Source organism: Xenopus laevis, chromosome 6S (assembly GCF_017654675.1).
Source record: "Xenopus laevis strain J_2021 chromosome 6S, Xenopus_laevis_v10.1, whole genome shotgun sequence".
Classification (NCBI taxonomy): domain Eukaryota; kingdom Metazoa; phylum Chordata; class Amphibia; order Anura; family Pipidae; genus Xenopus; species Xenopus laevis.
This window is the reverse complement of record NC_054382.1, coordinates 132,009,478-132,153,656: the sequence shown is the minus strand read 5'-3', so window position 1 is coordinate 132,153,656 and position 144,179 is coordinate 132,009,478. Positions and strand designations below refer to the sequence as shown.

Genomic DNA, 144,179 nt, shown 5'->3' with positions numbered 1-144,179 from the left:
CAATTCAATGGAGCAGCACTTTTACCCTTCTCTACAGAGCTGTGCTGATAAAAAACGTGCGGCTGTCTCTCCTGCAAGAAGAATTTCCTTTACTCTGGAGCAGATTTGGCCCCAGGTATAACAGCTCCAGTTGTTGTCACAAAGATTTTCTTCGTTGGCAGCTTCACCTCCCGGGAGGAAACGCTACACGGAGTGTGACAGCCGGCTCGGATCGCCTTTCCCCAGGAGAGCTCAGTAAATTCATGTTAATATGTTTGTCTTTCCCCAGATGAAAGGAGTAGCAGAGATGCAGTCTATGCAAGTGCCTGTTTGGTAGCGGAGGCTCCTTTCTGCTCCATGTGATAATTGATCACTGTGTGTGGGTAAATACAAAGCCACCCAGTTAATTGCCGCACTCTAAGAAGCTGAGCTTTTCTGCACCTTTTGTTAAACCATATTCCCAAAAATTAGAAGTGCAGTAAAAATCCCAGCATGAAATCTTTCCTTTAATATCCCTTCCTCTCTCTCTATGATTGGGAAGTGCAAAATTCAATGGCAAATAAAATTTACTCTGGTCAAAACACTAACATAAGAGATGATGGATCATCTGCCTAGTTACTAGTGTAGGTATCCAACTAGCCCTTGCACCCCAACTTCCCTGGACAATCCTTGTTACTGATACACCCATAATCCCCACTGCAAACAAAGCTCTTTATTCCCTGTTAAAGTTCTTCCCTTAACTCCCCGGAAAACCCCTCGCAAATGGATCAGGTGTTGGCTTTGCCTTGAGACGCAGCACATGCCCGAAATTCTCTGACACGTTATCTGTAATATAATCCTTGCACGCATAAATGTATTTTTCTACTTTTAGTTAACTAACCGAAGCCGGGTGGCGTAGCTCCAAGACTGATAAAATATTTAAAGTTGAAATATAAAATTGCAGTAATAAATCCGAAGGGATCATCCTTTTTCATCCGGCGCAATTGCAAATCACAGTGTGACTGAGCAAACTACAAGTTATTAAAGAGCCATAAAAGTGAAATAGCATTGAGAATGGAGAAGCAGTATTCCAAGGAGCTTGCAGGGAGCTTCCTCTGCAATGTTAGTTGTGTATTTCTCTGCCTGTTGCCAAACAAAAGAATGATCATTAAACTGCTGTACACAACGATAATGTCATGTCAGTGGCATTACTAGGAAAGGATGGGAAGTAAGGCAAGATGGAAACAGAAGAGCAAGATCAGTAGGACAAGATGGAGACAGTAGGGTAAATTCAGTAGGACAAATGGTGACTGTAGGGCAAGATCAGTAGGACAAATGGTGACAGTAGGGCAGGATCAGTAGGACATGCTGGAGACAGTAAGGAAAGATGGGAAGTAAGGCAAGATGGAAACAGAAGAGCAAGATCAGTAGGACAAATGGTGACAGTAGGACAAGATCAGTAGGACAAATGGTGACAGTAGGTCAATATTAGTAGGACATAATGGAGACAGGAGGCCAAGATTTTGCTAGTGAGGCAAGATGGAGACAATAGGGCAAGATCAGTAGGACAAGATGGAGACAATAGTGTAAGATCAGTAAGACAAGATGGAGACAGTAGGGCAAGATCAGTAGGACAAATGGTGTCAGTAGGAAAAATGGTGACAGTAGGGCAAGATCAGTAGGACAAATTGTGACAGTAGGTCAAGAGCAGAAGGACAAATGGTGACAGTAGGGCAAGATCAGTAGGACAAATGGTGACAGTAGGGGAAGATCAGTAGGACAAATGGTGACAGTAGGGCAAGATCAGTAGGAAAATGGTGACAGTAGGGCAGGATCAGTAGGACAAGATGGTGACAGTAGGTGAAGGTGGTAACAGTAGGTTAAAATGGTGATAGACAGATAAGATGGTGACAGCAGAGCATGATATTGACAAAAGTTCAAGATAGGACAAAATGGCAACAAACAGAGTAAGGGCAGTGGCCGACAGGGAGAAAATTAATCTTCATTGGAAATAACTGAAATCACCGGTAGTAAAACATGCGTATCGCCAAGTTGTCATTAGTATACCTCTGGGAGATAACACTTGATCTGGGAACTGGCAGTTATATGACAGTGTCACACACTGCAACTACAGTACAGCACTTTAATACCCCTCCGAATTCTGTCTGTATATCACCCTCTCATTTAGACTGTAAGCCCTATGGGTTAGGGTCCTCCCTCCATTTTGTCTCCTTGACACTAAGCACTTAATCTGTATTGTAATTATATTTTATATTTATGTGAATTGTATTTCTAAAAATACAGTTATTGTTACTTATTATTGCAGTGACCCCTTTTTATTACTAATTTATTCTGCTGTATAGTGCTTTGCCCTCAAGTCACCCGAAGTTTTCTCCTGAGGCAACTTTGGAAAATGCATTGTTTTTTTTCCGACCAAAGATTTCAGTTATTTCCTATGGAGATGCATTTTTGGGAGATTTGTTGCCCACAGTTGTGCATTTTTATTGCGATGGTGCCAGTAGAGGAAGATGTTAGTAGTTCAAGATGGAGACAATGGGGCAAGATAGTGTCATTAGAGCAGGATCAGTAGAAGGAGAAGATGAAATCAAGGTAAAATGGTGATAGAACCGTGAGATGGAGATAGTGGGACAAGGACTCTAACAGTGAAGTCATTTGGTGATAGTGGTGAGAGCAGTTCCAGATGAAGTAGGAAAAGGTGGACAATCTACAGCCACATTATGGTAGTAGGGCAAGATCAATATGTAAAGATGACAATGTCAGGAGAAGGGGTGACATTAAGGTTAGATAGTGATTGCAGAGCAAGTTGGCTAGAATAGAGCAAAATGGTGACAGTAGGACAAAGTGGCAATTGCAATGCTTTATATCAGTGTTTCCCAACATTTGCCCCTTTGTTGACGTACTGTACACTGAACATCATACCTTGTTCAAAGTCTAAATATAAATCTGACATTTAATCTGTGTTATATTTATGTGAAATAAACGACAATAGGTCTAGCAACAATGTATGTAACAATGAGTGTATATGTAGAATCCCGGCCATAAAGCAAGCCAGCACTGCTGTATTCCTCCCCATAGACTGACCGAGAGAGAGAGTGTTCTTCTAAAAGTTCCCTTTCAAAGTTGCTATAACTTTGTATATAACTAGTTGCTATACCTAGTATATCTAGTTGTTCCCAGGATAAATTGAAGGCAGGGCTGCATCACATGCGCAACAGGAAATACACTCCCCTGTGCCAAGTATAGAGAGGCTTTATTATTCCCAGCTAAAGTTTTAGACGTTCCCCCCAAATGGCACCAGATTACAATCTATTAGGCATTGCATTCAAGGACAAGTAATCACTTATTATTCTGATGTCTGTGCCCCTATAAAGTTGTTCCCTGAATAGTTCCTTGGGGCCAGGTGTTTTATCTGACATTTTGTGTTATTGTGACATTTTGTGTTATTGTGACATTTTGTGTTATTGTGACATTTTGTGCTATTGTGACATTTTGTGTTATTGTGATGTGTGTATAGCCAGAGAGCAATGGCAGCCCAGTGACATAAAGGATCAGCGTGAGTCGAGCAGGCGGGTATGAGTCAGCGCCACTTATATGAGCCCCATAAATCACTGCCGGGTGCAGGTCTGGTGCCTTTTATTTCTCTGCCGCTGGGTTTTTAGATGTTAAAAATACACAGAAGCGACGGCATGAGTTATACTCTGTACCCACTGCGACTCCAGCACAAATAACAGACTCTGCCCACATGAAGTTAAAGGGATCCTGTCATCGGAAAACATGTTTTTTCCAAAACGCATCAGTTAATAGTGCTGCTCCAGCAGAATTCTGCACTGAAATCCATTTCTCAAAAGAGCAAACAGATTTTTTTATATTCAATTTTGAAATCTGACATGGGGCTAGACATATTGTCAATTTCCCAGCTGTCCCAAGTCATGTGACTTGTGCCTGCACTTTAGGAGAGAAATGCTTTCTGGCAGGCTGCTGTTTTTCCTTCTCAATGTAACTGAATGTGTCTCAGTGGGACCTGGATTTTACTATTGAGTGTTGTTCTTAGATCTACCAGGCAGCTGTTATCTTGTGTTAGGGAGCTGGTATCTGGTTACCTTCACTACATACCACCCAACATTTTGGAAGTAAAAAGAGGGACAAAGTTTTTTTGACCACACCCCTTTCTGTGGCCACACCCCCTAATTACCATGTTTGTTTTACAAAATTTGGCAGGTTATGAAAGTTTGAAAATATTTCTCCTTATCTAAACTGTGTTTTTGTGTCTCAAAATTGTTACAAAGTATCTTATTTGCACCTGTTAGCTGTTCTGGGCTCTCTGCTAAAAGCCAATTAAGTGAGAAGCTTTGTTTCTTTTTCTGGCTGTTCAGTGCAGAGAAAAGAGGGACTTTCCAGTGCAAATGAGGGACTGCGGGTTGAGCTGTCAAAAGAGGGACTGTCCCTCTGAAAAAGGGACATTTGGGAGGTATGCCTTCCCATTGTTCTTTTGTTTGGCTGCTGGGGGGGGGGAAAAGGGGGGGTGAAATCACTCCAACTTGCAGTACAGCAGTAAAGAGTGATTGAAGTTTATCAGAGCACAATCACATGACTTGGGGCAGCTGGGAAAATGACAATGTGTCTAGCCCCATGTCAGATTTCAAAATTGAATATAAAAAAATCAGTTTGCTCTTTTGAGAAATGGATTTCAGCGCAGAATTCTGCTGGAGCAGCACTATTAACTGATTCATTTTGAAAAAAAATGTTTTTTTCCCATGACGGTATCCCTTTAATGACAGACAGCAAGGTGATTGTGGCATTTGGGATAAAGGGAATAATAAACTCGAATTTGACTAAATGTCAGGAACGTTACTAACATGTTCAAATTGGTCCCTAGACCTCTCCCAGGCTTTGATAAATCTTAGGGATGCACTCAATCCAGAATTCGGTTTGGGATTCTGCCTTTTTCAGCAGGATTAGGATTCGGCCCAATCCTTTTGCACAGCCGAACCAAATCCGAATCCTAATTTGCATATGCAAATTATGGGCCAGGGAGGGAAACCACATGACTTTTTGTCACAAAACCAGGAAGTAAAAAACATTTCCCCTTCCCATATGCAAATTAGGATTCGTTTCAGTATTTTGTGAAGGATTCGGGGGTTCGGCCGAATCCAAAATAGTGGATTCGGTCCATCCCTAATAAATCTCGAAATTCGAATTGAGTTTTGATTATTCACAATTCAAATTTGAGAGTTTTGACCATAAAAAATATTGAGAATTCCAATTTTCATTTAATAAATCTGCCATTTTAAGTGCCAGAAAGCCTGCAGGGGTAATAGATAAGGGAATTACTGTTAGAACGCAGCACCTACAGGGTTAAGGAAGTTATTTTGCTGCAGGGAGATCACTATCTATTAGAGCTGCCTCTTACGGCCTCCCCCAGGCTGTGCAAAGATTCAGGCACCCCCAGCGTATCACCATGCAGGATACTGATTATATCTATTATCATACCTCCCAACTGTCCCTTTTTCGGAGGGACAGTCCCTCTTTTGACAGCTCAACCCGCAGTCCCTCATTTGTACTGGAAAGTCCCTCTATTCTCTGCACTGAACAGCCAGAAAATGAATCAAAGTTTCTCACTTAATTGGCATTTAGCAGAGAGCCCAGAACAGCTAACAGGTGCAAATAAGATACTCTGTAACAATTTTGAGACACAAAAACACAGTTTAGATAAGGAGAAATATTTTCAAACTTTCATAACCTGCCAAATTTTGTAAAACAAACATGGTAATTAGGGGTGTGGCCACAGAAAGGGGTGTGGTCAAAAAAATTGCTGCGCTACATGCGGAAAAAAATTTTTTGTTCCTCTTTTTACTTCCAAAATGTTGGGAGGTATGGTATTATATCTGTCTATATGTGCACCTGTGTGTATATATGTGTGTTTATTTATATGTGTGTTTATATGTGTGTATATTTGTTTATATGTGTGTTTATATGTGTGTTTATATGTGTGTTTATATGTGTGTGTATATTTGTATGTATATTTATTTATATGTGTGTTTATATGTGTGTTTATATTTATTTATATGTGTGTGTATGTGTGTTTATATGTGTGTATATTTATTTATATGTGTGTTTATATGTGTGTGTATATATGTGTGTATATTTATTTATATGTGTGTATATATGTGTGTATATTTATTTATATGTGTGTTTATATGTGTGTGTATATATGTGTGTATATTTATTTATATGTGTGTTTATATGTGTGTGTATATATGTGTGTATATTTATTTATATGTGTGTTTATATGTGTGTATATTTATTTATATGTGTGTTTATATGTGTGTGTATATATGTGTGTATATTTATTTATATGTGTGTATATATGTGTGTATATTTATTTATATGTGTGTTTATATGTGTGTATATTTATTTATATGTGTGTATATATATTTATATGTGTGTTTATATGTGTGTATATATGTGTGTATATTTGTTTATATGTGTGTATATTTGTTTATAAGTGTGTGTGTGTGTGTCAGTGCCAGAATCTGTACAGCTCGGGTTCCCAGACGCCCAGGATGAGAATACACAGATTTGGGCAGACACATCACAACGAATGTGCTTTTTCTCTGGAAAATGAATTAGCACCTCGGCTGCAGGGTACAGATTGTACAGATATGTGACCGCTGCTCTTTTTTGTAATCCATTAATCTCTATTTACGTCACTTTGCTAATTTCAAGGAAAAAAAATGACAGCACATAGTGTCCAGGGCTACTGATACTGTATCTGCCTGATCCAGAAAATCGGGGGCCCCTTCAAGGGCACAGAAACACCCTACTTAGTACCATTGTGCCAAACTAGAGCTTCTCGTTGTATTCTTTATACAACCCTCCGAGCTCAGACAAGGTATCTGTAAAAAAAGGGTCCCTCATCTTCCTCAATAACATAAATCAGGGGTACCCAGGCCGTGGGGTGTGTATGACCTTGAGGTCACTTTGTGGCAATAAGGAGGAGTATGGGATCTGCACACACAGAGTTGTTGCTACTGTATGTATCCCTGAATAGGAACATTGTGAGTTTCCTTGTCACATCAGAGTAAAAATAGCAAATGCAAATGGATCTTTATTCCAGGGGAATCTCTTTGTGAAGCTGCGATGTGCCACATTAGTGATGGGGTGTCAGCTTGGGAATGTAGTAAGTCTGAAAAGAAACCTCCCAAGCTCAGATGGAAATAGAATTTGTTCTGTAATCCCAGCGAGTGAATTAATCTACACAAGGTGTTTGATAGAAGAGAGAAAAAAAACTATTTCTATACTGGGAAGTACTACAACAGCTCAGCCCAGTTACTTGCAATGTCAATTAAATGTAGCATTAGAGTTAGTTTTCCTTTATTGTGTAAATGGGTCTCTTAAAAGGAGTTGTACAACTGCAAAGGAAAAAGTTACTGCCTCCATCTTGCCCTATCTTGTTTTACTGACCACATGTTGCCATCTTGCCTTACTCCCACCATCTTGTCTTAGTGACTATGTTACCCTACTGTTGCCCTCTTGCCCTACTGTTGCCCTCTTGCCCTACTCTCACCATCTTGTCTTTCTCTCACTATCTAGTCTTACTGACCATGTTGCCCTACTGTTGCCATCTTAATCTACTCTCACCATCTTGTCTGATTGACCACATGTTGCTCTAGTGTTGCCATCTTGCCCTGCTCTCACAATCTTGTTTATTGCCATTGTCTTGTCTTACTGACCATGTTGTCCCACTGTTACCATATTGCCCTACTCTCACCATCTTGTTTATTCTCACCATTTTGTCTTACTGACCACGTTGCCCTACTGCTGACATTTTACCCTACTCTCACCATCTTGTTTTTTATCTTGTCCCACTGTCACTCTCTTGGCCTTCTGTTACTATCTTGTCCTGCTGTTACTATATTGCACAACCATTGCGATCTTGTCCTATTTTCACCATCTGGTCCTTCATTCCCCCTATTTTCTAACTCTTTCCATATTGTTTTACCATCCTTATCTTTTCCTACTGTCTCTAAATTTCTCTAATGTCTTGCTTTTCTCTATTGTCTTGCTGTTACGATCTGGTACTTCCCTTACCTTCTTCTTGTCTTACTGTCCACACTGTCTCATCATATCTTTAGTTCATGTTACATCATCACTGATTTTTAAAGAAAATCTCAATAATTCCAACACCAATGTAGGGAGAAGAATAACGGCCATGAGACAAAGACCTAGTCACCATCTTGGATTTTTCCAAAGTCTTTAAACCACACAATAGAATGGACATGGCATAGTGGGGGCACCATTTGTATTGCCCTAAGGTTCCACAGCAATATGTATGGGGTGTTCTGGGCAAATGGCCGTATCATGGACCAGGTACACCCCCCATGACTTTACTACATATAGAGGATACGCGGAGCTCCAGTTGAGGAACAGTTCAGTATGACTAAGAGTTTCCGAGTCTGTTGTTTGCCGGAAACAGAGCTAACCAGTGAAGGATGAGATATTGCCAGATAACAAAGTGTCTGCCGACCTGACATTTCCCAGGTGTCAGTTGTTGTGTTACTGGATGGATCTCACTGTCTACTTGTACCTTGTAAAGAGCAGCACACCTGGAGGCACACACACTCTCATACAAACACATCATGGAAACATCACACATTATTCTGCATTCAGAATACCTTCACACTAGTCATACTGAGAAGTTCCACTTGGTTTAATCGACCAAAGAATATCTCCCTGCTGGGGAATTCCAAGGTTACTCAGCTCCAGGTATCTTTACTTTAGGCTCCTGCAGATATATTATAGGGACTCAGAAACCTTTTGTTTTCCCTGGCATGTGACATGTGATGTCATTTCTGTACAGTATACAGACTTTATATCAGTCAGGGGCCCCTTGATATTCATGGAGAGATCAAGCAGGACTTGATAATCCACTCATGTTGCCTTGGGGCCAGACACTAGATTGTGTGTTCTTCAGGCCAAAAAAACAAAGTACAAATACTATGTTCCAGGCCAACATTCCTTAATTTAACCAGTAACCTTCTGTGTGACACAGTATCAAATGCTTTAGCAAAGTCTAAGTAAATCACATCCACTGCCATCCCAGAATGGAGGTCCCTGCTCACCTTCTCATAAAAAGAAATTAAGTTAGTCTGGCAAGATCTATTACGCATAAAACCATGCTGGCACACACTCATAGTATTATGATTTGCTATGAAGTCAAGTATCTTATCCTTTATTAACCCTTTGAAAAGCTTTCCTACCACTGACGTCAGACTAACTGGCCTATAGTTTTGAGGCTGAGAACGGGATCCTTTTTTGAATAGAGGCACCACATTAGCAATTCGCCAGTCTCTCGGCACTATGCCAGAACTCAATGAATCCTGAAAAATTAAGTAAAGAGATTTGGCAATCTCAGAGCTAAGCTCGCTAATTACCCTGGGATGAATACCATCTGGCCCTGGACCTTTGTTAATCTTAACATGTTCTAGTCTCTTTTGAATTTCTTCATGTGTGAACCATGCATCATTAGTTGTATTACTAGAATTTGGACTATTACTAAGGAAACCTTCATTAACTGATTCCTCATTAGTGAAGACAGACAAAAAATATAAGTTCAGAATCTGAGCTTTTTTTTTGTTCTCATCAACCAGCTGATCCCCATCTGATCATTAAAGGTCCCACCCCTTCCTGCTTAATTTTTTTTTACTATTGACATATTTAAAAAATAATTTTGGATTCTTTTTACTGCTTGCTGCAATATCCTTTTCCATATTGATTTTAACTTGCCTGATAGCTTCTTTGCATGATTTATTGGCCTCCTTGTCCCTTATAAATGTTTCGGCTGTACCAGCTAACTTGAAAGCCTTAAAAGCACGTCTTTTCTTACCCACCTCAACACCAACACTTCTATTGAACCAAAAGGCTTTGCAGCGATGTTCCTTGCTTACAAGGAGAATATACTGACATGTTTATTTATTAAGCAGCATTGTAAGGATGTCCCATTTTTGTTATATGTTTAACCCTGTGAAAAGCATTTCCCACTTAATATGTTGCAGAGACGCCCTTATACTGTCAAAGTTTGCATGTCTGAAATATGAAATATGATATGATTTTGGATGCAGAATGAGGTTCGTAGTGGGTTGCCGCTTGTAAAGGCATCAATTTATCCTCTGGCTCCTGCCATCTTCCTGTAATTCATGGCATTCAAGGGTTTCTCAGCTTGCTGGTTCTGTATCTCCCATAGTGCACTGGGTCTACAAGCTGCATGCTGGGTATATTCCTTGCACATGAGCAGTGTGTCAAAAACAAAGAATGCTGGAGGCTTAAGAAGGAGACCCCCCCCCAAAAGACACTGAAAAGGACTCTACCCATTCCCATATATTGCTGCTGAAATGTAGAGATGCTCCTGACTGGTTGGCATCCACCATGTTTGACTCTGTCGCTTAATATAAGAGGCTCCATGGGCATAATTACTTACCATGCACTCTGAAACACAAGGAAAAGACATTTTCAGGGTGCACACTCTTGTTGGGGATCACCCATGAAGCTCCTGATTGGCTGATTGGATAAGATGCTGGCAAACTATTTAATCTTGCTGTACATTATGGGGAAACAGGGGACCTTCTTGGGAGTCTGGGTCATGTGATTGGTAAGGGGCCCCTGTGTAGGGGCCCTGTTGTCTGAAAATGGGTTTAGTGGTGCCGGGTCTACTATGAGCTTTCTATTGCTTTGCTGCAGTTTTGTTTTGCAATCAAACAGTTCATCTCTTCTTTTTAATTAATTTCATTCTATTTTTTTTTAATAGAATGGTTAATTCAGAGCAACTTTTCAGTTGGCCTTCATTTTTACTTTTTTCATAGTTTTAAATTACTTGCCTTCTTCTTCTGAGTCTTTCCAGCTTTCAAAAGGGGGCCGGGGGGGGGGGGGATTTCACTTCTCCAGGTATGGGACCTGTTATGAAGAATGCTTGGGACTTGGGGTTTTCCAGATAACTAAACTTTCTGTAATTTGGATCTTCATCCCTTAAGTCTACTTAAACATGAAATAAAGCCAATAGGCTGGTTTTGCTTCCAATAAGGTTGAATTATATCTTAGTTGGGATCAAGTACAAGCTACTTTTTTATCATAAGAGAGAAAAAAGAAATATTTTTTTTAAAATTTGAATTATTTGGATAAAATGGAGTCTATGGGAGACAACTTTTCCATTGTTTGGAGCTTTCAAGGTAACATATCCCATACCTGTATATGTTTTGGGGTATTATATGTGAAACTAGCTCTACAATTATGCTGAAAGGTGTTCTGGGGCTTTATATATGGAATTGGCCCTGGATACTATGTAAAAAATACAGGTATGGGATCCGTTATCCGGAAACCCGTTATCCAGAAAGGCCGTCTACCATAGACTCCATTTTATTCAAATAATCCAAATTCTTGAAAATGATTTCCTTTTTCTGTGTAATAATAAAACAGTCGCTTGTACTTGATCCCAACTAAGATATAATTAATCCTTATTGGAAGCAAAACCAGCCTATTGGGTTTATTTACTGTTTATATGATTTTCTAGTAGACTTAAGGCATGAAGATCCAAATTATGGAAAGATCCCTTATCTGGAAAACCCCAGGTTCCAAGCATTCTGGATAACAGGTTCCATACCTGTACCTTTAAATAGTCTCCCCAAGCACAGAAAACACCCTATGCACAGAGCACCCACCTTTATGGCCTCCCCACCCTCCCCTTGTCACCGTGTTTATTTCTGTGCCTCTCGGAGGAGTAGGAGCTGCCACATGGCCAGGATCTCAGTGGATTTTACTTGGTGACAATAAGCAATTGTAGTCTCTGCTTTATGTCTGTCCCGTATGATTTCTCTTCCATTTTCTATTGTGAGTTTGTGCTCGGTCAGTGCCTGCTAATGGCTTTTACATTCACTTATTGTGCCCAATGGAAAGATCTGCTCTATTGTTTATCACATTGGCGGCTCCACAGGCAGGGAAAGGGTGAACTCATTAACGAGCCTTTTTAATAAAAGCTTCACGTTTATAGCTGCCCACAGGCCAAATGTGGGGGTTGGAAGAAAGGGCTGTGGGGGGCGCTCAATAGGGATGTGCGGGCCGGCCCCATACGCACAGCACCTGCAGGTCGGGTGGGTTTGGAATACCTCCCAACTGTGCCATTTTCCACAGGACATTTCTAATTTTGACAGCTCAACACTCAGTCCCGGATTGTTGCTGAAATGTCCCAACTTTCTCTTTGATCTCTTTCACTGTACAGCCAGAAAAAGATAAAAAGTTTCTAAAACTTAATTGGCCCAGAGTATGTGGCAGGTGCACTTATATACTTTTGTAACAATTTAAGATAACCAAATAAAACAACTGTAACAATTTAAGATAATTAAAAAAAATTGTAAAAATTTAAGATAAACAAAGAAACTATTGCAACAATTTAAGATAAGCAACTCACCATCATTAGCAAAACTGTAATAACACAGAAATGTGTTAAAACTTTAATAATCTGGCAAATTTTGTAAAATGTACACGGTCATTAGGGGGTGTGGCCACAAAAATGGGCGTGGTCAATATATATATATATATATATATATATATTCTGTGAGTATTTATAAATATTATATTTATATCTGTAGATATTTTGTGTGATTGACACAACCAAAAGGATTATGGGTAATGGTTCCCAGTTCCATATCTGCACTTTTATTCCGGGGCCCAGGGCAGCGCTAATTGCCTGCCATTTACATTCGTCCTCGAACGCAGGGTCTAAAAATAGTGGATATTGTTATTCTGCAGAATAATGTGTACAGCAACTTCTAGTAAGAATGTCAAATCTTGGGCAAACAACTGCTATTTTTAGAATAAGGAGTCAGGAGTCGTGTAATACAGTGTGTTTATGGCAGACTCACTAACGCTTAATAGACTTCATAGACACTGGAGAATATATTGCATTTTATTAAAATTTGAGGGTGTAACTTATTTGCCCAGAACATTCCTTCTCTGTATATTTGTATTAATACATATGGGAGGAGGAGGTGCCATATTGATTCCCTTAGACAGTACAGTATGAGGGTATAGCTTATTGTGTGCCCAGAACATTCCTTCTCTGTATATTTGTATTTATACATATGGGAGGAGGAGGTGCCATATTGATTCCCTTAGACAGTACAGTATGAGGGTATAGCTTATTGTGTGCCCAGAACATTCCTTCTCTGTATATTTGTATTAATACATATGGGAGGAGGAGGTGCCATATTGATTCCCTTAGACAGTACAGTATGAGGGTGTAGCTTATTGTGTGCCCAGAATATTCCTTCTCTGTATATTTGTATTTATACATATGGGAGGAGGAGGTGCCATATTGATTCCCTTAGACAGTACAGTATGAGGGTGTAGCTTATTGTGTGCCCAGAACATTCCTTCTCTGTATATTTGTATTTATACATATGGGAGGAGGAGGTGCCATATTGATTCCCTTAGACAGTACAGTATGAGGGTGTAGCTTATTGTGTGCCCAGAACATTCCTTCTCTGTATATTTGTATTTATACATATGGGAGGAGGAGGTGCCATATTGATTCCCTTAGACAGTACAGTATGAGGGTATAGCTTATTGTGTGCCCAGAACATTCCTTCTCTGTATATTTGTATTTATACATATGGGAGGAGGGAGGTGCCATATTGATTCCCTTAGACAGTACAGTATGAGGGTATAGCTTATTGTGTGCCCAGAACATTCCTTCTCTGTATATTTGTATTTATACATATGGGAGGAGGAGGTGCCATATTGATTCCCTTAGACAGTACAGTATGAGGGTATAGCTTATTGTGTGCCCAGAACATTCCTTCTCTGTATATTTGTATTTATACATATGGGAGGAGGGAGGTGCCATATTGATTCCCTTAGACAGTACAGTATGAGGGTATAGCTTATTGTGTGCCCAGAACATTCCTTCTCTGTATATTTGTATTTATACATATGGGAGAAGGAGGTGCCATATTGATTCCTATGATTTCTCTACAAGAAGCCGATGTACTTCCCTCCACTCCGCCGTGTCTCTGTGCTGACAGTCTTGGTGTCGGCCTGTGCGCAGATTCATATTGGTGAGAAAATGCAGTTTTTCATTTTCGCTTAGAATTTCATTTCATTTTATTATGCAGAACAGTGAGTGCAGTTGCCCTTTAACTCTGTATTTATAATCAAGACGGTTACTGCGGTGCAGCCTGGTGATTGTTAGTGACATGACACACGTATGGCTGTTACTGGGGGCTCTGTTGCACGGCACTAATGTTCATCCATCGTTGTGTTGGTTTTAATAAGATCCCTGTCATAGCCCAGAAGCTACAGACAGATGGGAGTCCCTGCCGGCCCTTTCATGTGCAATAAAAATACACTCATTTTCATCTGATGTATTGATCCTTAAACATCCCCTTTACTGACACAGACAAGGGGGTTTGTTCTGATTTTCATCCGCCCATTACACAACAAAACAATGTCGCAGAAGCTGATTAGCAGGACCCTGATTAAGCATGGGAGACTTCTGTTGCCTGAGTCAGAACCAGCAGTGCAGAAATAGACAGAGAGACACTGCTTTCAGTTGCAATTACATTCATAAATAACTTTGAACGCATTGAGAATTGGAAATATTAATTTCCCTTTTTTGGGGTTAAATCCACTAATTCAGCAACACAAATAATTGCTGAAAAAACTAAAGAAAACGATGTTTCATCTAAAAACTCGCAAACAAAACACAACTCCTGATGCCTCTTGATCATATATTTACCGTATATACTCGAGTATAAGCCGTCCCGAGTATAAGCCGAGGTACCTAATTTTACCTCCAAAAACTGGGAAACATTATTGACTCGAGTATAAGCCGAGGGTGAGAAATGCAGCAGCTTCTGGTAAGTTTCAATCAAAAAATTGAGCTTTTCTGCTCCCATTGGAGGTGCCGGCGTCTCGTTTTTGGATGCCAACGACCATTCTTGGATGCCGGCGACTATTCTTGGAGACTATTCTTGGCTGCCGGCGACTATTCTTGGACGCCGGCGACCGTTTTTGCGCTTGACCCGAGTATAAGCCGAGGTAGAGTTTTTCAGCATATTTTGGGGGCTGCAAAACTCGGCTTATACTCGAGTTTATACGGTATCCTCATCTTATCAGTGATGGAACAGTGGGGATGCTCTGTTTTACAGATAGCTAGAATCTCAGCTGCCATAAAGCAGGACAGGACTGCTGCTTACAATGGGGATCAGATAGGATCTGTGCAGCCACTGGGACAGAATGTTCTGTTATACAGATAGCTAGAATCTCAGCTGCCATAAAGCAGGACAGGACTGCTGCTTACAATGGGGATCAGGTAAGATCTGTGCAGCCACTGGGACAGAATGCTCTGTTATACAGATAGCTAGAATCTCAGCTGCCATAAAGCAGGACAGGACTGCTGCTTACAATGGGGATCAGATAGGATCTGTGCAGCCACTGGGACAGAATGTTCTGTTATACAGAGAGCTAGAATCTCAGCTGCCATAAAGCAGGACAGGACTGCTGCTTACAATGGGGATCAGATAGGATCTGTGCAGCCACTGGGATAGAATGTTCTGTTATACAGATAGCTAGAATCTCAGCTGCCATAAAGCAGGACAGGACTGCTGCTTACAATGGGGATCAGATAGGATCTGTGCAGCCACTGGGACAGAATGCTCTGTTATACAGATAGCTAGAATCTCAGCTGCCATAAAGCAGGACAGGACTGCTGCTTACAATGGGGATCAGATAGGATCTGTGCAGCCACTGGGACAGAATGCTCTGTTATACAGATAGCTAGAATCTCAGCTGCCATAAAGCAGGACAGGACTGCTGCTTACAATGGGGATCAGGTAAGATCTGTGCAGCCACTGGGACAGAATGTTCTGTTATACAGATAGCTAGAATCTCAGCTGCCATAAAGCAGGACAGGACTGCTGCTTACAATGGGGATCAGATAGGATCTGTGCAGCCACTGGGACAGAATGTTCTGTTATACAGATAGCTAGAATCTCAGCTGCCATAAAGCAGGACAGGACTGCTGCTTACAATGGGGATCAGATAGGATCTGTGCAGCCACTGGGACAGAATGCTCTGTTATACAGATAGCTAGAATCTCATCTGCCATAAAGCAGGGCAGGACTGCTGATTTGGAGAAAGGTAAACCATTATTCTTACTCGTCCCATACAAGAGAGATACAGTGCTCATCTGGGTTTTTCTTTCCCCGTTATTGGTTAAAATCTTGGCTCATCTGAGGGTTTGGGTTTTTCCTCCCAGTCGATAGAGATTGAGTGACGGGGACGAGATGCTGCAGGATTCCCCCCCCCCCGTGTTTTATTGCTGCGCTTAGAGCTCGGGGTCAGCAGAGATCAGAGATGATAGAAGAGAATCCGTCTGTTTATCCATTCTCCTCCATTAGATATCGATTGTTGTCATGAATGCTTGTGATTCCGATCTATATTTATTTTTGTTATAAGCACAGTTCATATTGGATTGCAGACCTGGAGGATTTATACTCTACTGGGCCCAGAGGGTCTCCATGCACCTTGGGGGGTCTCCTTAACCCCAATGTCTCCTTGGAATAAGAACTTTATGAATTTGGGAAATCGTTGATTTTGTTCCACAGCAGGAGAGCTACAGGGTGCACATCCCTAATTAACAGTTTTTATATCTAAACTTGGGGTCTCTCATTGCTTCTCTCAGAATGCAGGTGCACTGAATCCTGGATTCTGTATCCAAGCAATTTTTATCAGGATTCGGAATCAGCAGATCTTGGCCAAACTGAATCCAATCCCTAAATAGCTGAGAAATATAATTCTTCCCGTGCGCTAGCTTTGCTGGTGCAGAAGAAGGGTTCAAATTCGGCTTGCTATTTGGCCGAATCCGAACCCCTGGATTCAGCCGAGTTCTGGGCATCACCTACTATTGAATTACACCCAGTCCATTCCCAGCACAAAAACCATTAGAATGCACCCTAGATTCTCAGCAACAGTCAGAGCAGACATGATTGAGGGCTTGGCCTGGCCAGAAAGGGTGTATCTTGGGTAGAATATGGTTCATTTTTTATTATGCGTTTCACTGATAACTCAGCTTCGTGACTTATGCCCCTGACGAAGAGTTATCAGCAAAATGCGTAGGGGGTGGGTGGCAAATGTTTTACGGTGGCGTGAGTAGCTCCCATTAATTCCCAACGTAGATAGCCAGGTTTCTGCGCAAAGGAAAAAAATGGAAGGAGGGATGGGTGACTTCTATTTCTGTGACACAGTATGGCTATTTGGGTGTTTAAAACAAACTAATAATACCTGTTTGGTGTTTAACATACGCACCACCGATCCACGTTCAACTATATGTATTTTTAAGGACTGAGATTTGCAGGAAACTATAGGATTAGGACGTGGTTCTAATATGTCTTACTCTGCTCTGTTTCAATTTTGGTACAACACCGGCATCAACATTTTTTAGACAATTCCGACGCCGGCGACAATTCGGCAAGCATTACAGTCAATGGGCACCTTTAATTGTCGCAGGAGTCAGAATTGTCGAAGCCGTCAAAAAAAAAAAATTTTGTGGCAATTTCGCAAATGTATTCACTGGCACCAAAACGCGGAAATTCGCTGGGAATTTACCCATCACTAATAAGGGGTTCAATTACTAATGAAAGCACCACTTTGCACTCTAGTTTTAGTGATATTGAGGTGTTCACTCTAGGGAGAACCAACATGTGCAAGGGGTCTTGTATATACTGTTTGCCTATGGCCCATGAGCCCTAGAGTAGAACAAACAAACAGGAGTAGTTAAATTATAAGTGGACTAAGTGGACTGTGCTATGGAACCAACCTGTGAGGTCTAATCAGAGTCTTGTAATGTCTCTGTGATCTGTTCTTCTCTTGTCCATTTGTACAAAACCTGCAATGAATTCCCATTGTAAACCACAACTGACTCTTCTCCCCAGCAAACTAAGAGTTGGGAGAATAACCAGATGGCAACTTGAGACAGGGTCACCTGTATAAGCAAGTCACCTTGTTATGTCTCTTCCCTGATTTTAGAATAAAACTCCCTCCCTAGCAGAACTCTGCACTGACCAATAAGCACCTCACTGCATCTATTAGAATGATTTTTAATGTGAGGGCCACTTACTGTAGTCTGAGCAAGGCAGCAGATATCTAGGTCAAGCTGCATGTTCCTTTTCTTTCTCCAACATTTAAATTGTGCTTTTAGCCTTGTGGAATATTCAGGTACAGATCAGAGGAAGCACAGCTCGCCGTTCTACTTCTGCTTTGTACTTTCCTTTGTACATTGGTCGGTTCTGTACTGTCGGCAGCAACAGAGATTTTAAGTGAGGAAGAGGGTGACTGGAATGGGACATCTCTTGTGGATGGCCATGTTCTCACAATGTCTTCCGATGCCTGGACTAGCAACTTTTTTAGGTAGCAACTTTTAAAGGTTTAAGCCCGGGCATGAGAAGACATAGATGGGCAGACATTTGATTTAGTCAACTCTTGAACAACTTGGCAGCCTACTGACCCTTCAAATGGGCTTTGCCAATCAATACTGATGAGCTTGGGCAGAAAACCCCATAGCATCCTAAATGTGATTGAGGATTGTGTTTGACAGGTCTGAAAAGGACCCTCAACTGCAAGGGTTGAACAGAATAGATCATCCTGACTTGGTTCACCACTTGGGTCCCGCTGTGTATGACCAGTTCATATATTTTTTGTATCTTTCATATACAGTATCAAGCTCCATACCATATGGCACAGCCAATTATTATGTGCCTATTGGCATGAAACGCTTAAGGCTATGTGTTAATCTATTTGGTGGCCTAAATAAAGTTCTCAGTTATTTTGCAAGCCTGTTTGTGGGATCTGTGAGTGCCTGCCATTTTCTTCTTTGGTTGAATACCTCCACCTTGAGCTGTAGGTCTGGGGCGTGAGCACCCAGGACCCACGTATTACTGGTAGGAATTGTTCTTTATGTGCAGAACAGCTTATGGTGCCCATGAGTTCATGCCATTTTACAATTAAAGTGGACCTGACACCCAGACACAAAAATCTGTATAATAAAAGTCCTTTTGCTCTCCACATATTACCCCCTTTCTCTTTACCATTTAATTGTGTAGCCAGGGCATGGGGATGGACATCAGGTCCCTCATTCTGGTGCACAAACAAGATTCTGAGATGATGCAAGACTTGCCTTAATAACAGTGTCCACAAAATGGCTGCTGCCTGTTTGCTATAATTTTGAAATCCCAGACCAAAGTAAGCAAGATTCAAATAATTTATATAGTGTAATTAAAGTTCATTTTGCTTGACTAATGTGATAAAATAGGATTTTGAATCATTTTTTTGGGTGACGGGTCCCCTTTAAATGTTTTGTCGATACAGCCTACAATATTCTCTGCTTCACTGGAATCTCCCATAAATGTCTCATTGTGTTGAGAACAAGTTAATATTGTTTCAAAAAATGGTGGTTCTATCCTCATTTGTGTAGATCTGGGGAGGAGTTGATGGACACCATGCTCCATATAAATGGCTGCTTCTTCTATGTTCTGGATATCAAAGTTGCTCAAGCTCTTGGTTCCAAGTTTTCTGTTAATGACTTTTTCTGAGGGGATAATATAGGGATTGATAAAAAAAATATACCCCATGTTCCAGAATGGAATTTTGGAAATGATTTTTTAAATGGTCAAGGCTCTGGTTTTCATCATAACGAGCTTGAGGAGACTTCCCTTCTTGGGGAGGACCAATAAGACGAGAGAGAGAGAGAGAGAGAGAGAGAGAGAGAGAGTGAGAGAGAGAGAGAGGGAGAGGGAGAGAGAGAGAGAGAGAGAGAGAGAGAGAGAGAGAGAGAGAGAGAGACCTGTGGGCCAAGGAGGAGAAGTCTGAGGAGCTCCCTTTGGACATTTTCCCTTTAAACACCCCCTGGACAATAATTTTTGTTGTCCTTTTCTTAGATAAATAAATTTGGGTTAAAATACGATTCTGTTCCCTTTTCCTAATAAATAATCAGCCTGTTGTGTTCTCATATTAGAATGATCTCTTTTTATTAAAAAGCATGTCATTGTGCTTTCTGCTCCTTTGCCGTGGCGCCCAGTAATGAATTCTGTACGGTGGAACATAATCTACGACATTGGGCAAGTCTGAAGCTTCCGCAACCCTCCATGACACTGAGAAATTGATATCATTAATTGATTTTTGCTTAAAGACCGTCTAGACTTTTCTCTACGCATTTTTCATGTAGAAAATAAAGGATTTTCGTTGAGGCGAAAATGAGCATTTTGATATATTTTTTTGTGTCGTTTAAAATAAGAGTTTGTTGCACTGAAATGAAAATGGGGATAATTCTGCAATTCTTGTGCCTAAAAAGCTATAATTAGTTATATGTATCAAAATGTGTTCTGCGGGGACGTCCTACCTATATATGTGGGTAATGAGTATGGCCATAATATTATAAAGCTCGTGGCAGCTCATTGCCCTACTGATGGGCTTCATCTACAACTGCCAGACCTCTTGGTATTGTACTTAATCATATCATTATATGTTGATACAGATGTGCTGGTCGATGGGAACCCCTGTGATGTGATTGCAGACTGCAAAGTGGGGGATCCCATTCACCTAGAGGTGCGACTGACTAACTGCAGCAAGAACGCAGTGGGCCCCTTTGCTCTGAATGGTGTCCATAACCACAAGGATATAGTCACGTTTGTGGGATCCAATTCGTTCTACATTGGAGCAGTAAGTATCTCTCCATATTGCCCTACTGCTGCCATCTGTCCCTACTGTCTCCATCTTGCCCTACTGTCTCCTACTTGCCCTACTGCTGCCATCTTTCCCTACTGTCTCCATCTTGCTCTACTTTCACCAACTTGCCTTGCTGTCCCATTGTGCTCTACTGTCTCCATCTTGTTCTACTGTCTCCATCTTGCCATACTGTCTCCATCTTGTCCTAATGTCTCCATCTTTCCCTACTGTCTCTATCGTTCCCTACTGTCTCCATCTTGTTCTACTGTCTCAATCTTCCACTACTATCTCCTACTTGCCCTACTGTCTCCATCTTTCCCTACTGTCCCTACCTACATCATAAAGCAGTCACTGTTTGCACGTCCCTGTCAATCAAAGATTTAAAATATGTCCTTTACCTCTCAGTGTTGGGCTGGACCTACTAGGGCCCATCATGAAACTAATATTAAGGGTCGATTCGTACAAGGGTGGGTATAAAAAAACAGCTAATGGAAATTGTCCTGGAAGACCCTCTGCTATTCTGGTGGGGCAATCTGGTCCATCTGACCCTGCCCCTCATTACATCTTTCAGCTGTTGTAGTTGTTGGGAATTGTGCTGCAATAACACAATAAGGGCCACAGTTTGTAAAACACTGATAAAAGTCATACCGTAAGCTGTCTTGTCATTTTTTATTTAACCTCTAGTGTAGTGCTTCCAAACCTTTTCTACCCATGAACCACATTCAAATGTAAAAAGAGTTGGGAAGCAACACAAGCATGAAAAATATCCCTGGGTGGTGCCAAAGAAGGGCTGTTATGTAGACTGACAGCCTACAGGAGGCTCTGTTTTTCAGAACATGTGGTTTTATGCAACCAAACTCGCCCCCAAGCCAGAAATTCAAAAATAATCACCTGCTTTGAGGCCATTGAGAGCAACATCCAAGGGGTTGGCGAGTAACATGTTGCTCATGAGCCACTGATTGGGGACCACTGCTCTAGGGCATCACCCAACACTTTGACGCCACATCATCCCTTTTCCTTTACCATATAATAACTCATTCATTGGAAAATATTCTCCTCCAATCAGAATATGAATGACATAAGGACATAGACATTTTGTATGACAGATAAGCAAACCTGGTCTTTAAATATTTTACACTTGTTGGGCATCAACCGGTTAGTTTCATAGAATGAATCATGTTTGTGATTATTTGGGAAATAAATGATGCCACCGTGAAATGGCCTGTATAGCTGCAATACTGTATATGTGAACTGAATTGACTCTGATTTAATATATGTACAGAGGCAAATCATGACACTTTATGGATCTAAGAATGTTTGAACTGCAAGAGCGTTGGGTACAGATAAAATCTAGCACCAAGCACTAGAATCCCACTGAGGTCCTCCTAGCAGACAGTTTTTAAGTATAAATGTGATGTATTTCATATGTGCCATTCTGTATATTCTGAAATTCTGAATCCTATAAGGGTTCATGGGATTTTTTTCATTAGTTTCTTGTACCCCTGCCAGTCTGACTCCTCCGCCATAGGCTCAATTGGCTCATAAAAAGCTGTAATTGAAAATATATTCTCATTTCTTGTGTGAAAGGCAGAAGAGTCTCAATGTGCTGTATTTATTGTGTTTAGTGGGGATTTCCCATATGAGGGAGAATTCATTTGTCAGGGAAATGCTGGTGCCTATTATTGTAGAGTCATTCCTTAGAGTAACCAAAGGATGAGATGACTTCCCATTGACTTGCATTCTGAGAGTGTCTTGGCTTGGTTTAACTCATATTCTCGTTCCTGAGAAGGGATAAAGCATCATGGGTTCCCCAGCAACTTTGTTTGCGAGTATCAATGATTATTGTGAGGGTAAGTGGTCTTGCTGGATTTCTGTACATAAGGAACATGTGAGTCAGGACAAAAGACGTTCTTACCATTTGAGAAGAAGGTGGTTTCTTTTAAAATAATTCAGGTGTGACACCTCTGTTCCTATTTATTAGACCATTTATTAGACCATTATGGTCTTTTATGTGCTGTTTAAGTTCCTTTTGTTTCAGGTCAGCCCTGGAAAAAAAACAAGTGAAAAATCCAGTCTAGAGGATCTCTGTTCAAAGCCATAAACAACCAGTTGAGCTGGTTTATATAAAGAATTAAATTATTATTACATTTATATAAAAAAACTAAATTAATGCCATGAAAAATATTAGATTTTGGCTGAAGAATATGGAGTAGGCAGTAGGGTTTGGGTCTTCTTCTTGAAGGATGGGGGGAATGCAATTCAGATAATTAGAGGGTCTAACAGATATGGAGAATGCAGTAGGGTGTTGGTCTTCTGCTCAAAAAGTGGGATGCGATAAAAAATGAATAAGGGAATCTAAAGAACATGGAGTAGGTGTAGGGTTTTGGTCTTCTGCTTTAAGGGCAGGAGGGATGCAATTCAATTAATAAGGAAGTCTAAAGAATATGGAGGATGTAGTAGGATTTTGGTCTCCTGGTCAAAGGGTGGCTGGATGCAATTAAATGAAAAAGAGAATGGATATGGAGTAGGCAGTAGAGTTTTGGCCTTCAGAGAATGTAAGATCTGTTCTGCATAAATAGCTGTAAGTTATCCAAGGTCTAATTGTTTATATACTGGAGAATTAGTTATGCAGAAAGTAGATGATGAAAATATTACATTGCCATCAGATTCAGGTCATCCCTTGAGATCAGAAGATTTCCTTTTCAGTTTCAAGAAAGGGCTGGAGGCTTTTTTTCTACAGACAACAATAACTTTCATATACAACTGTCCGTGTTAATGCTGCGCCCAACCACTTACTTTTATTAGAATGACCCAAACAAGGATCACTCTTATCACCGCCATTTTTGTTCCGCTAACCTCAACGATCACCCTACTGATGAAGACTAGAAACAGATTTCTTGTGTTTATTTGGAGCATCTAAAAGCTAGAAAGAATATATCAGCTTGTTATTTCTCCTGCCTTATAGTACGTGTAAGACATCAGAAGACGCATTGGGCACAAGCCATGTTTAAAGCTGCTGGACATGGCTGATTATTGGATGTGGGAAATGACTTCACAGGGGTCCACGCATAGTGATGGGCGAATTTATTCACGGAATTTGCGCGATTCACCGCCAGCGAATAAATTTGCGAAATGCCCGCGAAAGTTCGCGGCAAAAATTCACCGGCATCAAAAAAAAAATTCCGAAAAAACGAGCGCCCGCGCCGTTTCGTGAATTTTTCACCGTTTCGTGAATTTTTCACCGTTTCGCGAATTTTTCGGCGAAGCGAAACGGCGCAAATTCGCCCATCACTATCCACGCATTGTGTTTTCAGACTGTGGATGGAAATAAAAGAAATGGAGCAAGGGGCCATCTCAGAATTAATATAGACATGTAGCAGTGAATAAAGATATTTTGTACTGGAACGGGGTGTAAAGAGCCTCATATGCCATACTAGATAATATTAGATTTGTCATATTTAACTCTATTAAGCTGCACAAAAGGGAGAGCAATATCCTTATCGGTGCAGTCATGTGCGGAAGCACTTAATTCTATCAGCCGCCATGTCCTGTAATGACCTCATTAGCGCAACGCTTAGTAATGAACACAATGGTTCCAATTCTGACAGTTCACCGCAGGGAATCCATCCTGTGATAGATCATTATACTAATAACCCGTGCACCCGAATAACATTGCCCAAAGGTTACAAGGAATAGAGGGGGGGTGGGGGTTTAGAAAAAAAAAAGATGTTTCACCACTGCCTCAGTCTCAGTTTGAAGCAATTAAAAGGTGTCAAATGGTTCTTCCATTAATAACTGATTGGTTGAATGATTGGTTTATTAAAGGAGAAGGAAAGCTATGTAGGCAGTTTATTGGCAATAGATAAGCTACAATAGTGCAAGCTAGAATGCTATATTTATTCTGTAGAATGTTTTACCATACCTGAGTAAAAAGCTCTAGAAGTTCTCTTTTTGTTTAGGATAGCAGCTGCCATATTAGCTTGGTGTGACATCACTTCCTGCTTGAGTCTCTCCCTGCTCACTCATAGCTCGGGGCTCAGATTAGAGCAGGGAGGAGGGGAGAGAGGAGCAAACTGAGCATGCTCAAGCCCTAGCCCTGGAGGTTTAAGCTGAAAACAGGAAGTCTGATACAGAAGCCCATGAGTACACAATAGAAGGAAAGAAATGTGCTGTTTCTTTTGAACGAGGACTCAGAGCAGCATTACTTTGAGGGTTTACTGGTATATTTAGGTGGACCTTTCTGATAAGGCTTACTTAGTTTTAACCTTTCCTTCTCCTTTAAGATTGGTGAAACACTGACTGATACATTTCTTCATTCCATATTTCCATTTCTGTTCTTCTATTTGCGAATATTCTAGCGGTTGTGCCCTATCGCCCCTGTCCCCCCAGCTCCTTCATTTAAGCTTTCCACCATTACTGTACCCTGGCGGTTCACATCATGTCTGGATTGGGGGTCAAAATAGGCCCTGGCATTCCAAGTACACTAAGGCCCGAACAGCCCCCACCAGCCCACTTATTAGTTATTTCTAAGGCATCTCACAGTAGCCCTCTGGCATTTGCCAGAACCCACATATTGCCAGTCTGGGCCAGGTCACAATAAAGGCTGCTGTTGGGGGACCTTGTCCAATGATTGTGCCCCTAAGTGCTCTAATAATATGGTTTATATTGGTGCCAAAAAATCTACTACAAAACTAATTAGTAATTCATAATCAAATATTATTGAAGTTAATCATGGGGAATATACTCCCAATTCACCCCAGTCCTAGGGGAAAATTCACTAAGCGCCGAAGCGACGAACGCTAGCGTCAATTCGCTAGCATTGGGCATTTTCGTTACTTCGCAAATTCACTAACGAATGCTGGCGTAAATTCGCTAGTGTTACTTCGCACCCTTACGCCAGGCGAATTTTTGCTACGGATGTAACTACGCAAATTCACTAACGCACGTAGTGTACTGAACGCTACCTTTTACGCTAGACTTCCTTCGCCACCTCAGACCAGGCGAAGTGCAATAGAGTAGATAGGGATTGCTTCAAAAAAAGTTCAAATTTTTTCTAAGTCCCAAAAAACGCTGGCGTTTTTTCAGTATCATGGGTGATAGGCTGAAAAAGATTGAAAAATGTATTGGGGCTCCCCTCCTTCCCCCCTACATTTCCTAACTCATGGCAACTTAACTATACAGTGGGCACATGTGTAGGACAAAATAATTTTATTTGATGTTTTGAAGGTTTCCCAGGCATTTGTAGTGATTCTACGTATTCCTCCACTGAAATTTTAATTTGGCGCCGTATGCAAATTAACCATCGCTAGCGTAACTTCGATTCGCTTAGCGAATCAACGCTAGCGCAACTTCGCAACCTTACGCTACCCCTGTGCGCAACTTCGGATTTTAATGAATTTGCGGAGCGCAGGCGAAACTACGCCTGGCGAAGTGTGGCGAAGTGCGGCGAAGTTGCGCCTGGCGCAACTACGGATCTTAGTGAATTTGCCCCCTAGGGTGTAAGTCCAAGTCAACATTTCAAAAGAGAAAAATGTGAGTGTCCCCCCAAATAATAAATCAATCAATTAACAAAATGGAAAATGTATTAGGACATCAGAGCAAGACCTAACGCGTTTCGTGCCTGCTGGGGCACTTACTCATAAGTGCTCTAGCCTTGGGCACCCAATGCCTTTGCAATCGCACACGTGCCAGAGCACTGCGGATTACGCATGCAGCCATACTTGTTCCTTACTCACACCCTTAAAATTGGACCATATAGAATAGCTAATGAAAGTATGAGATGCAATTATCCACATTAACTTGATAGAGACTGCCTCGGCACAATCTGTAGCCCTTCATATGTTTTTTTTGTGCATTTAGGGTAAGGCCAGATGAGGAGATTCGGGGAGATTTTGTCGCCTGGCGACTTATCAGTGAGGCAACTTTGGGCAACTATTGAGAATGCATCGCCGCGTGTGCATTAGCACAGGCGATTTTGCGCTGTAGCCTATGGGGAAAAAACGATGAGGCAGTTCGCGGAGATAGTCGCGCAAAACACGTGGCGATAAGTCGCCAGGCGACAAAATCTCCCCGAATCTCCTCGTCTGGCCTTACCCTTATTGTTTTGTTTGTCAATATTTTCTATGGTTCCAGTTCCACTGTATTTAGCCCTAAACTGCTCATCTTCATTGTTCTAAAAGTCAACGTTACCCAAGACCAAATTATATTCAAGGAATACAGAACCTTATTTCAAACTCATTCACCCTCTACGTTACAAATCTAATATATGACCACAAGTGCAGTTGTGGCCGCACAATAATTGCCACTTTCATTATCTGTGACTCCATTTACTAAAGGTACTTGAAGCCAAAGCCACAACTTGCACTTTCAAGTCTGATCAGATGACTCATGGGTCAATTGGAGGACACTGGGCAACCATTGACCTACTGCCTCCACAAAGGTTCCAGGATTCCCACTGTGGCTGGCATCATAACACACGGTGAAATAATTGGGCACAGTATGGTTGTCACCTTTTCCTCCCCCCCTTTCCGGGGTTGGTAGTTGACATCACAGGGGGCTTGACTGTGACATTGCTGGGGGGGTAATCATGTTGGGGTGGGGAAATGTCATAGCGGGGCGGGTGATGATGTGACGATCTTCGAGTGGCTGGTCGCGCGTCAATCTAGGGGAATCTTGACAGGTTTCCCAAATTAGCAAATTACAGGTGGCAACCCTAGAGTACAGGCATCATTTTGGGAATAATCCTATTTTTAAAAATTTTTTAGAAAACTGAATTGCCCAGTTGGCTGCAGAATTATTGTAAACAGTTCTGCAATCTGGGTAGAACTTTGGGGTAGAACTGGGTAAAAACTTTGATACCGTATGTGCCTGAAACTGCACATTATTCTTGCCATGTAGCCATTGCTTGACGCAGATCATTGGGTACCTGGCCAGCTAGCCAGCACTATACTATGAATTTGTGTATCGAAGCGAGGAAGCTGCAGGCCACAAGCAATGAACAATTTAGACGTCCTAAAACAAAAGATAATCCATTTGTCTAAATCCGACTGAAAGTTAATTGTAAAGTGAATGACAATGGCAAACTAGTTCCATGGAGAAAAAAAACGCCCATTATAGAAATAGTGTCTGACAACAAATCCAATCAATTTCAGTTCCAGAGATTAGATCCGCAAGCTCTCAACATAAAGTTATTGCTGAAAATCTTCCCTCTGTGATAAATCATTTACACCAAGGGCAAGTGAATTATTTATTTGCATGGAAACATATTCAGTTTTTCTAAAGGAGCTAAGAGTTGAAAGTAAATGTTTTTGTGTTTCATCTTGCGCCTTCTCCCGATGCCACAAGAGACAAGGCTGTACAAGTTGAGAAAATAGTCCTACGGAAAGTCTAGGGAAGGTCAAGTGGTTGCGAACCCGGTGATATTGGATAAATTGATAGAAGTTTGTTCAAAGCGAGAATGGTGAAACATCTTAAATAAAACAGATTCTATGCAATATATCACCAGGGAGTTAATTTCAGGCCAGCGATGTTAATCCTGTTGAATGTTGGGTGATTACCTTGGAATGAGAACAAGAATCTGTCTTTACGGGAGGTACATATGAATAGGAATGACTGGCCTAACCCTAGAGTAAGATGAAAGATAAAGACACAGACAGTAGGAAAATATGCTGCCAGTAACATGGCTACAGTAGAGTATGAATGTGACAGTAGGACAAGATGGAGACAGTAGGGCAAGATGGAGACAGTAGGGCAAGATGGTGACAGTAGGGCAAGATGGTGACAGAAGGGCAAGATGGCAACAGTAGAAATATATGGAGTGTAAGGGGCCCGAAGGCTCAGCCAGGAGTAACGGACCAAGGAGGAAGCACCAGTCCAGTTTGAGGTACAGGCAAGGGTATAGAATGAGAGTGGTTGAAGTCCAGGCAATAAGGTTGGTTCAGGCAGCAAAGGTTCAGAATACGAAGTCAGGCAAAGGTCAATACACAGGATCAAGAATGATAAACACAGGAAGCGCACCCAGGAACTCACGAGGAAGAACCTATAGTAGGGCACAGTCTGCAGTGCTTCAGCATCTTTTATAGGCCTCCTTTGGCGCCAAAACAGACGCAGTGGCGTCATGAGGCTGGCGTCTTCACGCAGGCATTTTGACACTGGCGTCTATTCTGACACTGGCGCTTAGGCGACGGCGACCAATCCGATGCTGGCGGATCTTCTGATGCTGGCGTGCGTCACAGAACTGCGACCAGAAGAAAGCACATGGAGAACGCCGCCATCTTGGACTCCGCCATCTTGGGACGCCAGGTAAGAACTCCTTGGAGACAGTAGAGCAAGATGGAGACAGTAGGGCAAGATGGAGACAGTAGGGCAAGATGGTGACAGTAGGGCAAGATGGTGACAGAAGGGCAAGATGGCAACAGTAGAAATATATGGAGTGTAAGGGGCCCGAAGGCTCAGCCAGGAGTAGCGGACCAAGGAGGAAGCACCAGTCCAATAGTTTGAGGTACAGGCAAGGGTATAGAATGAGAGTGGTTGAAGTCCAGGCAATAAGGTCAGTTCAGGCAGCAAAGGTTCACAATACGAAGTCAGGCAAAGGTCAATACACAGGATCAAGAATGATAAACACAGGAAGCGCACCCAGGAACTCACGAGGAAGAACCTATAGTAGGGCACAGTCTGCAGTGCTTCAGCATCTTTTATAGGCCTCCTTTGGCGCCAAAACAGACGCAGTGGCGTCATGAGGCTGGCGTCTTCACGCAGGCATTTTGACACTGGCGTCTATTCTGACACTGGCGCTTAGGCGACGGCGACCAATCCGATGCTGGCGGATCTTCTGATGCTGGCGTGCGTCACAGAACTGCGACCAGAAGAAAGCACATGGAGAACGCCGCCATCTTGGACTCCGCCATCTTGGGACGCCAGGTAAGAACTCCTTGGAGACAGTAGAGCAAGATGGAGACAGTAGGGCAATATGGTGACAGTAGGGCCAGATGGCAACAGTAGAGATAGATGGAGAAAGTAGGGCAAGGTGGGGACAGTAGGGCTAGATGGAGACAGTAGGACAAGATGAAGACAGTAAGGCAAGATGTAGACAGTAGGGCAAGATGGAGACAGTAAGACAAGATGGCAACAATAGAACAAGATGGCAACAGTAGAGAAATATAGCAACAGTATGGCAGGATGGAGACAGTAGGGCAGGATGGTGACAATAGAGAAAGATGGCAGTAGTAGTGATAAATGGAGACAGTAGGACAAGATTGTGACAGTAGGAGAAGATGGTAAAAGTAGGACAAGATGAAGACAGCAGAACAAGATTGAGACAGTAGGGCAAGATGAAGACAGTAGGACAAGATTGAGACAGTAGGGCAAGATGAATACAGTAGAACAAGATGGCAACTTTAGGACAATATGGAGACAGCATAAAAAAATTATAACAGTAGATTATGTCGGTGACAGTGGGGTACTATAGTAACATTATAGTAACACAGTAATGGTGGAGAAAGGTTAAATATAAGAACAGCATAACAATATGGTGCCAGTAGTGTAAAATTACCATGGTGGGTCTGGATGGTGACCATGAAGAAAGATGGCAGTAGTATGGAAAGATGAAAAAGAAAGTCACTGGCAGTAGGAAAATGTGGTGTCAGTAGGGTAAGATGGCCATAGTAGCGTAAGATAGTGACAGTAGGGCAAGATGGTGACAGTAGAGAAAGTTAATGGCAATCATGGCAACAGTAGGGCATGATTGTGATGATGCAGCAAGATGGCAACATTAGAGTTAGAAGACAACATAGTGCCAGGAGAATAAAAATGGGCTCAGTTGAGTAAGACAGGTGTTAGTAGAGGAAGATGGTGATAGTAGGAAAAGAGGGTAGAGAAAGATGGTATCAGTAGGATGTTACGATGCCAGTAAGGTAAGAAGGCAAAAGTAGCAGCACTTTGTATCAGTGTTTGCCAATTCTGCAGAACAGTTGTTGCTGAAGTACAAATCCCAGTGACAGCTGAAGGCAAATCCTTTAATGCTTTCTAGCACGGTTCATTAAATCAGCAATATAATACTATTAGTTCTTCGGCCTAAAGGTTGTTTTTGTAATATAAATACAGTAAAGTCACATGCACATAATTCTATAGCAACAAGTGAGAAGTCAAGGCACACACAGATTTTTAATTTCAAAAACTAATTCTGGATGTAAAGTATTGTATTGTATTGTATGGGATTGATGTTGCTGTAGAGGTACCATTATCTAATCTGTACCTGCAATGACCAGCCTCCCTCACTGTCACCTCTTACCTCCTAGAACTTCCCTTGAATTTTCCATGTGATCTAGTAGCAAGATGCATTTACTGGTTACCTGTTTGAGAGCAAACATCTGATGCAGCTTGCCAGACCTCATAGTATTATAAACTGGTGTAGCAACCACCTTTAGCATATTGCAGTAAATACCATCAGGTTCTTGACCTCTGTTAACATTGACATGTTCTAGTTTCTTTAAGACTTCCTCCTCAATTAACCATAGCTTAATTCATAGCATTATGTCCACAAAGAGGAAACCTTCATTAAGTGGTTTAAAACATCTGCTTTGTCACTGTTTCCTTTAAAAGTGTCCACTTCTACTGTATGTGCTTCAGCGCAGCAGCACTGCACTTCATTTTGAGTTTTGAACTTTTCCACTATGCTGTGGTGGGTTATCCATAACAATGGTTTTACTCAACACAAACGTACTGCAAAGTGCATATTTTCCCTGCAGCCATGTGCCTTTATATGGTCACAAAATCCCTCGGTGACTTCTAAGATCCTTATCATTTACAGTAGGGGGTATATTATCCCTTATAATACACAAGTGATACTCAGAGTTCCCTGTATAACTCAGCCTGCAGCCTTGTGCCTTTATATGGTCACAGAACAACCCCTCAGTGACTTCTAATATCCTTATCATTTACAGTAGGGGGTACATTATCCCTTATAATACATGAGTGATACTCAGAGTTCCCTGTATAACTCAGCCTGCAGCCTTGTGCCTTTATATGGTCACAGAACAACCCCTCAGTGACTTCTAATATCCTTATCATTTACAGTAAGGGGTACATTATCCCTTATAATACATGAGTGATACTCAGAGTTCCCTGTATAACTCAGCCTGCAGCCTTGTGCCTTTATATGGTCACAGAATAACCCCTCAGTGACTTCTAATATCCTTATCATTTACAGTAGGGGGTACATTATCCCTTATAATACATGAGTGATACTCAAGAGTTCCCTGTATAACTCAGCCTGCAGCCTTGTGCCTTTATATGGTCACAGAACAACCCCTCAGTGACTTCTAATATCCTTATCATTTACAGTAGGGGGTACATTATCCCTTATAATACATGAGTGATACTCAGAGTTCCCTGTATAACTCAGCCTGCAGCCTTGTGCCTTTATATGGTCACAGAACAACCCCTCAGTGACTTCTAATATCCTTATCATTTACAGTAGGGGGTAAATTATCCCTTATAATACATGAGCGATACTCAGAGTTCCCTGTATAACTCAGCCTGCAGCCTTGTGCCTTTATATGGTCACAGAACAACCCCTCAGTGACTTCTAATATCCTTATCATTTACAGTAGGGGGTACATTATCCCTTATAATACATGAGTGATACTCAGAGTTCCCTGTATAACTCAGCCTGCGGCCTTGTGCCTTTATATGGTCACAGAACAGAGCACAGAAGCTTGTAGGAAATATCAGGGAGTATCTCATTAATTCAGTGTTTTTCTTGTGTTACTATGGCAAGGTCCCAGGTATGGGTGGTGCTTACTACAAGCAGAGGAACATGACTCCTTTTGTTTGTGTTTTACTCTGAGCGCTCAAGCAGTAGAAGTAATTGGGCATCTGAGATTATTTAGTGTCATGTTGTGTTTTGTTTTATTCGCCTGCATTCCAATGTTCTTTCTTTACATTAAGTTAAAACAGCACGTTCCTTAACTAAAGAAGCGCACAAGTAATTAGAACTAATTAAAAGGAGGTTGGACACAAGGTCATCTCATTGGGAATGTAACAAAGGAGGTGATTCTTCTGAAAGGAACGGAGCAAGGATGGAACGTTCTTAGTCATTGTCTCTGATGGTAGAAAGATATATAGGATATCGCGGGAGATGCAGTGAAAGTGTAGGTTTTATGGGGAACAATCGTGAGGTTTTTTTGCTTATAGAACAGATTATTCCACCTCTGTCACATTAAACTATAACAGATAGACTGTTATTCCTAGTGGACAAACGTTTGAAACGTTAACACGTGATTTGTTGGGGCATCCGTATTTTCGTTGGTTTATTCAAATGGTTGGCAAAGCTGCCCATCTGTAACGTCCTAGTTAGTTGGAACCTAAGGTGATTGCGGTACACACAGATGCACAGGGCACCCCTGCTGTGTGGTGTTCAACAACACCCCGGGCTTTCTGCTGCGGAACTGAACAAGAGGTTGTGCAAAATAGAAACAAGTCCAGATCAGAGTCAATAACCAGGAATACAAACACGAAATATAATGCTTCGGCAGGATCAGAAAACTGAAGCCAGCTTGGGCATTCTGAAAATGGTGGACTGGGCTTTAAAGGAAGATTTGGCACAAAGAATTCAAATCCAGTGCCCATTGGTGATGTCACGATGCAGCGTCATGACGTGGGTGTCTAGATGCTCAGCGTCAAATGTCACCAAGCCCCGAACCTGGAAGTTTGCGCCTGCGCTCCCGACCAGGCAGAGAGACGGGTCTTACACCAGCACTGCCTGTAGACAGTTCTGTTCTCAATAGATGGGCCGTGGGCTGATAAGAGAATGGATAACGCCAGTAAAGTTTTGTGTGATTTAGTCAAAAAGAGAAGCATGGACAAGTCATGCAAAGAAGTTGTGTATCCCCAACCCTTTGAGGACTTTCCTGCTGGTATTGGGCCAACCTGAGGCTGATCCAATAAATTTAGAGGTCTAGCCTACATCTATCTGTTTCCTCTTCCCAGACTTTGACTGAGGTCTGCTCCAACTTCTGTTCTCTGAAGTCTTCCCTACCCCAACCTCCGAACACCATCCCCACTCGGAAGAGTTGCTTCCAGCTGAGCTAACATGACTGCTCCCTACCTTATATACCACAAAGGGAAACCATGTGACATTCCTGCACTAATGGGAACCACCCCACCACCAAAAGGACTATGGTGACAATTTTATAGGAAGATCTGCTATCTACTCCCCTGTCCCCTGTTTAATTATTAGGCTTCGTGGAAAAACAAAAAGAGCATTAATGGTACATCATACTAAGTGTTTCTGAGCCAGTGGTCTTTAGTTTGCAGGATATGAATTCAGAAAGGGCTTTATTGATTATCAGAAGTCCCTTGTTTATTGGGCCTCTTTGATCCTGCTGCTCAGTACAGATCAAAGGGGAACCAAAAAATACTGCATATGGGGCCAACAGTCAGGTCCCTGGTCCCATATGATTAATGACAAAGCTGCTACTCCCCCTTTCAAGGATTTTCCAACCGAGACTAAAATGTACCAGAGAAGTTTGGTGACAAAGAAGATTGCTGAAAATAGTGACATAAACATGCTCAATAGCAACACGTATAATGCATTTGAGTTCAGTTTAAAATAACAGCAGAATTCAGGACAAAGAATTATTATTTATTTATACTGAGATGATAGGATTTCTACATCCTATGTGGAATGTGAATATAAGATACAGATGAAGGAAGACAGAGGGGGAATAAAGAAATAAATGGAACTTAAGGACAATCTTATTGGTCAGAGATTTGAATGTGTGGCAGGAGATGGGTAGGTGCCCAGGGAAGATCAAATGTTCTTGTCCTTCAGACCAGACAACATCAGCTCTTATTATCCCAGTAAATAAAACATGAATATGTTAACTTTCTCTTTCCTTTCTCCTGCTGACCATGAAACAAACTGTGGCACTAACTAGATAAGATGCAGACTTGTCTCCTGCCATGTTCAGTTAGATGCACCAAACATCATTGTCCTCAGTAAGTGGTCTATGGGCTTCTCTTGTTCTGGGGTTAAACACAAATTATGTTTTCCCTTTCCAAGGTGTGATGCCCTTGATTAGGTTTGAAATAAGGCGGCTAATCTTTATTCTCTCATGTAATTACATAGGCAGAAGTCAGCAGTGATGTCACAGATTTGTAGCTTAGCTAAATTGAGCGTGTTGACCTAAATGACACTCCTACGCTGGTATGGTTGGGCCCAGGGTATGCTTTGACCAACAATAGAGGCTTCCTTGTAGCCTGACACCTCTGTAACTCTTCACATTTCAGTTGTTTGACACCTTTTTGTAGCCCATGTCTTTCTACTGATATCATTCATCCACCTCACTTCTGGTGACTGTAAAGGTAATAAAGAAGAGGACCGGGAAGCCAGATGCATCTGTATCCAGGGCAAGAATCCACTGACAGACATGGGTCAAAAACCCAGGCAGATAGAAAGCTAAGCAATGGAAATGAATTCCATTGACACTAGACTGGTCCACCAATCAGACTGGTCTCCTTGCAGATGAAAAGCAAACACAGGTGAAGTTCTAGGGATCCCTTGTGTTCTCAACTTCCTTTTGAAACAAGGAATGTGGCTCTTCTATTTCATGATGTCTCTACTGCTAACCTCACCTAGACTGTAGACTCCCTGGACCTCCCAAAATGTCAAGGGTAGAATGTCATCAGTTTGACCAAGATCACTTTTTACCATTATGACACCAAGAACTTAAATTGTCGTTGGCTTGCTTGGGCCACATTGGAGAAACCATAAGAAAAAAAGCCTCCCAAAATTATAACCTTCTATCTTGGGAATTAATTCATCTTACGGTGAGAAAGCAAAACAAATAATTTACAAACCACACAAACGAGAACAATTTACAAGGTTACAGAGTTTTTTTTTTTTTTTAATAACCATTAGTTCAGCTTCCTGAATGCTGAATTGAATGTCATCCTTGGGCAATGTAATGAACAACCCATACCATTTAGAGACCTACCAGGTAGCCCTCTAAAAATCAATGCAGGGGTAACAGAATCCCAACTCAGCAATGTGACTCAGCTGGGTGCAACTCATGACAGTGACCATGATTTTCATTAAATGTTTTAAAACTTAAGAAGTCTTGACAGTTTCTGCCAACATTGTCGATTTGCTATGTGCCATTTTTGGCATCACCCATCAATATGAGGATGACATCAGAAGTTCTAAAATTGTGGGATAGATAAGAGATTGGAGCTCTGTTCCATTTGCTGCTTGACTGACAATTTTATTAGATTCTGATGAACTTTACGGGCCTCTAGTTTCTGTAACTGTGACGTTCAGTGGCAGGTGCTGTCATGTGGAAGCATTGTCCACTTTTCCATAGAGATTTCATTTGGATTTCATTCAGTTAGGTGACATTGCCTCATACCAAAAGAATGGATCCTGCACCTTCTCACTCAAGAGCTTTTAAGTTAAGGTTCAACATTTTGTTGCCCCCCCCAATGTCTTAAAAATGTCTATGATAAGAACATGATTATTACTCACACCTTAGCTATAGTTCCATGGATAATTTATAAAGTTATTGACCCAATTGACCCAGTCTGGCCTTCAGAATGGGCCCCCCTTCACTGCTTTGGACCTCCCTAGGGTGTCAACCCAACAGTTTGGGAACTAGGAGTAACTAGTAATATAGCATAGCAAAGGGATGTAGCCATCACTTTCTGGGATAACCCCGCTGGGGTAACTCTGGACACCACACTGAGATGTCATACTGGGATAACTTTAGTTGAATCTCATCCTGTACCTTGTCTTCACTTTTATGGAAAAAAGATTAAAGGACATCACATAACTGCAAGACCTTCAGTTGGAACAAACTCTGATCTTAAGTCATGGGACAGTTTACATTCAGGGATCCCCAACCTTCAAAAGTAAAAGAGGTTGGAGAGCAACATAATCATGCAAAATGTCCCTGGGGGTGCCAAATAATGGCTGTGATTGGCTTTTGGTAGCCCCTATGTGGTCTGGCAGCCTACAGGAGGCTATGTTTGGCAGTACACCTGGCTTTTATGCATCCAAAACTTGCAAAATTAAGCAGCTGCTTTGAAGCCACTGCACCCAAGATTGCCTCCTGCACCTTCTCATGGAAACACCATCAAAGTCCTCTCATTTCAATGATCCTGCACCCCCTGACTCTCTTTCAAGAATACAATATGAAAACACTACTACATATACAGTCTATTTGTTGCGTCGTTGGCAAAGTGACAGACCTTCCTATGTATTAGTAATCAAGTGGTATAAACAAATTGTGTGTCACTCGGAGTTGTGACTGTTTATCATCTGAGGACTGCGTCACGAGCATGATAATAGATGTTTCCTGTCATTTTGCTAATAGCATAATTATTCAATTTAAAAAAAGTATCAGTTGTTGTCAGAGCTGTACCATGGAACCCATACAGAGAGGTGGTTGTGTGCATCATGTTCTAAACCTGTGTTCTAAACCTGGGAATTCTCTTTATTAGAGCAATGCTGCCATGTGTATAGGGAGGGATACTTGCCTTTATGGTGCAATAAAACCCACAGGGGTAGATTCACTAAATTGCACCAGAGCAGTAACCCAACCACACAACCAATCAGTTGTTTGCATTCCCTCCTCTTACACAGTGCAAATTTGATGGTGGAACATCTATTCTTAATTATAATGGAAGGTTCCCCATGTACTATCCAGAGAACCAGCTAATGGCCGATTTGTTTTCTAAACGTACTTTCCTGAGAATTAATTAACATTATTTCTGTTTCTATATATAAATCACAGCATATCCCATGGTCCTTTTGTGGCTAAGAAGGAATGTACCCTAATACAAGGGGCACAGATGGGACTCAATTTGAATATAGAGGTCAGCGCATTAAGTGGCCCTCAACTGAACATTTGGAGAGATGCATTCCCGTGGCACCACACAAACTAATTAGGAATCAAGAGCGCCAAAAATCATTAGAGCCGGAGAAGAATATTTTCCATGAAGCAACAACAAAACTCTCAGTGGATTTGTTCCCTGCAAAACCAATTATAATGAAATCAATTATCGCAGCACTGGAAATCAATCGTTTTAATAAAATCTTGCAAATTGACCTTTGATTTTATTTTGGGCAGTACAGTTGCCAGTGTTGGACCCCAAGTGTATTTACACAAGGTGGAACCAAATTTAGACAAACAAAGCAAATAAACCCAAATGGGATGCACACAATTGTGTTGTATAGAGGTGCATAACATCAATATATTGTTGTTTCTCTGCTTTGAAGTTGAGTCTGATGACAATGTTTTGATTGGCTACATGTTGGTCTAGTCCTCTGAATACAATGTTGGCTACAGGTTGTTGCAGTCCTAGAATATTTCAGTGTGATGATTGGCTACATGTTGGTCTAGTCCTGTGAATGTTCTAAGGCTTTGGTTGGCAGTTGGTTGCTCTAGTCCTGTGAATGTTCCAACACTATGATTGGGTACAGGTTGCTCTAATCCTGTGAATGTTCTAAGGTCTTGATTGGTTTCTGGTTGCTTTAGTCCTGTGAAAGTTCCAAGAATATGATTGGGTACAGGTTGCTCTAATCCTGTGAATGTTCTAAGGTCTTGATTGGTTTCTGGTTGCTCTAGTCCTGTGAATGTTCCAAAAATATGATTGTGTATAGGTTGCTCTAATCCTGTGAACGTTCTAAGGTCTTGATTGGTTTCTGGTTGCTTTAGTCCTGTGAATGTTCCAAGAATATGATTGAGTACAGGTTGCTCTAGTTCTGTGAATGTTCCAAGACTATGATTGGGTACAGGTTGCTCTAATCCTGTGAATGTTCTAAGACTATGATTGTCTACATGTTGCTCTAATCTTGTGACTCATCTAAGGCTTTGGTTGGGTTCTGTTTGCTCTAGTCCTGTGAATATTTCAAGGCTTTGATTGGCCACAGGTTGATCTAGACCTCTGAATGGTCAAGGCTTTGATTGGTTTCAGGTTGCTCTAGTCCTGTGAATATTTCAAGGCTTCGATTGGCTACAGATTGCTCTAGTCCTCTGAAAGTTCAATGCTTTGATTGGTTTCAGGTGTATCTAGTCCAGTAAATGTTTCATGGCTTTGATTGGCTACAGGTTGCTCTAGTCCTCTAAATGTTCAAGGCTTTGATTGGCTATGGTTGCTCTAGTCCTGTGAATGTTTCAATGTTTTGATTGGCTACATATTGATCTAGTCCTCTGAATGTTCCAAGGCTTTGATTGCTACAGGTTATCTAGTCCTGGAATATTCAAGTGCTTTGATTGGCTACATGCTGTCCTATTCCTGTGAATGTTCCAAAGCTTTGTTTGGCTACAGGATGCTCTGCTCCTGCAAATGTTTCAAGACTTTGATTTGCTACAGTTTGCTTTAGATGGACTTTCACACGTGTTTTCTATCCATATAGGAACTGCACTCCGCCATAGTAACCACCTACAAATATGCTTTATTATAGTGTTTATTACTGCAAGGCTTTGAACCAACTTATAAGTGCTGATTTATCTGAAAAGGAAGCATTAGATATTTTATACCTTAATATGAGATGCCTATTTATAAGAGTAGGGGCAGGGCTCCATCGGTAGCTTGTCATTCTTCTGTTCTATAATATTAAAAAGAGATTAGACAAACCTCCATAACAGAAATCCCAATGCTATGAGTAGTGGCATTAATCAAGAATAATTCATGCACACAATGGGCTGCTGGCACCATAATAGAACATATTTTCTAGATGAACTTGTTACAAGTATTCTGTAAATAGAAATGAAAAGTTATACCATTTCTAGAAACAAGAAATACACGGGACAAATCTCAATTAATAACAAAAGAAAAAAGTAAGACACACAGAACAGTAGATGTGAATTTACAAGACTCAAGGACATTGTGCTGATCCAGTTCTGACTAATATAAGGATGGGCTTTTGTTTTTTTCTAAGTCTTTGTTTCCCCTTTCTAATTTGTTCCCTATGGGAATGCCAGCTCTGATCTCACTCTTATGGTATCTGTTGATGGCTATGTATCAGCAAGGCTTAAGTCAACTTGTGGTGCCTAAACAGGTAGTCTCAAATTGTTTAACATAGGTGACGTGTTACAATGAATGGATTACACAGGCATTTCAATCAGTTTCCTTTTATTGTTAAACAAATGGAAAAATGTTGCAGTCTCAAAGAGGAGACATGCTAATTAAGTGCAGTATCTTCACAGTGTGATATAATGAGGATATAATTGGCTTCCAACGGTCATGGTTCCATGCCTTTCCCTTCTTTGAATGTTCTCCCACTTTTAATTATCACCTTTCAATTCAGGTTGGGTACAACTCTACAGCTAGTGGACCTGCCCAGACTTAGCATGCTAGTAGGCCTGAAGGAACCTCTTGAGAAGAACAAAGACATATTCCAAACATAAGGTTGGTGATCGCAAAAGCCAGTAAAGTTGTGTTCAGCTGAAGGTCATGGCATACTGCAAACAGGCAAGCCCAGGTTAAGACAAGCAACAGGCTGACCATTGAAGCAATAGACTGACCATTGAAGCAACAGGTTGACTATTGACCATTTCTAAACCAATGTAAATATCCCAAAAGGAACTCCTAGAACAATAAACCTATCATGCATTAGAGCTCCAGAGGTGAACTGACCATTTGTAGACTTACAGGCACTTATAGGCTTAATCATTTTGTTAATCCTTTGTTGTCTCCCACCCTACTCCTGGCCTTGCTTCCCATTACAGCCAAAGAGAATGGCGAGATTAAAATTTCTCTTTTGCAAAAAACGGTCAAACCCTACAAAATCAACCATTGGAGAAATGATTGAAGCTTAACAAAGAATTAGGATTGAGTGTTGTGTCTTCTATTTTGGGCTTCTGTAGAAGTCTAAGTCAACCATTCCCTTTGGCTGTGAAGATGATCCATTTACAGTAGCTCCCCATCTTCTCCCCACGTCTTTTTAAGGCTTTAGTTCACAAGGGGATTAATAAGTGATAAAATTATAGCTTGCAACAGAGTTATTTGTTAGTGATGTGCAGGGCAGGAAAAACTCAACTGGTGCCCGACCTTAACCAGCAAAAACCTTAACCTGCGCCCTGCCCTAACCCACAAAATGTTGCCATTGTAGGACCCATACCACGTCATCTTGTTCTCTACACTAATTCTGTGTGTGCCTCTGGTTCCATTAAATAGAATCTATGGGAGTGGTGCACGAGTGTACTTCACCCAACTCTAACCCGTAGTTGACTCCCAAATATCAACCAGAACCCACCCAACCAGTGATCAAGCCATGGGTCATTGCAGGTTTTGGGTCAACCCGCATATCACTATTATTTTCCATAACTTCAGTATGATTGCCTCTTTGTATAAATCCCTGTTGTTATGCCTTTAAGATACTGTACCCATGCTGTTAAAATGTAAGCTCTTGGACAGGGACCTCCTTCCTGTTTCAGGTGTGACACATATTCATTGGGATTGTGTATATTTATCGATTTCAGGATGACCATTGTGCAGTATATAAAGTAGCCCAACATACTGTACTTGCTGTTATATCTACTCTTCCTCATGTAATGACATTCATGATGCGGAGGCCGGATCTGAAACACAAGAGACAACCTGAAAGCCACCATATTGAATCTCTGCAACCTTTTTTCCGGTGATCAGATTATCTGTGATGGTCAGTTATAATGAAAAGGTCAGGGAGTATAATAAGAATTTCATTAACCAAACTCAATAGTGTCCCAGTCATCACCCCCTGATCCTGTGGGACAAGGCCGCTGCCGCTTTGTTGATGACCAATTATAGAACCATCTTGAAATATTTATTGTCACATGATTCATTTTGGGTCTTTGCTAATATTGAGGGACTCGGCATGAGTAGCACAATGTTCTCTAATGACTGGGACTCTCAGTTTGGGGATAGAGTCTGGTTGTATCAGTTTGTGTTGGGGTGCGTTTGAGAGTGCCGGGTATCTCATTAGAATTAGCAGTTTGATCATGTGGAATTCTCTCCCTGAATCAGTGGTACAGGCTGATACATTAGATAGGTATAAAAGGGGTTGGATGGTGTTTAGCAAGTGAGGGAATACAGGGATATGGGAGAGAGCTCATAGTACAAGTTGATCCAGGGACTGGTCCCATTGCCATTTTGGAGTCATGAAGAATTTTTTTCCCCCTCTGAGGCAAATTGGAGAGACTTCAGATGGGTTTTTTTGCCTTTCTCTGGATCAGCTGGCAGATAGGCTAGTCAACCTAATTTACTATGTAACTAACTTACTATGTATTTAGTTGTGACTGTAGATACGGATGGGCAGCCGCAAAGATCTAAAGGTGGAATCACTATGGACAGATCCCTTTCATGCTGACACTTAGTCATAGAAATCATCAAAGAAACTTTTTCCTGCATGTTTTTATTTCTCAAACAAATTCGTGAGATCCATATCTCTTCCAGTTAGTTGTGTTTATATAGATTATTGACTCCTAATCCCAACAATATTCTACTGACTCTTATATTATAGCATAAGCCTCTTCTATAATGATATCATGTTGTATATCCAGTTTAGTCACCCCAAGACTTTGCCTATACAGTGCCATATGTTTCACTGAAGGCCAGTTAGGGGGAGATTTGGGGTGAGTGCTTATTTGTGCCCTGGGTACCCCTGGAACTATAGCAGGGTGACACCCCAATGTTTCTATATATCTGTAACCTTGTTATGAGCTAAGGGGGCCCAGGCTGAAGGCCAGTTAGGGGGAGATTTGGGATGAGTGCTTATTTGTGCCCTGGGTACCCCTGGAACTATAGCAGGGTGACTGTTACCCCAATGTTTCTATATATCTGTAACCTTGTAATGAGTTAAGGGGGCCCAGCCTGAAGGCCAGTTAGGGGGAGATTTCGGGTGAGTACTTATTTGTGCCCTGGGTACCCCTGGAACTATAGCAGGGTGACTTTTACCCCAATGTTTCTAAATATCTGTAACCTTGTTATGAGCTAAGGGGACCCAGTCTGAAGGTCAGTTTCGGGGAGATTTGGGGTGAGTGCTTATTTGTGCCCTGGGTACCCCTGGAACTATAGCAGGGTGACACCCCAATGTTTCTATATATCTGTAACCTTGTTATGAGCTAAGGGGGGCCCAGTCTGAAGGCCAGTTAGGAGGAGATTTGGGGTAAGTGCTTATTTGTGCCCTGGGTACCCCTGGAACTATAGCAGGGTGACTTTTACCCCAATGTTTCTAAATATCTGTAACCTTGTTATGAGCTAAGGGGACCCAGTCTGAAGGTCAGTTTCGGGGAGATTTGGGGTGAGTGCTTATTTGTGCCCTGGGTACCCCTGGAACTATAGCAGGGTGACTGTTACCCCAATGCCTTTCCATGGTTTTGACCCATTAAGGGATGTTATCGGCTTGTCCCTCCAGTAACAAGGAATAGTATTGATAGAACAAGGTCCATCTTCAAAATCAGGGAGGAATTTGACAAGCGCAGCAGATAAAACCCATGGCTAAGCAATAAGAAATTGACAGTGCATAAGGTAATTGACATAAATGTTTGTTCTTAGACTGCACAGCAATAATGTAATGTGGCTGCTGAGTCTTACACTGCATTTTCATTCTAAATGGCTGCACAATATGAGGCATCACTGTGTCCCGGTTATTCTATATATATATATATATATATATATATATATATACACACATTCTGACCCATTGTTTCAGTTGTGTGTGTATGATGTGCCCAACCATGGAGCCATCATTATGGTAAGGAAGAAAGGGCAATGACCAAATTCCCAAGTACCAAAAGGGACCAAACCCAAAAACCATCAGACCAAATCAGCGCCAAAGAGATCTGATGTCTGACTGAAGGATGGGGAAGTGCCTATACCCAAGAATATGAAGGGTCCTACACTTGGATGGGCCCCACAGGACAGCTCTTATAGGCAATATAAAATAATAGATCAAGATGGAAATTGTAGGATCATATGGTGACAATAATCACAACAGCAGCAGTAGGACATGATCAGGGACAGTAGTAAAACTGGGACACAAGGTGGAGACATTAACAAGATGGTGACCATAAGCATAATGGTGGCTTTAGGACAAGATGGAGACAGTAGGATAATATGTAAACATTAAAACAAGATACTATGGTCCTACTATGGTTTTTGTTGAAGTGTTATTCCCAGTCACAGTCATTGGACACTTGTAGTTATAAGTCATGAATGACTGAAGGTCAACTTTATGCAAAGAGTGGAGTTCCACCTCTACTTAAGACATTGTCCCTCCAGCCTTAGTGCCATATTCTTGTCACCTTCCACCTGCCAGCAATATGTAAATGGATATATGTAGTAAGTCTGTAACAAAAACATCTGGATTATTACCCTTCCACTGGCTGAATTATGTCCTTCAACTTTGGCTTCTCCTCTTGATTTTATATATACTGGGGATCTCATGACAATTACATCAATAATGGGGCTCTCCTAAGATGCCCTTATTCCCTAGGGAAACACTCTCTGACAGGTAGGTTCCCATGTCTGTGGGAAACCAACATAAATCCTTTAAAATTGTTTAAATATGTTTTGAATATTTTTTTTTACTGCCCTTTAATTTTGTCAAGGCACCTTCAGCACTCTACTGTAGTTGCCATAAAATTTGAAATTCTAGCACACGATCCTTATATCTTATAGACACAGTCACAACTTCAGCCTTAAAGGCTGAGGCGAGTCTAATTGAGTGGACCCCTCCTCAACCAGGACCTGCTGACCATCACTCTTACTCTTACTTTGAAGCAGCTTTATCTTGCACCTGGACTGTCATCTCTTGGAGCAACTAACTCACCTTACCCACAACCTGACTTCCTACTGGTCCCCATTCTGGTAGTAATGCCATCCAAATTTTGGTTGGAAGGTTAGAAGGGAGGAAGATTTAAGAGCAGTTGAACAAAATACTACACCAACCTGGGATCTGTTGGTTGGTCACACCCTACCTGCACTGGCATTTAATTACCCACCAATGGATCAATACCAGCATGCAGCCAATAGGCTGCTCAAAAGAGGTTCCAGTAATGTGACTAGACTGCAGAATGCCGGGGGGCCACATTGCAATACTCAGGCCTCCTCAGCAACGCTTGAGCCTCTTACCTAGTCTCTGATGCTAAAATTGTGTCTAACAGTGTATTGATATATGCTAATGAACAGCAGGCTCAGAGAAATATTGACCGAGAGACACGCTACAGCCTTTTAATGTTACAGCCAACGGAGTGTTGAAAGGGTAAAAATCATAAGAATTTCAAATTGACTCTTGGGATTTTAGTTAATTGTGTGGAATTCGCAGAAAAAGAACGAAGCGGCTGAAGGCTGAAGGTGGCGTATCCTTGCCAAGGGCACAGCATGCAGGGAATAATTGTTCTCATACATTCCTTAGCATTTCAACACACAGTTCCTTTTTCAGAGTACAAAAATGACTAGTTGTGAAGACAAAAATATCTGAAAATTTCCTTGGAAGTTGATTGTCGTGATGTGATCCTGCCCAAAGCCAGAGGATCCAAAAATATGGGACTGGCAGCCCAGGCAAGCCAAAAACAGTAGATGGGGACCCAGTCTGAAGGGTCATAAAAGTAGGTTTTGGGGCCAAAGATGCAATAAGATTATTTCTGAACTAGATATTCTTCAAAGCCCAGACTGAAGGTCAATTAGTGTGAAATTTGGGGTATATTTACATGTTATTAGAACTGTAGGAGGACACCATTCACAACACGTTGCATTATCTTCAGTAGACCCTGAACAACTACTTAGTTTGAACCACAGTTGAGCCCAGTGCTTCTTCAAAAGTTACAGATCAAATTGCAGCATTATTGATTACAGTATATACTTGAGTATAAGCCGTCCTGAGTATAAGCCGAGGTACCTAATTTTACCTCCAAAAACTGGGAAAGCTTATTGACTCGAGTATAAGCCTAGGGTGAGAAATGCAGCAGCTTCTGGTAAGTTTCAATCAAAAAATTGAGGGTTTCTGCTCCCATCGGAGGTGCCGGCGTCTCGTTTTTGGATGCCAGCGACCATTCTTGGACGCCGGCGACTATTCTTAGGTGCCAGCGACTATTCTTAGACGCCGGCGACCATTTTTGCGCTTGAGGTAGAGTTTTTCAGCATATTTTGGGGGCTGAAAAACTCGGCTTATACTCGAGTATATACGGTAGCCACTAATTTACCTTTCTATTGCTTTTTCAACACAGTGGAGAAAATCAGCACCAATATATTGCCATTTGCAGATTTTAATGATGTTTCCTGCTTTTGCAGCAATGTTATACTTTGAGGCATTCCTGATATTTTATATTGCATGCTCTCTTTCTAGTGGCAGAATATGGAATCCCTCCTGATTCATTATTATAATTAATAATACTGTAAGTTGTTTTAGGTTTGCCATATATAGATCTAGATTACACAAAGAAGAAATAACTAGTGATGGCATCTGTTTATCATCTATATATCTAAATCTATACTGTATATTACTTTTCTGAACATACAATTAGTTGGTTAATAAAATTATCAACTCATTATTAAATCACTCATTAAAATTCCCTCCTGTTTCTGCAATATAGCCGCCACACCATGACAATAGGATATTGATTTTTTTTAGAATGTTTCTACCTAAAGATCTCATGGAATTTTTACTTGAATGTGGTTTTGATTCTTTCTTGAAATCCATACTAATGACTCATCTGCTCGGCTGCTTACTGGATATTGAAATGGTTTTTTTTACTGCTGGAATCGTATTTCTGCTCAGAAACGAGGATTACACTGGAGGGACAAAAGGAAAGCGATATATATATGTGTAAAGAAAATGATTGGAAATATGATGAAAAGGCAACAGGAAGGAGGGAACTGCTGTTACTATTGATAGAAGAATGGCAGAAAGGAGAAAGTATAAAGACTCTGCATTAATAGGTGGTATAAGGAAACAATGGGTTCACAATATTTAAATGTTGTGGGGGGTCCAGTGGAAACACTGTCTTCCCACAGTAGTACAGCCCAACCTATGGCCCTTTATCTTTGAAAGGCACATATCACTCGACTATACTATGTGTTGTATCTCCCAGCTCCAATATCTCCCCAGATACTATTATCCCATAGTTACTATAGACACCATCTCTCCCTACTATACCTGCTATCCCACAGTCACACTCCCTTCCCAGAGACTATTATCCACTGTTACTATAGGCACCATCTCTCCCTACTATACCTGCTATCCCACAGTCACACTCCCTTCCCAGAGACTATTATCCACTGTTACTATAGGCACCATCTCTCCCTACTATACCTGCTATCCCACAGTCACACTCCCTTCCCAGAGACTATCATCCACTGTTACTATAGACACCATCTCTCACTACTATACCTGCTATCCCACAGTCACACTCCCTTCCCAGAGACTATTATCCCACTGTTACTATAGACCATCTCTCCCTACTAATACCTGCTATCCCACAGTCACACTCCTTCCCAGAGACTATTATCCACTGTTACTATAGGACACCATCTCTCCTTACTATAGCCTGCTATCCCACAGTCACACTCCCTTCCCAGAAGACTATTATCCCACTGTTACTATAGACACCATCTCTCCCTACTATACCTGCTATCCCACAGTCACACTCCCTTCCCAGAGACTATTATCCACTGTTACTATATAGACAACCATCTCTCCCTTACTATACCTGCTATCCCACAGTCACACTCCCTTCCCAGAGACTATTATCCCACTGTTACTATAGCACCATCCTCTCCCTACTATACCTGCTATCCCACAGTCACACTCCCTTCCCAGAGACTATTATCCACTGTTACTATAGACACCATCTCTCCCTACTATACCTGCTATCCCACAGTCACACTCCCTTCCCAGAGACTATTATCCCACTGTTACTATAGGCACCATCTCTCCCTACTCATACCTGCTATCCCACAGTCACACTCCCTTCCCAGAGACTATTATCCCACTGTTACTATAGACACCATCTCTCCCTACTATACCTGCTTATCCCACAGTCACACTCCACTTCCCGAGACTATTATCCACTGTTACTATAGACACCATCTCTCCCTACTATACCTGCTATCCCACAGTCACACTCCCTTCCCAGAGACTATTATCCACTGTTACTATAGACACCATCTCTCCCTACTATACCTGCTATCCCACAGTCACACTCCCTTCCCAGAGACTATTATCCACTGTTACTATAGGCACCATCTCTCCCTACTATACCTGCTATCCCACAGTCACACTCCCTTCCCAGAGACTATTATCCACTGTTACTATAGGCACCATCTCTCCCTACTATACCTGCTATCCCACAGTCACACTCCCTTCCCAGAGACTATTATCCCACTGTTACTATAGGCACCATCTCTCCCTACTATACCTGCTATCCCACAGTCACACTCCCTTCCCAGAGACTATTATCCACTGTTACTATAGACACCATCTCTCCCTACTATACCTGCTATCCCACAGTCACACTCCCTTCCCAGAGACTATTATCCCCACTGTTACTATAGACACCATCTCTCCCTACTATACCTGCTATCCCACAGTCACACTCCCTTCCCAGAGACTATTATCCACTGTTACTATAGACACCATCTCTCCTTACTATACCTGCTATCCCACAGTCACACTCCCTTCCCAGAGACTATTATCCCACTGTTACTATAGGCACCATCTCTCCCTACTATACCTGCTATCCCACAGTCACACTCCCTTCCCAGAGACTATTATCCACTGTTACTATAGACACCATCTCTCCCTACTATACCTGCTATCCCACAGTCACACTCCCTTCCCAGAGACTATTATCCACTGTTACTATAGACACCATCTCTCCCTACTATACCTGCTATCCCACAGTCACACTCCCTTCCCAGAGACTATTATCCCCACTGTTACTATAGACACCATCTCTCCCTACTATACCTGCTATCCCACAGTCACACTCCCTTCCCAGAGACTATTATCCACTGTTACTATAGACACCATCTCTCCTTACTATACCTGCTATCCCACAGTCACACTCCCTTCCCAGAGACTATTATCCACTGTTACTATAGACACCATCTCTCCCTACTATACCTGCTATCCCACAGTCACACTCCCTTCCCAGAGACTATTATCCACTGTTACTATAGGCACCATCTCTCCCTACTATACCTGCTATCCCACAGTCACACTCCCTTCCCAGAGACTATTATCCACTGTTACTATAGACACCATCTCTCCTTACTATACCTGCTATCCCACAGTCACACTCCCTTCCCAGAGACTATTATCCACTGTTACTATAGACACCATCTCTCCCTACTATACCTGCTATCCCACAGTCACACTCCCTTCCCAGAGACTATTATCCACTGTTACTATAGGCACCATCTCTCCCTACTATACCTGCTATCCCACAGTCACACTCCCTTCCCAGAGACTATTATCCCACTTCTTTTATAGGCACCATGGTGCCAACCTAAATGTGCTTGTAGCTTGCATAGATAAATAGATTCCATAACTATGGCAAATGTATTCCCCTTTATAGCAGTATGGATATACCATTTATATATATAATTAGTATTTACAAAAATTCATCATGTGACTTCTTAAATCTGTGTTCATCTCATTATGGGTAGAATGACAGGTCTGACCTCCAGTTCCCGGTGGTATCACAATGTTGGTTACAAAACACAGAGCTGCTGATGTACTCGCTTTGTTTGACATACTGAAGCAGAAAGGGAAATGACAGCAAGAAATTTTAATAAAGCAGGAATATCCCCCCCCCCCAGAGAGGAGAAGAAGGTGCTCAGGGTTGTCCGTCTATTCGTTACAGTGACAGAGGTGCTGCCGTTGGGATGAATTAGCTTTATCCTCGTTTAAATGAGAAATAGAAATGTTATGTTTCATTATTGGGCTCCAGAGAAAACCCAGGCATAATAAAGCACTTGTCTAACTGGGGGATTATCTTGGGAATTATTTTACTTCTTATAATTAGCGTCATGTCAGGGAATGTACATATTTGCATTTATCCTTATCAGTAGGACCTGCCATACTGTTGTAGCGCTATAGTAAATAGAGTGCACTGTTCTCTATAGGCTTAAATGAACTCTCTTACTGGGATCAGGTGATTTTACTGGCTGCCCTTTGTTTAATGTGCCTTTTGCTACTGACTCTCTTTACTCAATATTTGCTTCTATCTGCTTTTACTTACGGTTTCATTACTTAATATGATACCTTCACTCCAGCACTTTAACTGATCTACCGACCCTGAAACTGTGCTGCCTGCCCTGAATCGTAGTCTGTATCCGGAACTACCGGGGGAGCAGGGGGTGCGAGCGGGCCAGGGCCCGCACCCCATCAGGGCCCCCCGGCAGCTCATGCGCCACTGACAAATGCGGCCGTACGGCGGGGGGCGGGCCCGGCTGCGCGTCACGCACCAGGGCCCGCCCCCCTCTAGTGACGCTACTGTCTGTATCCTCAATATCATACTGATCTGCCTGCCCTGAAACCCGGCTGTATACACACCATAATACTGAGTTGCCTGTCCTGAACCCCAGTCTGTATACTCATTATAATACTGATCTGCCTGCCCTGAACCCCAGTTCACATACTCAACATAATACTGAAGCTGCCTGCCCTGAACCCCCGTCTGTATACTTAACATAATACTGAGCTGCCTGCCCTGAACCCCAGTCTGTATCCTCAATATAATACTAAGCTGCCTGCCCTGAACCCCCGTCTGTATACTTAACATAATATTGAGCTGCCTGTCCTGAACCCCAGTCTGTATCCTCAATATAATACTAAGCTGCCTGCCCTGAACCCCCGTCTGTATACTCATTAAAAAATGATCTGAACCCCCAGTCTGTATACTCACCATAATACTGAGCTGCCTGCCCTGAACCCCAGTCTGTATCCTCAATATAATACTAAGCTGCCTGCCCTGAACCCCCGTCTGTATACTTAACATAATACTGAGCTGCCTGCCCTGAACCCCAGTCTGTATCCTCAATATAATACTAAGCTGCCTGCCCTGAACCCCCGTCTGTATACTTAACATAATATTGAGCTGCCTGTCCAGAATCCCAGTCTGTATCCTCAACATAATACTGAGCTGCCTGCCCTGAACCCCAGTCTGTATCCTCAATATAATACTAAGCCTCCTGCCCTGAACCCCCGTCTGTATACTCATTAAAATACTGACCTGCCTGTTCTGAACCCCAGTCTGTATAATCATAATACAGATCTGCCTGCCCTGAAACCCAACAGGACTAGCACATAATAATATTAATAGGGATGCACCGAATCCAGGATTCGGTTCGGGATTCGGCCAGGATTCGGCCTTTTTCAGCAGGATTCGGATTCGGCCGAATCCTTCTGCCCAGCCGAACCGAATCCGAATCCTAATTTAGGCAAATTAGGGGCGGGAGGGAAATTGCATGACTTTTTGTCAGAAAACAAGGAAGTAAAAAATGTATTCCCCTTCCCACCCCTAATTGCATATGCAAATTAGGGTTCGGATTCGGTTCGGTATTCGGCCGAATCTTTCACGAAGGATTCGGGGGTTCGGCCGAATCCAAAAAAGTGGATTCGGTGCATCCCTAAATATTAATAATAATATTAATATTAATCATCAAAATTGGAAACACAATGTTTGCTGCTCCTAGTATAACCGCACCAGAACCATGACAGGGTGTGCCTGGTGTGACTTCATTTATTACCATTATACTGTGATACTGCGCTGCCTGCCTTAAACTGCAGCCTGTCTACTCACAGTTATACTATTGGGCTTGCAATAAACTCCTGTCTAATCACCATTATATTGTGCTTTCTGCCCAAAACTTCAGCATGTCTACTGACTATGATACTGGGCTGCCTGTAAAATAACAACTACATTAAGTGAATTATTATGCCCCACACATTTTCAACTACTTTCTCACTATATACAAGGTTCTTCCCTAGTGGAGAAAGTGAGTTTTTGTTGTCTTTAAATTGGGTTAAAATGGAGGAACGAAGCCCCCTGTGAAAGACTGTAAGGAGCAAATTCACTAAACGACGAATCGCCTAACGCCAGCGTAGCGCATTTTCGTTAATTCGCCAATTCACTAACGGACGCTGGCGTAAATTCGCTAGTGTTACTTCGCACCCTTATGTCTGGCGAATTTGCGCAACGGACGTAACAACGCAAATTCACTGACGCGCAAATTATTCTGAACGCTACCTTTTACGCCAGACTTCCTTCGCCACCTCAGACCAGGCGAGGTGCAATAGAGTAGATAGGGATTGCTTCAAAAAAAGTTACTAATTTTTCTAAGTCCCAAAAAACGCTGGCGTTTTTTCATTTTTTATGGGTGATAGGTTGAAAGAGATTGAAATTTTTTTTGGGGCTCCCCTCCTTCCCCCCTACATTCCCTAACTCATGGCAACGTAACTATACAGTGGGCACATGTGTAGGGCAAAATAAACATTTTATTTGCTGTTTTGAAGGTTTCCCAGGCTTGTGTAGTGCTGCTACATATACCTCCAATTTGGCGCCGTATGCAAATTAAGCATCGCTAGCGTAACTTCGCTCTGCTTGGCGAATTAACGCTAGCGCAACTTTGCAACCTTACGCTTCCCCTGAGCGCAACTTCAGATTTTAGTGAATTTGCGTAGCGCTGGCGAAAATATGCCTGGCGAAGTGCGGTGAAGCGGACGCTGGCGCAACAACGAATCTTAGTGAATGTCCCACTAAGTCTTGCTTAGAACATTCTGCAACTCAATGTAATGGGATCTCACTTACTTTCTATGCCAGTTAGGAACGAAACTTCAACATATTTCTGTGCAACTCACATCCCGTATGGAAATGTATTTTTTGTCTCTCTTGGTGAAGAATAAAGAACGGTTAATTGTATTCTGACAGGTTAGTGGCACCGGCTTCAATTGCTTGTAATTTGGGAATACATTTCAAACCTGCATGACGCTCTGCCCAGAGCTCATTTGTTTTTAATCACATTTTGTCCAACAGCCCGCGGTACGTGTAAGCTGGCACGCCAACACACAAAGCCTCGAGTAGCGCCGCTTACAAGATACGCAGCACAACACACATTTTGCTCCTGTTTTGCTGTGATAATTGGCACCATTGTAAAGGGGGATCCGAAGCAGGAGGCTTTGAACATATCATGGTTTCTGCACCTGGAGACACACAAAACAGGGAATAACAGCAAACAATACAAGTAATTAGACTTAAACTTGATCTACCACTAAGCACCTTGCCATTGGGGGGGGGGGTCTGGCTACTACAGAGAAACATTTTACCTTTTGAAAAGACCCCAATGAGCTGATCTGTAGTTATTGGCAACTGAATTTTCAACAGGGATAGGCTTCCTTCAAGAGTCTGGCAGAATTGCCTCTCCAAGGGGCCCCCTATTATCAAAGCTGGTCAGGGCTGGATCTTGGGTTACAGAGGAGAAATCTACAGAGAGTTAACATACCACCCAAATTTCTGATTGTGTAAGCTACACTGTCTATCTCCTTTGAGTCCAGCTGTCTATACATTGATAATGCCCATTTGCCCACAGGAAAGAGGACATATAGCAGCATTTGTTCCTTATTAATCTGATTGGTGCTCCTAGACCAGTAGGGCTGTCTTTAATATTGGTGTGGGCCTGGGCAATATTGGCCTCTTCAACTGTTAATGAGCGTTGGCAATTTTAACAACATCTGATGGGCAACTCGAATATGAGACGGTACAGTTGCCATCTTATATTACTGGCATGATTTTGCTCATGAAGTTGTATCTGGTCCTACTGTCAACATCTTGCTCTGCTATTTCCATTGTATCCTTTGTTGTCTTCTTAACCTATTGTCACAATCTTACCCTATTCTCTCCATCTTGTTCTACTATCTACATCTTGCCCTAATCTCCTTTTCTTGACCTACTGCCTCCACTTTGCCCTACTGTTTCCATCTTGCTCTACTCTCACCATTCCACCCTCTACTCTCCCCCACACCCTTCTGTCTCAACCCTCCCCCCACTGCCTCCATCTTGGCCGACTTGAATTGCTCTTACTGAGCAACAGTTGTAGGTTTGCACCCTCTAGAACTGACACTGATAGTCATTTCCAATAGCTTAGTCCACTGTGTCCTCATATGATCTCTCTTTCCAATTCTCTGAGCTTAATTTAATTGATACAGAGTGCAGCCATTCATCAAACCTGCAAGTCATGCCTATTGGAAGCATGTTGCATTTCTTGTAGCCAATATCTATGTTTTACAGTGACATTATTTTGGGCAGCAATATTGTGTGAATGCAGAGATTCATCTTAGGAAATCTAATGGAGATAATTAACTAGATACTACTTGAGTGTGCGTCTACCAGCCTCTATCCTTCATGTGATGGAAATACCTGGGTCAGAATATTCTAGGCCAATGATCCCCAACCAGTGGCTTGAGCAACATGTTTGTAACAACTCCTTGGATTTTGCTCTCAGGGGCCTCAAAGCAGGTGCTTATTTTTGAATTCCTTGTTTGAAGGCAAGTTTTGGTTGCATAAAAACCAAGTGTACTGCCAAACAGAGCCTCCTGTAGCTGCCAGTCCACACAGGGTCTACCAAATGGCCAATCACAGCCCTTATTTGGCACCCCCCCGGGACATTGTTCATGCTTGTGTTGTTCCCCAACTCTTTTTACATTTGAATGTGGCTCACTGGTTAAACGGGTTGGGGACCCCTGCTCTGGTCCATGGGATGGAAATACCTAATTCCTGGGTGTGAAACCTCTAGCCTCTCTACTCCATGGGATGGAAATACCTGGGTCTTAAACCTACAAATTCTCTGCCCCACGGGATGGAAATACCTGGGTGTGAATCTACCAGCCTTTTTGCTTCATGGGATTGACATACCTGGATGAGAATATTATAGTTTCTCTGCTCCATGGGATGCAAATACCTGGACCTTAAACCTCCAGTCTCACTGTTCCATGGGATGAACATATCTGGGCTTTTGCTTGTTGTTTTTGCTCTTATTGTCTATGCAAAATACCCATAAATATAATTGGAAAAAAAAGAAAATATCTGGGTCTTGAACCCTTCAGCCTTTTTACTCCATGGGATGAAAATAGCTTAGTGTGAATCCTCTAGCCTCTAAATTGCATCTAAAAGCAATACATTTTTGTGACTGAGGCATAACTTCAAATAGAGACCACTAACAAAATAGAAACAAATAGTTATAAACAGTCCACTTTGCGTTTCATTAAATAGGACTAATTCCCCTTGAATTTGGGGTAGAGTTACAACGATATTACAAGTTGTGATTCTACCATTATTTTTGCAGATGATTCAAACATTGTCATACTTATAATTTAACAATCCCCACTCCTAAATCATCATTGTGAAATGATTCAGCTTGGCCCCGGGCTGGAGCCTTGATTTGTTTTATTCTAATTATAAAAGTGATATAAAAATGCCCAATTCTTTGTATCGATGACCCTGCAGAATTACAACATTTACAAGCAGGTCATTAATCTGAAATGATCAAATCAATCTTTATTTCATGGCCCAGGAAGAATAGTAGAGAAAACTATAAATGGCAATTTTTATTTACCCTTTATTGATTAAAACAATAATAGACAATTTCCTGCAGGAAGTCCTGTATATGAGGGGGTGTAGATAGCTGTGTACCCATAAGCCCAGGGGTAGAGTGAATAGTTCCTTCCCAGAATAGTTTTAAGGGGAAGGAGTACAGGCATTGGCTTTTTAGACTCCACCTGGTGCAAGGGGTGGATTTTGCTGGGGGTCCTGGACCCAATAAGAAGAAGCTTAATGCCCTTAGGGTAGTAGAACAATTTGTGAGGCCAGGGAATGGGACCCCATGAACAATGTATAGACAGTAGATAATAGAATACTCCAGGAATGTTAGATAGGGTAGCTAGAAAGAGCAGCCTGTTCTCCACCAAGGCAATATACTGTAGAGGTGGTAGTTCCCCAGGTGGTAGTCACCAAGTGAAAGGACTCAAATAGGTGAAGACTATGGGAATTCCCTGAGTAATCCATTGGAACGCCCTTGAGACAGCCTGAGGCAATGGGATAAATGTCTTATTGGCTGTTGTTTTAATAGTCACCACAATGTTTTATTTTTACTACTGAACTTCATATATTTCTATACTAATGCCCTATGGGATGGAGGGCTGGGTAAGAAGATCAAGGGCTGTTGGTTCTGCTCTCCCCAGTTTTACCCTAGTAGTGAAGATATCTGAAATTACAGAGAATAAAAAAGAAACAGCAACTAAAAAGAAAGAAAGATTTACTTGTCCTTTATTGGTTTATAATTCACATACTGTTCCCATATATTATTATCATTTCTATAATAATTTCTCTGTAACCCTTCTCTTATATTATTTGCAGTCCTGTCCCTTTGGGCTGATTACCAGAACCTCATAATCAGAAATGAGTTGAACGGAATAACATTGTTTTTTTTTTCTGTTTTACTTGGATTTTTCCTAACTCACTGTCCCCGCTGTGCATTAATTCATTCTTTCGCTTTACATCTCATTAATAGCTAAATTGGAACATTCACCAATATGAATATTTAACGCTTTTCTCTCTCTGTTTTCTGTTGGATCCGTTCAGAATTATTGCAGACACCACATGGACAAGGATATTCACCGAAACGCACAAATACGGGAGCGGAGCAAAACCAATTTATAAGCCCGGAGGCTGTTTTTGAGAGGAGTGGGGTGCCAGGGTGAAACAGGGTGGCAAATACATTTGGTAAAATAATGTTTGGCTTACTTGGCAGTAGTGCTTTAAATAATATAGTGTAACATAGCAACACCATACAACATGTTGCACCCAACCAATAACCACCCCAGGTAATGCCCCTGCCCACTGCCTGTCTTATCTGCTTTATTTCATACAGCCTGGCTAATGCCAATGGAGAACAGGGTTGGTCCCTGTAACCTATGATGAGGGATATTGTTGGAATGGTGGATGCAAGGGAACATTGTAAACCCTATTGGGTGAAGAGCCTAAAGTCCAAGCTGCTCCAAACATATAACGAGAGGCTGGTTGGTTGCGTGTTTATATGCAGAGCTGTCTTTGGGAGTATACATAGGGTTGACTGTCTCATGCTCTACAGACAGCAGTTGCAGATAGGAAGAGTGGGGAATGGAAGATACACCAAAGCAAGGTGGAGTCAGAAGGACAACATGGCCCCAACAGATAAAGTTGAAGGAAGTGGTGTAACTACTAAAGGGCAGAGGGTGCAATAGCACCCGGATTTGCCTCCTCCTTATTGGGGACCACAGATAAAGAAGGTGGCAGGTATGAGTTTGGATGGGGGCGATAGGTGCAAAATTTGTGCCATGGACTTTGTAACTATAGCTTTCCATTCGGTAGAAGAGCAACATGGTTATATGATAGTAGGACAAGAAGAAAGCAGTAGGGCAAGATGATGCCTGTCTATTGAGTTAAAGTGTAAGCAGTCGCGCCATCTGATCCTGCACCCACACACCCAACTGCACAGAGTCACTTCCCAACCTCTTATTACTTACAGTACTTGCACAAGCACTATAGTGTATATAATATTTATAGTAACTCACATCTCTATTTCTGCTTCTGCCAATAAGGAGAGCAACAGTGGTGGGAGAACTTTACAGAAGCGGGGGGAAGAGTTCAGAAGAGAAACACAGAAGGGGAGAGAAGAGAAGAGGGGGAGAGAAAAGGAAAAGGGATTCAATAGTGATATACAGAAAATAAAAGAAAATGATGAGGAGAAACAGGAGTAAGGGATGGAGACGACGAGAGAAAGAACGGAGTAGAGAAACAAAGAGGGAGAGGATAAGAGAAAAGTAAAAGAAGAGACACAGGAGAGGAGTAAACTCAGAATGGAGAAATCAGAAGAAAAGGGCAGGGTCTAAATCACAAGAGAAGAGAGGAAAAGAGAATGTCTAACATAAAAGGGGAGGAGAAAAGAAGGGAAAGGAGAAAAACACAGATGGAGAAGAAAGGAGGAATGAAACACAGAAAGAGTGATTGGGATAAAATGTGGGACAGAAAGGAAAGAAGGGAGAATGTGACAGAAAAGCAGGAACGGAAAGAAACAAAGAAATGGGTAAAAAGGAAAAATATGGAATAAAAGATGGGAAAGAAGAAGGGGAGAATTACCAAAGGGAGAAAAGAAGATAGAAGATAAGTGGAGGGGGGGAATGGTGAAGGAGAGAAACAAAAAAGTCATATAATGGGAGAAAGAATAAAAGGGAATAGGAGTGGAGACCAAGTCCCTGATCTCAGCTGTCCTGGAGGGGCCCTCAGTAGCCCCAACACTGTATGTCCCAACTGTGCCCAAGAAGTCCTTCATACTGTATTAGTTATACTGTAATATTGGCTCCTTTAGTTATCCATGTGGTATAAAATGTGTCAGTGCTTGTATAATAGAAGTTGCACAAAACTCTGGTAATCAGGCTTAATGCAGCAAAGCAGCCAATGACCATCGCACCATCGCATGTAACAGAGCAAAGGCATTTATAGGGCAACTAGTTGGTTTAGCAGCAGTTAGTTAGTGCACTTAGGCAGGAGCAGCTGCCGGATACTTCACTAGGCAAATGGAAACTGAGTGCAGAGATGCATTTGTGTTGTGTAAACAGATGGAGTTTTCAGTTGTGCATCTGGCGCATATAGCCACACCCTTACCCTAATGAAGCAGATAACAAGTCGCATGCTTTGAGAGATGCACTGGCTTAATATGGGCTCCTTCTGTATTCATGCAAAGTACACTAGATAACTGGCTGCACTGTATTTAATGACAAAAAATCTCAACAAAGGGCCATGTATAGAGTCTGGTGGGAGACTATGTTTGATTGGTTGGTGTAATGAGCCATTTTTCTTATGTGACTATTAATTACATGTGACTAAATTGTCATAGTGTTACATAGACATCTGTGTCATGCAGTATGTGTCCCATTATGGTTTACTTACAGACTAAAGTCTACAATCATTAGGGTGCCAACAAGGTATGGCCATACCAACACACCCACTGGTGACTCCAGAAGCTAATTTGAAAGGGCTGTCCAGTGTCCCTTTGAAAACCTGGGTTGTTCTTGGAGAATTGTGGTGGTGCCATCTTCCTTGCAAGTCTCTGACTTGACACATGCCCAGTAAAATGAGTCAAGAGTAATAACTACACATGTGCCAGTATGGCAGAAATAATGTAAGGTGCTTACGCAATGCTCCTCCCCACTTTACTCATTGTATTCCATGGTCACCAGGAAAAAATAGTAATGCAAGTAAGATGGCCCAAGGCACATTTGGAGAAACATATCAAGACCACATGTTCTTTAAAGATGAGGGTTGTTGGTGACGACTTACAAGTTCATGTTCAGGGTCTCCAGGGGGGATTTATGAATTGACCCCACCATTTCTGTACCTTCTGTGTTCCTTATGCCTTATTATACTTTTGCTACATGAAAGCGCTCAATAACCCCATTGGTATCGTCCATACATGGCCCAGGTAAAGACAGAGAAGAGAAAGTAGGGAAAATTGAGTCCTCATCCAAGCTGGTGACACAAGGGATGCCAAACCTGCAACCCTTCTGCTGTGATCTGTGGAGAACTGGGCTGGTCCTTGGGTGGATAGTAGGTACAGGAGGCCAGTTGCATGGCCAAAACAAGGCAAAGATCTGCTATTCTGGCAACCAGACTATGACCAGCTGACATATACACATGGATGAGAATGTTGGAAAACAAAGATAGGGGGTTCTGTCCTTTTATTTGTCTGAATAACCATCTCTAACCAATCAGTTCCTTTAATTGATATGGCAGACACCTGATCCATAGCCCTCTATGGCTTTTCCTGATGTTTATTTAATATTTCAAAGGAAAATTCCCCTTCCCCCTACTCCTTTACTTCCAAATTTCATTGGTTTCCTAAGCAACAAAGGGTATTCTAGTTTGAAGGGATATTTTCCTTGGAAGACAGCCACTTCTTCTTCCTTGGAACTGGACTCACAACTCGAAGGGTCTTTGTCGCATTTGTTTTCTCTTCTTGTTAAACCATCTCACTCAAGTGGTACCTTTCCCTACTCTGTATACAAATCTAATTACCAAAGCTATTGTCTCAGACATTCATTCTGATCCCAATCATCCCAGAGCTGTCCTCAATGGGGTGAAACATGGAGAGACTGCCAAGGGTCTAATGTTAATCTGAAAGCAGCAGTTGCTGGTAGGACTATTGGGGAGAAGGAGGTCTTGTAGGGTAAACATGCATGAGCAGGGACAGATGGAGGATGAAGAAGACAATAGCTGGGTTTAGAAGACCTTGTTGTGATGGATGCTGAAAGTCCACAAACTGAAGGCCATAGGGATAGACTACACATCTCAGACAGGTCCAGACAGATGCACTTTACTGTGTTATTCTTTATTCTAAATTCAATTCTATTCCATTGGAGTTCCACTCTAAATTCAGTATAAACATTGAAGTTATAATAGAGATTGCACCATCAGGACAACTGTGACCTAAGGAGTTCCACACGTGCAGGTTATGAACATACATTTATATGTCCTACGATGAAGTCTAATTGTTATGGGTCAAAACTGAGCATGTGCACAAAAAGGAGCCGTCCTGTTGGATGTAATGGTAGCGACTCCCTTGGTCTGAGCTCTCTGCACTTGCACAATAGAAGGCACGTTGATGCACAAAGCCAGTTTATTATTGTGCTCTCTCAACCTAACATATATTCCTGCTGCAAACAACCCAGCCATGCTGTGAGCCAGTAGTGCATTGCGATTGGCTGAGTCATACCAGAATCAGCCAGTCAGAGCAGGGGAAGTTTCTGTAGTCTGGGCTGGAATTAGCCCGAAAATCTGACTATTTCGGACTTTTCTGCCAAAGAATGACAATTTTTTTTGAGTTTGTTCCAGGATCTAATTAAATTTAGTTTTTTTTTCATTAACAAATAAGGTCCAATCGCAAATTCTAGTTTGGTCTGACTTTTTGCACTAAAATAAATCGGATTTTGATAAATATTCTCTGTGATGTTCATGGCTGGTGGGCACAATAACATTATAACATTTATGGTGCAACCTTGGGCGGGAGAAGGGTGGCTGATAACAGTAACTTTACACTCAATTGGTGTCTAAGTCTCAACACATTCATGTTCGGCTGATGAGATCTGATAGTCAGTGCCATTGGGTTTGCCAATCCTGAGATATATAAGTACTAATTGACCCAAACCCATTCCCTGATTTGCACGAGGCCCAACAAGATTCACAGTTTGCAGTATTGTCGCAAGATTTGCCGCATCTCCCTGGGCTCAGAATTTCTTTGTAACATTCAGTGCGATAATCAGCATCAATGTGCTCGATCTATTAGCCCCAATCAGCGCCAACACCAAAGATCCCAAAGTCTCAGCTATTTGTTTGGGTGATTAGACATTCCTGCCTCCCAGTCTCGTTTAAACTATAAAAAGTTTATGAAACTAGAAGCCTTTCTCACATCTTTCCTAAGCATAAGAACATCAGCCTCTTTCTTTCTCCTGACAACTTCCTTGACTACTTGCTGGTCAGACTGGTGGGAAACTGACCAGCAGGTGGCGCTGTTGTAACAAAATTCATTCATATTAACAGTACATGCATCCCTTAATATCTTGGAATAAAAACAAAATAAATAATGAATGTACATTGCAAAAAAATGTAGAATAGCCCCCTCGTCCATTTTAAATTCAGTTATTTAAAAGCTTTACTTATCCTTAAAAGGGGTAAAAATAATTTTTTTGTAAATCTAATTGCTGTTGAAAGCTTATAAACTTCTGGTTCCGACTCTGAAAACAGGAGAGCTCCAAGATGTCTTTACCCACAATGACTTGCATGCTTCTTACCAGGTCTAGCTTCTGCTACCTTGTTTCAGTAGTCAGATCCAGCAGTGCAGAGAATACCAAGGGAGAGACAGACACTGCTTTCAATAGCAATTCCATTTACACATGACTTTGAAAGCACTGAGAATGTTTAATGAATCTATATGGGAAAGTTGCCTAGAATTAAATTGAAAAGGGGCCTATATCACATGTATATAGTGATAGGCGCATTTGCGCCATTTCGCAATTTCCAGTGAAAAATTCGCAAAGCGGCGCCGGCGTTTCGTTTTTTACACTGGCATCCATTTTTTTGACAATTTTTTTTCACGCCGACGAATTTTCGCGGGCATTTCGCAAATCACTACATGTATATCCAGTACACAGTATATCTACACGTCATAAGAATTGATCCCACCCTAACAGAAAGGGAGCCTGACCAGCTTATCAGATAGTCCAAAATGGCTACGGAAAACCTTTGAAGTTCTGTGATTCCTACTCGGCATTTGGTGATGACTTAATGACAGACATGGAACCCGAGCAACTTGTTGTGATGAGAGACGTCAGAAGCAGCTAATGTTGTTTTGATTACACAATTTCCCCCCAAACACCTTCCAAAGCAAATCATGTCATTTTATTGACTGCGGCACGAAGAGTTTCAAAGGGATTCCTGAATATGCTGAGTATATTTATTTATGTGAAAACCAGGTTTTTATTTAAAATGAGCCTTGGGATGGACAGATATAACAGACACGGCGCTGCAAGGGGAGTTTGTAGGGAAAAATTAAAAATCAAATTTAAAATGATGGAAATTTTGGGAAACATTAGCGCAGACAGAGGTTTCTCTTCTTCGGGTGACTAATCTCCCCGAACTGCCTTCCCGCTGGATAGAATGTAAACGCTTCGTTTTTCAAAGTCGCCTGAAGTTGCCTCACGAGGAAGCGATCAGAGTGCCATCCGCAGGCGGTTTCCATTATAGCCGGCGGGAAGGCAGTTCGGGGGGATCAATTCTTATGACGGGTAGGTATATATTGGCTATTCATGTGATATAGGCCCCATTTAAATATGGTTTCCCCTTCTCCCTAGAAAAGCAATTAGTATTCATTTGCAAGGCAAATTGACTAATCTCCCCTAAATGCCTTCCCGCTGGCTAGAATGTAAATTTTTCAAAGTCACCCGAAGTTGCCTCACTAGGAAACTTCGGGCGACTTCGGAAAGCCGAAACGATCCAAGTGCCATGGCACTTAGGGGAGATTAGTCGCCCGAAGTTGCTGGGCGACTACCGTATATACTCGAGTATAAGCCGAGTTTTTCAGCAGCCAAAATAAGCTGAAAAAGTCTACCTCGGCTTATACTCGGGTCATTACGGTACCTAGTTGATCAACGTGACGTTCCCCCGGCAGCTCGCACACTTCCTGATTATGCGCATCTCCTAGCACAGCAGCCTCCTATAGCACCGCCCTCTACTCGAAGAGCCGCTCCTTAGCGACCCGTGATTGACTGCCTACGACGACGTCTGTCATCACTCCGCCGTCAGCCGCACGTCAGGGAAGGGCGGATCATTTACGGTAGCTTGTTTGATTGCGTGTTTTGGCTCGTACCCCTGCAGGGCAAATAATAACAGCAAGCCCCATCATGTTGCTGTGCAGTGTCAATGCAGCTGCAAGGAACACTTTATGCTGTGCAATGAGGGAGCTGCCTTATTAAAAAGGGAATGACAGGCAACAAAAGTGTATCTACTAAGGAGCGTATAAGCCAATGATTTTCTGCTGGATTCATTGCAGTCATCTCCTGGAAAGCCTACACCGTGCCCTCACCTCCCTCCCTTTCCTCTACTGCATGGATGTAAGTTATTCCCCTTATTGTATTCTCCCTTGCTGTGAACTGCTGGAGCAGGCATCCTCACCCTATGGCCTATATGTACTACAACTCCCAGCACTGTGTAATCTGTCTGTGCCACTGCTTTGGCCTCAGTCTTTTGGGCTGTGTGTAGAATAAAGTGCATGGAATTGCTATTTAAATATATATGGAGAGGACTGCTTGTTTTTCCATATGGAGCATGGGAGGAAAATTACCAGTAGCTGCTGCATTTCTCACCCTAGGCTTATACCAGAGTCAATAAGTTTTCCCAGTTTTTGTAGGTAAAATTAGGTACCTCGGCTTATACTCGGGTCGGCTTATACACGAGTATATACGGTAATCTCCCTAAATAGCAGCATGTGTCTCTGCTGTAAGATTTGATCAGGAAATGACAGAGCCTCACAGTGTTACTTTATATCACGAGTCGGACTCTGCAACGTCCCACTACCCCTAAAGTCCGTCCTCTTTCCACGATAGAGATGGTTTCCCCTTCTCCCTAGAAAAGCAATTAGTATTCATTTGCAAGGCCGGCTATATTGGCTGAATTAATTCTCACCTGTCTCGTTTGCCTGAAAGGTAATCTGTTTATTTAGAATGAACTCATTAATCTGCAGCCATTTATAGCACAGGGAGTAGCGAGGGGGCGAGCGAGACGATCTCTGGAGGGTCTGTCAGTGGAGAAGAGAAAGCCGTGAGCTGGAATATCTGATGCCGGAGGAGGAGGAGGAGGTTTGTTTATTCACAAGTTTCTCTTTTCTGGTATGTGCAATGGATAAATGAGGGACGCCAAACGAGCGAATCTCTTCCTGATATGCCCACACTGAGGTGGGTGATAGGCCTTTAATAAACACAACCACAGCGTTTTTGCTATTGAGCAGTGCTCTCCTCATTCTTTAATTTCTGTGGGTGATAGGCTGTTCCGATAGTGGGCCCTAGGGGCCCAACAATTGGATCATAACGCATCCGATACGGGTGGTCAGATCGCGGGACCACATAAACGCTCAGATGCGGCCCGATCCAACAGGATTTTTTAACTTGCCCGATGAGATCTGGTCGACTTTCAGCCAGAGATCGATCGGGGAAGCCCGTCTTATGGCCACACACTAGGGTTGCCACCTGGCCGGTATTTTACCAGCCTGGTCGGTAAAAACAATAGTTGATCCCAATGTTATTAATAGGGAAAAAATATAAATATATAGGAAGGCCGGTATTTTTTTCCAGAAAAGGTGGCAACCCTACCACACACACGGGATAATAAGCTGCCGACTCGGTCTGTCGGCAGCTTTTATCGGCCCGTGTATGGGGCCTTTATTGTCTAACTGGCAGGCTGGCCACAAGCACCTTTTCTCCTCCTGCAGGTCCAGAATAGGGATGTAGCGAACGGCGGAAAAAATGTTCGCGAACATATTCGCGAACTTGCGTCCAAAAATGCGAACGGTTCGCGAACGTCGCGAACCCCATAGACTTCAATGGGAAGGCGAATTTTAAAAGCTAGAAAAGACATTTCTGGCCAGAAAAATGATTTTAAAGTTGTTTAAAGGGTGCAACGACCTGGACAGTGGCATGCCAGAGGGGGATCAAGGGCAAAAATGTATCTGAAAAATACATTGTTGACACAGCGCTGCGTTTTGTGCTGTAAAGGGCAGAAATCACACTACGTCACTCAGGTGATGTTTCTGGACACGGAATGTGAAAAAGCTCACACAGCTAGGTGGCACTTGGTTAAAGACTGGGCAAACAATGCCTGCAAGGGCAACGTATACAGTAGTGGATACGGAATATATTATTGCTGCTGTAAAAACATCACTCAGGTGATGTTTACGGACACGGAATTATTATTGTTATTTAGACAGAATGTGAAAAAGCTCACACTTGCATACCTCCCAACTGTCCCTCTTTTGACCACTCAACCCCCTGTCCCTCTTTTGTACTGGAAAGTCCCTCTTTTCTCTGCACTGAACAGCCAGAAAAAAAACAGTTTCTAACTTAATTGGCTTTTGGCAGAGAGCTCAGAACAGCTAACAGGTGCAAATAAGATACTTTGTAACAATTTTGACTCTGGTTGGTGCTGGTGGTGGTGAACTACTAGGAGGAGCAGCACACCAGTCCCTCTTTTCTCTGCACTGAACAGCCAGAAAAAAAACAGTTTCTAACTTAATTAGCTTTTGGCAGAGAGCTCAGAACAGCTAACAGGTGCAAATAAGATACTTTGTAACAATTTTGACTCTGGTTGGTGCTGGTAGTGGTGAACTACTAGGAGGAGCAGCACACCAGTCCCACTCCCCAACACAGCTAGACTAATAGCACTGGGCTCTTATAGTAGCAACTAGCAAAGTAAAAAAACAAAAAAGAAAATAAAAGCAGTCCTTACAAGGACTATTGGGTTACAGGCAGCAGTCAGCAGATGAGATCAGAAGCAGTGCCCACAGCAGCTACATACAGAGCACTGCAGTAGAAGGTAGATTACTAGCCAGCAAAGCTAACTAACCTAAACTCACTGTCCCTCAAATCCCTGCAGAGTTCTGTCCCTACAATACAGAGCAGTATCAAGTAGATTACTAGCCAGCAAAGTTACTATCAACTGTCCCTCAAATCACTAACAGCTCTCTCCCTACACTAGCTCTTCCAAGCACACACAGGCAGAATCAAAAAACGCTGCAGGGCTTCAGTTTATATATGGAAGGGGAGTGGTCCAGGCGGTGTGGGGGTGGTCCAGGAGGGAGAGCTTCCTGATTGGCTGCCATGTATCTGCTGGTCTGGGGTGAGAGGGCAAAAATAAGCGCCAGCTAAGGCGAACCCAAATTGGCGAACGTCGCGCGACGTTCGCGAACATTCGGCGGACGCGAACGGCCGATGTTCGCGCGAATTAGTTCGCGGGCGAACAGTCCGCGACATCCCTAGTCCAGAAGTGGTGTGGCCAGTGCTGTAACTAGATATTACTGGGTCATACAGCAAATTTTTTTTCAGGCTTCAAAATGTCTAGAGGTTGATTCGTTTTACCAATATTTATTGAAATTGTATACGAATTAGGACCTCATGGGGCCCCTATACCCAGCGTTGGACTGGGCCGATGGGACACCGGGAGCAAATCCGGTGGGCCCTGGCCCCTAGGGGCCCCCGCTGACCCAGGTCCGCTGCTGGAAACTTCTACAGCAACTGGAAACTTCTACTTCAAAATGTGGCGCTCTTGGGAAGCCCCTCCCCCGCGTGCACGTGAGCCGGCGCATACAAACTTGACACACGAAAGGTATGTGCTGGGGGGTGGTTTGCGATTGGTGGTGGTGGCACTTGCGATTGGGGTGGGGGGCCCCCAGGCAGCAGCCCCGGTTGGCCCCAGACACCCCAGTCCAACACTGCCTATACCTCCTTGGCCCCCCTGGCCTAGAATTTCAGGAGGCGTGGTGTTGTAAAACCTTATTGGTTGTATAGAAATTCATCATTCTCATAACCTATATTAACATTTATTAAGCAATGTTGGACCGGGGGGTCCGTGGTCCACCGGGCTGTCGTCTCAGGGGCCCAGACACCCCCCCCCAGGCCTCTCGCATTTGTGGATACCCAATTATTTTTGCTCCCACGATTGGCGTCATGTGTGTTCAGGGGGAAGCGCCCATGGTTTTCAGCCAGGGAGCAGGTCGATGGGTCTCACCGGGTTTTATCCCAATGTCTTGACTTGACCAGGGCTCATTTACAAACACAGGTGCAGTGTATAAGGTGTAGTTTTGGACTAACTGTTTTTACCCAGAATGCAGCATTTTCACCCACAATTCCCATTTTATGGCAGCAGAACATTGCCGTAAATGCGTAAAAACTAAAGCATTTGCAGATGTGCTTGTTGGCGAATCGGAAGGGTGCAGCGAATCCAAGGGAATTTGGCAGGAACCCTGCAGAATTGAATCTGAACCCTTAAAGTCAAATGATCTCTAAATGCAATTCTGGGACCTGGAACCCCCAGAAATTCAGCTCTAAAAAGTTACAAGAGGTGGCTTTTTACCTCCTCACCTTGCTTCATGGCAGGAGCGGCCCTGAATGCCCCAATTATTTCTTCACCGATTATGGGAAATTAACATTTTTTTCTCAAATTTGAATGAGCTTTGGGTTCGGCATTTGGATTACTCGACTGCAGAGGATTTGTTGTTTGGCCAGATGATGGGTATGGTGCAGTCCTAGTGTAAATCTTATGGAATAACTAATAGAAAGAGAACTGAGATGGAATATTTGGGAGGTTTGAGAATATTTTCAGTTGGAAATCATTCTTTATGAAATTGGAATCAGCCGGACCTCTGAGATTTCTGTCTGGCGGTCAATAGAGTATTTGGAGAAGGTCTTCAAATTACATCTCCAGGGGCAAAGCCAGAGGCAGCGGTCAGAGTTGATAAATGACTGGCAATGCTGCATGTTGTGTATCTAATTAACAGCCGGTAACGGGATCAATACTCCTAGAGACGCACTGCTAAATTTAGAAAGGGATTGAGGTTTCCCTCCATGGGCAGATCTGATGGAAATGTCCCAGGAGTAATTAACCTTTACTCTTGTTTTTAGAAAAGGGAGATGAGAGGGCTGTAAAAAAAAGTTAACTGTTATTGACCATTGGAAGGTTAGATACCGCATATTAAACCCAAACGTCTTTTATCAATGCCATCGTCCTCTTACAAGCCCCTCGGGACGCCTGAGAGCAATTCTCCTTATTCAATTAAAGGACTATTATCCCAGCAGGAAGAGAAGAAACGTTTGAGGGAAAGTAGTGTCTTTTTAAATAATACATTTTTTAAAAAAAAAAACTTGCAAAAATGGCACAGACAATGCTCTTGCACTTGGGGCAAAAGTAAATGAGCTGTTTTATGGCACCTTTAGGCAAACACAGAAAAATCGGGTAAACAAGGGAGGCCAGGAACCTGGTGAACACAAGCCTCAGACAAACACTGGAATATTATGACATGATCTGTGCAGGTGTGAGCATATGGCTAGCAACCATATCTCCTATTCCAGTGGAACAGCACTTAGTAACCCCAAAGCTTCAGCTGCAAAACATTTTTACGGAGTCTGGAACATCAGCAGTGGTGATATTATTGCTCCACTGCCAAGTTCTCCTCATGACTCCGAACCTCCTGATCATCTTAGCAACCTCTACAGAAATTTGACCAACACAATACATTAAGAAAGGCCAAATGGAGTCAGTGTTCAAAGTCTGGCACTTTTCAGTAATCAGGAACAGCCCTTCCAGCGGAATAATATCTGTACAGGGTGCCCTGCCTTTATCTTATTATGAAAGAGGACCTGGCCCTCAAGGTGGCCACTGTAAACCTCAAACAATCCATGAAAATATAGGAGAAGCTACAACACTTTGTTGGGGGAGGGGGTAATTACCCAGAACCCTGCATTTAGCCCTGTCTGTTTGAGGGCAAATAAGGCTCCTGCATTTAGTGGAGCATCAACTGTGGGCAGGAAGACTGGCATGGGAAGAATGGCAGGACAAGATGGAGCCTCCGTTAATATCTGAGGTCTCCATCATCCCCTGACTTGTAGATAAGTGTAGCATAAACTATAAAATCCTTGGTCTCTGCATGTTCCTCTCTACATATCTGCTGTAGTCATGCACATACCAACCCAAAAACCCACGGGTTAGGCAGGGTCAGGCCACAAACTGAGCCACTACTTTGGGTGTGGGTCACCATAGCCCTCTTCAGCACACAACATTTTTGATTTGTGCTGGGCTCATATTAGCTTACTACTTTGTTGGTGGGCTATTGTTCCTGTAGCCCCCCACACCATCTCTTATGTCAGCTGAAGGTCCAAAATGTGCTCAAGTTTTCAAGCTTCTTCTAAAACTTTTGTTGGGTTGAGAAAGGGCTGGTTGGGTTGTTGCTGATAAAGATCTGCTCTCCTCTACCAGTCCACCTAGCTTGGGACAATTGCCCATACGTTCACCCTGATCACAAATAAAACATTGCCTAAAATACCCACCCATATAGAACCCTCTACCATCTTACCATTAGCCATTCTACCATAATTCTCATGCCTCCGTAGGGGTTGCTTTGTAACTGTAGCTTTTCTGCACTGTCCCCCTTGCTTCTTCTGTTAATGCCTCCCCTAGAATATCAACTTGAACTTCATTACAATTAAGTTTTTATGCCACTTTTAGGAATTCTATGTCATTATGAACATGTATCAGGGAAGAACAAGCTGTGAAGTGAACAAAGAGGTGGAGAAGATGGAGCAGTTCCATAAAACAAAGACCTGTAAGAAGAAGCCTGGATGTTGGAGACCTGTACAAGCTGAAGCCTTGGAAGATAAAAGCAATGTTCCTGCACCCGAGATGAGATGAGAAAATAAGAAAATATTCTTGGTATCCCAACAATTTCAGAGATGAAATAGAAACAGCCGGCAAATCATCAATCCCCCCTATTGAACTTTAAAGGAAGGCTATTTCCGTATGTATAGAGGACATCTGAAGGACGCGGGAGTCACTTATAGTGCAAATTAATCAGCATTACAGGTAGAGGAGCAACTACAAGAATGAAGCAGAAAAATGCCCGATACGGAGGGGCTTCATGGTAATTTTGCCTTTTTACTGGACATGGAGAGATTTTCTTAAAGAAGAAAGGCAGGTTAAAGGGGAATTGTTACGTTGTAAGGCTGAAAATAGGCAAATATCCATTAAGCTGAAACTTGTCCTCACAGTCATTTCTCCCTGAGGTTGTGGTGGATCCAGAGGGAGGCACAGGAATGTCAATCTCTATGTCATACTAAATTTTAAAAGTGAACAATCCCTATAACATTATGTTCCCAGCACATTGTGTGTCAACAGCAAAAGCTAATGGCAAGGATTCCATTCCGGTAATTAGCAAATAAAGATCTAAGTCTCAACCCTCCTCTTTCTATGCAAATCCCTATATTTTACATTTTTCTTAAATGACCCCTTGGATGTCCAAGCTGGGGGGGACTGTAATATATAACGAGCAGTGTTGTCCTAGTATACAAGCAGCAGTCATTTACCTGGCCCCTGTTTCATAAACTCAGATCCCTAGATGTTACAGAACCTTACAGCATAGCTTGACCCTAAATTCTGGGATGCAGGGAGTTGTAATTCAGCAGTTTCATGTTATAGTCTCTTTAGAACTCAAATACCTGACACACAGCGCATGGGACGCTACAATACTAATGTTTTTTTTCTGGTTGCTTAGCAACCTAATGTATTAGTTTTAGCTTAATGCGACATAATGTCTCCTTTTCCCTCCCGTCATTTATATATATTTGTGTCAGACGCACTCGCCGCTGCTTCGTCTCAGGAAAGTCACCACTAAATAGAAACATTTGCCTGAAACCATTTGATCTATTTCTATACAAACTCAGTGCCGGGTTATAACAGTGAGGATCCTTCCTGGGGCCACTTAGGGGCCAAATGAGAAGCAAATCATGGAGATAAGAAGGCTGCAGATTGTGCCTGGGATCAGCTCTTGGGGCCCTTGCTCTTTTACTCTGGACTGGGAGTCAAATTCTGGGCCCCACTTGGGTTCATACAGGACATGATCCCAATTCCGATGAGATGACTTGGCTCCTAATCAGGGAAAGGTTCTGTAAATGTGCTCCAGGGATGGGCCAGGGACTAACCACAATGCACCATCTTCCCTCATGTGTGTGTGTGCAGTGGATTTCTTTATATATACATCTTATATATAAAGTATCTGTGCAGCATGGGGGGCAGAGCTGGGTGGGGGTTATAAATTGGGGTGACTGACCACAAGTTAGAAAGTAGTAGTTGTGGGGAGGAAGAATATGGAAAAGTTAGAGAAGGGCCACTTGGAGACACCAGGGCAATCTGGCAAATGGATAAAGTACAATAAACTGGTGGGTAAAGATGGAGAGATTAGAAAAGATGGAGACAGTGGGGCAAGATGGAGACAGTAGGATATGATGGAGACAGTAGGCCAAGATGGAGAAATTAGGAAGGATGGAGACAGTTGAACAAGATGGAGACAGTTGAACAAGATGGTGACAGCAGAACAAGATTAAGTGGAATGAGATGGTGACAGTAGGGCAAGATGGAGACAGTAGGAAAGATGAAGACAGTAGGGCAAGATGGAGACTGTAGGACAAGATGGAGACAGTAGGAAAGATGAAGACAGTAGCAAAGATGAAGACAGTAGGGCAAGATCGAAACAGTAGGACAAGATGAGGCATTAGAAAAGAAGGAGACCGTAGAGCAAAATAGAGACAGCAGGACAAGATGGCAACTGTAGGACATGATGGAGACAGTAGGACAAGATGAAGAAAGTAGAACAAGGTGAGACATTAGGAAAGATGGAGACAGTAGGACAAGATAGAGACTGTAGGACTAGATAGAGACTGTATGACAGATGAAAACAGTAGGGCAAGATAGAGAGAGTAGAGCAAGATGAGACATTAGCAAGGATGGAGACAGTAGGACAAGATAGAGACTGTAGGAAAGATCTCCCCAGATCTTGTAATCAGCTGTCTTACAATTGTTTTAGGAGTCAGAACCAGTAGTGCTCCAGAGTTCTGGAGTTCCGCTTTAAATTAATGATGTGTTTTTCTATTACTTTTTCCTATTACTTTTGGGGTCACAGCTTGCATGTGCCTTCAATTCATGTTAGATACTGGGAGTTGTAGTTTGACCCAATTTTAAGGGCTGGAGGTTGGGGTGAGTTTTGTAGGACGAGAGTAACCTGTACCAACCAATCAGAATTTTACTTTCATTCGTTTTATTGCTGCGGCTCAGTCAAAGCTAACTGCTCATTGGTTGTTATGGGTAACAGCTCCAGATTCAGGCAAAGGCTTTTGGAGGAGATCTCCGTTAATTTATCCCCCATTGGCTGCCAATCATTTACTCGTCTATGTGATGCGGCAGAGAGAAATATTTAATTGTTTGTTGGTAATTAGCCCTTTCAATGGCAGAGTAGAACTCTTGGCAGTGGAACACAGGAGGTCACATGTCCAACAGACTAAAGTGTGAGCAGTGACTCGCGCAGATCCGCATCTTTGTTGCACCAGTCTGGATACTGCGGACTGATCATTATGTGACAAATACTATGTGAAGCAATGCCGGCAAATCAGAAATGTGCTCATTGCTAGTATGGGAAAATAGTAACAATAATGATAGTATTTATATATTGTGTGAGTGTGTGTGTATATGATCTCATACCAAATGTAGGCAGCAGTCCTGCCCTGCTTTATGGCAGCTGAGATTCTAGCTATCTGTATAACAGAACATTCTGTCCCAGTGGCTGCACAGATCCTATCTGATCCCCATTGTAAGCAGCAGTCCTGTCCTGCTTTATGGCAGCTGAGATTCTAGCTATCTGTATAACAGAACATTCTGTCCCAGTGGCTGCACAGATCCTATCTGATCCCCATTGTAAGCAGCAGTCCTGTCCTGCTTTATGGCAGCTGAGATTCTAGCTATCTGTAGAACAGAACATTCTGTCCCAGTGGCTGCACAGATCCTATCTGATCCCCATTGTAAGCAGCAGTCCTGTCCTGCTTTATGGCAGCTGAGATTCTAGCTATCTGTATAACAGAACATTCTGTCCCAGTGGCTGCACAGATCTTATCTGATCCCCATTGTAAGCAGCAGTCCTGTCCTGCTTTATGGCAGCTGAGATTCTAGCTATCTGTATAACAGAACATTCTGTCCCAGTGGCTGCACAGATCCTATCTGATCCCCATTGTAAGCAGCAGTCCTGCCTTGCTTTATGGCAGCTGAGATTCTAGCTATCTGTATAACAGAGTGTTAGAATATACCCTCAGTTATTAGAAACCTGTAATGGATATCAGTTCATCAAGGAGTTAAAGCCCCATTCACTATGTTACTACATTTACCTCCCTTAACATAAAGCAAGGCAAGCAACATGGCAGCCCCACTCACAGGTATAAATCAGCAGAAACACATAGTAAGGCTGCTCCCATATGCTGCTGCTGAAAAAAGGCAAACGAATGGAGAAAAACCTTGCTTATATACAGCACAAATTTGTTTATTTCCTTTAACTCTAACATTGCTGGACAACTTGGTCAGCCGGCAGTCACACAGAGTAATGTAGCATTTGCAACCCCACAAATTGCCCTGATTGGCACTGGCAGTTGCCGAGCAACCCAGTAAACACCGCAGTTCCATCATCTATTTCCCCCAAGAAACTCTGGTTTGAATGTGATTTATTCTGCAATTAACTTGGGGACCTTTCTATGAAGCTGTTGTGTAACGTCACCCCACAATGTCATAACTCTCTTTTTGATCTCTTTCAGGTGCACCCAAACCTGAATCCCAAATGCCTGTGACTATTTAGTTGCCGCAGGCTGCTGTTAGCTGTATGGCACCCTCGTGCTTTCTGCGTGACGTCTCCCTGGGGTGCCGTGTGACTCCCAATGGATATTATCACACAGGGAACAGACTGTAGGAACAAGCAGAGCACCCACTGGGCTGCAGAAAGCGTGCGGATTAACTTCTCTCATCTCTGTGAAGTGTCAATGTTCTGTGTTCAAATAAATATCCCATTGAATGAAATGACTGAATTCTGATCAGAGCCTCCATGTATTCAGCTGGGGCAGATTTGCTGGGGTGAAGGGGCAATTTCATTCCATGGGCAGCAGCGTGATTTCATTAAAAGGACATTATCCTGAGTCACTGTGAGTCATGGAGGGGTTCTGTGACCATATAACTCTTAACTCTCAGTATGCCTTATGTATTATAAGGGATAATGGACCCCCTACTGTAAATGATAAGGATATTAGAAGTCACTGAGGGGTTGTTCTGTGACCATATAAAGGCACAAGGCTGCAGGCTGAGTTATACAGGGAACTCTGAGTATCACTCATGTATTATAAGGGATAATGTACCCCCTACTGTTAATGATAAGGATATTAGAAGTCACTGAGGGGTTGTTCTGTGACCATATAAATGCACAAGGCTGCAGGCTGAGTTATACAGGGAACTCTGAGTATCACTCATGTATTATAAGGGATAATGTACCCCCTACTGTAAATGATAAGGATATTAGAAGTCACTGAGGGGTTTGTTCTGTGACCATATAAATGCACAAGGCTGCAGGCTGAGTTATACAGGGAACTCTGAGTATCACTCATGTATTATAAGGGATAATGTACCCCCTACTGTAAATGATAAGGATATTAGAAGTCACTGAGGGGTTGTTCTGTGACCATATAAAGGCACAAGGCTGCAGGCTGAGTTTATACAGGGAACTCTGAGTATCACTCATGTATTATAAGGGATAATGTACCCCCTACTGTAAATGATAAGGATATTAGAAGTCACTGAGGGGTTGTTCTGTGACCATATAAAGGCACAAGGCTGCAGGCTGAGTTATACAGGGAACTCTGAGTATCACTCATGTATTATAAGGGATAATGTACCCCCTACTGTAAATGATAAGGATATTAGAAGTCACTGAGGGGTTGTTCTGTGACCATATAAAGGCACAAGGCTGCAGGCTGAGTTATACAGGGAACTCTGAGTATCACTCATGTATTATAAGGGATAATGTACCCCCTACTGTAAATGATAAGGATATTAGAAGTCACTGAGGGGTTGTTCTGTGACCATATAAAGACACAAGGCTGCAGGCTGAGTTATACAGGGAACTCTGAGTATCACTCATGTATTATAAGGGATAATGTACCCCCTACTGTAAATAAGGATATTAGAAGTCACTGAGGGGTTGTTCTGTGACCATATAAAGGCACAAGGCTGCAGGCTGAGTTATACAGGGAACTCTGAGTATCACTCGTGTATTTTTAGATTCAATGCTGTGAACCCCTCTAATCAATAAGGGATAAGATTAGGTTTGGCTGTTTAACTAGTGTTATTGGAATTGGTTTATTACAGGGGATCTATCACTGCTGAGTTAGTTGTACTGCAATTGCTCAGTATAATAAGGGAAACCAGACTAAAGAACCAGCCCGATTCCTTTTGAATCCTAAGTCTATGCAGTAAATAGAGGGTTAAGGCTTTGCTGACATGATTACCCAGCGAGTGAAGGGTTATTGTGCTGCTGGAGGATCAGATTTTGCCCATTGTTCAGACTCTCACAGTGTCACTGGGTCAGTATCACAGAGACAATATTTTAGTTTATCCAACAGACACAGAGAATCCTGTGCTGAATACCAACGTTTAACCCTCTGCACTCCAGCTGAAGTTGCATCTCCCCCATGTGCTGTTTGTATGAGGGATGCACATCATACACGGCCTGCACTTTCCCTACTGTTAATCATCATTAATTCAAATGAACCCCCCCCTTCCCTCTCCAACCTTTAAACATGGAGCACGTGGTGCAGCTCTCTGTGATTCCCCTGATGGAAGAATATTCCAGGGGAGGGGCCAGGGACAGGGGGTGGGGGTGGCAGAGAGTTGGAGACATAGGGAAGAGGCAGAGGGAGGCAGAACGTACTGGAGACTTATAGGGGAATCATCACAGGGGGAGAAATGCAAAACAATGGCTGGTGGATTAGGTGGGGGTGTTGGTGAAATCCCCACTGCAGCCCCCAGACGTGCTGCTCAGAGCTCCATAAAGCAAACACAAGCAACAGATTAGAGTTGGGAGCAGCAGTGCAGTTTCTGAGATGGGAACCGACGGTGCAGGAGGCTGGTGAAGAAGAACCCAAAAATCTCATTGCTTCCTGCCAGGGGGCTGCATTTCTTTCTGTTTTTTTTTTTTTTGAAGGTGGACCTTTTGCAATTTTTTTGGGAATCTCCACTAAAGAGGCAAAGAGGAGCAGTTTGCTTGGACACCATCCACTCCAGACATTGCCCATCTGTCAGCAGCATTGATGCATCTGCTTGAGGGCAGCTGTCTGGCTGGGGTGGGTGCATACAGGGGGCCACAACAAAGACAGCAGCATCTCTGCACCCAAAATAATGGAAAACACCCAGTCCCCCCTGGCTTGTCTCTGATGCCCCCCCAGAGAGATGTTTGGTGCAGCCTGTTGTTCTGCAATGAGCCTGTTCCTCTACCTCTCACATGCAGCCCCCACCTCCCCCAGAAAGCTGTAAGGAGCCCTCTTCTCTGTCCTACCTTAGCTGCGAGATTATCATTGGGAAGTATCACCTGGAAAGCCTCTAAACTCGGAGCCTCCACTTGGATTTCCAGCCCCTCATTGTGTCCAGATGAGCTGGAACTGATTGTGCTTTTGTTCTAGAGCCCAGGAGACTCCACAGAACCTTCTTGCGCAACATTCTATCAACTCGGGCCGGAGAGAACGTTCAGACGCATCTGTCATGATTAGTCGCAAGGGAACACGTGCGCTTTTCCAAAATCGCTGTATCTGGGAGTGAGCCGGCGCTTTGGAGCCTTCATTGGTCGATCAGTGGAGATACAAGGTCTGACGGCAGTTTCGGTCTAGAATATATGGGGAAAAAGAAGGAAAACTCTATAAGGGACCCTTGGTTGGTCTTAACATCTCCAAAGTATTTGTCGGCCCTTGTGTCTTGATGTCTGACCAGATTCCTCGCAGATCGCTGTAGGGAAAGGCACAGATGCATTTAGCTGATCATTTCCCATTCAGACAAACCGACCCCTCTTCTCCTAGCGACACCCCAGTGCGCCCCATTAGCACCACCTTGGTCGGTTCCTTTTCTGTTCTTCCACTTTGACTCGTGGATTTGGGCGTCGGAGAAGATCAGGAATCCTTGGCAGGGTCGGAAGAAGCTGGGGGCACAGTCAGAAGGTGCTGGTGTTGATGGCCCTTTGCTCTGGGACGACTTGGTTTGGGCAAATCCTGCGCAGGGTCATCAGACTGCACGGCAACTGGTCCAGGAGGTCTAGTAGCCTCTTGTGTCTTTCCCAGGAAAACGAGCAGGGAGTGGGGAGAGGTGACCAACAAGCCTACATCCATCACCACCACCATCACAACCACCCCCTCCACTCCCACTCACCAGGTGCCCAACCCAACCATTGCTGCTTCCAACTTCCCAGCGACTGCTGCGACCTCTCACACAGGACGGGGGGACATGATCCCCTCACTAGCCGGTTGCTGTCGGCCATGAAGCGGCAGAATGTGCGGACTCTGTCCCTCATCATCTGCACGTTCACTTACCTGCTGGTCGGTGCCGCTGTCTTTGACGCGCTGGAGTCGGACTACGAGATGAGGGAAGAAGAGAAGCTCAAAGCCGAGGAGATACGTCTCAAGGGGAAGTACAACATCACCAGCGAGGACTATAGGCAACTGGAGCTGGTCATCATGCAGTCGGAACCTCACAGGGCCGGGGTTCAATGGAAATTTGCGGGTTCCTTCTACTTTGCCATAACTGTTATTACTACTATAGGTAAGTAGCACCTGCCTGGGAGGTATGGGGTCTGGGGCTTTAGGTGTTATTGTTGGTCTATTTCAACATCATCTTGAGCAAAGAACTACTCAGTGGAAAACCTCAACGGGGTTCTCAAACCCTTCCCTACACTAGTTGGTCTATCTTCTCTCTTATTTAAAGACTGTGGATGAGGAGATGAAAGTGTTGCTCACTGGTTTGATGAAAGTTGAGGTTTATTCAACCATTATCAGGATTTCTTGGTATGATACCTGGTCTTGAGTCAATAGATGAACCAGACTCAACTAGAGCATGAACCCAGTCAACCTGAAGCCTAGTCTAGCTTGTGGAGCAATTATCCATCCCTATATCCATTTATCCACTGTTTACAATATCTATCCATTATATTGGCCACTGCTGATAGCTATACAAGGTGCTACTATCTAAAAGCCTAAAATCTTGTGAACTACAGAGGCAATGGAGTCGTTGGATTTTTTTAGGGGAGTTTCCAGAAGAATAGAAGTACTATTACTCCTGCTTTTGTTAGAATGCATTCTTATCTGATGGCAGCTCAGTATTTATTGTCTGTCCATCTATCTCTGTTTATCTAATTAACCATCTCTTCACTGTTCATCGCTCTACAGCAGTGGTCAAAGATTCTGGCCAATGAGCAGGGCAATTAGGGTGTAGATTGGATTAAAATGATCTGGTGTTGGGCTTTGGAGAGATAATAAAGAAGCTGGATTTCTTTTGATGGTTTGTGTTTGAGAAGAATAGAATGGCTCCTGCCTTGTGCTTTTGTTGGAATATATTATTATCCGACAGTGACTCATGGATAGAGACTCTACTTAGTGCAGTCAAGTACAGATCTTTTTAACTGCCGTCTCCTTATAAAATAAGTAAGTCTTTGTCAAGTTAAGTAGGTTCCTATTGAGCTCCATGGCTTTGATACTCTTCCGTTTCTACTAAACAGCATGTTTGGAAAGTGACCATTGATTTTTCCTAGCTGAAATATTGGACAGATCCGAGTGATAAGCAGAACCCTTTCTATGTTCTTCTCTGATGGGTTTCATGAGATGCCCATTGCCGTTCCTGAACCATGTTTAACTCTCCCAAGGTGACTGGTCACTGTATTTACTTAACACACCCATCTTAAAAGTGTAAAAAGTAGTATAATATGCAAATCTTTAATCCTCACCATTTCTCCAGCTGTGAACCCCATAGGGAGAACTTGTCTGCCTTTAACATCATTTAATATTTCCCACTCAGCCCTAAACATTTTGTGTTTTAGATGTTGAGCTCCTGTAATTGGAAATCTTGTTTAACATCACTCCTAATGTGGCTCCTTCCATCCCCCCGGGGGCTGTTCACATATTTCTCTTTAAGTGCAGGAGACTCCGTTGATAAATAGAGGGTCTGCTCAGGGGAATATAATACTGTCAGCATCTTCTACATGCGCCTAAGACTCCAAAAAAAGACCAAATCCTGGGCTGTTAAATGTGATTTGTGATTGGCTGATCTGAGGGTTGAGGGTCAAGCTGTTATTATTGTTATAACAACAACCCCATATGTTTAACATGTTGAAATTAAATGAAGCATCTCCAAGGGACTGATTTATCACAACTCACGTGGGCGGAATCGGGAGTGAATTCAGTTAAGAGCATTAGCAATTGCTGGGTATCCAATAAAATGCATCCCTTTAACCTCCCCCCCATTGTATTCCCCCCTCCTCTGCCTTACTCTCCCCCTCTCCTCCTCCACTTTTACCCTCTTCACCCCCCTCAATTACATAAGACTATATGGTGTATAACTCTCATTATTTGACTCCCTTTTTTTATTTGCCAAGCTGGATAGAGGGAAGAAGGGAAGGAATTTAGAAACAGGGGTGATGCCCCACAACTCTATGTCCTAAGTTTCTGTACTACATTGATTCCCCTCAATACCCCTTTATTAACAGTCCCCCATAATAACATGGACCCCCCTTAAATGACAGAGCCTTGGCTATTGCTATTTCAGTTCTCACACAGGTCTGGGCGTATTGATGTGAGTAAACTTCTGCCTGTTACATAATCTGTTTGTAAAGCAGACAAATCAGTGTATCATCATCATCATCATCATCATCATTTATTCTGAGCATGAAACAAGCAGATGCCTTGGACACCTCAGTGTCAGTGACCCCCCACAATAGAACCTTGGAGGGTTTATTTCCCCGGCAGATGGAAAAATTGTGACACTTGTGTGACCTTCCTCAGCAGCGACAATGATCTACAACCTTTCCCCTGTTGTGTAAACCTTTCATCGGCCCACCATGTGGATTTATCTCTTCCCTGAAATGGAATTCAGATGGACTCCTCCTTGGGAAGATTACAGTATTCCCACCCATTAAATCCAGTGAATCCATTATCTCTTCCCCAGCTAGCAACTACTGAATCATTTTCCCCAGTTGGAGTCGCAATTTTTCCTCCATGAGATGATTCTTGGGAAATGGTTAACACACTGGCCTTCCATATGTGGCTGAACTGCAAGATTTATCACCCACTGCCGTTGGAAGGAAGTTGCAGTTCAGCCACATTCAGAAGTGTTTTAACCATTTCCCAAGGCTTATTCCAGTCATTTCAGAATGTCTTTATCGTCCTGCTGTAGCTGTATCAAAAAGCAAAGGAAAGGGGTCCATTAATCTTTAACTATGGAGGTGGAAAAAAAGTGGGTGCTGTGGATACAGTCAGTGGAGTAACTAGATATTACTGGGCCCCACAGCAAATTAATTTTAGGGCCCCAAAACATATCCAGAGATTATCCTGTTTTGCCAATATATTTTGAGATTGCTCATTATTTGGGCTGCTGGACCCCACTGCAGCCTCTGGAGTTAAGCCCCTGGATACAGTTAAGTCATTATTATTAAGCAGGTCATATATATATATACGAAGTTCTAATCAGGTCAACTTGGACACCCCCCTGATAGGCCGAAGTTGGTCTGATCTAAGCCTTTGTGACCTAAGGGCCAATGAAAGGATCCATGAACCACCTTGTGTTGGGTGCCTGGTAAGGAAAAAGCCTCATTTAACGCCCACATACAATCCTGAAGGCCAAATCAGCAACCAATAAATGCTATTTGGGTTAGTGTCAACTTCTATTGATCCTGGAGTTTGATTGACATGTTGGGTCAGGCAGAAATCCCCCCTCCCCATCTTATTATATTGTTTTCCTTCCTTGAAATCCATACAAATAATAATAGGTTTTTCTGGAAGGATGAATTCAACCTCAGGTACAATGTTGACATGCATTTAAAAAATAATATAGTTTTTTTCTGTATTGGTGGAATATTCTGTAGAAACCTGTGACACCTTCTAGACAGGAAAAGAGGGAATACGGCTTCATCACAAAGGCTCGAGTGCCTACATCTGTGTGTATCCCTTTAAATGCTAAACTCTTCAAAGCAGAGATTTCCTTATGTAATCCATCAGCGCTGCGCTTGTTATTCTCCTGCTTCCTAGGAATCAACACACATAGGAATTTTGTCTTACTGAGTCCTACACGGCCTCCCCGGGGAGCAGAGCAATGCGGTGCTGAAAGGGACAGCAGAACCATGCGGTGCTGAAAGGGACAGCAGAGCAATGCGGTGCTGAAAGGGACAGCTCTCATTGACTTAGACCTGCAGCGCATCCAGCCAGCCAAAAATAGCATCTTCCACTAGGGCTGCTTTGCTGGATTTTATTCCCTTTAACCTGTTCCCTGCTGGAAAGCTTGGCATCAGCGGGATATCAACAACATTCTGCTTTGGGTGCAGCAACAGCTAAGGGCAGATATTAAGTCAATGTATTATTCGACTCCTAGAATGATTCATAGACAGGACTGAGACATAATAAATACACAGTGCAGCCGTGAGTATCAAAGGAGTTGTATTTGCAGAAAAAGTGGGAAAGTACATTTCCCAGCAACCCCCTCCCAAAGACAAGTTTAAATCACTGGTACGGTGCCAAGTTGTTAAGCACCCCACAATGATTCAAGCTGTTTACTTCACAGGTTGGGGTACTTTTCAGTTCTGTTCTGCCGTACTCTTCCGGTGCTCCACTGGGCCAGTGTGTGGCTTGTGTACTGCCCATACACAAGCAAAGAGGGTGCCGGGATACCAGAAGAGTAGTGAAGTTGAGTACCCTGGACTTTAGTATTTTTGGAAAAAGAGGAGCTGCAGCTCATGGACTGCAGTGACTGGAACCACTGGGGGAGGGGGCAGTGTCGGACTGGGACACCAGGGGCCCACCCAAAAACCTTTGACTAGGGGCCCACCAATTAATCTTAGACCAGGGGCCCACTCTCAGTACTATTATTATTCCTCTCCTCACTCAACCTCTATTCTCCTAGTCTCTTTCTTTTACATACTATTATCTATTATTCCATCTATTTAGCCTCTTTGTTCATTTGGGAATGGCCATGAAACAGCTAAATGTCTTACAACATAAGGGCCCACTGACACCTTGGCCCACCGGGACTTTTCCTGGGATCCAGTCCGACACTGGAGGGGGGTGCCTAACAATTTACCACTACCCATTTATTCTACTTTTTCTTGCCCTTTAGGACAGAGAAAAATGGGCAGATTTGGTGAGATTAGTCGCCCATGACAAATCTTCTCTTCTTTAGGGCAACTAATCTCCCCGAACTTCCTTCCCCTGCATCTTCCGCAGGGGAGCAGAGGAGATTTGTCGTCGGGCAACTAATCTTCCCGAATCTGCCGGTGTGTCCCGGCCCTTAGACTGGAGGCGGGGGGGGGGGGCAACTGCCTGTCCACAAGGTCAAAACCCCATCTCTGTTAATGCACCATATGGCTCCTTTACAAATGCAAGAGTAAAAAGTGCTCACTAACAATATTTAGAAAGGCACTTGCACCCACTCACGATCCAATTTAATTTGCTTAATGTGAGTTTGCCGTGATTTTTTTTTATCCAAACTCCAGTGCTCCATTGACTAATGTGCAAAAAACACAAAAGTGCAACACAGTGCATAAGAGAAATGAAGCACACCATTATTTTCAGATCTTACCTTTAAAGCATTGATTGACACTTTTCTGCTTCAATAAATGCTTTAAAGGCAAGAGCTGAAAATAATGGTGTGCTTCATTTCTCTTTCCTAAGAAGTTGATTCAATTGGCTTGGAAGTGGCCTGGAATTGGATTTTGCACCCTGCAAAAGTAAGTGGTGTGCCGAAGAACAAAATAATTTGAACAGTGCATAAGGGAGCATGAAAAACGCTGTTACCTGGCCAGAAAAAGCAAAATGATCCAGATTGTTCAGTCTCCCCTTTAACGAAACTGCAGATCCCCTTTGCCACAAGGCTAGAGGGGTCCCTCCCTTTACAGCTGAAGGCCTACAAGGGGTTGGGATGATCCTCCGAAGAGGCCCCAAAATTTAATGTGCCAATGTTTGGTCCATGGTTCAGGGAGCCTAATTGCACCAGATCCAAAAAGTTCAAAAAAGTGTTAGGTGACTTTGAATGGCGCTAAAAGAATAAATAAAGATTAAAAATATGTGGCTATGCACAGTCCCAGCCTATTGACTGGATTTTAAATATTGCTTTAGTCACTGTGCCAAATTGCTAGGGTAAAGGGCGTATGTGAGTGAGCAAAGGTGCCGGTGCTCTTGGTACTAAGTGATCATTATATACCCAAGGTTTATGTGTAAGGCCAATCACGAGCTCCATCAAGTGCAAGCCTTAGGGCCGAGGAGCAAGCGCCTCTCTGCCAGGGAAGGTTCCAGTCGTACTGATACAGATACTACACTCGATTGTAGCCCTTAGCCTGTCCTGAAAAATTACGTGCAAGGTAAACCATTGATGACACGGATAGTGAGGGGTGAAAATATTTGCCAGGCGCTAATTTGCGGCGAATTTCCGCATTTTGCCGCCGGCTAACAAATTCGCCAGAACAAAAAAAATTTAGATATATATATATATATATATATATATAAAAATTTGGAAAATAGTCACGCATAAAAACTGTTGTGCATTAAAATTATTCAGACACCCATTGACTTTAATGCAGGCGTCGATATTGACACGGTCATCAAAATTTGCGTTTCGCTAATTTTTCAGGACAAATTTGCTCTATAATCATGGGGCTCTATGATACTAAATTAGCAGCCCTTCCCCCCAAGCACCAGGGACTCCCAAGTCCTAATTATTAGCCCACTGGTCACCTGGACTAGACACGGAACACTGGAATTCAATGGTTTTCTTAGCAGGTTGTGTCATTAGTTCAACATGTACCAATCAGATTCTACTGCTGCTGCTCACACTTTACACACAAATATGCGGCACATTTTCATCCATTGGTGTTGGCTTGTAATTATGGTGGAATCCTGGAAAAAACTGCACCTTGGGTAAAAAAAAAAAACATGGCAGCTCTGCACATTTCACTTTGTGTATGAATGAGCCTCAACATCCATAAATTCCCTGGGGCAGCCTACAGTAAACTGGCCTACTGAGTGTAGGAGCAGTGCCTCTTGGGAGTTGTCAGTTGCCTGAAAGATGCATCTGTCAGAATGACAGGGATGGTGATTGGCTGCTGCGTTGCCTGTGAGACAGTAATGAGGTCTGACATTAGCACTTGGGTTAGTCACATGGGCAACCTTTGGCTACTGATGGAGTAGAACTGACATGTCAGGGCTCATAATAACCTGCCTTATTTGTCAACTGGGAGAGATGCTGCCAAAGTGACCCCATTATGTAACCTTCGGCAAAACCTTAAAGAGATATCACATATTTAAAAATGACCATATGTTTTTTTATGCAGAATAAATGGAGGGTTCTTCCCATCTATAAAAAGTCTTGTATCCATTTGTTTTAATTCTCTGGCCAGTTTGCAGCTGGGGGGCGCTGTTTCATTTGAGTCTATGGGTGGATTTTCATTGTATAAACAAACAAAATGCAGATGAAAAGGCTCCCTGTGCGAAACGACTCACATTAAATACACGTCTGCTGGAAGATACAATTAACATAAACATAACCTATAGTTTCCCTTTAAGGACTTAAAGGGATACTGTCATATTATAGAATTTTCAAGACACTTGTCAGAATCACATTAAATGAACGTATGATGTAGAGAGGGATATTCTGAGACAATTAGCAATAGGTTTTCATTTTTTATTATTTAAGGTTTTTGACTTATTTAGCTTTTTATTCAGCAGCTCTCCAGTTTGCAATTTCAGCCATCTGGTTGCTAGGATCCAAAGTACCCTAGCAACCATGCATTAATATGAATAAGAGACTGGAATATGAATAGGAGAGGCCTGAATAGAAAGATGAGTAATACAAAGTAGCTATAACAGTACAATTGTATCGTTACAGAGCATTTGGTTTTAGATGGGGTCAGTGACCCTCATTTGAAAGCTGGAAAGAGTCAGAAGAAGAAGGCAAATAATTCAAAAGCTATATAAAAAAAATAATAATAAGAGCAATTGAAAAGATGCTTAGAATTGGACACACTAAAAGTTAATTTAAAGATGAACCGTCCTTTAACTAATGTAATGCTCTACAGCTAACGATACTCCCGATTATTCACCTGTGTCAGCCAATAATGTCTCTTCTCTAGTGGTCAGAAGAACTAGATTGACTGTACTATTCCTATGTGTTCAGTCTATGCTATCACTTGTACTCCATGTAGCTTCACCCATAGAAAGCAAGGCGCCCTATTTTTAGCTTGGAACAAGTTGCTAGTGGGAAATAGCTCTAAAACTATTGTCTATGAAAGCCTGACACGTGTCTATAATGCAGGTGGCAGAGAGGATGCTGGGAGCTGCAGTTCTGTAGCAGTCCCTTTGGTTATAGTGAAGAGCGGTTATAGTGATAGTGAAAGCAAGTCCTTTCTAGGCTGCTCTCTGATTCCTGATGGGAAATGGTTAAAACATTTCTATTTACTTTTCCTCACTGCCTTAAATAATGTAGAGTATTTTTGTGGGCAGCAAGCGGTGTATGTGTCTGTCGTTCCCCGTGCTTGCTATTTATAATCCTTGCTCCGCTTAGTAAATCTCTACAGACTTCTCTTTGCTACAGTGATGCAGAAAATAGAATATCTGCTGATAGTGAGCGGCTGCCGAGCTGCCTGTAGTCTGTCGTCTGTAGCCTGTCCGTAGTTCTGTCTGTGTGTATAGGAGGAATGAAGGGTCAGTCATATCTACAGTATATATATATATATATATATATATAATTCACACTGCGTCAGAGTTGTGTTTTGGTGACAGAAGATCTGATATATTTCAGCTATTGTCTCATCAGCAATGATAAATCAGTCAGTAACACGGGGAGAATCAGTCAGTAACACAGGGAGAATCAGTCAGTAACACAGGGAGAATCAGTCAGTAACACGGGGAGAATCAGTCAGTAACACGGGGAGAATCAGTCAGTAACACAGGGAGAATCAGTCAGTAACACAGGGAGAATCAGTCAGTAACACAGGGAGAATCAGTCAGTAACACAGAGAGAATCAGTCAGTAACACAGGGAGAATCAGTCAGTAACACAGGGAGAATCAGTCAGTAACACAGGGAGAATCAGTCAGTAACACAGAGAGAATCAGTCAGTAACACAGGGAGAATCAGTCAGTAACACAGGGAGAATCAGTCAGTAACACAGGGAGAATCAGTCAGGAACACAGGGAGAATCAGTCAGTAACACAGGGAGAATCAGTCAGTAACACAGGGAGAACAGTCAGTAACACAGGGAGAATCAGTCAGTAAACAGGGAGAATCAGTCAGTAACACAGGGAGAATCAGTCAGTAACACAGGGAGAAATCAGTCAGTAACACAGGGAGAATCAGTCAGTAACACAGGGAGAATCAGTCAGGAACACAGGGAGAATCAGTCAGTAACACAGGGAGAATCAGTCAGTAACACAGGGAGAATCAGTCAGTAACACAGGGAGAATCAGTCAGTAACACAGGGAGAATCAGTCAGTAACACAGGGAGAATCAGTCAGTAACACAGGGAGAATCAGTCAGTAACACAGGGAGAATCAGTCAGTAACACGGGGAGAATCAGTCAGTAACACGGGGAGAATCAGTCAGTAACACAGGGAGAATCAGTCAGTAACACAGGGAGAATCAGTCAGTAACACAGGGAGAATCAGTCAGTAACACAGGGAGAATCAGTCAGTAACACAGAGAGAATCAGTCAGTAACACAGGGAGAATCAGTCAGGAACACAGGGAGAATCAGTCAGTAACACAGGGAGAATCAGTCAGTAACACAGGGAGAATCAGTCAGGAACACAGGGAGAATCAGTCAGTAACACAGGGAGAATCAGTCAGTAACACGGGGAGAATCAGTCAGTAACACAGGGAGAATCAGTCAGTAACACAGGGAGAATCAGTCAGGAACACAGGGAGAATCAGTCAGTAACACAGGGAGAATCAGTCAGTAACACAGGGAGAATCAGTCAGTAACACAGGGAGAATCAGTCAGGAACACAGGGAGAATCAGTCAGTAACACAGGGAGAATCAGTCAGGAACACAGGGAGAATCAGTCAGTAACACAGGGAGAATCAGTCAGTAACACAGGGAGAATCAGTCAGTAACACAGAGAGAATCAGTCAGTAACACAGGGAGAATCAGTCAGGAACACAGGGAGAATCAGTCAGTAACACAGGGAGAATCAGTCAGTAACACAGGGAGAATCAGTCAGTAACACAGGGAGAATCAGTCAGTAACACAGGGAGAATCAGTCAGTAACACAGAGAGAATCAGTCAGTAACACAGGGAGAATCAGTCAGGAACACAGGGAGAATCAGTCAGTAACACAGGGAGAATCAGTCAGTAACACAGGGAGAATCAGTCAGTAACACAGGGAGAATCAGTCAGTAACACAGGGAGAATCAGTCAGTAACACAGGGAGAATCAGTCAGTAACACAGGGAGAATCAGTCAGGAACACAGGGAGAATCAGTCAGTAACACGGGGAGAATCAGTCAGTAACACAGGGAGAATCAGTCAGTAACACAGGGAGAATCAGTCAGTAACACAAAGACATAAAAGGCTCTGACAGTGTCAGCAACACATTGTGAGAACAACAGCGCCACACTGACTGCCTGACGCACTGGGGGTTGATCTTACTTTAGTTCAGCTTGTCTGCTGACTCATGTGAAATCCACCAATCAGAGCAAGTGAAATCTGTCAGCAACTCACAGCAAGTTTGTTTTCCGTTGCAGCTGGAAAACCAGATGTAGGTTGAGAAACACAAACAACCTGTAAGATGGATATTGGTGAAACTGTTTTATTGTATGTTCTGTGCGGTTTAGTGGAATTAATAGTCATGGTGTTTGTTTAATGGTTATTTATTTAGCTTGAAATTAGCCCCATACAGTTCTGTGTGTCCCTCTCAGTCTTGTGCTCTATGTTTTCTTGGTCTCCGTTCCCTGTGATGTTCCTGCTTTGACTGTGGAGAAAAATTAGGGTTTTATGTTTTCCACTTTGTCTTGAGACAGAGCTAACGTGTATAAAGCTCAGCCATCTGCAGGAACCTGTCACCCATCAGTAGCTTTCTGAAGTAAAACACAGTAGTCAAGGGGTTAAATAGCAGTGTGCCGTGTTTGACATGTGCTGATGTCACACGTGGACTTTGTCCTAGTATTGTCTTCAGCAGCTGCCGAAACAAACATAGGGGACTGTTCCTGCTGAATTGTGCTTAGTACAGGGAATACCTATGCTGCCATAGTTTTATGGGATCTCTCTGTACAGACTATGAGCAAACTTAGGGGCTGTTCCTGCTGAATTGTGCTTAGTACAGGGAATACCTATGCTGCCATAGTTTTATGGGATCTCTCTGTACAGACTATGAGCAAACATAGGGGACTGTTCCTGCTGAATTGTGCTTAGTACAGGGAATACCTATGCTGCCATAGTTTTATGGGATCTCTCTGTACAGACTATGAGCAAACATAGGGGACTGTTCCTGCTGAATTGTGCTTAGTACAGGGAATACCTATGCTGCCATAGTTTTATGGGATCTCTCTGTACAGACTATGAGCAAACTTAGGGGACTGTTCCTGCTGAATTGTGCTTAGTACAGGGAATACCTATGCTGCCATAGTTTTATGGGATCTCTCTGTACAGACTATGAGCAAACTTAGGGGACTGTTCCTGCTGAATTGTGCTTAGTACAGGGAATACATATGCTGCCATAGTTTTATGGGATCTCTCTGTACAGACTATGAGCAAACTTAGGGACTGTTCCTGCTGAATTGTGCTTAGTACAGGGGAATACCTATGCTGCCATAGTTTTATGGGATCTCTCTGTACAGACTATGAGCAAACTTAGGGGACTGTTCCTGCTGAATTGTGCTTAGTACAGGGAATACCTATGCTGCCATAGTTTTATGGGATCTCTCTGTACAGACTATGAGCAAACTTAGGGGACTGTTCCTGCTGAATTGTACTTAGTACAGGGAAATAACTATGCTGCCATAGTTTTATGGGATATCTCTGTCTTAAGTGTACAGCAGATTAGATGAAGGCTTCAGTGCAGTGAGTTGGGACTTTACCTCTGGGTGATGAAAGCCAAATAAATTCAGCTTCTCGTTCCGTTGTCTTTACCTTAAAGCGAGAGGCTTGTTTTCTGTGCGCGGTTCTGTGTGTCTGGCACGGCTCTGGTTGCCATTCAGCAGGCGGCTCCCTGTAATTGGATGCGGTGCCCTCTGGAGTTAGGGAATTAGCTTAGGAAACCAAAAAAAGCAGCCCAGGTTTTATTTTAAACTGCAGTAATGTAATTTCCTGGACTCGCCTGTATCTGCGCCACAATGTATCAAAGTGCCCCCCTGTCGGATGTGGTTTTAGCCTCATTGGTGGGGAGGGGGAGGGGACAAGAATTAACGCCCCAGGTCCCTATAATGGTGTTTAAGGCCTCAGTAGGGGTCCCTCTGTTTTTATTCTGTTAGGTGAGGTTTTATTGTGTGTGTCACATTCCATAAGTCTCTTGTGTTCTATTCCAGTCTCACCGCAGCCTTTCACTCGGGCAACAATATCTGCGCTGAATAACTGGCTGCTAATAAACCTCAGCCATTATATAGAATAAAGATGGGGGGACTCTGCACTAAATAGACTGCAGAGCAACAGCAGAAAGGCCAGAGCAATGATCATTACAGGGGAATATAATGACAAGTATCTGTTTGGCCGGGATTTTATCGGCAGCACATCTGTTATGGGAGAGTTGCTGAAAGATGCCTTTAATAGGATGGATATCGACTGGGCTGTAAAGATGGTGCCGAGAGGCGCCCGGTGCATATAAAGCAGCTGCACTTTAAAGTGGCAATGTGTAAGGGACCTATTATCCAGAAATCTCAGGTTTTCTGGATAAGGGATCTTTCCATAATGTGGATCTCTTAAGTTTACTAGGAAATCATGAAAACATTAAAGGGTTACTGTCAAACACATCAGTTAATAGTGCTGCTCCAGCAGAATTTTGCACTGAAATCCATTTCTCAAAAGAGCAAACAGATTTTTTTATGTTTCATTTTGAAATCTGACACGGGGCTAGACATATTGTCAATTTCCCAGCTGCCCCCAGTCCCGTGACTTGTGCTCTGATAAACTTCAGTCTCTCTTTACTGCTGTACTGCAAGTTGGAGTGATATCAATATACCCATGTATCAATAATAGACTTTGTGTTGTGTGTCACTTGGATTCCATTGCTGGTGCCAATTACGCAGGAAGCACAAAGTGTACAAACACGTTTATAAACACACAAACAAAACAAGTGGGCTGACAATTACCGTGACACTGCATATGCTGCCGAGCTCTATAACAAAGGCTGCTCTTTTTTTTTTTATTTCTTTATGAATCAGTGAAATATGTTTTTACAAAATGTACAGCTACCCCCCCCCCCCCGTGTGTGTCAGTATGGAGACTCCGACGTGATTGGAATAGTTTAAATAGAATCCATAATGTTTGTTTGAAAGCTACGGAGCAATGACACCTGCTGGTGATTAAAACACAGGTAAGGTTTTACCGTAAAGCACCCATAGGTGTTCCGGCATTCACGCTGTCACCCAGAAGTTTTCTTTACTGGCCAAGGTTTATTATAGTGTGATGTCATCAGGGTGATTAATGCTGAAAGTTTGGCCACAAACTCCTCCAAATGTAAATCTTTGCCCAGCAAAGGGTCAGACTGGGACACCAGGAAAAAAACCCAATGGTCCCCAGTTGGATCATCTGCCCAGGGCTGGATAATCCCCCACTCAGTAATGCACAAGGCAAAGAGAACTCCTGCTGTGCCTGCAGAAGCCTTCAGTATTTGGCTCCAGGGTTTAATAAGAGGCAAGTGATTTTTTTTAGTATGTTGTGGATTGTTCAGGTCGTCCTCTATTCACTGTCCAGTCAATCAATTAAACCTACAACCTGGGTGCTGGTTAGAGTAGAATAGAGTAGAATAGGTTTTGCCACCTTTGCCGGTGACTAAACCCGAACAAAGGGGGTGGGGCAGATAGTATTGGGGGTGGGGCAGTGATGTTGGGGTGGGCACGATGACATCAGAAGCAAGCGCAAAGATGTCAATGGAGTTATGACGCCATGTTGGGATTATTGCATCACTTGGATGCAACTGGCTGGATTTCTGTTTAGTTTTCTCCATATTTTAAAGGCTCAGTAAACATTTAAAATAAGTGAATGTAAAATTGATGATTGTGCTATTCTAAGCACTTTTGTAACTGACATTCATTATTTATTTTCATTTAATTCCAAGATATTAAGGGATACATGTACTGTTAATATGAATGAATTTTGTTACAACAGCGCCACCTGCTGGTCAGTTTCCCACCAGTCTGACCAGCAAGTAGTCAAGGAAGTTGTCAGGAGAAAGAAAGAGGCTGATGTTCTTCTGCTTAGGAAAGATTTGAGAAATGTTTCAAATTGTATTCCTAAGCATAAAAACATCAGAGCAGCCTATTTCTTTTTCCTGACAACTTCCTTGACTACTTGGTGGTCAGACTGGTGGGAAACTGACCAGCAGGTGGCGCTGTTGTAACACAATTCATTCATATTAACAGCACATGTATCCCTTAATATCTTGGAATTAAAAGAAAATAAATAATGAATGTAAACTCATCCGTTTTACATTTACTTATTTTAAAGGTTTACTTATCCTTAAAACTGGATAGGAAAATTTTAAACTGAAAAACTGAGATATCTAGTTCAAAACCACACAGGCGGCAACCCTATCACTATCTATATTCTGCCAGATGAGTAGACCCAAACCTTAAATTACAGGTGTGAGATAAATATTCTATTAATCTACTACTCTATTATTATATTATACAGACCTCCACTAACCAGAAAGCGAAAGCTCTGAAATACAGCAATGCCAATTCAGAAAACACATTTATTATGTTTATTTTTGCTTTGTTGTTTCTATAATAATAAGAAATGAACTGCTCTTGATGATAACTAAGTCATGTTGAAGTGAGTAACATAGTATTTAAATAGCTTTCATTATATTGGCAGATTATTGTTCAGGTTTCACAAGGCTGGAAACCGAACAGAAAGTTGAGACCCGAACAGGTCAAAAAAAAAAACCGAGCTGTTTGGGTCAAAACCGAACAGGTGGCAACCCTAAAGAAGAAACGACTAATAAGTGGGTCACATGACTTACTACAGGTGCAGTTGCAGGAATGGAACCCAAGGCTTTTTGGATACAAGGTTTTCCTGGAGTTCAGAGTATTATTCTTTTGCCACAACCTGAAGAAATTCATAGGGGCACATTTACCTAGGGTCGAATATCGAGAGTCAATTAAGCCCCGATATTCGACCGTCGAAATAAAATCCTTCGAAGTCGAAGGATTTTGCGATATTCCTACGATCGAAGGAATAATTGTTCGATCGAACAATTAAATCCTTCGAATCGAACGATTCGAAGGATTTTAATCCATCGATCGAAGGATGTTCCTTTGATCAGAAAATTGTTAGGAAGCCTAAGGGGACCTTCCCCATAGGCTAACATTGGCCTCGGTAGGTTTTAGGTAGCGAAACTAGGGGGTCGAAATTTTTTTTAAAGAGACAGTACTTCAACTATCGAATGGTCAAATAGTCGAACGATTTTTAGTTTGAATCGCTCGATTCAAAGTCGAAGGTGGTAGCCGAAAGTCGAAGTAGCCCATTCGATGGTCGAAGTAGCCATAGTCGACCAGTCGAAATTCAAACTATTTTTCCTCTATTCCTTCACTCGAACTAAGTAAATGGGCCCCTTTGTGTTTTCTACCCACTTGATTTGCAGCGCAGCAAACATCTATTATATAGTGAATAAAGTACCCCCTCTTGAAAATATAAGGTGACTTCTAATGTCCTCATATTTTGCAACTGGGGGTACTTTATCATTATTATCATACACAAGTTTCAGTGAGTCATGTGACAGAAATGACATCAAAACTCACCGTGTTTATAACTGATGACATCAGAACTCACCATTTATAAGGATATAATTTACAATATATTCATAGCTTTTGTGTATTATATAGTGAATAAAGTACCCCCTCTTGTAAAATATAAGGATATTATAAGTTACCGAGGAGTTTCATGACCATATAAAAGTACGAGGCCGAAGGCCGAGTGTTTTTATACAGGTCATGGAACTCCGAGGTAACTTATAATATCCACATATTTTGCAACTGGGGGTACTTTATTTATTATAATACACAAGATCCAGTGAGTCATGTGACAGAAATGACATCAGAACTCACCGTTTATAACTGATGACATCAGAACTCACCGTTTATAAGGATATCATTTACAATCTATTCATAGCTTTTGTGTATTATATAAGGATCCCCCCTCCAATTAAGCCCCTCGTATATCCTCCGGCACATCTGGCGCACAGTGTGTTTAATCCCGATTATTTCCTCACCAGCTGTAAAAAAAAAATCAAGTCCTTCTTATTTACAGAGCACAGTTTGGGAATTAAATAAAGATAAAGGGAAGCTGAGTGTCCAACTTTAAATCTGTCGGCACCCACATATAATAACAAAATAATGATAATAATAAAAGGCAAAGTGGCTGATGTATACATTCTGCAGGGCACCATGAGTTCCAGCGATTTGGCTTTATTTTACCTGATTATTATCTGTATGATGAATGGCAGTTGCTTCGGGATTGGCTGCCACAGTTCCGGAGATTGGAGGCAGGAGGGAGCGGAGATGGCTCAGCCAACAAACACTTTTATGGAGACGTGGAACGTCGGAGTTGTAGAAAGGAGAGACTAACTTTGTTTTCTTGGGTATCTCAGCAAAAAAAGGGAGACTCATTAATACATAGTAACATAGTAAGTTAGGTTGAAAAAAGACACACGTCATAGTTACATAGTTACATAGTTAAATCGGGTTGAAAAAAGACAAAGTCCATCAAGTCCAACCCCTCCAAATGAAAACCCAGCCCCATACACACACCCCTCCCTACTGTCACATAAATGATATATCCCCATATCTATACTAACTATAGAGTTTAGTTTCACAATAACCTTTGTATTATGTCTGTCCAAGAAATCATCCAAGTCCCTCTTATAGTCATTAACTGAATCATCACCCGGCAGTGCATTCCCCAACCTCACTGTCCTCACTGTGATGAACCCCCTACTCTGTTCCTTTAAATGAAACTTCTTTTCCTCTAGTCTGAAGGGGAGGCCTCTGGTACGTGATTCTCTTTATGGGTAAAAAGGTCCCCTGCTATTTGTCTATAATGTCCTCTAATGTACTTGTAAAGTCTAATCATGTCCCCTCACAAGCGCCTTTTTTCCCCCAGAGAAAACAACCCCAACCTTGTCAGTCTCCCCTCATAATTTAACTCTTCCCTCCCTCTAACCAGTTTAGTTGCACTTAGTCTCTGCACTCTCTCCAGCTCATTTATATCCCTCTTAAGGACTGGAGTCCAAAACTGCCCCCATACTCCAGATGAGGCCTCACCAGGGACCTATAAAGAGACACAATTATGTTTTCATCCCTTGAGTTAATGCCCTTTTTTATACAAGAACTTTATTTGCTTTAGTAGCCACAGAATGACACTGCCCAGAATTAGACAACGTGTTATTTACAAAGACCCCAAGATCCTTCTCATTTAAGGAAACTCCCAACACATTGCCATTTAGTGTATAACTTGCATTTATATTATTTTTGCCAAAGTGCATAACCTGCATTTATCAACATTGAACCTCATTTTCCAGTTTGCTGCCCAGTTTTCCAGTTTAGACAAATCACTGTGCAAAGTGGCAGCATCCTGCATGGAACCTATAGTTCTGCACAATTTAGTCTCATCTGCAAAAATAGAAACAGTACTTTCAATGGCCACCTCCAGGTCATTAATAAACAAGTTGAAAAGCAAGGGACTTAGTACAGAGCCCTGCGGTACTTCACTAACAACAATGGTCCAATTAGAAAATGTTCCATTTACCACCACTCTTTGTAGTCTATCTTTTAGCCAGTTCTCTATCCAGGTACAAATTCTATGTTCCAGGCCAACATTCCTTCATTTAACCAGTAACCTTCTGTGTGACACTGTATCAAATGCTTTAGCAAAGTCTAAGTAAATCACATCCACTGCCATCCCAGAATCGAGGTCCCTGCTCACCTTCTCATAAAAAGAAATTAAGTTAGTCTGGCAAGATCTATTACGCATAAAACCATGCTGGCACAAACTCATAGTATTATGATTTGCTATGAAGTCCAGTATCTTATCCTTTATTAACCCTTCAAAAAGCTTTCCTACCACTGACGTCAGACTAACTGGCCTATAGTTTTGAGGCTGAGAACGGGATCCTTTTTTGAATAGAGGCACCACATTAGCAATTCGCCAGTCTCTCTGCCCTATGCCAGATCTCAATGAATCCTGAAAAATAAAGTAAAGAGGTATGGCAATCACAGAGCTAAGCTCGCTAATTACCCTGGGATGAATACCATCTGGCCCCGGACCTTTGTTAATCTTAACATGTTCTAGTCTCTTGAATTTCTTCATGTGTGAACCATGCACCATTAGTTGTATTACTAGAATTGGGACTATTAAGAAGGAAACCTTCATTAACAGGTTCCTCATTTGTGTAGACAGAAGAAAAATATGAGTTCAGAATCTGTGCTTTTATTTTGTTTTTATCAACCAGCTGACCCCCCTCTGATAGTAAGGGTCCCACCCCTTCCTGCTTCATTTTTTTACTACTAACATATTTAAAAAATAATTTTGGATTCTTTTTACTGCTTCCTGCAATATCTTTTTCTATATCCATCAAGTTCAACCTTAAGTCTATATATCACCTGCCTAACTGCCAGTTGATCCAGAGAAAGGCAAAAAACCCCATTTGAAGTCTCTCCAATTTGCCTCAGAGGGGAAAAAATTCCTTCCTGACTTCAAAATGCAATGGGACCAGTCCCTGGATCAACTTGTACTATGAGCTATCTTCCATATCCCTGTATTGAGTGGGTGCAAGTACTACAGTGCTAAGGGGTGTATATTGTGCTCTTTCAATAAGCACTAACCTTTGGGGTCTTGCGACATAAAGCAGCCCTGTCCTGTGCTGCCTCTGAATGACACACAAAAGGTGATGGGGGCATCTATGTGGCACCTGCCCCCATGGATACAGTACTCAGAGGCAAAACAGCCAGCTCTCTGCTCCCCACCATGTGCGCACGTGAGTGTATGATTGGCTGAGCACGTGCTGCCGACCCGTCCAAAACGCAGACTCATGCACTGACATTGGATAAGAAGTGAGCAGTGAGGGGACAAAGCCAGTAATGGGGGTACATGCCTGGCACCCCCCTGCCCCTGTGCCCTATGCATGTGATTCTCGTGCCCACCCCTAGTTCCAGCCCTGACAGCTCTGCCCAAAAAAGGTTTTTGTGTTCCATTCTGAAGGCAAGGGCCCACACTTCAGGGGACCGTAGGCAGCGCCGATTCTGACTAAGGAGCCGCCTGAGGCGGCTCCTGCAATGCCGCCCCCCCTCACCAGATAACGCGTCGGGAGGGGAGACAGACACACTATTGCGGAGAGCGCTATTGCGCTCTCTCGCAATAGTACAGCCGAATTTCCGGTTCAAAAACCGGAAATTCGGCTTTTAAAGATGCAGGAGCGGCTTTTTGCCGCCCCTGCAATCCTTTCAGGCGCTGCCGCCTGAGGCGAGCGGCTCAGCTCGCCTCATTGGCGGCGCGCCCCTGACCGTAGGGCAGGGGTAAAGTGTAGGATAAATTAATACTGGGATTGGGTGGTGACACGGAAAGTATTTTTATTACAATCTGTGCAGAGTCGGCAGCAGGAGAAGCAGGTCAGGCGTGTAAGAAGGTTCTGGATCGGAGAGGTGGAACAGAATGTGGCAGTTAGAGCAGCAGGAGGCAGGGGTGTAACTACAGGGGGGCCGAGGGGGTATAGGGGCCCCATGAGGCTCTAATTAATGAGCAATTACAACATAGGTTGGTAAAAAAGGACAACCTCTGGATATGTTGGGGGCCCTGAAATTAATTTGCTGTGGGGCCCAGTAACATCTAGTAATGCCCCGGGCAGGAGGTGAAGCTTTGTTATAAGTAGGTGCAGCAGGGGAAAGATTTAAAGTTTGCACTCCGGAAAATGGAATGCCCCCAATTTCTGAGAAGTAATGGGGCTCTTAGTGTAACCTGCTGGGGGCCCAGGGACTCCCTACTAGAATCTGTTTGATCAGTAAATCCTTGTTACTGCCATACTCACCTCTTACTTCTGCTGCTGCTTGTGGAGAAAAATTACAATAAAATCCCAATTCACAGGAGGAGGGGGGGCCAATTTATTAGAGACCCCCAGTAGCTCTAATCACTAACCTGGAAGGTACCGGCTGAAGGAGATTCAAGGGGATTTCTGCAGGAATTAAAGAAGGTAGTTGTCAGGAGCACCCAATGAGCACCACTCCTTTTCGGCGCCGCGTCCAAGATGGCGGTGCAGCCACGTGGATATTGGCGCCAGCGAAGTGATGCCGGTGTGCAGACACGTGATGTCATCACGTCACGTCTGTCACCAAAATTAAGATAAAAGGATGCAGAGGTCACGGGTTCAATGCCTGATTATAGGAATTGCTGAATCGTGTTCCTGGGTTTCCTAGATTCCTAAATTACTGTTTCCTGGATTCCTGACCCTCTACTAGACCCTGATTCTGATTCTTGTTGCCTGTCTATTTGAATTCTTGCCTGAACTTGACTTCGGTTACACCTGACCCCTTTGGATACCTTGGTCCGGACGCTCCGCTAGGAGCCGATAGGCCCCTGACAGTAGTGACATGGTTTGCCCCCCAAAAATTACAATTGACAAGTTATATGAAGATTCTCTGTAAAAAATCACCAGCCTTTCTATTTTTTTACGTTTTATTTCCTATTAATAAAATTGGCATGAAGCATAATTTTTACTGGTCAGGCCGTTAAAATACTGTCCAGGTGGCAACCCATAGCCGTGCCCAAAACTAGGGATAAACTAAATGCACATTTTGGGGCTGTAATTCACCTGTCACCACTAATGAGAAGCGATTGGCATGAAATTTAATGGCACAAGTGGCGCCTTGCTAAGGAGACTGTGACCAAACACTGTCCCTCCAACTGGGAACTTGATCCAGAAAACCCCCAAAAACCACCACCCCAAGGGCCCAATTTCCTCCTTTTCTCTTTGGTATTTGGGAGACGGAATTCTCTGCTCTGAAGATAAATCCACTGGAAGGAACGGAACATTCCGCATCGGATTTTTTAAGGGACAAAATTAAAACCTAGAGTGAAAACAAGTAAAACAACGTGGAATTGAGCAAATTGATGCAAATTTATAAATAGCTTCCCCCCCTCTCACATGTTGGACGTTGCTATAGAAATTAAATTGAGGCATGTTTTGATAGCACTTAATTTACCATTTTCTTACTCTCGCAACCTAGTAACAGGATTCGTTAACTCTTCAGGAACTGGTTTGCAGCATCAGCTTTATGGAAAGAGGTGGAGACGGCATTAGGGGCCCCCATAGAGGGAGGACTTTAGATACGAATAAAATCTGGATGGGCATCTGGCTGGTCCCTGCACCTCATAATTCTCATTATTGTAGCTTCAGTGTCCCTTCGGCACATCTCTCCCACAATTCTGCATATGTTTATGTGGTCAGATCCTCTGGGGCCCTAGGTCTTGCACTGATGATATTGTGATGTGAATTTTAGTATATTCAGGACTTTCTACCTGTTGCCCTTTAACGGTGGGCGGCTGACAGTTGTAGTCAGTGGGTCCAGGGGTCAGTAGTCACCTCTGTTCACCAATTTGGCTTTCTGTGTAAGTATTTTGATTCTTCTCAATTATGGATGCACCGCATCCAAGATTCGGTTCGGGATTCAGCCTTTTTCAGCAGGATTAGGATTCACCTGAATCCTTCTGCCCGGCCGAACCGAATCCGAATCCTAAAACGTTTTGCCTTCCCACCCCTAATTTGCATATGCAAATTAGGATTCGGATTTGGTTCGGTATTCGGTATATCTTTCGCAAAGGATTCGGGGGTTCAGCCGAATCCAAAATAGTGGATTTGGTGCATCCCTATTCTCAATAACATTATCCTTATAGCTAAAGCCCAAATTTTAAAGTTCATTAAAGAGAAACTGTCATGAATTTTTATCATATTTCTAAATGACACTGTTTACATTGCAAATAATTCACTCTACAATATAAAATTTCATTCCTGAACCAACAAGTGTATTTGGTTGTAATATTGGTGTGTAGGTGCCTCTCAGGTCATTTTGCCTGGTCATGTGCTTTCAGAAAGAGCCAGCACTTTAGGATGGAACTGCTTTCTGGCAGGCTGTTGTTTCTCCTACTCAATGTAACTGAATGTGTCTCAGTGGGACCTGGATTTTACTATTGAGTGTTGTTCTTAGATCTACCAGGCAGCTGTTATCTTGTGTTAGGGAGCTGCTATCTGGTTACCTTCCCATTGTTCTGTTGTTTGGCTGCTGGGGGGAAAGGGAGGGGGTGATATCACTCCAACTTGCAGTACAGCAGTAAAGAGTGACTGAAGTTTATCAGAGCACAAGTCACATGACTGGGGGCACCTGGGAAACTGACAATATGTCTAGCCCCATGTCAGATTTCAAAATTAGACATAAAAAAACTGTTTGCTCTTTTGAATAGGGGTGTGTGTATGGGGCTGGGTTTTCATTTGGAGGGGTTGGACTTGATAGACTTTGTCTTTTTTCAACCCAATTTAACTATATAACTATGTAACTACTGTATGTAAGAATGGATTTCAGTGCTATAGACAAAAGAGAACATGGGAAAACAAGTAGTAGAACAAGACAAAAAAGAGGAATGGGGGAAAAGAGGCAGAAGACCCAATAAAGAATAATGGAGAATAGTAGGAATGAATGGAATGAATGGAAGGCTGCCATGATGAGAGAATAAAGTAGGAAGGCAGGTGATTATAGTGAAGTTTATTCTGAACAGGGTCTTTAATTCCCTGGTTGAGCCATGGCACCGTGACACCCTCTTAACTGAAAGGTTAAACTCTAGGTGGTGTCCTCACTCCTCGGGGGGTGGTAGAAAGAAATTAACGTCCAGCTCGGATTTCCAAGATGCCATTATAATAAAGGCTCCGGAAAGAACAACCATGTGTGATGGGCCGGAAACACAGTGTCAGTGCTTTCTAATAATAACCCAAATTATATCTGCCTCAGGTCACTAGAAGCCTCGACCGCTGGCCTGTTCTTCACCGGTCGCCTAGTAACTCCCAAATCTGATAAAGTCACTAATCCATTGCGTGTGACCTTAACAACCAGTGCAACATACCCTATTGGAAAAAGAAATACAAAGACATGTGGAAACTTAGGGGGCTGTTCCTGCTGAATTGTGCTTAGTACAGAGGAATACCTATGCTGCCATAGTTTTATGGGATCTCTCTGTACAGACTATGAGCAAACTTAGGGGGCTGTTCCTGCTGAATTGTGCTTAGTACAGGGGAATACCTATGCTGCCATAGTTTTATGGGATCTCTCTGTACAGACTATGAGCAAACTTAGGGGGCTGTTCCTGCTGAATTGTGCTTAGTACAGGGGAATACCTATGCTGCCATAGTTTTATGGGATCTCTCTGTACAGACTATGAGTAAACTTAGGGGCTGTTCCTGCTGAATTGTGCTTAGTACAGGGAATGCCTTTGCTGCCATAGTTTTATGGGATCTCTCTGTACAGACTATGAGCAAACTTAGGGGACTGTTCCTGCTGAATTGTGCTTAGTACAGGGAATACCTATGCTGTCATAGTTTTATGGGATCTCTCTGTACAGACTATGAGAAAACTTAGGGACTGTTCCTGCTGAATTGTGCTTAGTACAGGGGATACCTATGCTGCCATAGTTTTATGGGATCTCTCTGTACAGACTATGAGCAAACTTAGGGGCTGTTCCTGCTGAATTGTGCTTAGTACAGGGGAATACCTATACTGCCATAGTTTTATGGGATCTCTCTGTACAGACTATGAGCAAATTTAGGGGCTGTTCCTGCTGAATTGTGCTTAGTACAGGGAATACCTATGCTGCCATAGTTTTATGGGATCTCTCTGTACAGACTATGAGCAAACTTAGGGACTGTTCCTGCTGAATTGTGCTTAGTACAGGGAATACCTATGCTGCCATTGTTTTATGGGATCTCTCTGTACAGACTATGAGCAAATTTAGGGGCTGTTCCTGCTGAATTGTGCTTAGTACAGGGGAATACCTATACTGCCATAGTTTTATGGGATCTCTCTGTACAGACTATGAGCAAACTTAGGGGCTGTTCCTGCTGAATTGTGTTTAGTACAGGGAATATCTATGCTGCCATAGTTTTATGGGATCTCTCTGTACAGACTATGAGCAAACTTAGGGACTGTTCCTGCTGAATTGTGCTTAGTACAGAGGAATACCTATGCTGCCATAGTTTTATGGGATCTCTCTGTACAGACTATGAGCAAACTTAGGGACTGTTCCTGCTGAATTGTGCTTAGTACAGGGAATACCTATGCTGTCATAGTTTTATGGGATCTCTCTGTACAGACTATGAGCAAACTTAGGGGACTGTTCCTGCTGAATTGTGCTTAGTACAGGGAATACCTATGCTGCCATAGTTTTATGGGATCTCTCTGTACAGACTATGAGCAAACGCAGAGCGCTGTTCCTGCTGGCTTTGAGGTAGATCTAGGAATAATATCTGTACAGAAATATAATTAACTACCATAGAAACTGACATAATAACACTAAATTATGGACAGAGAATTTAACAGTAACTAAGGGTCTATAGGCACATAGTTGTCTCACGTTCCTACTTAAATGAGCTTGGATGGAATGAATATTGATATTGATTAATATTTTAATACTGATGATCAGAAAACCCTCTAAACCTTTTCATTCTTTTATGTGTTCTGCCCTGTTTCCCCTGAGTTGTTATGTCAGGCCACGCGGTGTAGAAGGAATGTCAGCGTCTCACGAGGAGCACGGAATCGGCTTTATTACTATTTAAAGGGAAAGTAAAATGCCGCATGAGTCATAGTTGCTGACTGTATAATTAGATGTATTCCAGTGGTATTTGAGCAGAGAGTTGGTAACACTGTTCCCTGTGCATAGAAGTGATAATTAGTATATACAGTAGCTGTATAGTGGAATGAATGAGATGTGACTGACAGCGCAGATAGACCAATGAGCAGACAGTTTGGGTCAGAACAGCGCCCCTATTAGCTATGACTTTTAAGGTACTCACTTTTTTCGATTCTCTGCACTGGTGGTTCTGACTGGTGGAATAATGTATGTAGAAGCCAGCAGATTACCAGACTTTACCTTCTGCTACATTGTGTGCTGAGCACTGCACCAGCCGACCTCCCCCATTCCTCCCTGATCAGCACAGGCGTACGAGTCCTTGCCTCTGCCAACACTTTTTTTTGTTATACAGGCATGGGACCTGTTATCCAGAATGCTCAGGACCTATTTTTTTTTGGATATTTCTGTAATTTGGGTCTCCATACCTGTAGTCTACTAGAAAATCATTTAACCTTTAAATAAACCCAATAGGCCCTGGGGTTTTCCGGATAAGGGATGTTTCTGTAATTTGGGTCTCCATACCGTTAGTCTACAAAACAATTATTTAAACATTAAATAAACCCAAAAGGCCCTGGGGTTTTCCGAATAAGGGAGCTTGATACCTTTAGTGTACTAAAAAATTATTTAAACATTAAATAAACCCAATAGGCCCTGGGGTTTTCCGGATAAGGAATATTTCTGTAAAGTGGGTCTCCATATCTTAAGTCTACTAGAAAATCATGTAAACATTAAATACGGGCCCTTGGACGCCTATGTGGGAAACGTGTTCCTGCTCAAAACACACAAGGAATCCTTTATGAGGACAATGTTTTTTAACCCTCTATTCAATGTAATTTTGGCTGCCACAGTTGTAGCATTTGCCATAGTCTCCATATTGCTGATGTTCTCGGCTTATACAGGCAAATGGATCAGGTAACTCGGCACTGGTAAAAAGGAAAAATAAATTGTCACTACCCGACCCTGTGGATATTTCACGAAGGCAAATGAAGACTCTTATATTTATCCTTTAGCCGAGGGTTGCGGGTGACTTAATTATTCAGCGCTGTGTTAGCTCTTAGGCTCACAATAATCAATGGCTTGTAGAAGGGCTGGAAATCTGTTTTGCATTCAGCAGCCGCTCGATTATAAGGGGCCCAGATTTATGGGATGCTGGGAGTCAATTGGCCGTGTATATTTCATGGAGGCTACAAGGTAAATGAGCAGCCGTGCACTGAAGGGCCACCTCTGCTTGTCAGCAGCACTACAATCAATGCAGGGTTAATCAGTTCAACGATAAGTAAACCTTTAAAATAAGTGAATGTAGAATGGATGAGGGGGCAATTCTAAGAATTTTGCAATGTACATTCATTATTTGTTTGTATTCCAAGATATTAAGGGATACATGTACAGTTAATATGAATGAATTTTGTTACAACAGCGCCACCTGCTGGTCAGTTTCCCACCAGTCTGACCAGCAAGTAGTCAAGGAAGTTGTCGGGAGAAAGAAAGAGGCTGATGTTCTTCTGCTTAGTAGTGATGGGTGAATCGCTCCCGTTTCGCCGAAAAATGTGCGAATTTCCCGCAAAATTCACGAAAAATAGTGAAATCAGAAAGTTCACAAAAAACTTTTCATAAAAAAATCGTGAAATTCTAAAGTTTTCACGTAAAAATAGAGCAACACAAATGTTTTCACTAAAAAAATCGAGCATTTCCAATGTTTTCACTATAAAATCGAGCAATTCGAACCATTTTACGAAAACAATTGAGCAATTCGAAAAAAAAATTGTGAAAATCGGAAATTGACGCCGGCGAATTTTCACCGGCGATTTTTCACTGGCGAATTCGCAAATTTATTCGCCCGTCACTACTGCTTAGGAATAAAATTAGAAACCTTTCTCACATCTTTCCTAAGCAGAAGAACATCAGCCTCTTTCTTTCTCCTGACAACTTCCTTGACTACTTGCTGGTTGATGAAGGACCCTGCCAACAAGTAGAATGGGGCCCAATAATGAGGAAATCACTTACAACAATGTCCTTGATCCACCCAAGTCACATCCCGTTATCCCGAAATCTCACCCATGACCTACACAAATCCTGCCTACTCCCCACGGGCTCCATCTGTGACCCCGTGACTGTCAGTTTTACAGCTGGTGGAGCCCTTTTTGCAATGAGGCCCCTGACAATAGACCTCTGAGGGCCACACTGCCTATAGAAAGACCCAGTGCAGTGTGGATATGAGTGAGGGAACCCAACGCAATTGATTTATTTGAGCAAAAGCAACACTTTCTCTGTGTCTATTAGAGCCTCAGCTGCTATGAAACTGTCAGTTGGTGATCTGCGGTGCTTTCTGCATGGAGTGGAAGCTCTTCTGTAACACGTAGGTGTAGGGCCCATTTATATCAAACTCTTTCTTTGCACTTTGCAGCCAAGGAGCTGAATAAGTGGCAGTTGCATGCGGTGTTGCCGTCGTACCAGTCTCCCCAGTCCTGTGTCTGTAGCGAGGTCCTTGGGCTCCTATAAATATTCATGCTGATATCACAAGCGCCCTCATATGTTTTACGTGGATGTCACAATGCATTAGAGCCGCAATAAAGATCATTAATACCAGCGAGAAGCCTCTGAAATGCAGAATTACACATCCGATTTGCTTAGTAATAGATAAATGAGGGAGAGGGTTGTTCCTATTATTCCATAAAATTCCATATTTCATAAAATCCAATCTTTTACAGAATGACAGAACGGGTGGCAGTTCCCGTGGATAGTTGAGCTCAGGGTTGGATAGAGATACAATGGGTCAGTGTATAAAATACAGTATAGAGCCGGGTAACAATGTCAGACTTTCCCTTACTACATTGCTGCAAGAACAATGATCACCGGTCAATATTCAGTGAGTCCGGGGCAGGAGACCAGGGGCCAATCACTTTGTGTGTAATTGACTGTACCATCTGTAATAGGGTGTTGAGTTGGGTGTGAAATGCAGTCTGTTTGGTGCAATGTGCGTGCAGGGAGTGTAATGCAACTTACTGGAGCACAGTGGCATCTCTGTAATGTGTAGACTATGAAATGCACCTAATTTGATTCATTATGTGAGCTGTGTAATGTGCTCTGTTGGGTTAAATCGGCAGGTTATTAGTAATGTGCAGGTCAGAAAAAACACAAGCCACACCCAACCCTAACACACAAAACCATAACCCGCACCCAGGGGCGATCCTGGCCCCTCCACCGCCTGAGGCAGCAGCAGTTGCTGCTGCCCCCCCTCCCCCGGAAATTCGCTCTTAAAGTACCAAGAGCAGCTGCCCCTGGTACCTAGTGGGGCGCTGCCGACTGAGGCAACAGCCTCAACTCGCCGCATTGGTGAAGCATCCCTGCCTGCACCCAAACCTAACCTCAACCCCCACTCAACTCTAACCCACAAAACCATATCCTGCACCAAACCTTAACCCACAAAACCTTAACCTGCACTCAACCCTAACCTCAAAACTTAAACCCACACTCAACCCTAACCAGCAAAACCTTAACCACACCCAACCCTAACCTCAAAACCATAACCTGCACTCAACCCTAACCTCAAAACCATATCCTGGACTCAACCCTAACCTCAAAACCATAACCTGCACTCAACCTTAACCTCAAAACTTGAATCTACACTCAACCCTAGCCCACAAAACCTTAACCCACTCAACCATAACCTCAAAACGTTAACCTGCACTCAACCCTAACCCCAAAACTTTAACCCACACTCAACCCTAACCCAGAAAACCTTAACCTGCACCAAACCCTAACCTCAAAACCTTAACCTGCACTCAACCCTAACATGCAAAACCTTAAACCTTTCTCAAACTTAACCTCAAAACTTGAACCCGCACTCAACTCTAACCTGCAAAAACCTAACCCACACCCAACCCTAACCTCAAAACCTTAACCTGCATTCAACCCTAACCTCAAAACTTGAACCCGCACTCATTCCTAACCTGCAAAGCCTTAACTCTCACCAGCCGATGGTAACCCAAATTTCCACCTGAACCCGCCCATTTGGTGGTCAACATGCATATCAGTGCAGGTTATGTAATTCACTATACTGGGTTTATTATGTACTGTAAGTTCTGCAGTGCACTTTGTGTGTGTTGTGTAATGCACATTTTTGGGAACAATGGCTGGTACTGAATGTGTACTGAACTCTACTGGGTTGTTTTGTTACTTTACCATCTCTGTAATGCATTATAATAGGATATTGTGCAGTCTATGCAACACACTCTATTGAGTTCAAGGTGTAGGCTGTGTAATGCTCTCCATTGGGTTTAATGTGAGGGCTCTATAATGCACTTTATGGGGGCCTTTTTGTATAATTCATTGTAAATGGAGAACTTTCCCACTATAACGGGGCACTGTGAGGTCTGCCTGAGGATTGTGTGCTAAATGTGGCACTTTTTTTCCTTGTAATACCCAACATCAGGTCATTCTTTTGGGCTAATGGTAGTATTTTGTGATGCAGCCACTGCATGGGATATGTAATACTCGTGTTATAGGAGTGCTGAATGTTTATGGATGGGCCATACTTTTGTAAACACTTTGAGCTATGAGCTAGTTAGTGTGTGTGTGTGGGGGGGAGGGGGCTATGTCATGTACTTATATTGTACTGTGAGCAATGAAGTGCTGTGTATGGGCCATATAACCTACTTAAAGGGATTGTTCACTTTAAATTAACTGTTAGTATGATGTAGAGAGGGATATTCTGAGACAATTTGCAATTGGTTTTCACTTTTTATTATTTGTCGTTTTTGACTTATTTAGCTTTTTGATGCATTGATTTGAATGAGAGACTGGAATACAAATAGGAGAGGCAGAATAGAAAGTTGAGGAATACAAAGTAGCAATAACAATACATTTGTAGCCTCGCAGGGCATTTGTTTGTTAGATGGGGTCAGCGACCCTCATTTGAAAGCTGAAAACAGTCAGAAGAAAAAGGCAAATAATTATAAAACTATTACAAAAATAATGAAGTTCAATTGAAATGTTGCTTAAGAATTGGCCATTCTATGACATGCTAAAAGTTAAATTAGGTGAACCCTCCCTTTAACGCGTCACTGACTATATGTGTTTAGGTATTGACTATATAATGTACTCATAGGGGCAGGGCAATGTGGGCAATAGTTGCATTGTTTAAAGATTGGCCATATAATAAAAAGCAATTTATAGATGCTCTATGAATTATATAATGCGCTGAGCAACTGTGGCCTGAGATTCCCTTTGGATGGCTTACAGTAGCCCCTCAGGCAATTGCCATTGAATGTATTTAATACACCCTGTGGCCACATGGCCCCTAAATAACCTGGAATTGATCTTAAACATTGCCAGTGCCATGATCCTTAAATTGATCGTTGGTTCTTTTTGTTGGTGCAAATATTGCGGCTGTATTATTGGTAAAGCCGATTTTCGTTCTCAATGAATGAGCCACAGTGATTGCCCCCAGATAACAAACCTTTAGTGCAGCCGGAGAAAAGTGTGATGGTTTCTCCAATGCTCTTTGTTCTTCCTTCTTGGCAAGACTATGGCACATTCCCCGCTCTGCAGAGATAACACGATGAATTCTTCTGAAGAAGAAAATAACTTGTAAAGCCAATATATAAATAATAGAGATGCAGCTTCCCTTTGTGTAAATATGTTAAATCTATTAGAAGAGAAGCAGGAGTGTTCTCTCGAGACGCCACATTCTTTTCTTTAGGTCGGCTGGTGGTTTGTTTGTCATAACAACAACAATGGATTTTGGCCGAGAACAAGTTGGAATTCAGAGGAGTTCTATTCGCTAAGTGAATGCCTAAAAATGAATCCTTAATGCTATTTGATATGCCAAGTTTGTTGACAAATATAGTTACTGATACAAGTAATTAAAAAATAAACAACTGGACTTGCTGAGTATTTATTGAAGTTGTTTCATTACTCATCCGAGCAGCTTCTTCAGTACAACTGACTGGTGTGGGAAATTCTCGGCATATAAACTCTTCCACTAATCCAATCACAATGGCACATTGTAACTCTACAGAGAGGTGACATCTGAAACTCACAGAGGTGTAGATTCTGTGTAGTTACTGTGATAGGATTATCCAATGTGTCATGTGACTCCTAGATACAGATGTGAGAGTTGCATGAATGGATGAAGAAGAGAAAGATGGTGATAGATGACCAAGAGGGTGCAAGTAGCCAAAGATGGTAACAGAAGGCCAAGAGTACCCACCAAGTCAAGGTGATGAAAGAAAGCCCATGTGTAGGGATGGGCGAATCTGTTTCACCGCGGAAATGATGCCCATAGACTTGTATGGCATTGTGCGGCAAAAATTTTTTGCCGCTCCTTAAATTTTTTTTGACGCCCATAGACTATGGGCGTCGCCAACATTTTGCCCGCGGCAAATTTTTGGCGAAACGAAACAGGTCAAATTCGCCAATCCCTACCCATGTGGTTCTCGGAAGCCATGATTGTAACAGAAGGGCATGTTGGTAAAATATGACCCAGATGGAGAAAGTAGGAAAAGATAGGGACAATAGAAAAAGATGGTGAAAGATGAAGAGTGTGCCAAAGATGGGGACAGCAGGGCAAGATGGTCAGTAGGCCAAAATGGTGACTGTAGGGCAGATGGTGACAGAAGGCCAAGAGTTTGACACTAAGTCATGGTGGTAAAAGCCAACATGGTTCTAGGAACCCATCGCCTTGAGAAAGCTAATGTAGCGAAACGCGAATTGGTGTTTGTGTGCTCTCTTTGGTTTTACTTATACCATCTTTGACTTGGTTTTTAAAAAAAATTCATTCTGGTTCGGTTAAGTTTGTGTAGGGGTGGCGATTTGGTGCCTCCTTGTTCAGTTCAACCTTTTTCTCCAATTCTCTCTTTAACTATTACTCCAAGGGGCCGATGATTTGTGGTTTTTCAGGTTAACTTAGCTCTTAACAGCTTAGGGCAAGCGTAAATTATGAGACCACAACTTTGTGGTGTCCCAAGGATAGAAATTACTAGACAGCTCCACCATTCTTTAGATCATTTTCTCTATCTTTTTTCTTGAACTTGAGCAAGTGAAGTGGCCGTCATTTTTTCCATTAATTTTTAACCATTGACTCCTATTCTATTTATATATTGCTCATTTTGGAATCTATTTATTAAGCATTGCACAGCACTTTAGAATCTTTGGTATTAATTAATTAGTATTTAGCCTATTGATGAATCCTCTATGAATTGGCGCTGGGGTGCAATTTATTAAGCATTGCACAGCACTTTAGATCCGTGGTACAAATTATTTATCCAATCCTAAATGAACTGGCGCTCTAATTGAATTTAAGTATTGCACAGCACCTTCGATTTTTTTTGGTACTAATTATTTTTTATAGCTTAATGATGAATTCTTAAATGAATTGGCACTCTAATTGAATCCCGTGATTATTGTTTATTAATTAGAATTATTCATCAAATAATTTATTGACATTCTTGTACTGCATCTTATTTATTAAATTGAAACACCGGCCTAAGAGTTGGACTAATTAGTGTGGCATCTGATCTGAATTGATTTCTCATTCCTAAGTTATTAGCGATTAATAGACAAATAACATTATTTGTGGATCTTATTTCATAAAAGGTCAAGTGGGGTTCTTTCTTCTCTCCTTTCTACAGTTCTAGGAAGTCATGATGGTAACAGGAGGGCATGTTGGCCAAGAAAGCAGAAAAAGATAGGGACAAAAAGAAAAAGGTGGTGACAGGTGGGCAAGATGGTGACAGTAGTCAAGAACAGTAGGACACAATTGTAAATTCTCCTTTGTTTTCACATTTTGGGTCCTACTTTCATTAAAAGTGACAGTAGGGCAAGACAGTGACAGAGGGGGAAGAATCCAATAAGGCGACATCAGGCCAAGATGGTGAAATGATTTGATATCTGGGATCACGTGATGAGTTTAGTGGCAGTCTGTTTGCTTCCCATGTTTAGGATCAGTCTTCAGGACAGAAGGAGCATCTGCATTGTCTCCCCAACCAAGAGCAGGGTCTTCAGTCAGAAAGTGTCCATCACAATTCCTGTTGTGCTGTTGCGTTACCAGTTCAGTAGAACCAACTGTCTGCAGATACACATAAGAGCCCTGGAACGTCAACCAAGTAACTAAAAGGGAAACAATAACGAAAATTTAATAAACGCTTCAGAATAATTCAATAATACATTTTCTACATATAAACAATTCAAAATTAAGAATAATTTCTGAAATAATCAAGTTACTCTTCACTATCCCCCTCTCAGCATCTTTCCCTTTTCTTGCAGGAGTTGGGAGTCTTATCATGAATGACCATTAAATATAATATATTTTTAAGGGGGGCTTCTTTTGTCTATAAAATGTACAGGTATTAGACTCCACTCACTCTATTAAAATCCCCAGAAATCCTGTCGCTCTATGTGCAGGATTTGTGCCAAAGTCAGTTATTTTGTTAGTTTGTTTTTTTTTTGTACTGCAGTCAATTATTTGAGTGAGATCTAATACATTTGCTAGGAAAGGAGCCCCCCTAAATGATATATTGGATCTAATCTAGAAAATCTGACACCCAACTGCTGCAGGAAGACAGAATGAAGGGAAACAAATGCTGAGATAACGAAGGGATAGAGAAGATAAACTTGATGATTTCAGAAATTGATTGTATCTAGAAAATGTATTATTTCAGTGTGATGAAGCCTATATTACATTTTCACGATAGTTCCCCTTTAAATAAAGCAAGAGCAATTGAGAGGTTCTTCCATTATTCCATGTGTGGTTGTGCCTGTTTAGGAGATTCCATTTCTCTAGAGTTGCCATTAACAACCTGTGGTCTCTGATACTGTTCTCCTCCGCTATGAGTATTGGGACGGATTTATTAAAATATAAACTGCTCAACCTTGCCCCTCGTGTATAATGGAACCCCCATAAGATCCAGCGTAGTGACCTACAAACTTACGCAGTGGCTGAATTTTGAACATAGACATGCGTCCATCATTTAAAGTGATGATAAGGGGGCTATTCTAACCACTTTTGTAATCTATATTCATTATGTATATATTTTAAATTCCAATATATTTAAGGATACATGTACTGTTAATATCTGACCACCAAGTCCTGTGGTTGCGGCTGGGGCGGGTGGGGGCGGGTGGGGGCGGGTGGGCCCAGGGCAAAAGTGGGAACCCCTGTTTCGCCCAGGGCAAAAGTGGGAACCCCTGTGTCAGAAGCACCGGTGGGCCTCGAACCCCCTGAACCCTATGTAGGGATGTGTAAATAGCCACCCCTAGTATTTTGTGCAGGCAGTTCCTCCATGTTATGGACACCTAATTGGGTCCTAAAATACAGTTGGGAGGGGTACTGTTGACTCTTGTTGTTTCCCACAGTGACCAGCAGATGGCACTGTGCTAGAGTATAAAAGGCTCTGAAGCCATACTTTCAGGGTCCATCTTGTGCTGGCTCTAGCCTGTGCAGGAGTCAGAGCTCGAGTGGAACCTAGACAGGTCAGGTCTAGTAAGAATAGGCTACTCACCCTTATAGATCACTCTAGGAGTGATAGTCAGTCAGATTATTTAGCTGAGCATCTTGAGGCTCCTATGAGGATTGTAGTGGGATTAAGATCCCAGGGTACTCATTGCCCAGAAGTAGGGACTAAGTGTACAGACCTAGGGTAGATAGATTCCCCTCAGGTTCCACTTAGGGAAAAGGCTGAAAGCTACAGTAGGTGTACCTCCTCAAAGCTGCATGTATTGTTCCTATCTCTGAGGAGACTCATACTGACCAAAGGTGTTGTGAGTACTGCCTATTCAATGTCTTGTATGACCCTGCAATGTTCTCATTTATGTACACTCCACTGAGGATTGTATACTGTGCTCAATAAATCTGTTATTTGGTTAAGTTATAAGAACCACTGGCGCCCAATTCTTTGCACCCTGATTACTGTTACAGTTGCACTACACCCTGCTTCCACCTCAATGCGAAGGCTCACTCCCTAAGATTTAAGGTCTCATCCGGAGCATATGTACTAGGAGTGAAGCCCATAGTAGAGTAAGGTGCACTCAATTTACTATAGCGCTACACCTATAATATTTTTCTTGCAGTTGGTTTTAAAACAAAGATCTGGTTGCTATGGCTACTGCCCTGGAGCAGTTTTATCATCTATGTTAGTAAAGACCATCCCCCTAATACTTGCTTTCCCAGAGTCAATATCAGGCACCAGAATAATCATATACATTTCTTATAACTGATCAGCTGCAAACGGGAAACAGTTCTCAGACTCCCTGAACCTTTAATCCCCTTTAACTCTGTTCTGTATATTAATGTGCTGGGGCTGCCCTACTGCCAAAAGTTGTCCTCCGCGTGGGAACTTGATTCCCCTTTTAAATGAGTAAAACGGTTGTAATCCTGGTGCAAAAGCTGCTGAGGTTTGCTGGGAGCCTGAATGGCGTGTGCAGGAGCTTCATTTCCCTGTTTTTATCCTGATTATATTCAACTCAGATACAGATAACCAAGGGAAAGCTGCTTAGTTACTGGGGTTATTCCACGCAAACTATAAATACAGCAAACGTATTTAATACCATGGTAACGGCTTTAAAATTATCTGCTGGATAAGCTTTGCATACATATCTGTATATGTGTCTCTCTGTATATATATATATATATATATACACACACACACACTTATCTATATATAGTCTACCCAACAGGCACCACTACAGTATTAGCTGTTAGGGCTTTACTCACCACCAGTAAATCATATACATTACAGCATTAATATAAGGACATTGCTATATCTGCATGACTTCTGCTCCTCTATAAACCCCCATATAAAGACACAAGGCTGCAGGCTGAGTTATACAGGGAACTCTGAATATCACTCATGTATTATAAGGGATAATGTACCCCCTACTGTAAATGATAAGGATATTAGAAGTCACTGAGGGGTTGTTCTGTGACCATATAAAGGCACAAGGCTGCAGGCTGAGTTATACAGGGAACTCTGAGTATCACTCATGTATTATAAGGGATAATGTACCCCCTACTGTAAATGATAAGGATATTAGAAGTCACTGAGGGGTTGTTCTGTGACCATATAAAGGCACAAGGCTGCAGGCTGAGTTATACAGGGAACTCTGAGTATCACTCATGTATTATAAGGGATAATGTACCCCCTACTGTAAATGATAAGGATATTAGAAGTCACTGAGGGGTTGTTCTGTGACCATATAAAGGCACAAGGCTGCAGGCTGAGTTATACAGGGAACTCTGAGTATCACTCATGTATTATAAGGGATAATGTACCCCCTACTGTAAATGATAAGGATATTAGAAGTCACTGAGGGGTTGTTCTGTGACCATATAAAGGCACAAGGCTGCAGGCTGAGTTATACAGGGAACTCTGAGTATCACTCATGTATTATAAGGGATAATGTACCCCCTACTGTAAATGATAAGGATATTAGACGTCACTGAGGGGTTGTTCTGTGACCATATAAAGGCACAAGGCTGCAGGCTGAGTTATACAGGGAACTCTGAGAATCATTTGTGTATTATAAGGGATAATGTACTCCCTACTGTAAATGATAAGGATATTAGAAGTCACTGAGGGGTTGTTCTGTGACCATATAAAGGCACAAGGCTGCAGGCTGAGTTATACAGGGAACTCTGAGTATCACTCATGTATTATAAGGGATAATGTACCCCCTACTGTAAATGATAAGGATATTAGAAGTCACTGAGGGGTTGTTCTGTGACCATATAAAGGCACAAGGCTGCAGGCTGAGTTATACAGGGAACTCTGAGTATCACTCATGTATTATAAGGGATAATGTACCCCCTACTGTAAATGATAAGGATATTAGAAGTCACTGAGGGGTTGTTCTGTGACCATATAAAGGCACAAGGCTGCAGGCTGAGTTATACAGGGAACTCTGAGTATCACTCATGTATTATAAGGGATAATGTACCCCCTACTGTAAATGATAAGGATATTAGAAGTCACTGAGGGGTTGTTCTGTGACCATATAAAGGCACAAGGCTGCAGGCTGAGTTATACAGGGAACTCTGAGTGACCCTATCCACAAATTCTTAGATCTTTAGATTATAAATAGAAAATTCTCCTCACAATTCCATTCTGTATGTTGGGAGCAGTTTGGTTCTCTAAACCTACGTGGCCATTAATAAATGGATCAGGCCTGTGCACATTGGGCTGCAGTTTATGTCACAGCAGTTTGGGCTATAGGATCTAATGGCTGTGGGAGTTCTCGGCTGCCTGGCTAATGTGCACTTGTCCTCATGTCACTAATAGAGTGCAACTCACTTGCGCCACCTGACCCCATCACTTTAAATATCCACCCATGGCTCACACTGAGGCGCATGTAATTAAACTAATAACACAACAAGCCTGTGACATAAACATTAACATAAGCATTAGCCTCAATTATTTCTATGTATAAATGATTTCTCTTTCTTTCTTTCTTTCTTGTTCTCTCTCTCTCTCTCTCTCTCTCTCTTTCTTTATTTCTTTCTCTCTCTTTCCTGTCGCCATATTCCAGGCACGTTGCCACTAGAGAGCATTTTCATTGTTTCACTTACTCAAAATTTTCCACAAATCATTTATTCTGGTGCAATTTCGCTCCGTAATACTGTTAGAGCAAAGCGCAGTGTTTACATAAATGTTCATGAAAAAATACTGTGAGAGGAGACATAGATATATATCCTTTAAGGTAAAGTATTCCTGGACAAGATGGAGACAGTAGGGCAATCTGAAGATAGTAGGGCATGATGGAGACAGCAAGCTGAACACAGTAGGGCATGATAGAAACAATAGGGCAAGATGGAGAAGGAGTACAATATGGAGACAGGAGGACAAGAGTGAGACAGTAGGGCAAGATGGAAAAAGTAGGGCAAGATGGAGACAGTAGGACAAGATGAAGACAGTAGGGCAAGAAGGAGACAGTAGGGCAATATTGAGACAATAGGACAAGATTGAGACAATAGGACAAGATGGAGACAGCAAGCTGAAGACAGTAGGGCATGATGGAGACCGTAGGACAAGATGGAGAGAGTATGAAAGATGTAGAGAGTTGGGCAAGGTGGTGAACGTAGAACAAGATGGAGACAGTAGGACAAGATGGAGAAGGAGGACAAAATGGAGACAGTAGGACAAGAGTGAGACAGTAGAGCAAGATGGAGACAGTATGGCAAGATGGAGACAGTATGGCAAGATGGAGACAGTAGGACAAGATGGAGACAGTAGGACAAGATGGAGACAGCAGGACAAGATGGAGACAGTAGGACAAGATGGAGACAGTAGGACAAGATGGAGACAGCAGGACAAGATGGAGACAGTAGGACAAGATGGAGACAGCAGGACAAGATGGAGACAGTAGGACAAGGTGGAGACAGTAGGGCTAGAGTGCACCAGTAAACACCAAGACATCAGATTGTGATGGTGATAATAAAACACAATATACTGCTAGTTCAGGTAAATAAGTCTGTATATACAAAACTTTGATACCACAGTTAACCCTACAGTACTGCCAGGCCCGGATTTGTGGAAAGGCCACCTAGGCATGCTGCCCAACCACACCCACATTGGTTCAAAAATACTGGGGATGCACCTGTGATATACTAATTTTTTAAATTTCCCAAGCACCAATCCCTATTACTACTGTTCCCCTGGAGGGGACAGAGGCGACAAACGGCAGTGGGCCTAGGGACGCCCACTATGTAAATCCGGCCCTGAGTACTGCCCCCCTTTAAGTTTTTTGTTTTCTCCCCAACATCCGCATTGACATACTCAACACTCAGTTTTACACTTTCACTGCATGCTATAGTGCTAATTATATCCAGACAGAGGCGTCCCTTTTTGTTAATGACAAAAGGTAATATTTATTTGTTTTTGGTCCAAATTGTAGCTGAGCGTTGGCCACGTCTGTTCCTGCCATATGGCGAGGCATTCCACCGCATTTTGGGTCTGCATTTTTGGGTTTGAAATGTATTTGCAGTTGCTTGTATAATGCTGTGTTGGCCTGATGGCGTGCTATTACTGGTCACAACTCCCTGCAACTCCCGGTAGAGCACATGGAATCTCATTCTTTACTTACACTGCTACTTATGACTCCCCCTCTTTACAAGGCCCTTGGCTGGATTATTAATGGAAACCATGGAGCTGCAGCACAAGCCCTTCACCCTGGCACCAAAGGACGTGAAATTGTCAGACTCAGGGAACACAGGAATACACCAGGCTGATATAGCAGCCCCGTATTATCCAGCTCTGGGCCTCAGAAAACCTAATCCAGCACTGCACGTGGATATGCCATCATTTTAAAATATAAACCAATTATATGCAATATTCATGCCCTGTAATGCTTTTCTAATTAGGTTACAATACAGCAGTGAATATCTGTGTTCATTTGCCGGAACACTTAAAGGTCACTATTCTGCAATAAAGAGCTCGGCCCAGAACCAATTTATTTCCTGTGCACTTTCTGCCTCTATATCAAAGCTTGATGGTTCCTTAGAAAACAATCCAGTTACATAATGAGTGTCGGCGAGTGATGGACGAATTGATTCGGCAGGTGCAAATTCTCCGCAAATTTCCACGTTTCGGCGGGAAAAATTTGTTGGCGAAAATTTGGAAGCACATTGGAAAAGTCGCTTGCATCAAAACCGGCGTGTCACCATTATTCGGACGGCCATTGACTTTAACACGAGCGTCGGAATTGATGCAGGCGCCGAAATTCTCGTTTCACAAATGATTTGCCGTTTTCGAATTTTTCATTGCAGTAAAACAAGACAGATTAGCCCATCACTTGCTTGTGTCTGACTCCAGTAAACGCCCATGTGTTGAATCCTCTCTGCTCCTGCAATTGTCGTAAAACTCAGTACAGCTATAGGATCCGTTATCTGGAAACCTATTATCCAGAAAGCTCCCATAGACTCTATTTTATTATAGAGATTTTTCAAAATGATTTCCTTTTTCTGTGTAATAATAAAACAGTCGCTTGTACTTGATCCCAACTAAGATATAATTAATCCTTATTGGAAGCAAAACCAGCCTATTGGGTTTATTTAATCTTTAGATGATTTGTAGACAAGGCATGGAGACCCAAATTACAGAAAGATCCTTATCCATAAAACCCCATGTCCCGCTAGATGGGGAAGCTGTACAGCAACAGAAGGTCTGTAGAATGATCTCATAATTTATATAGAATTTTATTTTTGGGTATCTGATATCTTTCTCTAGTTCCAATACTGGCCCCTTTAAGGCTTAAAGTGCCCATCCACTGTATTCACAGAATTCCATACTTCCAATTTGAAGGCTGGTTATTTAGATGTATAGACAAGTCCTTCAAGGGGAAGGTGGAAATGGAAAACCCTATCACAAACACAGAATTGCCACTCTATCCTCCGTCTTTCTAAAGGGTGCCTGTATAAACTGTCAGTTTTTTTTATGTAAGGATCCTGGTTGGTTATAGAGAGCAGAGATTGACATGAGCAGGATTTAATTACAACTTCTTTTATCTGACTCCGGCCTGTCTGGGACCCGGTGACCTTGAGGCAACATCCAGCTCTCATCCGCCACTTTGTCACACCTTGCACACGTCACCGTTGCTGAGTCACTGACCCCCCCCTTCTGCAACATGGACTCTTCCGTCCAGCGCAAAACTGCCGTCAAAAAGAGATCATAGAAAAGATCAGGTTGTTAGGGGTTGATGGCAGACGTTTAAAGGAGAAGGAAAGGTTAAAAGTAAGTAAGCTTTATGAGAAAGGTCTATATAAATACACCAGTAAACCCTCAAAGTAATGTTGCTCTGAGTCCGAGTCAAAAGAAACAGCACATTTCTTTCCTTCTATTGTGTACTCATGGGCTTCTGTATCAGACTAACTGTTTTCAGCTTAAACCTCCAGGGCTAGGGCTTGAGCATGCTCAGTTTGCTCCTCCTCCCCTCCCTGCTGTAATCTGAGCCCAGAGCTATAAGTGAGCAGAGAGAGACTCAGGCAGGAAGTGGTCACACCAAGCTAATATGGCAGCTGCTATCCTAAACAATAATATAAAATGGCAGCTGCTATCCTAAACAGAGAGCTTCTAGAGCCATTTACTCAGGTATAGTAAAGCATTCTACAGAATAAATAGTGTTATAGCTTGTACTATTGTGGCTAATCTATTGACAATAAACTTGCTTCGGTACCTTTCCTTCTCCTCTAACAGTGATATTTTTTGACAATTTCTATTTTATTTGGTCTCGATGTTTTTGTAATGTAAATCGTGGCCTTTGCACGGATTATATTGAGAAATTATAAATATCCCGTATTATTAAAGATGGAATATATTGTGCGTCAGAGCTGCTGATTTGAGGCAGGAGAGGAGCTCATTTGGCTTAAAAGTGTTAGCGTTTGTTTTGAAACAATCACTTTGGGCCAATAATCAGATTCATTATTCAAATTCAATGTAAAATGTTGACTTGGGGTTTTTTTTTTACTTTTTTACAGTATAAGTATCTTGGATGTGACATTTAGGGAGAGCATCCAAGATACTTATGCTGTATGTTGTGCAGGTATGAAATCTATTATCCAGAAGTCTCCTATTTCCAGGAATGTCATACTTGATGGAGACAATGCTAGCACACATTGTGTTTATAACAAAGCCCATTGGGTTACACATTGATTAAATGAGAGATGGACCCAATATCTAGAAAACCCCATGACCCAAGCTGTAAGGCATTGATGGGATTCAAATCAGGTCTCTTCTCCTTAACCCTTGGGCTGGGAAGGCAGTCGAGAGTTTTTGGATAGATATAGGCTGTGTTGAATCCTCGCTGGCCAATTAGGATTAGCCAATCAACCAATAGAAATCCTAGATTTTCCTCTGATTTGTGGCTTGAGCATTGGCCTGAGCACTTGTCTTGTTTATAGCGCTATTTCCCCTACCCCTACAGACCTGTATCTTTAGTTTGTTTCCTACCCTATTTATTTGCTGCCTGTGAGACCTTTCCTACACCTCCGGCTTTTACCCCTCTCAACATGCCCCCAACATGTGCTGTACGTACATACATTAGTGCCAACATCTTGCACCTGCCCACTGCATTATTTATACCTCTGCCATTCTTGATGGGTCTCATGGGATTAAGAGGAGGTGTTGAATGTAGGTGTGTGTACATTCATGAAAGGCGGAAAGTGGATATGGTGAGGGCAATTGCAAGATGGCAACTGGGACAAATGTTACATTTAATGGCAAAGCAATTGGCTGGGGCTGATAACATCTACAGTTATGGTTACTTGCTCTGGGTAGGATCCTGTGGAATGAGGCTGCAGGATATCATGAGTGACTAGTGGAATTCTGTTTATTAAATAACAAAAAGTTAGGTCTTACCCATTGGTATATAAAGATGTGTATAATAATGATTTAAGCTCTGGCTCTTTGTGGGGGGAAAGTCTGGCTAACATAGGCCTCAGTAGAAGGTCAAGCCTATAAGGGGACCCATGAGTTAAGAAGATCACCGCCAGGGTCTTGAGTTTGATGCTAGAGGAAAGTCTCCTAACAGGTCCTGGTGATAATGCAGTGCATACAATTAGTGTCACATATAAATATGCTAATTATTACAGCTACAAGAATTTATGATAAGGAAAGTAGTGTGTGACGAGGCCTAATGAAAGCTCAGCTTAAGTGGGGAATCAAGTGGTACAAATAAATAAGACAAAACTTCCCCAGGCTGGTGAGCCTAAAAATACAGTGACGCAGGGTACTTGACCAGGAGATGCCACATCCCTAGTTTTTTTTCTTCTCAGAGGTAGTCCTGGGGTGGGGGCAACCTAAAACTTGCATGTAGTGTGCATCCAGTCCAAGGTCTAAATGGGAGATGAATAAAGATGGAGGAGTGGGGCTCTCCAGTTAATTACCCCATGCCAGTGGGATATTCATCTCTAGAAGATGGACATGAGTCCAGGACAACAGATTTGCCTTTCGGCTCACTAGGGGGTGCCTGGCAATTCAAACCCAAACCACTTTCTTAGTTATTTGCAGTCCTGTACAGCAGTGGTCCCCAACCAGTGGCTCAGATTAACATGTTTCTCACCAACACTATGGATGTTGCTCCCAGTGGCCTTAAAACAGGAGCTTATTTTTCAATTCCAGGCTTGGAGGCAAGTTTTAGTTGTATAAAAACCAGTTGTACTGCCAAACAGAGCCTCCTGTAGGCTGCCAGTCCACGTAGCAAATCACAGCTCTTATGTGGCACCTCCGTGAACGTTTCATGCTTGTGTTTCTCCCCAACTCTTTTTATATTTGAATGTGGCTCATGGGTAAAAAAAAGTGGGGGCCCTGCCATGCAGCCTATGTAACGTCTCACTGGGCATACAATAAATCAGCTCTGGGGGGAACGCACCATCAAGTTTCACTTGGAGCAATATCTTGGCTGATACTTCCCATCTGCCTGTTGGACAGTTGTAGCCAAAAGGGGAACACTATGGGCCACGTCTATGAAACATGGTTCTTAGGCGCTTTATGAAAGTCACTGGAAGATGTGAAAGGAGCAAGGAGACCCTTTAGCATCTGACCAGAATTTTGAGGTCAACATGAAAGTTTGAGGGGCCCTATTTTAAAATAAGGACCACCTGGACAATTGTGTTTTCTGGATCTTTGGTTCAAGTTCTCCTTTGAGGACCAACATCTGAAAACAAGGTTACAGATATAGGAGCACATCAGCCACAGTTTCATAAAGATCTGGGACAGATATTTACCCCCCGAATATCATCCTAATTGGACTTCCGGTTGGCTTTTAAGAATATCTAGGAGAGTAACTATATATTCTTCCTAACTGTCACCCTAAATGACATTCGGATTCAGCCCCTGAGCCATTCTTCTGGGTTTTCAGGGAACTACTTCGGTGATAACAGTGATACATGACGATTACTGCTCCTTTAAACGGACATAATAAAAGAAGAATGATGCAAAAGAAAAAGCCCGGCATCTGCAGCTGCAAGCTCAGTGCCAAACTGGATTATATAAAGCTCTTTACAAGTTTCGTCCTTGGAATCTTTTTAATCGAGTTCAGGAGCAACACAACCCCCCCCCCCAAAAAAAAAACCCATTACAAATAAAAGAAGAAAAAAAAAGGAACATCTGCGTCAGTTTTAGAGTTTGGGTCGGCAGGAGCCGGACCAGACGGGGAACATATATTTAACCTACAAAGCCACAAGTACTTATTTGGATAAAAGTGTTTCTATTCTGGGCAGATGAAATTATTATGCAATTGAAATCCAGGTGAAGCAGATAGACGTCATTATGCCCATGGTTTGCTCATCTGTAAAAGAACCATCTGGCGTGTCCAGCCAACGCTTCCAACTCAACATTTTCATCTTTTTGCGGTATTCCCATCTTGTCCTTACTTTAAAGGGAATCTGTCATGATTTTTTCGTTTTTATTTCTAAATGACACTGTTTATAATAAAATAATATAATTCAATAATACAAATAATTCACTGTACAATATAAAATGCCATTCCTGAACCAGCAAGTGTATTTAGTTGTAATATTGGTGTGTAGGTGCATCTCAGGTCATTTTGCCTGGTCATGTGATTTCAGAAAGAGCCAGCACTTTAGGATGGAACTGCTTTCTGGCAGGCTGTTGTTTCTCCTACTCAATGTAACTGAATGTGTCTCAGTGGGACCTGGATTTTACTATTGAGTGCTGTTCTTAGATCTACCAGGCAGCTGTTATCTTGTGTTAGGGAATTTTATTGAAAGTAAAAACATTACAGGAAATGATATAAACATTTCAGAAAAAGAAAACATCACATTATTAACCAAAATTCATTTAATAAAAGTAAGTTCCCTTATCATTAAATCCTGTTTTGTTTCTGCCTGTCACCGCCACTTTCCTCACCCCTCCTTTTCACTTGGAATTTTGGGTACTCTCCTCACCCTCCAGGTCAATCTCAATATCCTCGTCTAGGGACTCCCATTCCTCCTCCTGACTCGAAACCTCCTCCTGCCCCTCTTTCCTCTTTCTGTTTTCCCAAGGCCCCAGCCTTCCGCTTCTCTCTCTTTTCTTCCTCCCTCAGCCTCTCCTCCTCTTCCTCAGCCAGCTCTCCCCAGCTTTTACCTTCTGGCAGAACAAACCTATTGCCTGTTATTAGCACCATTTTTGGGGGGTTGTTTTTCTTTTTAACGGAGGTTTTCTTTCCTACCACTCTCCACTCCTCCCCTCTCCTGACTGACCCTCTGCTCACCATTCTCCTTGGGTAACTTCTCTGCTGCCCTACCCACCACTTTACTACATGGGGCACTGGATTCCGGCTGTACAACCTCCCACTCTGATCCCACCACTTCAGATGTTGGGACACCCTCCTCCACAATCTCCATTCCCTGGCTGATTTCCTTCTGTAAATTAGGGCAATGTCTAACAATGTTGTGCCAGGCATCAGGGCAAGAGTTGTGGGCATGTCCCAACTTCAGGCACAAATTGCAGTGGATTTCCTCGTATTCTTTACTGGGGTGCCCAGTTTCACCACAGAGGGCACATTTCACCACTGGGCATTTAGCTGCAAAGTGCCTGTTTGAGCCACATCTGAAACACCCTGGGTTGGCCGGGATAGAAGCAAACCCCATCCTGTCCTTACCAATAAAGAAGGAATTGGGAAGTTGTTTGGGAATATGGACATTCATGTGCAGTTTGACCTGTACTTCCCCCCTCCTATCCAGAAACCCTCCTCATCATACAGTGGGGTAAGGGGGGACAGGACAGTGCATTGCCTCTTTAGCCAGACTTTAGCCAGACCATCACATCTTCCGGGGGGACACACACTGTCTTAAATATAATGGTCACAGTCTTGGTCTCAGGCCGGGAGACTGGAATCACACTAAACCCCTCCCACTCTGGGGCTTCTCTCTTACCCTCATATTTGAGCCAGAACTCATCCAGCCCCTGAGACAGTTTGAAGCTCAGATCAAAGTCAGTGTCTGTGACACTTACCAGCCCAAACACATCTGCAGGGGTAAAGCCCAATGACTCTTTGATGAGATTTCTGGCTACAAACCTGCGCCCCGGGGAACTCACCCCTCTCCTTCACCCACTTAATTTTCACCTCATTCTTCCTCCTACTGGTCTGACTCTCACCCACCTCAGAGACATTCTGCCTAAACAGTCTCTTCCCTTCCCAAACACCTCTCCTCCCTTGTGCCCCTTCACTCTCACTATTTATAGGAGGATTCCCTGCACCCTCTGTGACACAGCTTTCTCCAGCTACGTTCTCTCTTACTGCAGCGTCACATACAGTTTTATAAGTCAGGGGTGCAGCCATGTTAGTACTCCCTGCAGCCATGTTAGTACTCCCTGCAGCCATGTTAGTACTCCCTGCAGCCATGTTAGTACTCCCTGCAGCCTTGTCACACTGCACACTCGCACCTGACACTCTGGCACTGGACACAGCAGCCACACTCACACACTCCCAGCATTTATATTGCCATTAGTATTGACACTAGTGCTGGGCACTAAAACAGTCTCTGGGACCTGGGAATCCGCGCACAAAGACCCCACATTGCCACCCCCAGGAATCACAGTCTCTTTAGAAAAGGAAAAGTCTTTAAGCAACTTTTTCAGTTCATTTTCCTCCCTTTCCTGGAATCTCTTTTGATTATCGCTAGGGATGGACGAATTTGACCCATTTAGTTTCGCCAAAAATTTGCCGCCGGCATAATGTATTGCGCGTCAATTTTGTTTTTGACACGCGTCTTATTTTTTTTGTCGCACAATGCCATACAAGTCTATGGGCGTCAATTCTGCATGAAACAAGGCAAAAAAATTCACCCATCCCTAATTATCGCTATCCTCTTTCCAGGGCTGTATAACTGCCAGAACCCTGGTAATGTTATTATTACTATCCTCCAAGTCATTTGACATGAAAACAACTTTCCTCACGGCTTTAGATCTCTCAGTCCCTTTAAGATCACTCAGTCCAGTCACCATGTTACTAACACTCCCCTCCAACATGTTCCTTTTCTCCTCCAAGACTTAAATGTCTGTCAGGTCCCTGATTATTTGGCTGTGATTGGGCCCAGCTGAGCTCCCAGTCTGTGGCTTCCCAGAGTCATTTCCAACAACCTCCTCTCCCCCACGATCACACAGGTGTATTGCTCCTACCTGGACCATTGGGCTTCTCTCTCAGCACCTCCATAGCCACCTCCATAGCCACACAGCATGTAGTTCAGCACTCTCCATGGCTTCCTCACAGCCTGCAGCACTTCTTTCTTGGCTCCCAGCATGCCTTACAGCAGCTTCCTGACTTGCCTCTGAACTGCAACTCTCAGCAGCAGAACTGCACCTCTCTGCAGCAACTTGGGCTTGTACATCCAGAGTATTTGCTTGCTTGGGAGACTCCATAACAGATGGAACACTGCATGTAGAGGTACTTTCTCCTTCCTTGATGTCACTTGAAGCCATGGCGCCACCTCCTTGCGCACCTGAACCTTTTCAACTGCTGCTGCCAAACCAGGAGCATCAATCCTCCTGTTAGACCCCAAGCGGGTCCTCACTCCTTGGTCAGCAATGGCCGTGTCTTCTTTCTCGTTTTTTTTGGAGGGATTTGTGGGGGAAAAGCAGATTGCTCCTGCTCCCCCCAGACCCAAAATGGGCCAGGGAAAAACTCACAGCCTGGAGCTCTCACCAATGCAGGTGTCAGGGAGCTGCTATCTGGTCACTTTCCCATTGTTCTGTTGTTTGGCTGCTGGGGGGAGGGAGGGGGTGATATCACTCCAACTTGCAGTACAGCAGTAAAGAGTGACTGAAGTTTATCAGAGCACAAGTCACATGACTTGGGGCAGCTGGGAAATTGACAATATGTCTAGCCCCATGTCAGATTTCAAAATTGAATATAAAAAAATCAGTTTGCTCTTTTGAGAAATGGATTTCAGTGCAGAATTCTGCAGGAGCAGCACTATTAACTATTAGCTTTTTGAAAAAAACATGTTTTCCCATGACAGTATCCCTTTAAAAAAATGTATATTTTTCTATATTGTATATATCATCTAAGGGGTCTTGTGTGGGAGGATTAGTCCAAGGGGATGGATAAAATAGAATGCAACCAATGAGCTCACTCAAAATGCATGAGAGAATAGCACGTCTATGAGCCTTAAATGTGCATCAAGGGAAAATGTCTGATTGGCTGAGATGTGGTAACTACTAGCCAGTGATTGGTTCAGCTTTGCCACATATGTGTTAGCTTTAAAGGGGCAGTTCACCTTTAAGTTAACTTTCAGTATGTTCTAGAGCGGCCAATGCTAAGCAAATTTTCAGTTGGTCTTCGTTAGTTTTTTTTTATAGTTTTTGGATTATTTGCATCCTTCTTATGACTCTTTCCAGCTTTCATTCATGGGGTCATTGGCCCCATCTAAAATGTTATTGCTACTTTTTATTCCTCATCTTTCTATTCAGGCCTCTCCTATTCATCAAATGTCTCAGTATATCCCTCTCTACATCATACTGGGAGTTAAATTAAAGGTGAACTAATGTTGAATGTGCTCCACTGTGCTCATGGCGCTACATAACTGTGCCAGAGTCTCACTGTGCTGTTTAGGTTTTCGTGGGCTCAAGTCGATACAAGGAACATGTTATAAATAATGATTGCCTCTGTATTGTGCGCTTTATCGTACTCTGCATCAGTGTATATCGCAGCTGCTCTTTACTTGGTGAAAATCCAATTACTGCGGCTTCAAAGCCCAGCTTTAGCTGGAAGCTCTTCCCCGTATATTGTCCTGCAACAAGTATATTTTGCTGCCGCTTGTGATTTCAATAGACCAACACAAGAGCCCTTCACCGATAAGCTGGGCTGAATAGCGGCTCCTCAAAGCTCTCTCCAAACTCCCCCACCAATGAAAGTAGCATTATTATTCCCCTAATCTGACACAGATCCATTCTGCAAATAATAAAAAACATTATTCTACGCAATGCAGGGAATGCAACTCTCAGCCAATCAATAAACAATAAAAGCCATTCCCAGGCTGACGGCAGAGATCTCAATTTCACACAAATCCTTCAATTTACATTAGTTTAATAATCAAAGAAGAATTGAGATCAATGTTTAGAATTCAACAGTATCACTCATGTATTATAAGGGATAATGTACCCCCTACTGTAAATGATAAGGATATTAGAAGTCACTGAGGGGTTGTTCTGTGACCATATAAAGGCACAAGGCTGCAGGCTGAGTTATACAGGGAACTCTGAGTATCACTCATGTATTATAAGGGATAATGTACCCCCTACTGTAAATGATAAGGATATTAGAAGTCACTGAGGGGTTGTTCTGTGACCATATAAAGACACAAGGCTGCAGGCTGAGTTATACAGGGAACTCTGAGTATCACTCATGTATTATAAGGGATAATGTTCCCCCTACTGTAAATGATAAGGATATTAGAAGTCACTGAGGGGTTGTTCTGTGACCATATAAAGACACAAGGCTGCAGGCTGAGTTATACAGGAGACTCTGAGTATCACTCATGTATTATAAGGGATAATGTACCCCCTACTGTAAATGATAAGGATATTAGAAGTCACTGAGGGGTTGTTCTGTGACCATATAAAGACACAAGGCTGCAGGCTGAGTTATACAGGGAACTCTGAGTATCACTCATGTATTATAAGGGATAATGTACCCCCTACTGTAAATGATAAGGATATTAGAAGTCACTGAGGGGTTGTTCTGTGACCATATAAAGACACAAGGCTGCAGGCTGAGTTATACAGGGAACTCTGAGTATCACTCATGTATTATAAGGGATAATGTACCCCCTACTGTAAATGATAAGGATATTAGAAGTCACTGAGGGGTTGTTCTGTGACCATATAAAGGCACAAGGCTGCAGGCTGAGTTATACAGAGTATCACTCATGTATTATAAGGGATAATGTACCCCCTACTGTAAATGAGTATGTCTGCACTGGGGGCACAGAGTCAATATTATCCAAACTAGCCAACAAAGTAAAAGGACTTGCTCATGAGAAACAGCACACGAGTGTAAGGTGTTCACATTTAATATACAAGAGCCATGAATATCCTGTCAATTATATCCTTATAAACAGTGAGTTCTGATGTCATCAGTTATAAACGGTGGGTAGTGATGTCATTCCTGTCACATGACTCACTGAAACTTGTGTATAATCATAAATAAAGTATCCCCTATTGCAAAATAGGAGGATATTAGAAGTTACCTTTGGCCTCGTGTTTTTATTTGTTGTGAAACTCCTCGGTAACTTATAATATCCTTATAATTTACAAGAGGGGGTACTTTATTCACTATTGAAATTGTGCTTATTGATGATGTCACCAATTATAATCGGTGCTTAGTGATGTCATTTCTGTAACATGACTCACTTACACTTGTGTATTATAATAAATAAATTAGCCCCTATTTTAAAATATGAGGCTTCCGCTTTGTGATTTTATATAGTCAGTGAACTCCTAAGTTACTTATAACATCTTCATATCTTACAACAGGGGGTTCTTTGTTGACTGTATAAAGTAAATGACTTATTATAGTTCACAGGTGGCCACAGTCCTCTATTATATTGACATTGTCGTGTCACTTTACTCAAACAGTCCTTTCTAAGTCTTATCCATTCATGTTTAAACAATGGTTTTGTCTCTTTAATATCTAGTTATATAACCCCAAAATTCACTGCTCACTTTAGCTCGTTTTGCACCATAAATACAGAAAGAGCTATGCAGAGAACAAACAATATTACCCTTGCATAAGAACTAGGGAAATGTTAAAATAAAGTTAACAAGTGGTTTTAGCACATACAGTCATTGCACAGATAAGTCATTAATAATCAGACTCAGCATAAATTAGAGCCTTAATCATGTCTTGATGTTGAGTGTGCGCTTCTAGGAACTCTTCTGCTCTTCTCCTGATGGGACTAATGGCAATGTTGGCTGGTGGCTGTTGATTGGATTTGACTGAGCCGCCTACGGGAACTCTCAACCAATAGCCTGCTGGGCGGCTGAGTACCTTCTAATGGACTCATTAGACAATGTGCTCCTTCACAAGTGACGAATCAGTTATACAGTGCAGGTCAGAGAAGTTTGGATGACACTACATGTGGATTAGAATTAAACTCTTAATCAAGGAAGTGTTTGTGATTGTGGCTCCCCAACTCCAGAGAGAAGCGGCACCAGCTATAGTGTATGAATATTTTTTTCACAAGGGATTATCATCTGAAAAATTGTCAGATTGGGGAAACAAGTTTTAGAATTATCTAGAAATTGCCTGTTTCCCTTCTCCCAACTTTTGAGGACTTGGTGTCACTTTCATACCATCTAATATCATCTTTCTAAAGACATCAACCCCATATCTGAAATCCAATGGAGTATTGGCATCTTTCTTGGTTGCAGAATTACTTATTTTATCTGCTCTTAGAGTAAATAAACACTTCTCTTTCTAATTGCAAATCATTTTTAATAGATCTTCCTCTTGTCACCTGCATCATCCTAGAAAGGAAAATGGCCATTGTAATGATTGCTTTGGGACTGGGTTGGAAGGAAGACAAGTTGAACATCTAGTTGATGAATCCTATTGTTGACAAGTGTTGTATCCTCCATATTATTTATATAAATATGTATCTAAAGCAGCGATCCCCCAAACTGTAGGGCTGAAACCCCCCCCCCCACCCATAGAGTGCTTGTAGCTATTGCGGTGGGGGATCAGCTTTAAGGTCAAGAAGGGTGAGAATTGGGGAATAAAGGCCATTTGATCTTCTAGAAACGCCAGAAACTTAAGCTTGAAAGCCAGTGGTGGTGAATTTGTCCTTCAGTTTGGCATGACTTTGTATTTTCTGTCCTAGATATGCTTGTTACATTGACTGAACCACTGATACATTGATATTCTCTAACATCTCTACTTATTTCGTGAGCTATGGGAGGCTCTGACTAAAGGTTGGACCTATATGGGGGTTCTTGGGCAAATGTTAGACCTGGATGGGATTCTCTTGTTGACAAATGTTCTAGCCTCCTTATCATATATGTATCTAAAGCAATGAGTCCCAAACTGTAGGACTGACCATTCAGAGAGAGCTTGGATCAGTGCCGAGGGAGGGCTCAGCCTGAATGTCAATTAGGTCAAGAAATGGGGTTAAACCCTATTTGCTTTCCTTGATAGCTCAGCTTGAAATTGGGGTTACATTTTGATTATTCCTGTATTTGCTGTCCTAGATATTAATCACTGATTAATTATCAATATTTTCTGTAGCTGTAACCTTGTAATGAACTTAAGGGCACTTTGACCAAAGTTTGGATGCACATGGCAACGTTCAAGTGTATAGCAGAATATCAGGTTTCAATGGAGTCTGCAATCACATAAAATTGTCTTACTTCAACGAGTGACCTGAAGACAAGGGGTCTACTGATCATCTGAGAAATGGAATAGGAACATATGTTCTCTACCTAAATACAGTATCTAACTGCCATAAGGTTAAACCATTCAGTAGTTATTATGTCTCCAATGTTTGGCATAAACAGGAGGCAACTGGCAGCATGAAACCATATACTTTAGCCAATATAATCAGGATATGGAAGCCATCTCTTCCCCTGATACAGTAACATCATTCTCTAATTAATAATCACATGAAGGGGGCCAGCTCAGCAATTTATTTGTACAAAGTTAAGAAGAATGGAACAGTGCCAGATGAAATTGTCTATTAAAAGATTGGCCAATTAAGCTAAAAGCATTTTAGCCTATTACTTAGCGCTCCTTGTCAATAATTTAAGAGTTCCAAATGTTTTTGTTTGATTGAATGCCGGGTTCTGCAGAGAAACCGCTGGTACGATCAAGTAAATAATACACTTTTATTATCATTCCACTGGAAGTTAATCAGAAATCCAGCTGATGATGTGTCCTGGGGAGAAAAATAGTTAATCATTGGGTTTAGGAATGGGAACTGGAAAGCTTGCGCTTGAGATGAGTTGTTGACATGCTCAGTAATCCCCATTTAAGTAGGTGTGCATTATTGAACTGAAAGCAAGGGAATTGTGATGGAATGCATGACATTGATTAGAATTCTGCCTGCTCCACTTAGGGGCAGATTTATTAGCTCTCTAGGAATCCAAACCTTCCAAAAAATATTCCATGGAGTTTTCTGTGCCTTCAGGGTATTGACATCCAAGATCTCCAAAATGAACTGTTGGTCTGACTTGGAATCCCCTAATGCTTGGCTTATTGGGTTAGGCAGTGTTTCTCCAACAGCCAAACCTTGTTGTGTCTGGGAAAACCATGAGCTTGGCTTAATGTAGGGTTGATCTGAATCGTGAGGATCCAGTGTTGGACTGGGATGCCAGGGGCCCACCAGAAAACCTTAGACCGTGGACCCACTTTACTAACTATTATTCCTCCTCTCCTCACTCAACCTCTTTATTCTCCTAGTCTTTTATATTAACTTACTATATTCTTCCATTATTACTCAATTTTCATAAAGAAATAGGGAATGACCAGTGATGGGTGAATTTATTTGCCAGGCGCGAATCCGCGGCGAATTTGCACGATTCGCCGCCAGCGAATAAATTCGCAAAACGCACGTGAAAATTTGGCCGAAAAAACAGACGCCAGCGTCAAAAACGGCCGCGGGCATCAAAAAACGGCACTGTTTCATGAATTCTTCGCGCAAATTCGCCCATCACTAGGAATGACCATAAAATTGGCAAAAGTGTTAGAAGCAAAATGGCCCACCGGGAGTTTTCCTGGTATCCCTGTAGGCAGTGTCGGATTGGCTCACCAGGATGCCAGGAAAACTCCCGGGGGGCCCAGGTGTCAGTGGGCTCTGATGCTGCTAAACTTTTGGCCTATTTAATGGCAAAGAGACTAGTAGAATAGAGGTCAAGTGAGGAGAGGAAGAAAATCGTACTGAGGGTGGGCCCCTGGTCTAAAAGCTTTTGGTGGGCCCCTGGTCTAATGTTTTTTAGTGGGCTCCTGGTGTTCCAGTCTGACACCGCCTGTGGGCCAGTCTGACGCTGAGTGGACATTGAACTCCATTCATGAAGCCATGGACCAATATTCCTTAATTTCCATTTGAGAAGTTTTAAGGAACACAAACTGAAAAGTTTACTTTAGACTTTATAGCAAAAATCTCAAGTGTAATGCAGGAATTGTTGGGTGCCCTGGCTGTCTCATTAGTGTGATTAATTTTGCGCCCACTAATAAATGGGTGCCAGAATGATGCGCTCCATGATCAATATATAATAAAGGTTTGTTCAGATATTGATCGTGCAGGCCGGAAATCCAAATGTTCCAATAACTGACCACATGGGTGTTCATAATAGGGAAGGATTTGCTCAACTCTTGGTTGCATGGGTGGCTTTACTGGGACAGTTGTTGTACAGTCCCTGCTCCAATTACCAGATGAACATGGCTGGAGTTTTTTTAATGACTAAAGCTCATCGATGCCTCATTGAGCTCTGGTTTTCTTCTCAGTTGTTTGTGTCCTAGTTGTTGCTAAAGGACCAGTGGTTGAGTAACAAACATATAACCCATTAAGCTGGCCATAAACAAATGCCACCTTTGCCACTACAGAGTTGGCAGCTTATTGGCTTATGGGCAACAGCCTTCATGACTGATATCTGGCCATGGATAAGAGTTGGAAATCCCAACAGATGGAAACCTCAGCCTAAATTGTTCCCAATGCTTAAAATTATTTTTCATATATTGATCGAACCAACTGCTGGTTGCATCTGTAATGACATTGGAATTATAAGGGGAGGGAAACTCTTCAGTAGGGGTAAAAAACATGGCAAATTGCACTATGTACACTTGTGGTCATAACTTACCCTAACTGGCAACCACGGGGAAGTGCAAGAGTGTGACTGAATCCATGTACCTTCATGAATTTCATCAATCTTTGCTTTCACTTAATGAGCCCTCGGAACTGTTAATTAGCTGACTTTTTTGGGAAGCTGCCACCTATGTTGACTTTCCCTTATTTACCGGGGTTATCAGCAATGTAAAGTCCATTGTTTACCATGGATTATCCACAATGCAAACTGCACATTGGCATTAAGCATGGAAATCCTATATGAAAAGCATTGGGAGAAACAATGTACCCAATTAAATAAACTTTCCAAAGGTTCTGTGCGGGAAGCTTCCACTGAAAAGCGCAACTCTATAGAGGAAGGTGGAAGGAGCGATTTAGAGAAATGAAGGAGGGTGCCAGCGCCTCACAAGGTGACATTTGCTGCGACAACCCCCCCCCCCCCACATTGTGCTGTAACACTTACAATAAGTGCAGGGTAATTAAAGGCAGCGGTGGGTGCTGTATTCAATAGATAAGTGGTTAAGATTATCTAACAGTGTTAAAGCACATAACCTACATAATGGAATTTAAACAGATGCAAAAATCATTTACTTTCTCTGAGCAGGCACGTACACAAACTCTATACAAAAGCCTTTTTTATGTTCCCTACACATGACACCAGCCTCTATTCCTGTCCCTACATGGAGATAAGTCACCTGCTGCTACACAAGGTCAAAGGATATTTTTGGGCAGTAAAATCTCTGATGGCTTCATGGAAATTGCTACAAATACAAACTCTTCTGCTTTACTTCTACTTTCTCTACTACTGTAAGGACCATCTGGGACTTGAACACTTGGGACTGGGGTTGCTGGACTTTCAGTCGGTGCATTGAGCCACTGGGGGCTCTTTTGTTTTGTGTTTCAGTTTATCTGTCTGTTTCCAGTATGTTTTCCACCCACCTCGTTTACCCTCATGTGTCTCCTATTCCCTAATCAATTGCCCTTTATAAACCATGCCCTGAGCCTTGCTCAGGGCTGAGTCATTCTGTAACGTTCACAGTGGGAAACCGCTGTAACGGGAGTTAAATTCACACTTGATTGCGTGTGGTGGAAGCCCAGGGAAAAAGCCACAAATACTTGAAGCAGGCTTGGTGAAATATACAGGATTTAATGGAACTGAAGCAAAACAGGAACAGGTCAAAAATAAAGTCTTTACCAGGCAGGCAATGAAAAGCTGGAACAAAAACACAGGAACAAGATTCAGGAACAAGATTCAGGAACTTGGAACTTGGAATATCCAGGAACAGATTCAGGAACAAAACCAAACACATTCAATGACTCAGCCCTGAGCAAGGCTCAGGGCGTGGTTTATAAAGGGCAATTGATTAAGGAATAGGAGACACATGAGGGTTAGCGAGGTGGGTGGAAAACATACTGGAAACAGACAGATAAACAGAAACGCAAAACAAAAGAGCCCCTAGTGGCTCACGAGGTAAATGCACCGACTGAAAGTCCAGCAACCCCAGTCCCAAGTGTTCAAGTCCTTACAACTACTTGTTCTTTTTGTCATTCTTTAGAGCTTGTGCACATTTTGAGGTGGGCATTTTGTGTAAATTGCATGTATAGTTTCTCTATCATCTCACATAATATATTTAATGGTTATGTGTTGGCTCCCTTTATGGAAAGCTGAACTGTCCCTCTGGCCACTGGTGATCTACAACCTGAGGAAGTGCAAAACCTGGACACCCTTATAGACTGTAAGTGGAACAGTCACTGTCTTGGCCTATTGTTGTCATCTTGCACTTCTGTGCCTGTAGCCCTACAGGGGTCAACTTTCTGAACATCTCTACTTTGCCTTGCTGTAACTATCTTGCCACCATCTGCCTTACAGTATCAGCCTTGTGCAATGATTTAGTTTCCACCTCCCACTGCCATTTCTACCTTGCCCTACCATCTTATTCTCACCATGCTTTATTCATCTAGTGTTACTGTCACCATGTTGCCCTACAGTCTCAGTCATATTCTATGGTCTCCACCTTACTCAACTACATTTACCTCGCCCATCATCTCCTTCTTACCCTTTTGACCCCATCTTTCCCTGCCGTATGCATCTTGTTATGCTTTAACCCATCATATCCTATAGTCTCCATATTGTAATTTGGTCTCCACCTGCCTCTAGTGTCTCCACCTTGCTTAACCATCTCCTTCTTGCCCTATTGTCTCCATCTTGCCCAACTGTATTCATCTTGCCCTACTGTCGCAAATATGTCCTGCCATCTCGATATTGCTCTCTGTACCTGCTATTCTCATCTTTTTCTGCCTATAGGTACCTCTATGCATGGTGCCTCTAAATACAGCCCTGTGACTTGGTTATTTAGGAAACTTGACTTTCTACTTTGTCAGTTAAATAGTATTCATCTTGCAAAACATTATGGTGGCATCATTCCAGTAGATATTTGGTGGAACCTTAGCCCTCACACAATGCCCAAGTTGGCACCATATTCTGCCCATACCACCTCTCACTGTTGTGGCTCATTTTTCATCTGCTGTGAAATTTCATGGAGTATTCAGTCCATGTTGCACTCAAAGGCAATTGTCCAGCGATACACATATGCCAAGGACACTTGGTCAAAATCAGCCAAACTGCCCAATTATATTGCTCATTTATGGCCAGATTTTGGATGGATCTCATTTTAACTTTGTCTGAAACTCAAATCATTTTTCTTTTTCTTTTCTCCCAACAATACATTGAAGCTTTTTGTGTTTGGAAATGTATCAAACCTTAACGGAGGAGCAGCTGTTTTAATTAGCATGTGACTAATAAATGTCAAAGAAAGGGGGAAAAAAAACCTTTGTTTCTTCTCCTGAAACCTTTTCCATTTTAAGGATGAACATGACAGATAATAAGCCAAAAGAAACAGAAATATTAGCTCTGTGCGCCTATGGAAAAATAGAAATATGATTTAATTTTTAAGCAGATTAACGTTCCCACTCAAAGACCGGAGACAAAACCGCTGATGTCACCAAACTTTGATCTGGGATCTAATGGAGAATATTGCTCGGCAGTGATTAGATTATTTTCTGCACTTTGCTAATGTGTCACCACATGGCCCCAGATCCCATTGCCGCCTGCGTAGAACCATCACACCCGAAACTGTGTCTGGATTGACTTTTGAATAAAACAGAGGGGGCATTGGGTCTGGGCCAGAGGTTTACAAGAATATTGCTCTTATGAATTTGTTTGAGCTCATAAAACACTTTGATTTCTGCTTCTAATATAACAGTTATCACCTATTATGTCAGCCCATCTCACTATCTATTACTATTAGTTAATAGATTCCGCATGCTGCCACTAGATGGAGCATGTACTGAAAACCAACAACACCTGTTAATAGCCCTGGATAATGGCACTGCTGCAAATATTCTAGGCATCATTAAAAACATCATATACTATCATCAAAACATCTTGCCACATGTTCTACTTTTCATGTAACAGTCCAAATGTTCACTCCCTATCACAGTGCCTCCTCCTGTATTGGGCATGGGGGCGGCATCTTCTACAGTGTCTGTCATGAAATGTTTGGGGTCAAAGTGTGCCCAGATAATGCTTGGGTGCCACAAATAGTCAAGGAATGCTGGGGCCATAGAGTCTGGTGTTATGCCGTCATTTCAACCTTTTAAAATAGGTGTGGCTTTGTCAACTTGGGCTAGTATTTTAGGGGTGTGGCTATAAAGTGGCAGTTGCAAAAATTTGTCATATCCCATTTTTGAATGTTTCAAATTTTAGAAGGTGTGCGCTCCTATAGTACAGAATGGCAATATAACAGTCTGTATGAGTCAGCGCTAAAAGCTAGGAGAAATAAGAATGCAGCATAAAGAGAATCTAAGTGTAGCAGGTTGTTGGTAGTTGTAGTTCCTCACTCTCCCAAAATCCTACTTTAAGGTGCTTGATTACTTATTACTTCCACCACGTGTCTTACGTATAAGTTGGGTACTTATAAACGTTTTAAGACTTTTGGCATTCAAATATAACCAGGGTAGTCTGCTCTGTGGCTGTTCGGTGCTGTCGGAAAATATAGAGCCCAGAAGGTAGTGCAAAAGCTTTTTATTAACGTGTAATTAAAACAATTATTCCACTCACATTTTAGAAGATTATTAAGGCGTATCGAATCTCCACTTGGGTAAAATGACTATGCGTGTTATTAGCTTGGTTTCAGCTCCAACCCGCGTTGCTTCCACCCGCTGTAGTTCCCCTAGGCGCCTGGAGATGACGTCACCGCCCCTCTGATGAAGTCCCAAGGAGACGAAACGCGTAAGGCGAGGGCGGCGACGTCATCTCCAGGCGCCTAGGGGAACTACAGCGGGTGGAAGCAACGCGGGTTGGAGCTGAAACCAGGCTAATAACACGCATAGTCATTTTCCCCAAGTGGAGATTCGATACGCCTTAAAAATCTTCTAAAATGTGAGTGGAATAATTGTTTTAATTACACGTTAATAAAAAGCTTTTGCACTACCTTCTGCGCTCTATATTTTCCAAAAGCACCGAACAGCCACAGAGCAGACTACCCTGGTTATATTTGAATGCCTAAAAGTCTTAAAACTTTGTAAGTACCCAACTTATAAGTAAGACATGTGGTGGAAGTAACAAGTAATCAAGCACCTTAAAGTAGGATTTTGGGAGAGTGAGGAACTACAACTACCAACAACCCGCTACACTTAGATTCTCTTTATGCTGCATTCTTATTTCTCATAGCTTTTAGCGCTGACTCATACAGACTGTTATATTATGATTGCCACCCGAGGAGAAAACGGGATAAACTGAGTCGGAACCAAAGGAGAATTCTGGGAACTGTAGTTTTACCACATTGTGTATATTTCTATAGTACAGAATGGGTTTACGGAGATGGGAAGAAACTGTCTGCAAAGAGACCAGACCTCAACCCAGTTGAACCCCTTTTGACTGAACCAGAACCCTGATAGTGAGCCAGGCCTGATTAGGGATGTAGCGAACGTCGGAAAAAAAGTTCGCGAACATATTCGCGAACTTGCGCAAAAACGCGAGCGGTTCGCGAACGGTTCGCGAACCCCATAGACTTCAATGGGAAGGCGAACTTTAACATCTAGAAAAGACATTTCTGGCCAGAAAAATGATTTTAAAGTTGTTTAAAGGGTGCAACGACCTGGACAGTGGCATGCCAGAGGGGGATCAAGGGCAAAAATGTATCTGAAAAATCTGCCTGTGTGTGCTTGGAAGAGATAGTGTAGGGGGAGAGCTGTTAGTGATTTCAGGGACAGATGATAGTAAGTTTGCTGGCTAGTAATCTGCTTGATACTGCTCTGTATTGGAGGGACAGAAGTCTGCAGGGATTTGAGGGACATTTTAGCTTAGGTAGCTTTGCTGGCTAGTAATCTACTGTTCTCTTTAAACAACTGCCATACGTTGACCTTGTAGGCATTGTTTGCCCAGTTTTTTTGGACGCAGCCACTGAAGCACAGTTGCCAGAAAAAATATGCCATATAAATGCTGAAAATAGTCATTTTTCGCCATACGTTGACCTTGTAGACATTGTTTGCCCAGTTTTTTTGGACGCAGCCACTGAAGCACAGTTGCCAGAAAAATTATGCCATATAAATGCTGAAAATATAAATTTTTTTGGTTGCAGCCACTGAAGCACAGAGGCCAGAAAAATTATGCCATATAAATGCAGAAAATATGCATTTTTTTGGTCGCAGCCACTGAAGCACAGTTGACAGAAAAATTATGCCATATAAATGCTGAAAATATAAACTTTTTTGGTTGCAGCCACTGAAGCACAGAGGCCAGAAAAATTATGCCATATAAATGCAGAAAACATGCATTTTTTTGGTCGCAGCCACTGAAGCACAGTTGACAGAAAAATTATGCCATATAAATGCTGAAAATATAAATTTTTTTGGTTGCAGCCACTGAAGCACAGAGGCCAGAAAAATTATGCCATATAAATGCAGAAAATATGCATTTTTTTGGTCGCAGCCACTGAAGCACAGTTGCCAGAAAAAATATGCCATATAAATGCTGAAAATAGTCATTTTTTGCCATATACGTTGAGTCAACGTATGGCAAAAAATGACTATTTTCAGCATTTATATGGCATATTTTTTCTGGCCTCTGTGCTTCAGTGGCTGCGGCCAAAAAAACTGGGCAAACAATTTCTACAAGGTCAACGTATACACTACTACAGCGGTGGATACGGATTACGTAAAATATATGAATGCTGCTTGAAAAAAAGTAACTCAAGTGGTTTTTCTAGAGACGATAATATTATCAATATTTAGACAAAATGTGAACAAGCTCACACAGCTCGATGGCGGGTTGAAGAAAACACTGTGCAAATAATGCCTACAAGGCCAACGTATACACTACTACAGCGGTGGATACGGATTACGTAAAATATATGAATGCTGCTTGAAAAAAGTGACTCCGGTGTTTTTTCTGGAGACGGTAATATTATGGATATTTAGACAGAATGGGAACAAGGTCACACAGCTCGATGGCGGGTTGAAGAAAACAGTGTGCAAATAATGCCTACAAGGCCAACGTATACACTACTACAGCGGTGGATACGGATTACGTAAAATATATGAATGCTGCTTGAAAAAAGTGACTCCGGTGTTTTTTCTGGAGACGGTAATATTATGGATATTTAGACAGAATGGGAACAAGGTCACACAGCTCGATGGCGGGTTGAAGAAAACAGTGTGCAAATAATGCCTACAAGGCCAACGTATACACTACTACAGCGGTGGATACGGATTACGTAAAATATATGAATGCTGCTTGAAAAAAGTGACTCCGGTGTTTTTTCTGGAGACGGTAATATTATGGATATTTAGACAGAATGGGAACAAGGTCACACAGCTCGATGGCGGGTTGAAGAAAACAGTGTGCAAATAATGCCTACAAGGCCAACGTATACACTACTACAGCGGTGGATACGGATTACGTAAAATATATTATGGCTGCTTGAAAAAAGTGACTCCGGTGTTTTTTCTGGAGACGGTAATATTATGGATATTTAGACAGAATGGGAACAAGGTCACACAGCTCGATGGCGGGTTGAAGAAAACAGTGTGCAAATAATGCCTACAGGGCAAATAATGCCTAAAAGGTCAACTTATACACTACTACAGCGGTAGTAAAATAAAAAAAAGTAAAATAAAAAAAAAATGAATATTAAAAAAAAAAATTAAAGTTGGTGCTGCTGAACTACTAGGAGCAGCAGATTAGCACACCAGTCCCACTCCCCAACACTGCTAGACTAATAGCACTGGGCTCTTATAGTAGTAGTAGTAGTAGTAGTAGTAAAACAACAAAAAAATAAATAAAAGCAGTCCTTACAAGGACTACTGTTATTGCAGCAGTCAGCAGATGAGATCAGAAGCAGGACAGCTGCCCACTGCAGCTACATACAGAGCACTGCAGTAGAAGGTAGATTACTAGCCAGCAAAGCTACCTAAGCTTAAATGTCCCTCAAACCCCTGCAGACTTCTGTCCCTCCAATAACAGAGCAGTATCAAAACGATTACTAGCCAGCAAACTTTCAACTGTCCCTGAAATCACTAACAGGCAGCAGCTCTCTCCCTACACTATCTCTTCAGCACACACAGGCAGAGTGAAAAAACGCTGCAGGGCTTCGGTTTTTATAGGGAAGGGGAGTGGTCCAGGGGAGAGCTTCCTGATTGGCTGCCATGTACCTGCTGGTCTGGGGTGAGAGGGCAAAAAAAAGCGCCAACAATGGCGAACCCAAAATGGCGAACGTCGCGCGACGTTCGCGAACTTCCGGCGAGCGCGAACACCCGATGTTCGCGCAAACAAGTTCGCCGGCGAACAGTTCGCGACATCTCTAGGCCTGATCCCCAACCTCATTAATGTCCTTGTGGTTGAATGGATCTAGAGAAAACATTCCAGGAAGAGTAGGGGCTGTTATAGCAGCAAAGGAACGAGGCAACGCTATAGTTCTACTCTTGGTTGAGGAATGAGATGTTGGAAAGGTTGTCCCAATACTTTTGGCCTTAAAGTGTAAAATTCAGGTGAATGCACATCCTGAAAATTCCTATTCACATGAGAAGAATGTCTACTTTACCTATTTTAATAGCAATATTTCTTTCCTACAAACAGAAGCATTAGCCTGTAACCTTCAGAGACAAAAATGACTGTTTAGCATTTATTTTGCCATTCTTTTCATTACCCACTGCAGAGTATATTATACCCACCGTGATACTTCAGCGATAATAGCTATTAAAAAAAAATTATAGTGAGCCCACACATTGCTACAAGCATATAAATGTCAGTGATGTTTATTTTTATTGCATCTGTGGGTTTTTTTTGTCATTCTTCAATTTTCTGAAAATGACTGCCATTATATTATGCTCTGACAAATAAAGTCACATTTGGATGGAGTTAATGTTGTTCTACACATGAAAATTTGCATTAGGCCCGTAACTGTTTTGAGAAATATCTGTGCCTGAGAGATCAAGTACAGATGTTTTTAGACTTTAATATACAAGCCCACCTTTAGGTGCAATATTTTGGTCAGGACCCTCAACAATATACTGTGTATATTACAACTATATAATAAAGCACTTAACTCATATCTCCCCCAAACTAGCCATCAGGCTCATAACAAGGTTACAGATAAATATAAACATTGGGGTGTCACTCTGCTATAGTTCCACGGGTACCCAGGGTACAAATAAGCACTCACCCCAAATCTCCCCCTAACTGACCTTCAGACTGGGCCCCCTTAGCTCATAACAAGGTTACAGATATATAGAAACATTGGGGTAACAGTCACCCTGCTATAGTTCCAGGGGTACCCAGGGTACAAATAAGCACTCACCCCAAATCTCCCCCTAACTGACCTTCAGACTGTGCCCCCTTAGCTCATAACAAGGTTACAGATATATAGAAACATTGGGGTAACAGTCACCCTGCTATAGTTCCAGGGGTACCCAGGGTACAAATAAGCACTCACCCCAAATCTCCCCCTAACTGACCTTCAGACTGGGCCCCCTTAGCTCATAGCAAGGTTACAGATATATAGAAACATTGGGGTGTCACCCTGCTATAGTTCCAGGGGTACCCAGGGCACAAATAAGCACTCACCCCAAATCTCCCCCTAACTGGCCTTCAGGCTGGGTCCCCTTAGCTCATAACAAGGTTACAGATATATAGAAACATTGGGGTGTCCCCTGCTTTAGTTCCAGGGGTACCCAGGGTACAAATAAGCACTCACCCCAAATCTCCCCCTAACTGACCTTCAGACTGGGCCCCCTTAGCTCATAACAAGGTTACAGTTATATAGAAACATTGGGGTAACAGTCATCCTGCTATAGTTCAGGGGTACCCAGGGCACAAATAAGCTCTTATCCCTAAGATAGAATAGGCATGACCATCATTAGGTTGTTAAGTGTTGGTGGGGATGTCAATGTATGATGGCATTGTTGAACACACCAGTAAGGGATTTACCTCTAGAGAAAGCAGACACTGATACTACTGGGGGATAAAGAAGCTATGGGCTGGCAAAGTTTCAAATACTCTAAACTGATTTTGCTGTGGGACCCAGTAATTTCTAATTCTGATATTGAGACCACCAACATCTTTCACAGCCCAAGTGCTCAAGCTTGCTATTTTTTGTTCATCTAGAAGTTACATTGTAATGTTGATGTTTTTGTTTTGTTTTTTTTCTGGTTTACTTATTAATAATAAGTTTTATTTCTTCTTATGCCCTCAGGTTATGGACATGCTGCTCCAGGAACTGACGCAGGAAAGGCCTTCTGCATGTTCTACGCTGTCCTTGGAATCCCGCTTACTCTTGTCATGTTCCAGAGCCTGGGAGAGAGAATGAACACCTTTGTCAAGTACCTCCTGAAACGAATCAAGAAATGTTGTGGGATGCACAGTACAGACGTCTCCATGGAGAACATGGTCACCGTTGGCTTCTTCTCCTGCATGGGAACTCTTTGCATTGGAGCCGCGGCCTTTTCCCACTATGAAGAGTGGAGTTTTTTTCAGGCCTATTATTACTGTTTTATAACTTTAACTACAATAGGTTTTGGGGACTATGTGGCTCTGCAAAAAAACAAAGCCCTTCAAAAGAAGCCTTTATACGTGGCTTTTAGCTTTATGTACATTTTAGTAGGCTTGACGGTTATTGGGGCATTTCTAAACTTAGTTGTTCTAAGGTTCTTAACTATGAACAGTGAGGATGAAAGGAGAGATGCCGAGGAACGGGCGTCATTGGCCGGAAATCGTAACAGCATGATCATCCACATCCAGGAGGACACGCCGCATGGCCGACAACGGTACAAGGCCGAAGTGACAGACCTTCAGTCCGTTTGTTCTTGCATGTGTTACAGATCTCATGAGTACACCAGCAGGATGGTGTCCCACCAAAATTCCTTCAGCTCCAAGCTGAATCCTCAGTACTTTCATTCAATATCCTACAAGATTGAAGAAATCTCACCAAGCACATTAAAAAACAGTCTCTTCCCATCCCCCGTTAGCTCAGTTTCACCTGGGTTGCATAGCTTTACCGACAAACACAGGTTAATGAGAAGGCGGAAGTCAATTTAGGGTCATCTTTAGTCTTTTTTTTTTTGTTGTTGCTGTTGCAAGATCGCCCCCTTCTTTCTCGCTGATATTTACGTCTCATTTTTTCTGAAATGAGACAGAGAGAGGGGAGCGAAAGAAAGAAAAACACAAAAAGTTGAAACGAGCCTGCCTTCTCCGAGACTCATTAGTGAGCATGAAGCATGGATTCTTCTAACTTCTCCAGCAAACTATGCCTTACATAAACCCCCTGAAAGTATTTCAGAGGATTTCATTAATAATTGATGCACAGTGGGTACCAAATCCAAAGTTGCACACAAGATGGGGGAGTTTGTGTGTCGCTTGCACTTCTGACCTTAGAACCTTTTTGAATTACTTTAAAAAAATAACAAAAACAAAAAATATACCAGGTCACGGGTATGAGTATGAGTGTTTGTGCAGTCCCAACTTCACTGTAACAAATTCAAACATCAGGTATTAATTCCGGTAAGCAATTGCATTGCATTAAAAAAGAAACTTTTGATTGCTCCTAGATGACCTACAAAATTATTTTTTTTTAAATTAAAATAGATTTTTTTTATTCATTTCATACACAAAGCATGTGCATTAGGCAGTTTGAATGCCGTAAATATCATAGAACTTTTTTTTTTTTCTAAAATGCTAGAGAGATTGTTTAAAAAAAAAAAATTAATAATGAAATATTATGGATCTTTCCAGTTTGCCAGTTCCAAACCAATTATGAAAAAATAAACAGCATGCACTTTTTATTTCCGAAACTGGCATGCGTGTTACGAATAATACAAAAAAGCGGATTAAACTATTCACACAAGAAGTTTTCCTTTTCAATTACTTCGCTTTAATAAAACAGCTCCAATCCTTTGCGTTATTGTTGGAACAATTAATACGGAACAAGGAAAAATATTTAATTTGAATTGTAAATTTTTTTTTTTCATTTTTACTTTATTTAAAAAAAAAAAGAAAGAAAAACAAAGGAATATTTTTGGTGCAGCAAGTACCTGCATGAATAGAATTCTATTTTTCGGAATGCTTGAATTAAGATTCTTGGGTGGTTGTAAAAATTTCTTTTTTCAATAAAATAGTGACGGGATGCACCTGGTTGTATATTGGAAACGATTGTCTCTTACTTCTCCTTGATTTGTAAATAACGGCAAAGACTTTGTTGGTCTCAGGTACAAGGGACAATATTCTTTAGTCTTGACCTTCTTCGTGACTGACCAAGGTCGCTGTTCTCGCTGACGCCATATTGGTTAAAAGGGGCAGGGCCCCCATTGATTCAGATTTGTTTCTGAATATATGTAAGAGATGGAAATACCCATATTTATAAAAGGTGAAAATTGGAAAATCAGCCATTTTTGGTTAAATTTTTCTATGTAACCTATTTTGATTATTTATAAAAATTCTATCCAATCCAATACATTGGTATTTTGTCAATTTTCGGCACAATTTAGTCTGTTTCTAAATACTTACAAAGAATTTTCAGCCAACATGTTGATGCAATCTGTTCTTCAGTCCACTGCTTGTGAAATCATTTTCGTCCACATGAGTTAACATGTCATATATTTTT

The 144,179-nt window shown here is 42.3% G+C and overlaps 1 protein-coding gene across 1 annotated transcript; it reads left to right on the top strand.

Moving 5' to 3' along the window:
* Nucleotides 1-75,827: 75,827 nt before the first annotated feature.
* On the top strand, nt 75,828-143,706 carry LOC108695457 (potassium channel subfamily K member 9-like). Its single transcript, XM_041568032.1, has 2 exons — nt 75,828-77,738; nt 141,777-143,706. Exons 1-2 carry the CDS (start codon nt 77,153-77,155, stop codon nt 142,616-142,618), a joined length of 1,428 nt encoding a protein of 475 aa, XP_041423966.1. The 5' UTR covers nt 75,828-77,152; the 3' UTR covers nt 142,619-143,706.
* The last annotated feature ends 473 nt before the right edge of the window (nt 143,707-144,179 follow it).

Coding starts and splice junctions, on each gene's coding strand:
- LOC108695457 (XM_041568032.1), top strand. CDS start 77,153: ATGGCCCTTTGCTCTGGGACGACTTGGTTTGGGCAAATCCTGCGCAGG. Junction 77,739..141,776: donor AACTGTTATTACTACTATAG/GTAAGTAGCACC, acceptor TTATGCCCTCAG/GTTATGGACATGCTGCTCCA.